The sequence below is a fragment of the Setaria italica genome, chromosome IV (assembly GCF_000263155.2).
Source record: "Setaria italica strain Yugu1 chromosome IV, Setaria_italica_v2.0, whole genome shotgun sequence".
Classification (NCBI taxonomy): Eukaryota; Viridiplantae; Streptophyta; class Magnoliopsida; order Poales; family Poaceae; genus Setaria; species Setaria italica.
The window spans coordinates 5,688,619-5,804,541 of record NC_028453.1 but is presented as its reverse complement, the minus strand read 5'-3'; the positions used below and the strand labels follow the sequence as shown (position 1 = coordinate 5,804,541).

At 46.3% G+C, this 115,923-nt stretch overlaps 11 protein-coding genes and 1 long non-coding RNA gene across 24 annotated transcripts; 8 read left to right on the top strand and 4 right to left on the bottom strand.

Annotated features, from left to right (window-relative positions):
- The first annotated feature begins 31,509 nt into the window (after positions 1-31,509).
- On the top strand, positions 31,510-33,392 carry LOC101756480 (GDSL esterase/lipase APG). The gene is made up of 5 exons (XM_004964799.4): positions 31,510-31,801; positions 31,907-32,037; positions 32,190-32,423; positions 32,505-32,760; positions 32,874-33,392. Exons 1-5 carry the CDS (start codon positions 31,546-31,548, stop codon positions 33,068-33,070), a joined length of 1,074 nt encoding a protein of 357 aa, XP_004964856.1. The 5' UTR covers positions 31,510-31,545; the 3' UTR covers positions 33,071-33,392.
- A 187-nt stretch (positions 33,393-33,579) lies between these two features.
- LOC101756212 lies at positions 33,580-39,741 on the bottom strand. 8 transcript variants are annotated; one of them, XM_022825914.1, is made up of 9 exons: positions 39,451-39,741; positions 39,147-39,345; positions 38,717-38,912; positions 38,021-38,224; positions 36,929-37,238; positions 35,737-36,838; positions 34,792-35,493; positions 34,538-34,686; positions 33,580-33,883 (listed from the first exon to the last, which is right to left on the bottom strand). In XM_022825914.1, the coding sequence occupies exons 1-5, from the start codon at positions 39,673-39,675 to the stop codon at positions 37,028-37,030; spliced, it is 1,035 nt and encodes a 344-aa protein (XP_022681649.1). In that variant the 5' UTR covers positions 39,676-39,741; the 3' UTR covers positions 33,580-33,883; positions 34,538-34,686; positions 34,792-35,493; positions 35,737-36,838; positions 36,929-37,027. The 8 variants fall into 8 exon arrangements, with proteins under 8 accessions (XP_022681649.1, XP_022681647.1, XP_022681645.1 ...); XM_022825912.1 differs by having other exon boundaries at positions 34,538-34,675; XM_022825910.1 differs by having other exon boundaries at positions 34,538-34,945; positions 35,334-35,493.
- Positions 39,742-39,946: 205 nt separating this feature from the next.
- On the bottom strand, positions 39,947-41,863 carry LOC101755536. Its single transcript, XR_001163826.2, has 2 exons — positions 41,704-41,863; positions 39,947-40,527 (listed from the first exon to the last, which is right to left on the bottom strand). It is a non-coding gene; the product is annotated as an uncharacterized LOC101755536 (long non-coding RNA).
- An 842-nt stretch (positions 41,864-42,705) lies between these two features.
- Positions 42,706-46,555, top strand: LOC101755131 (nucleosome assembly protein 1;1). Its single transcript, XM_004964797.3, has 12 exons — positions 42,706-42,900; positions 42,991-43,034; positions 43,176-43,271; positions 44,513-44,605; positions 44,755-44,845; positions 44,920-44,981; positions 45,066-45,250; positions 45,366-45,543; positions 45,621-45,664; positions 45,763-45,958; positions 46,058-46,081; positions 46,188-46,555. The coding sequence occupies exons 1-12, from the start codon at positions 42,834-42,836 to the stop codon at positions 46,245-46,247; spliced, it is 1,140 nt and encodes a 379-aa protein (XP_004964854.1). The 5' UTR covers positions 42,706-42,833; the 3' UTR covers positions 46,248-46,555.
- A 275-nt stretch (positions 46,556-46,830) lies between these two features.
- LOC101754469 (cysteine synthase, chloroplastic/chromoplastic) lies at positions 46,831-49,247 on the bottom strand. 2 transcript variants are annotated; one of them, XM_004964795.4, is made up of 6 exons: positions 48,957-49,247; positions 48,274-48,604; positions 48,033-48,158; positions 47,702-47,860; positions 47,359-47,552; positions 46,831-47,254 (listed from the first exon to the last, which is right to left on the bottom strand). In XM_004964795.4, exons 1-6 carry the CDS (start codon positions 49,068-49,070, stop codon positions 47,129-47,131), a joined length of 1,050 nt encoding a protein of 349 aa, XP_004964852.1. In that variant the 5' UTR covers positions 49,071-49,247; the 3' UTR covers positions 46,831-47,128. The 2 variants fall into 2 exon arrangements, with proteins under 2 accessions (XP_004964852.1, XP_004964853.1); XM_004964796.3 differs by having other exon boundaries at positions 48,274-48,614; positions 48,957-49,246.
- A 4,511-nt stretch (positions 49,248-53,758) lies between these two features.
- On the top strand, positions 53,759-55,882 carry LOC101754072. The gene is made up of 2 exons (XM_004964794.3): positions 53,759-54,241; positions 55,540-55,882. The coding sequence occupies exons 1-2, from the start codon at positions 53,932-53,934 to the stop codon at positions 55,575-55,577; spliced, it is 348 nt and encodes a 115-aa protein (XP_004964851.1). The 5' UTR covers positions 53,759-53,931; the 3' UTR covers positions 55,578-55,882.
- A 150-nt stretch (positions 55,883-56,032) lies between these two features.
- On the top strand, positions 56,033-58,616 carry LOC101753657 (cysteine synthase). Its single transcript, XM_004964793.3, has 7 exons — positions 56,033-56,639; positions 56,774-56,901; positions 57,029-57,231; positions 57,346-57,471; positions 57,637-57,795; positions 57,952-58,145; positions 58,251-58,616. The coding sequence occupies exons 1-7, from the start codon at positions 56,526-56,528 to the stop codon at positions 58,374-58,376; spliced, it is 1,050 nt and encodes a 349-aa protein (XP_004964850.1). The 5' UTR covers positions 56,033-56,525; the 3' UTR covers positions 58,377-58,616.
- Positions 58,617-59,922: 1,306 nt separating this feature from the next.
- Positions 59,923-64,243, top strand: LOC101786048 (cysteine synthase, chloroplastic/chromoplastic). Of its 5 annotated transcripts, XR_002677182.1 has the most exons (9): positions 59,923-60,083; positions 60,202-60,329; positions 60,966-61,168; positions 61,292-61,417; positions 61,773-61,931; positions 62,082-62,275; positions 62,361-62,453; positions 62,538-62,640; positions 62,726-62,850. XR_002677182.1 is itself a non-coding variant. In XM_022825636.1 (8 exons), exons 2-8 carry the CDS (start codon positions 60,280-60,282, stop codon positions 64,214-64,216), a joined length of 1,119 nt encoding a protein of 372 aa, XP_022681371.1. In that variant the 5' UTR covers positions 59,923-60,083; positions 60,202-60,279; the 3' UTR covers positions 64,217-64,243. The 5 variants fall into 5 exon arrangements, 4 of the variants coding, with proteins under 4 accessions (XP_022681371.1, XP_014660469.1, XP_014660468.1 ...); XM_022825636.1 differs by lacking the exons at positions 62,538-62,640; positions 62,726-62,850 and adding an exon at positions 63,923-64,243; XM_014804983.2 differs by lacking the exon at positions 62,538-62,640.
- A 10,064-nt stretch (positions 64,244-74,307) lies between these two features.
- LOC101785643 (cysteine synthase) lies at positions 74,308-77,275 on the top strand. Its single transcript, XM_004964785.3, has 7 exons — positions 74,308-74,504; positions 74,621-74,748; positions 75,138-75,340; positions 75,465-75,590; positions 76,022-76,180; positions 76,511-76,704; positions 76,947-77,275. Exons 1-7 carry the CDS (start codon positions 74,400-74,402, stop codon positions 77,070-77,072), a joined length of 1,041 nt encoding a protein of 346 aa, XP_004964842.1. The 5' UTR covers positions 74,308-74,399; the 3' UTR covers positions 77,073-77,275.
- Positions 77,276-78,582: 1,307 nt separating this feature from the next.
- Positions 78,583-79,728, top strand: LOC101758929. The gene is made up of 2 exons (XM_012845433.2): positions 78,583-79,039; positions 79,129-79,728. The coding sequence occupies exons 1-2, from the start codon at positions 78,612-78,614 to the stop codon at positions 79,340-79,342; spliced, it is 642 nt and encodes a 213-aa protein (XP_012700887.1). The 5' UTR covers positions 78,583-78,611; the 3' UTR covers positions 79,343-79,728.
- Positions 79,729-79,831: 103 nt separating this feature from the next.
- LOC101785241 lies at positions 79,832-82,661 on the bottom strand. The gene is made up of 3 exons (XM_004964784.3): positions 82,238-82,661; positions 80,983-81,144; positions 79,832-80,554 (listed from the first exon to the last, which is right to left on the bottom strand). Exons 1-3 carry the CDS (start codon positions 82,580-82,582, stop codon positions 80,195-80,197), a joined length of 867 nt encoding a protein of 288 aa, XP_004964841.1. The 5' UTR covers positions 82,583-82,661; the 3' UTR covers positions 79,832-80,194.
- Positions 82,662-85,304: 2,643 nt separating this feature from the next.
- On the top strand, positions 85,305-86,492 carry LOC101784974. The gene is made up of 3 exons (XM_022825650.1): positions 85,305-85,458; positions 85,555-85,697; positions 85,833-86,492. The coding sequence occupies exons 1-3, from the start codon at positions 85,434-85,436 to the stop codon at positions 86,172-86,174; spliced, it is 510 nt and encodes a 169-aa protein (XP_022681385.1). The 5' UTR covers positions 85,305-85,433; the 3' UTR covers positions 86,175-86,492.
- Positions 86,493-115,923: the final 29,431 nt, after the last annotated feature.

Sequence of the window (115,923 nt, the reverse complement as noted above, 5' to 3'; positions counted from 1 at the left end):
CAACCGGTACTAAATTCTTTTTTTTGTTTCTTTTCTTATTTTCTTTTCTATTTCTTTATTCTATATTAGTATTTCATATTTGTTTCCTTTACATATACTAGTTCTAATACGCAGTATATATAAAGTTGTATTTGATCTATAATTATATATAGACATATTGTGCATACACATATATGAATAATATTACGTTGCATCAACTCTCCACGTTCAATATTTTGGATCAACTATTATGAACCCGAATCCTGACGGTGATGCAGATTTGATCCATCATTATGGAACCCTCCCGCTGGATTTACTACCTCATCTAGAAGAAATTCACTGAGTTGTTCTTGAATTGCCCTGAGTTTTTCCGTCTCGAGGAGTTCTTCCTTCATGTGCATAATCTATATCATTAGCAAAGGTTATTATATTAGATCAATGTTTCTGCACAATTAAAACTAATTTATTGTTAAGAAATTTGTATACGTACTCTGAATTCATGGTCAGTTATATACTTGGGATGTAAAAAGCCATGGATGAACTCACATATGTAGTATCCGCATAAATTATTCCCCGGATTCTGCCTCAAACACTACATATATGGCAAAAGAAGTTATGAAATATTTGTTGTGTTCAAGGAAGTGACACGAGATGTGCAAATTCAATACATACCGGGAATTCAGAGTGGATATGAAGTTACTCCTTGAATTCACCTGAGTGATGTTGATGGAAGCGAGCTCATGCTCTGTTAAGTACGTCTATGAGGTCGCTGTATTGATTTCTTGGTCTCTTCAGAGAGTTCAACCATGATAACAAGGAGTATCCAGTGGAAACTATACATATATGCATAGCGAAAAGCTATTTAGTCTTATTTTTAACTGCTAGTTCAAAAAATAAAAGAGATGGGAAACATGCTCACTTGAAGTTGTATGGAAGAAGTATGTACTTCTTGTAATGTTGCATGTCCAAGAAATTATATATATTCTTCAAGGTCCGATTTGGTTTATCTCTTACGTTTGCCTCGTTTATAACATCCAGGTCCATGAAACCGACGTCATACAATCCTATCCTTCAGCACGCTTCTCCATTCTGCATGATACAAAATAGAATAGGAGATAAGACATCACACATTGACAAGAGCGGAAATTTTGAAGTTAGAGCAAATTAAACACTTATAGAACCCAGGAGCTGATGAGTGATTTGTCAAATGCGTCTTGATTGTAAAGGAAATAAAGTTCCTCGAGCGGTACATTTATTATGGCATCACCACGGAAATAATGTTGTTTTCCAATCTAAACTTCTAGCATGAGTAAACCGATGGTTGAAGCCTCCATGTACCATTGGTGCAATTTGTACATCTTCATTGGAAGAAGGTCCACCAACTACGGCCACACAAGCTCTTTCCCTAACTCAAATTTCCATTTACCAGCCCTAGGGTGCTTTGGGATGTGATGTGATCCTCCCCTCGAAGTTGAGCTGCGGTGAGATTTGTATCTTTTGCGACTAGAAGCAGGTTCTTATCAAACTCTGAAAGCCCCTGGAGTGGGACAATTGATTGGTTGGATTGGGTTCCGAGCTGTGGAATACTTGACCCACTTTTCTTCTTCTTCTTCTGGAAAGCCTTCGTTATTGTGCGGTCGTAGTCATATAGCGGTGGTTTCTCTGGCTTTTTCTTTTTTTCTCCAACTCCATGCCTTTAATGAAAGCCCAAAATTTAACCTTATCAAGTGGTGGATCTTTCTCATGGGACGATTTGGTGTGAAGTGAGCTTTAACCTGAGCATTCACTATGGTGTCGAGTTCCGCATCAGTCATATCATAAGGTTTCTTGGGATCTAGTTGCTTCTCGTTCGGCTTCTTCTACTTCTTCTTTGTAGGCGTAGTAGGCGGAACCGAAAGCGTCTTTCGTTGTGTAACCTTGCTCATAACAAGGGGAGGTGGACTCATGCTAAGATCCCTGTTAGCTGGTGAAGAGCGTGGACTCATGCTAGGATCCCTGTCAGCTAGTGGAGAGGGTACCCTGGCAGATGGTGTAGGTGATATTGCCCTTGAGCCTTGAGGAGATGATCCCAAGGTCGGGGGATTCGGTTGTGGAATATTTATGTAGCGCTTGGGCCATAGAATCCAACCATGGATGGCTTCTCCTAGATTCTTTTCCCCATCACCTCTAGGGATCTCCAGTTCTAGGTCATCCTAACCGTCGACCACTCGGTCCACCCAACTTTAGTGTAACCACGAGTTGGAATCTCCACACCATGAATTGTTTGGCCTTGTGTCAGTTGTTCAGCCCCACCATAAGCCACCACGATGAGCCTATTTTTCATGGGAGTAACAAGCTCACAAGGGGCTCTCCAGTGATGTCGTCCATGGGGTGGCGTTGGTTATCCTTAAACAAGTCAGAAGATCCTCTAGCTAGGGCTTCCATGGAAGCGACGCTGCTTCAACGTTGAGAGGGGCTTACATCAACATTAGCCCCTGATGATGCAGCCGCTTGTTCATTGGCTTGTTTGCTAAGAGCTAGAGCCACACGCTGATCGATTGCTTCCTCCATTCTTGCCCCTGTCAAAGCTACGTGTTCTTACAACTCTCGCAGCTGTTGTGCGTGTTCGGCTTTACTTCTTTGGTGAGTTCTATAGGATTCAATGTGCTCACGAAAGGCAAACTTCCATGGAATTACTCCTTTGCCTCGGCAACATCCAGGGTGTTCTGGATTACCTAGTACCATAGTCAGTTCGTCCTTCTCTCGATCAAGCACGAAATATCCTTCGACCGTAGCATTTATTAACTTAACAAGCCTCATAGCCGCTTCTCTTAATTCTTGGCCGAACACAAATGATCGATCTTTAGGATTGAGTGTACCGCCATGAGCACAATACCAATGCTTTGCTTCCTCCGGCCATTCAAGAGTTCTCAGTACTATTCCCTTAGCAATTATGTCATCTTCCATGCTCTGCCATTCGATGATCCCTTCTTATAACCTCCTGGTCCAAGACGATGAAAGTATCTCTTCTGACCAGCATTGTCAGTGTTGGTTTTAGTTGCCTTAGTGCTCTTTTGCGACTGCTTGAACTGCACAAATGAATCCTAGTGATCTCTTAACTTCAGGTGCTTCGTGAAATCTACTGTAAGGCCCTTCTTTATGTAGTCTTTGTTTAGATTCTTCTTGTACGTCTGAAAAGTAGTTGCACCCTTTCGAAAGCTCCAATCTTTCACTTTTTCTTCATCTACACCTTCAAACGTGAAGTTTTCTTTTATCTGCTCCCATATCATTTCCATCTCTCGCTCGGGGATCGTGCTTATGGGGACCGTGCTTGTGGGGACCACGCTCTCATCAATTTCGGAGCTTTTCCAATTCTGAAAGTTTATTGGGATGTTATCCCTAACAAGAAACACAATTTGATTCATCAATTTGGTTTTAGCATTGTCTGGAGCAATTGGTTCACCCTCTTCATTAACTTCCATGATGATGATACGGCCCTCTAACTTCTTCTTTGAGCCTCATTTCCGTTTAGGCCTACTTGATCCAGATGGCTGAAAAATGAAAAAACTATTAATACCCAATAATCTTGATAAGTAGAGAATTCAAATTATGTTTATGTATAATAATTGCTATACCTCGCATTGTTGCCCATCATTGCTTCCCTCAATAATTGGTTGCTCCTCATTGCCATCACCAGACATGTTGAGGTAGATGTCAGTCTGACTGTGATCAACCTCTTCATTCGGTGGATCGTTCGTGCGACCTTGAGCAATCAAGTCCATTAGGTATTCCTCATCCAATCGGGCCTGCTCATCCTCTGATCGTACCATTGTAATTAAAATAATAAAAAAGAATTATTCTAAGAATGACTATAACTTATATAGATTTTCAAACAACAAATAACTTATACAGATTTTCAAACAACAAATGACTAAAAAAGAATGAAACACTTATAAAATTTGTTATAATAAATGACTACAACAATATTTACTGTGAATTGCTAGTAAATGACAAAAAAATAAACACTTATACAATTTGTTACAATAAATGACTACAACAATATTTACTGTGAATTGCTAGTAAATGATAACAAGAAATGAGTTAAACACTTATACAATTTGTTACAATAAATGACTACAACAATTATTATTTACTGTGAATTGCTAGTAAATGACAAAAAAGAATGAATAAATAAAACTTCTACATTTTGTAACAATAATTGACTACGGAATGGATGACTAATATTTATACATTTTCTAACAATAATTGACTGAAAGATTAACACGATTTCTAAAGAAATTTGGAAATTTCTAAAAGTATCAAAGTAGTTTTCTAGTATTTCTAAACATTTCTAACAATTAACACAATTTTCTAACATCTCATGATGTACAATTTACAATTAATAGGATTTCTAGCTAATTCAAGAATTTTTCTATATTTTCTAGCTAATTCAACATTTTTTCTAATTTTCTGGCTAATTCAACATTTCTAGAAATAAAAAATAAAAAAATGACAACAACCGGCTGCGGGCCTACGTCAACGGAGAATACAGAACCCGCAACCGTCAGTTGCGCTTTGTGGAGGACAAGTCAGGGGCGGTGCCGGTGGTGTCGGGGCGGCGGAGTGGGGGAGGCGCCGGCGGTCGGGTCGGGGGCGGCACCGGTGTCAGGGAGGCTGGTCGACAGCACGCCGACAGGGAGGAGGCCGGCGTGGAGTGGAGGAGGTGGCGCCGGTATGGTGGAAGAGGGGCGGCGGCGGAGTGGGGGAGGCGCCGACAGCCGGGTTGGGGGCGGCGCTGGTGTCGGGCGGGAGGCCGATGGTGGTAGAGTGGAGGAGGCCGAGGTGGCTATCGGTGTTTAGACCCGGCAACCTACTAAGGGGGTACCCAAGGTAGTTTTTTATGTGTGGGGCTCGTCGAAGACAAGGAACTCAAAGGTGAACTCAAACACACGATTTAGACAAGTTCGGGCTGCTTATGTCGCGTAATACCTTACGTCCTGTGTATTGGTTGGATTGTATTGATTGATGTTGTTCGGAGGGGATCCCTGCCTCGCCTTATATTGCCGGGGGTAGGGTTACAGGTCGGTTGTTTTACAAGAGTACTAGTTGGATTCGACTAGAGAGTCTACTCTAATGGCTACGAGTAGTTTTCTAATCCTCGACTAGTTCTTATCCTCCATGTAGACCATGCTATCCTGCACCGTAGTCTCCATGTCTGACACGTCTTGGTATACAGTCCTGTATCTAGGACTATCCAAGCCTCCCGGTGGGTCCATAGATGTATGATCGACAAGCCCCCGAGTACTTTTTAGTCAAATGCAGCAGTATCGAGTACTTCTGTAGACGTCTCCGACTAGTTTGTGGTGCTACTTTTGAGTACTCCATTGGATTGAGTCTTCGAATGTGCTCGAGTATTGCCATGCAGCTAGAAGGTGCTCAAACCTCATTTAACTTAGTCTTGATTCTTCAATCTTCAATCTTGAATTTTATATGGAAGTGCAATGAAAATCGCACTCCATATGGAGTAGCCCCCAAGCCTTAGGTTGAATTGAAGAATCAGGCTGAGGGTCAATCTTGTAATTTCACATATTTTTTCCTTAAAACTCAAAGAAAAAACTTTTTGTCCAACGGGCACGTGGCACACAGCCCCTGAGCCGTTACACAACTAGTTTGGGTATAAGGGTCAACCTTTGGTCCACGTGATCGTTCAGCTTTAGAAACCTTATCTTTTTCCAAAAAAATTGGAAATAGTTCCAACGATAATTGAGGGCTTTTAAAAACGGAATATTCCCCGTAATTTTTGCCTCTCGGTTAACTATGTCGTGATTATAAATAACGGAGGGACTCATCTCTTCCATTTCACCCGAGCCATTGCACCCATTCATCTTCTGCACTATTGCCCTAGCGCCGCTGCTTGCCATTCTCGAGCTCGAGTGCCCTCCTCCCTCACTGCCTAGCCCTCCAACTCATGCGCCTGAAGACCATAGGGGCAATGGCACTGAAGAAGGCATCCTCCAGCAAGGTGGTGAACCAATAAGCGTAAGGCCGCCAAGAAGGAGAAAGAGATCCAGCTGCTGGCGCCCAAGTATGGGAAGACCGATCAGACGGCGCCACTGAATCAGGCCTGCGCCTGGAAGAAATCCATCCTGAAAGAGGTGGACATCCAAGCACTGGTGGATGCTGATCTTCTCTAGGAGAAGAAGTTCATTGATTGGAGGGAAGCAGCCAGCAACCCCTGACCTCTGGAGAGCTACCCTAATGAGACATTCATCTTCGCACATTTCATTAAGTGCGGGCTGGCTCTACCATCGTTCGACTTCTTCTAGGGTCTTTTGAGGTACTACAACTTGAAGCTAGTTCACCTCAACCCCAATTCCATTCTCCACATCGCTATCTTTGTACACCTCTGTGAGGCGTTCCTAGGCATTCAGCTCTACTTCTAGTTGTTTCGGAAGTTTTTTTTAGAGTGAAGCCCCACCCTAGATTAGAACATACAGAAGTAGTCGGGGGGGGGGATCCAGCTTCGGGAACAAGTCAAGAGCCAGTACCTGGAGTACGAACTCGTGGATTCCCACTCTGGATGGAAGCAACGGTGGTTTTACATTGGAAACTATGAACCCCGTCTTCCCAAGGTCACCGGTTGCCGTCCAGTATGGAATAACAAATGGCTGGACGAGCCGAGTACTACCGATAGCTTTCAGCTGCCAGATTTGATTAAGAATATCGCTGCCCTCAAGAGAGAAGGCCCGACCGGAATCTGTGTGGCCTTCAGCTTCATTAAGAGGCGTGTCCAGCCCCTGCAGCTGCGTTGCACTCCAGAGTATGACTACTCGGGTCCCAATGACCCATCGCGGATGACGTCAAAGGAGTTGTCCCCGGATGAAGTGCTGGCACGTCTAAAGTGATTTTTCAAGAATGTCAAGGGCCAAATCCCGTAAGTACCCGTGGCCTGCAGCCCCTGAGTACTAATTTTAGCGTCTGTTATTTTCTTGACTAGTCTTCTTTTTGCAGGATGAACTCAACTTGTACATCTCCAACCCTCCTCCTCCTAGAGCTAACATCACTCCATGTGCACAGTCCCTTGTGGCTGTGCAGAAGATGATTGAGGAGGAGGAGAAGGGAAAAAAAAAGGATTTGCCGGATTGGTCCTCATTCAGCAGCTCTGAGTCAGAGGCTGCTAAGAAGTATGTTGTAAAGCCCCATCTTTCTGATAGGGTGGGGTCATCTTTTGGGGCATCCAAGCATGAAGCTAAGGACGTCCTTGAAGTCGGAGTGGAACCACCCCCGAAGAAGGCCCGAACTGCTGCCATCAAGCGGGTGGCCAAGAAGTCATCCGCCGATGAAGTCCGGCCACCGGTTATTACTCCTGAAGATCAAGTACTTGTAAGTTGTATTCCTTTCTACCATGCCTAACTTATTTCTGAAATTGGCGAGTTGCAGGTAGTCGAGATGGAGACAGAGGTAGTAGAATCGACTGCTGATGTCGTGCAGCAAAAGCTACCGACGATAGAGGAAGTTGTGGTGCTGGAGGATGACCCTGTCCCGGTGCATACTACTCGGGTGGTGGAGATGACAACGGAGGCTGGCAAGGATCCATCTGCGACCTAAGGACCTGTGCTAAAGAAGTCATCGCCTACCATGAAGTCTCTGTGTCTAAAGATTGGGCACTCCATCAAGATAAGAAGGTCCACCACGTAAGTATCTGACCACTAATTTTAACTTGATGTCGCCGAGTAGTGTGTTGTAACGCTTGCCTTGTTTTAGGAAATCCACCAACGTGGAAGCTAAGGGCTCGAGTTCAAAGTCTGGAGTGGATGGCAGTAGCCACTCAGTCCAGGAAGTCGTCCTGAAGTCCGCAGTTCCACCATCGGAGGGGCAGCCCGCACCCGAGATTGTTCCAGGTGCGGTATCCTTGTCGCAGCTCTTATGCATGACATTTTGGTGTTACTTAACATTTTTGCAGTGCCAGCCCCCAAGCTGCCAGAGGTCGAACCCAAGCTGGTGGCCCTCATGCTGAATCCAGAAGCCGAGGCAGAGCCAGAGGCCGAGGTGAAGGTGGCGACTGCGGATGAAATCGAGGCTGCACTTGCAGCCCCCGAGCCAAAAGCTGATGTCGAGGCTACTAGGGCACTTCGATTGTTAGCTATTGTCCCGCCGTCTGAGGCGGGGTCATCAACTATTCGCAAGGCAGCCTCTCTTCTCCCTTTGGTAAGCGGTACAACTAGCCAGGAGCTGGTTCCCCTCGGTGCACCTGATGCTAAGGAGCACGAGGAGCGTGATGAAGACTAGATTGCTCCTGGGGTGGACCTGTAGAAGATCCAGTTGATTGCTGACCCTCTGGCCACCATTGAAATGCATTGCCGTGTGGGCGAATTTACAGAGGTAAGTTTCACTTCTGCCATAGTCTTTGTCTTGGAATTGGTACTCGGTGCTTATACGAGTATTTGCTCCATAGAAACTGATCCGGCACTCATGCGAGAAGTCAAAATATATCCAAGGGTATGGGGACACTATCTGTGACGACCGGCCCCAAATCTTCCAAGTTAATCTTAATCCTAGCCCTGAGCACCTGTCTAGTTTTCTGTGCCTAAGTGTTCAGTTCAACCTTCCGACCGGTCCCGACCCCTGAGACCCGACCCCTCCCCGCTTCGCTCCGGTTCCGACCCCGCCAACACCAGCCCACCGTCGGATCTTCTAAGTCCTTCCTAAAACGCCGTTCTATCCGACCGGTGGGCCCGCGAGATCTTTTTCCCCCAGATCTTCCGCGACAGGCGCACTCGAGTTGCATGCCCACGTTAGAGTCTCCCCGCCGCGTGGCTCATCTTCTCCGACGCCCGCCGCTCAGCCTCGTCTCTGACCCGCGACCGAATGGATTCTCGCAACCCCTTCCCCAATGGCAGCGGAAGCCCCTCTGCAACCTTTCTACAACACCTCGCCTCCCGCGCCCATCATCACACCGCCAGATCCCGGCCGCAGAGCCCGATGTCGCCCGTCTTTTCCGTCACTTCGAACACAGTCGCGCCGCCTGGTCTTCGCTACCCGACGATTCCTCCTTCACCAACCCAGACCACGGCAGCGACAACTCCTTTCCCCACCCTGTCAGAAGCCACCCGACAATCTGTTGCTCCGCGCTCGCCCGCGCGCCCGCGGCTGCCTGTCTTTTCACCTGTGCGCCCTCGATTCTAGCGCCGTTAAACCGGTCTCTTCCATCAAATCTACCGCACGACGACGCCCGCCTCCACCAAATCCCAACCACCAGCATACCCGCTCCTGCGCCGCCCTGACGCTAGAGCCCAATGACCGCTGGCGTCATCCCCGAAGTCCTGCACCACAGCCCTCGTCGCTCAATCGCCGCCCCAGCAGAGCACTCCATTGCTTCTTCCCCAGCCTTCGCGCCGCTCCCCTTCTCGCTCCTGCGCCGCTTCCCTTCTCCCTTCCCAGCCGCTATAAAAGGGAATGCGCGAGCCCGCCGGAGTTCCCTTCGCCATTGCTGCCTTCCGCCATTTCTCCAGCTCCCTGCTCAAGCTCCCAGCACCACACCCTAAGTTCCTGAGGAACTCTCCTCTCCGCTCCCCTCCGTTTTCCCCAAGCCACCCAGCCGCTTGCTCCTCCGTGCTGCGTAAGAGCTCACTTGTGATCCACAAGAAGCACCGCCGCCGCCGGAGCACTACCGGACTTAGCCGTTGTTCAAAGCCTTAGTCCCTCCGCCCAAGTCTGCTTCTTCCCGACCCCAAGCTCTCCTTATAGGAAGAAGGTAAGCTGCCGACCCCAGTCCGCTTCGCCCGACCCCTCTTATCCGCCCGACCCCGGTTCCATCTCGCCCGACCCTATCTGTTCCGCCGACCCCTATCCGCCTCGCCCGAGGGCTCGGCTGTGATCTTTTTCTTCAACCTGAGGGTGTATGTGTAAAACCTGGGAACCCTTCAGCGCTTGAGTCTGAGGATCCCTAGTATACCAAATCCTCTAGTTTAAGGATCAGATCATAAGTTCCTTTCCCAACCCTTACCTCTTGATCTCCACCAGCTCCCTTGAACCTCCCCACCCTCCTGCTCTTTGTCGCGAGTTTCTGGGCTCAGACTTGCAAGTGTTGCTGTTGAAATAACCGTCTATGCTAACTCTTGCATTGCATTCGTGTAGAGCTGCGCCTCGCCGACGGCTTCTACGAGCTACACCCGGCGCCAGAAGACGACGGTGTAGCGGAGCTCCTGCCCCCAGAAGCCGAAGCCGCACCTGAAGTCGAGCAGTTCTCTTCCTCTTTGCTCGAAGGCAAGCCCCGGTTGCATGAAAACCCTGTGTTGTTTTCCAAACTTGCGCATGCCTTCCTTAAAACATGCTTGTGCATTTACGTATAGGAGTTGTTTTAAACCCTAGATGCATGACTTAGCTTCCCAGGATTTGAACACCAGCTGTTGGACCGAGTAGCTGCCTTGCCTAACTAGGAGACGGTAAAAGCCGAGTGATTCCCTATCACTCGCGAGTTGTAGGAGTTGGATGTCTACCTTTCTGTTACAACTATAAGGACGATGGATGGGGCAGGGTTTTGGGTAACTCTCTTTGGTGGTCAGATGGTTGCCCTGTCTGTCTATGAAAACTTGCTAAGGCCCGATAGTGGTGGTGTTCGTGATCAAGTGTTTGAAAGTACTAACCTCATACTTAGTATGGAATGAGGAAGCCAAGTACCGGATTCAACCTAGACGTGAGCGGTCGCCCCATTGTTCTTGGAACGGAGTTTCCCCTGCTGGTTGTCGCACGTGGTGGCAAGCGTGGTCACGGAACGGCAGAGGCCGGGTATGTGGAACCTTGCACCAAAGGAAATGGGCCCGACACGGGTTAGGGGATTGATGGGAAGGCCGACACAGGAAGCAACCTTCGGGTGCGCGGATGTTGTGAGGTTAGGTTCACCATGCATGGTTAAAGAACTCGAATCGATTCGTCTGCCTCTCACAGTTTGAGATTGCTTGATCGCTATGTCACCCTGAGTAAATGAGGAATCTGATGATGACATGGTTTTGTTGATATATCTACATATCTTGTTTGGTTCTATGATTGCTTAGAATAGGTTGCAAAAACCTAGACCGGTTAATGAACCTAGAACCGGAGCTAAAACTTGAAAATAGGGTTTTACTTAGCGCTTTTGGCAAACAAACCCCCAGCCAAGAAGCCCTGCATATCTAGAAGTGTGGAGTAGTTTTACTCCTGTCGGTTAAGTCTTGTTGAGCTTAGTAGCTCAGCCTTGTGGTGGCTCCTGTTTTTCGGGTGAAGTTGCTGCTCCCGACCCTCCTCCTGCTGGCACTTGACCGCCCCAGCTCCCTCCGGGTTGGACGGTCGAGTAGGATCCCTCCTCGGACGGTGAGGAGAGGGATCTGTGATGTCCCGGCTGGCCTCACCAGGACGTCCGACCCCGACGATTGCTTCCGCTAGTGTTTTACCTTCTGTGTTTTTCTGAAACTCTGTAAAACTCTGATGTTTATTTCATAATCAAACTAAGTGGTTAAGTTGTTAACCCGGTGGACTTGTTGTACTCTCTGGAACCGCTCACCTTCGTGTGAGTCTGCTAAAATGGTCCTGTTCAAGTGGTTAAATCGGAGGAAATCCGACGGCACTTCGTGTTTACTCGGCTTAGGCATGAGCGTCGCGTATCAGGCGGCTAAATCATGTTTAACCGAGTAGATCCGAAGTGGATCCGCCACACTATCCTACGGGCTGAGGTGCTGGAACAAAAACTAGCCGAAGAGAGGTAGTACTCCTCTCGGTTTCTTATGAAGTATGATGGCCAGGCCGCCGAGTATCGGAACCTTGTGCAGAAAACTAATGAAGAAAGGACCGGCTCCAGAAACTCAACAAGGGCCTGAGGAACCAAAATGAAGGTAGGCTGTTATCCTCCGTTGTCTCCGAGTACTCATTTGGCCTTGGCGATACTTACTTGTTCGATGCCTTTGTTCTTGCAGATCTCATCAAAGAGAATAAAGATCTCCAGGGTCGCGCTATGGACTAGCAAAACTCGTACTACCGGGTCACGAATGAGTACAACAAGTTGACCACGAAGTATGAGACTCTGGAGCACAAGCTCAAGAAGGAGAAGAAGCTGCACGTTGATGGGGAGTTCCAACTTGTTGACTTGATGACGAAACTCTGAGCGCAGGAGGCTAAGTTGGCGGCCAAAGATCTTGCTCTCAAGGAGCTAACAGAAGCCGCTCAACCCATCGCTGACATGGTGGAGCCCCCAAAGGAAGGCGTAGAGCCCCACCCCTTGGCAGTAATACTCAAGAAAGTACCCGATAAGATCACTAGTTACGTCAAGAAGACAGTAGAGTTTGTCTCCAAACAGTTGCTAGTGATGGTGAAGTCATTATACCCACAAGCCGACTTGGCTCCTATGGCGGAGGGCATCCCCGAACACTGCTCTGATGAGCAGTTCCAACATTATCTGGAGGAGATGGCTCCGATTGCCGAGGAAGTAGCCAGTCAAATAAACCTTGAGTAGCGGCAAAAACAATTGTTATAATATAAACAAGTTATGTGTATGAAATGTAAATTCTTTGAAGTCTTGTCGCAATTTTTGTTTGCATGTCAACTTGTTTGAATATTTTTGGTTTAGTGCATGTCACGAACTACCCTAATGTTTGCTCGTGTGGTAGTTGTGAGTGTCTGCACACAAGGCTACTCTTGTGGGCCTCTTCAGATACACGATGTTGAGTACAATTTAGGATGCAACCCTTTTTTGCGGAGTGCAAGTACTCTAGTATCTGGGTAGTCAAACTTCTTAGACGAGTAGACTTTTTCAAGACTTCGTGATCTGGAGCCTACCTTTGCAACCTCTCTGGGTTGTTCAAGTGTTGCGCTCCAAAGGCCTGGAACTACAAACTTATTATTACAAGTTGCGCCTAGACAGACTTGTCTAGATAAGATCTCGGGTAGTGTAGATAACTCCCAATTTGTTTGACAACTTCTTTTTGCGAAGGCCGTCGATGGATAGATTTGTCCAAGGAGCTGATTAGCTCAAAGATTTTGTTTGCAGGCTTGCCTTTGTGCAAATTGCTGCTACCTAACGAGTTGAATAACCCGAAAGATATGTGTGCAAACTTGTGAACACAAGTCGCAAGTGGGCAGAGATTGGTCATTTCCCAAAAAAAATAACTCTGCTTTATTGAATTGTAATTATACAAATGAGGCCAATGGCCAATTTACATGAGTATGTAAACTATGGGTAGTATCGACACAAGTGTTCAATGTTCCATGAGTTGTCGACTTCTTCGCTAGTAAGAGTTTGGAGCCTATACAACAAAGGTCCAGTGACCTTGGAGATGATGAAAGGACCCTCCCAAGTGAGTTTAGCTTGTGCAGCCCCTTGATGTCTTGAATATGCTTGAGGACCATGTCGCATGTGGTGAACGAACGTTCTTTGATGTTGCAATCATGATAGCAGCGAAGTCCTTTAAGGTATCTTGCTGATTGGATGAGTGCTGCACAACGAGCTTCTTCGAAGCTGTCTAAGTCTAGACGCCTTATTTCTTCAGCCGTACCTTCCTCATATTTCTCGACTACTCAAGATTTCCACATGACGTCGGCAGGCAGGATGGCTTCTGATCCATAGACTAGGAAGTAGGGTGAGTACCCCGTAGGCTTGCACGGCTGTGTGCGAAGCCCCCAGAGGACATTGGGTAGCTCCTTGAGCCACTTGCCTCCTTTGGTGTTGCCAATGTCATGTAGTCTCTTCTTGAGAGCTTCCAGTACCATCCCGTTGGCGCGCTCAACCTGGCCGTTGGCCCATGGATGAGCGACTGAGACGCATCGGACGTCAATCCTGCTATTCTCACAATACTCTCAGAACTCATGATTGTTGAAATTCGAGCCTAGGTCTCTGATGATGCGATTGGGGAAACCGTAGCGAAGGACTATCTTGTCGAGGAAGTCAAGTACCCTGTCTGCCTTGGGACAGGTTATTGGTTTCACCTCGATCCACTAGGTGAACTTTTCGATCACCATGAGTACTCAATAGAAGCCCCTGGGCGCCGTAGGCAGAGGGACAATCATGTCTGCCCCCCAGCATGCGAAAGGCCAGGAGGGTGGTATGGTGATCAACTTGTAGGCAGGGACATGTTGCTGCTTGGTGAAGAATTGACAATCTTGGCACCGGTGAACTAGTTCTTCGGCGTTAGCGAGAGCTGCAGGCCAATAGAATCCCGCTCTAAAATCTTTGCCCACAATCATTCTGGATGATGCGTGGTTACCGCAGATGCCGTTGTGGATCTCTTCCAGTATGTCCTTTCCATCTTGCCTTGAGATGCACTTCATGAGTACTCCTGATGATGCACCTCGTGTAGGGATATGAGGTAGGCTACGCTAGTGCAAAAATAAAAATTTTCTACCACGTAAACCAGGAAAACAGCCGTACATGGATCACGGGATTACCACTCGACGCACTGGTGCGAAAGATGAAGAATCGCGTCGGGGTAGTGAAGTCGATCAGCGTAGTCAATCATGTCGACGTCGAGTAGCTCCTCAGTAGCTCGTCCACGTGCAGCAAGATCCTTCTCGTGCCGTGGCTCATCATTGGCTCGTCGACGACTCGTCATGGCTCGTCCAAGTGCCTCGTCGGCGACTCGTCATGGCTCGTCCAAGTGCTACAGGTGCAACACCTCCAAGGTATCCACACGTGCAGGGAGGAAGTGTCACAAGCCGAACTGCTAGGTCCGCGAGTTGCAACAGGGCGAGGGTATGGGAGGTGCGGCAGATGTGTTTCGGCCAAAGGGATGAAACCATAGGGCGCCCCATCCCTCTATTTATAGAGGTTCCTGACGGGCCTCTGGGTCTGAGGCCCATTAGTACTTCTAAACCTGATCCAACTCGGATCATATCCGAATTGGGCTTCCAGCCCCTTAAGTGTGTGATCCTATGGGTTCGAATACGTATAGACATGGCCTAACTACTCCTACTCAGCCCAATAGTCGGTAGCGGCCTCTAGCAAGACGTGCCAACTCCTATACGCACACGAAGATCATATCAGATGAACCGTCACAACATCATGTACATGCTATTCCCTTTGCCTCATGATATTTGGTCTACCTTCAAGCCAACCGCTCTTTCTCGATCCTGTGATTCGGAATCCCTTTGTAGGTTAACTCTTCACCGTACGTAGCATGGCCATGCATTTCCAGATCCGATCACTCGAGGGGCCCAAAGATATCACTCTCAATCAGAGAGGGGCAAATCCCATCTTGATTCACCATGCCTCACGGCATGCTTCCTAACAAACCTGAAAGCTACATTTTTAACTACCCTGTTACGATGTAGCGTTTGATAGCCCCTAAGTAAGTCGATCCACATCTTGAGTCATGCAACAATCTCAGGTCTAAGGACAAAGCGTACATGTTGTGTAAAGAGAGAACTACTTCTCGCGTTGGGTCAGTCTTAGCACATGTCTCCACATATACCTACATTATTAGTTTGACATCTCCATGTCCATGACTTGTGAAACATAGTCATCAACTAATACATGTACTAGTCTAATATTCATGTGTGTCCACACATGAACTCCGACTAGGGACAACTTTTAGCATAACCATACAAGTAAACAGTTCCATATACAATTCACATAATTGCAGATCAATTCAAGTAGCCTTTAATGGATATTCAATGAACACAATATACAAATCAGGGATACAATCAGATATCATCATTTCTATGATTGCCTCTAGGGCATACCTCCAACACCTCGTCTATAGAGCTTATCTCTGACTAGAACGTAGTTCTTGCCACACCACGAGACTTGCTCAGCTTCTATCTTTTCTGGAGGTAGTTTGTCCTCCTTGATGTAGTCGAAGAAGGAGATTCTCCAGTCTACATCGATCATCATAACCTCCTAATCTAACGCATCGTTGCCTCGATAAGTGGTTTTAGACGGTGCTGGCTCTACTATGGATGACTTGTGTAGCTCCTAGACGAAGACCCCAGCTAGAACTTGAGCACGAGTAGATCCGAGATTGGATAAGACATCTGCGGCTACGTTGTTGTCATGAGCCACATGATGGAACTCTAGACCAGAGAACTTGTTCTCTAGCTTGCGTACTTCTAGGCAGTACGCATTCATATTATCCTTATGGCGATCCCACTCATCATTAACTTGCTTGATGACTACTAGTGAGTCGTCGTAGACCAACAACCGCTTATTTTCCCAGCGAGACTACCAGGCGGAGCCCGTGCAGAAGCGCTTTATATTCAGCTTAATTGTTGGACACCTCCTAGAAAATTTGCAACACATATTTGAGTTGTTTGCCTTTGAGAGAGATTAACAGTACTCTTGCGCTGGCATCCTCGAGCTTGAGCGATCCATCGAAGTATATGACCTAATGTTCTGGGCATTCTGCCGATGTAGGTACTTGATTTTCCCGCCACTCTGCTAGGAAATCGACTAGTGCTTGCGACTTGATGGCAGTCCTTGACTTGAATTCTAGGGACAAGGCTCCAAGTTTTACAGCCCACTTGGATATTTTTCCTGTTGCTTCTTGATTGTGGAGAATTTCACCCAAGGGGAAGTCTGTGACGACGGAGATATTGTGTTCCAGGAAGTAGTGTTGTAGCTTCCGCGAGGTGAGTAGTATTGCATATAGCAGCTTTTCGACTAGCGGGTACCTTGTTTTAGAATCTAACAACACCTCGTTGACAAAGTAGATGGGCCTCTGTACTTTGTATACATGGCCTACTTCTGTTCTTCGACAACGATCGCCGTGCTGACGACATTAGTAGTCGCGGCAATATAGAGCAGCAAGTCTTAATTTGGGTAGGCGCCATGAGGACTGGTGGCTTTGATAAGAAGTCCTTCAACTGTTGAAGGGCTTGTTCCGCCTCCTCGGTCCACTGGAACTTTTCTTGCCGCTTGAGTAGTTTGAACAAGGGTAGTCCCCGTTCTCCAAGTCTTGAGGTGAATCTGTTGAGTGCCGCCATGCATCTAGTTAGCTTCTAGATGTCCTTGATGCTCGATGGGGCGTGCAAGTTGGTGATGGCAACAATCTTCTTGGGGTTAGCCTCGATTCCTCGATGACTTATGATGAACATAAGTAGTTTTCTGGAGGGTACACCGAACACGCATTTTGTTGGATTTAGTTTCCACCGGAAACTTTGCAAGCTTGCAAAGGTTTCTTCAAGATCCACAATCAAGTCGTCAGGATTTCTGGTCTTTACGACCATGTCATCCATGTACGCTTCTAAGTTGTGGTGTAGTTGTTTCTTGAAGCACTCTTGGATGGCTCGTTGATATGTGGCACCTGCATTCCTCAACCCGAAGGACATTGTAGTATAGTCGAAAGCTCCATATGGGGTGATGAATACAGTCTTAATCTGGTTTTCTTCCTTGAGATACCCCGAGTAGCGGTCAAGGAAACATAGTAGAGCGTATCCAGCCGTTGAGTCGATGACTTGATCAATCCTAGGAGCCCAAAGGGATCCTTTGGACAATTCTTATTGAGGTCCGTGTAGTCGACACACATTCTCCACTCGTTGTTGATCTTTTTCCACACCAAGATGGGGTTGGCCAACCAATCTGGATGATAAACTTCTTTTATGAAGCCAGCCGCGAGTAGTTTGGCTAACTCTTTTTTGATGTCTTCTCTCCTGTCTTGGGCAAATCGAGCTTTGGTGTAACTTTGGGATCCATATTTAGTGAGTGCTCGATCAACCCGCTGGGCACCCCGGCATATCCGATGGCTTCCATGCAAAGATGTCTCGGTTGGCCCGAAGGAAGCTGACGAGCGCATCTTCCTATTTGGGATCCATCCCTGAGCCAATCAGGGCTGTCTTGGAGATGTCACCAGTGCCAAGGTCAATGGCTTTGATGTCGAGGTCACTGGCCGGCTTGACCTTGGTTGCCCCTGACTTCTTCTCTGGGACGTCGAGTTCCATTGGGGACAGTTTCTTGGAGGCAACAAAGACTTGCATCATGGAGTTGGGCACCTGAGTAGTCGCTGCCAGCACTACGCCTTCTGTGTTGCAGTCGTATGATCTCTTCAAGTCTCCGCACAGGGAGAGTACTCCCTTGGATCCCGGCATCTTGAGTACTAGGTACACATAATGCGGGATGGCCATGAACTTGGCCAGTGCTAGTCTTTCGAGGATGGCGTGATACGAAGTTTCAAAGTCACCCACCTCAAACCAGATGTACTCGGTACGGTAGTGATCCTTAGTCCCGAAGGTAACTAGCAAGATCACCTGACCAAGAGGGACACCTTCGTTGCCCGGGACGATCCTGTAGAACATAGAGTTCATTGGGGTAAGCGTATCTATTACGTCGAGGCCCATCTTCCTCAAAGTATTGGCGAAGAGCACGTTGAGGCCACTGTCGCTGTCGATGAGTACTTTTGTGAGTCAAGAGCCTGCGACTACTGGATCCAGAACGAGAGGATAGAGTCCTGAGTCGGAGAAACTAGTCCACTGATCCTTTCTTGAAAAGGTGATTGGCACCTTGGACCACTTAAGGAACATAGGCGTTGCTGGCTCAATGGACATGATTTCCCGGAGGGCTAGTTTCTGGGACCGCTTGGTAGCAGTACCCGGAGTGCCGCCAAATATGATGTTGACGATGTTGGTTGGATTCTGGAATTTCCCGTTGCCGTCCTCGTCTTCGTTTTCTTTTGCCTTGCCCTTATCCTTTGCTCCAGAATGTTCCGGCAGATCCTTCATAACTCTACGAAGGCTATAGCAATCCATCGCAGAGTGTTTGGAGTGTGGGTGCCATGAGCACTGCTTTTTCAGGAGCTCCCTGAACGGAGTCCGCTCCTGATTTCTGTTGCTATGTGAGTATGAAGGCTTCATGTTCCGAAACTAATTATAGAAGTCCGATGATTTGGTGTCAACACAGGCCCCCCAGTTTCGGAGTATGAAGGCTTCATGTTTCGAAACTGATCATAGAAGTCCGATGATTCGGTGTCTTTAGAGCCAATGACGTCTGGTTGCAATATTCAAAGCACCATCGACTCCTCTTGAAATATAAAGAACTCCATCAGCTTGATGTCTTGATCCCACTCTGAGCTGATGAATCCGCTGGCAATGGAAACAAAAGATCAAATATATTGACACCAAAACTTGGTGCAGTAACCAACAAGCTTTTGTTGTCAACACAGGCCTCCCAGTTTGGGAGTATGAATATTCCATGCTTCGAAATTAATATCTGATACATTCTATAAGCAGCCGATACTATCTTGTTTGAACCAATCAATCGATGCAATCTGCCCGAACTAAACGGCCGATGCAACTTTTATTAGCCAAGCAATCAGCCGATGCTGTTTGCTAAGCAGTCAATCGGCCGATGCATTTTTTTAATTAGCCGATACCCTTTTTTATCTTAATAGGCCGATGTACTTTTTTTTATTAGCCTATACCGCTTTTTATCTAAATCGGCAGATGCACTTTTTTCAATTAGCCGATACCTTTTTTTATATATCCCAATCGGCCGATGTATTTAATTAGCCGATGCTTCCCTATCTCAATCAGTCGATGCATCTTTTGAACCAGCCAGCCTATGCTTTCCTTATTTCAATCGGCCGAAATATATATATATATATATATATATATATATATATATATATATATATATATATATATATATATATATATATATGTATATGTATGTATATATATATATATATTAATCAGCTGATACAACTTTTGATCGGCCGATCCAATTTTCAATCGGCCGATTTTTTTATCAATAAGGAGACGCATGAATGGCCGATGGCCCTCTCTTTTTTTTTTGACACACGAATGGCCGACGCTCCTCTTTTTATCAATGCACCAATGTGGCCGATGCTAATCGGCCGATGCCTTTCTCTCTCTTTTTTTTTAATTCCAACTGAGTGATGCTAATCGGCTGATGCCTTTCTCTACAATCAGCCGTTGTTTTTTTTCTTAATCAGCTGATACAACTCCAATTGGCCGATCCCATTTTCCATTAGCTGATGCAATTTCCAATCGGCCGATCCCTATTTATTTTTCCAATCAACCGATACAACTGTCAATCGGCCGATGCAATTTTCAATCTACCGATGCATTTTTTTTATTTCAGCTGATGCACGAATACGCCCCGTAATTGCAACATGGGCCTCTATATATGTCAAATAAAAAAGCAATTCTTCCCAGATAGAGTAGCAAATCATTTTGCAGGAAGCTTCATCTCTAATCATCATTGGCATTTATGAAGATGATCCTACCGGAACATGCGTATACACGCACACTTGACTTGGCCTTTTCTCCAATCGCTACATCGGCTGCTTTTGCTGAAATATTATATTGAATTAATTCTAACAAGCCCATGAACACTCATTTGGCCGATGAATTCGATACAGCTGCCGAAGATGCTTTTTTATATGAATAAAAATGTGAACCTTATAACCGTGTCCCACTCGGCGTGCCAAAATGTGTTGACGCAAAATCCTGACGGTGATGGAGCCTACATCAGCACATGAGGACCTGGGAGATCTGCTTAACTCCAGTGCAGAATCCAAATTGGCGCGCGTGGTGTGCGCGCGGGCTTGCCAGTCAGTTTGACCATTCAACTGACAAGGTGGAGATAATTCTCTCGAAGTTCGATGGAGTCGGCCGATCGGGCCGATATGATCCTTGATGTGATAACCATCGGCTAGAGAGCCACAAGCCAATGATATCTAAACTAATGTCACCACCAATATTTCTAGGTGAAACCACAGCGATGCGCCCGGTAGTTGCAGTCTAGAAATATTTAGCAGGACGTTAATCTAAACCCCGCCAACCGATGAATCCAATCACAAAGAAACTCAATTCCGACGGCATTCGAGGGGTAAACAAGATTAAGATGCAACAGGCTATTAAAAACAGATCTATCGTCTATTCTGACAAAATTAATAACAATTAATATGTTATAAACGGCAAGACCAAAGAACAGATAAATATCAATCAATGCAAGCTTAATCAAGGCAGGATAACTGGTGAATACCGTAGATCGAGACAGAAACGATGCACCGTAAGTCAAAGATCCAAGATACTCGATAACTGGCAGATGAAACTAGATGAAACCACAGCGATGCGCCCGGTGGTTAAAGCCTAAAACACCTGGTGACAGAACTTGCAGCTCGCCGGAGATCGAAATCGATGCAGCCCAACTTGCTAGAAGGAACTCGTCGAGAAGCTACATTACTCCTACTCCTAGGGCAATGGCGTGAAGCCAAAAGGTAAAGGTAAATATGTTGTATTATTGACCGTGTGATGAAAATTACAATGGCCACGACCCCTTATATTTATAGGGCGGATGGCCTCTTACGCACCACGTACAAGCCAAGTCATGTACACAATCTTTTCTAATCAAAACTCTATCTCTAACTAATCCAACTCTATCTCTAATCAAGCTTATCCTAACCAACTCTATCTCCAGAATATTTTATTCAATTCTTGCCGCGTGCGTTGATTTCCTTTTCTTGCTTTTTCTTTCTTCAGCCTTATTTAGGAGATTTCATTATTTTTTTGCATCATCGGCCGATACCTTCCTTTCAGAGCACATTTCTAAATTTTGATGTTAACACAGGTCAATAGAGGCGATGGTGGCGGGAGGAGTGTGATGATGACGTGATTGAACAGCTAGATCTAAGTTCATGATCAGTAGGTTAGATGCGAGGTGGCGGTGACAGTCTACTTGTGCCGCGTTTCTTGCTCGCCGACATGTCCTTTGACTTTCAATTTCTTCTCCTTGCACATTAGCGGAGAGTTCATCTGCCGACACGTCGTATGGATGGCGCTCGCGTCGCAGATGCATTTCTGGTGGTTCTTCACTATCGCCCTCTTGAGGAGCGACGATGGCGAGTAGTTCTCGCTCTAGAGAAAAACTAGTTGAGCTTGACATGACAATCTCGTAGGGCTATCTTCTTTGTGGATAGGAGACAGAGGAGTACCCTCTTGGTAAGGGAGAGTATCGAGATATGCAACAAGGCATGACTCGTCGTCCTTGGCAAGAGTAGATGGCTTCATGTCGGGCCAGTAGACGAATCTGCCTTGTGGAATAGATGTGATTACCAGGCCCTGCTGCAATCCTAATAAAGGGATTTCTTCGTCCGGATCCGAGTAGTAGTCGAGGTCCTCGATCGAATCTGAGTTGGATTGAGATTTGGAAAGGCTAGCTTGGTAGATAGCGCCCGAGTTTCGAAGTCCAAATGGGAATCAAGTTGTATCGTAGACCGATTCGCATGACGGCTTGAGCGCCAGCTCATGGGAACCAGTCCAACTGGTGGGAGAAGTCGACTTGTACTCAGACTTGTCCCTCGAGCCTCGGAAGAGGTCAAAAATTTAGTGATGGAGGTTGATGTCGCAGTGCTTCTCCTCCGGAGCCGGTGCGATGTGGCGGTGGAAGTTTCCAGTGCCGTCCACGACGCAGACCCAGGAGCTGAAGACGAATGTCGCACCTTCTTTGAACGTGATGGTGGGCTTGACGATGACTTGGGCCATCGAGTTCACCAGTCGATCTTTAGCGAGAACCCCTACCTAGCATGTCAGTTGTCGGTGTTTAGACCCGACAAACTACCGAGGGGGTACCCGAGGTAGTGTTTTATGCGTGGGGCTCGCCGAAGATTAGGAACTCGAAGGTGAACTCGAACACACGTTTTATGTCACGTAATACCCTACGTCTTGTGTGTTGGTTGGATTGTATTGATTAATGTTGTTTGGAGGGAGTCCCTACCTCATGTTATATTGCTGGGGGCAGGGTTACAGGACGGTTGTTTTACAAGAGTACTAGTCGGATTCGACTAGAGAGTCCTACTCTAATTGCTATGAGTAGTTTCCTAATCCTCAACTAGTTCTTGTCCTCCACGTAGACCACGCCGTCCTGCACCGTAGTCTCCATATCTGGCACGTCTCGGTGTACAGCCCTGTATCTAGGACTGTCCAAGCCTCCCGGTGAGCCCATAGATGTATAGTTGACAGCGACAGCGGTGGAGGAGGGGCGGCACCGGCATGGAGGATGGGCAGCACCGGCGTGGAGGTTAGGCGCCTGCGACGGGGGGCGATGGAGGCGCACGTGTGAGAAGGGGTGATGGAGGCGTGTGCGACGGGGCGATAGCGGCAACGAGGGTGATGTGGGGGCAGCATCAGAGAAGGCATCGGGGGCGCGACACGACAGCGGCGCGCGGTGGGAGGAGAGGCGGCGGTGCGCGGTGGGAGGAGGGGCGGCGGCGGAGGATCCAGTGAGGAAGGGGGCGATGATCGCGGCTAAGTGTTGGGGAGGAAGGGAATTAGGTTTTTATCCCCCCTAGCACCGGGCCTCACCCCGACCCGGTACTAATGCCCTTTAGTACCGGCTAGTAGCTATGCCCGGTTGCAAAACAAAAGCACACCCATTTAGTATCGGATGTAGCTACCACCCGATACTAAAGGATTTCCAACCCCCTGTTTCAATTCTCGCCAAGACAAATATTTTTTCTTTTATTTTAAATTTCTATTATATTATTTATTGCGTGTAAATCAAATAACATTCATAAAATTGCAAAAAGAAGTTTGTTATCTTGGTGTTTATTAGATCTACACAATAAAAATATTAGATGCACCTAAATATCAAACATACTAAATTAGTAATATTAAGTTAGGAATAGGTTATAAATTGTCATAATACTTATGTTAACTTAAAAATTAGAAAAATAAATAAATATTTTGACCATGCAAAAATCTAGAAAATAGTGCCTGTAGTGTTATTAACATGTTTTCCATTACTTAGTCATGTACTTGTTTAATTGTATCTAAATTTATTATTTAACATTTAATGGTGCTAAAACATCAAAATAATTAATATTTTAACCATGCAAAAATTAGTTCTTGTTTAATAACTCTATAGAACATTATTATATTATTTTGTCACTTGACCACAAAACTTTGTCACTTGACCACAATACATTTCATACCATTACAATGCATTATTACATTAATTTATCACTTGACCATAAAACACAGCATAATGGTTCTAATACATTACACATCATCATCTAATGGAACGTTAATAACCTTCCTTTTGACGAACGTCCCTTGGTTGTGATCGCGGTGTAAGTATAGAGCATCCTCTTTGGCTAACAGGTTGCTTGGGTCAACCTCGACTGAAAATGGAGAAAGATCATCGAACTGATCATAATCTTCTGAAATGTTAGTTTTGTCCTCAACTCCAACGATTTTTCTTTTCCCTGGAAAAACTATGTGGCGCTTTGGCTGGTCATCTGACTTATTAGTACCCTTCTATTTTGGTTTGCTTGGCATGTCCTTCACATAGAAAACTTGAGTCACATCATTGGCTAGGATGAACGGTTCATCTGAGTATTCAATCTTGTTGAGGTCCACTATTGTCATCCCATAGTTGTCTGTCGTTACACCTCCTCCAGTAAGTTTCACACATTGGCACCAAAATATAGGGATTTTCAAAGCTCCATAGTCGAGTTCCCATATCTCCTCAATGACACCATAGTATCTATCTTTTTTTCCATTATTATCTATTGCATCTATACAGACACCACTATTTTAGTTTGTGCTCTTTTGGTCTTGGGCTGTCGTGTAAAATGTGTACCCATTTATCTCATATCCTTGGAATGTCGATACTGAGATAGATGGACCCCTAGCCAACCATGCTACTTGCTTTTCAATTGTGTCATCACCTATCAGTCATCGCCACAACTAAGAGGCAAAAGTGTCAATGTGATGACGTGTAATCCAGGCCTCAGTCTTTCCCTGATTTGAGGATTGTACAATGATCTTGTGCTCCTCCAAATATGGAGCCACCAGGGATGATTGTTGCAGGACCGTGAAGTGTGCTTTACAAAATGTACTCTCATCAATGTCCATCCGAGCTTTCCTCCCTAGTGTGCCCTTTCCCTTGAGTTTCCCCTCATGACGTGATATAGGGACTCCAATCGAACTTAGGTGATCAATAAAATTAATACAAAACTCAATGACCTCCTATGTTTCAAATCACTTTGTGATGCTTCCTTCTGGACAAACACGATTATGAACATACTTCTTCAGAACTTCCATAAATCTCTCGAAAAGGAACATATTGTGTAGAAATACAGGACCGAGAAAAAAAATATCTTCAACAAGGTGGACTAGAAGGTGGGTCATGATATTAAAGAAGGTAGAAAGACCATCTCAAAGCTGACAAGGTATTGCACCACATCATTCTGCAGCTTTAGTAGATTGTTTGGATGGATTGCATTCTAAGAAATCATGTTGAGGAGTGCACATAGCTTCACGATTGTCATTCTCACATTCTCTAGTAGAATACCCCTCAGTGCAACAGGCATTATTTGTTTCATCAGGATGTGGCAGTCATGAGCCTTTACATTTATGAATTTCTTCTCTTTGATATTGTTGACGCCAGATTTTGACACGAGTAAAATCGGCATCATGAGAAGAAGAGATTGGAAGATGCGGCGAGATACAAGGGTGATGATTGGAAATTGGCCAATTGATACTACAGTTGAGGATCGACCGATTGATCCTTGGAGTTCCGCCTCGCCCGACCCCTGAGGTTTGGGATCGGACACGCCCGACCCTCCAAGGGAGGATTTCCGCCTCGCCCGACCCCTGAGGCTTGGGATCGGACGCGCCTGACCCGCCAAGGGAGGATCTCCGCCTCGCCCGACCCCTGGGGTTTGGGATCGGACGCGCCTGACCCGCCAAGGGAGGATCTCCGCCTCGCCCGACCCCTGGGGTTTGGGATCGGACGCGCCCGACCCTCCAAGGGAGGATCTCCGCCTCGCCCGACCCCTGGGGTTTGGGATCGGACGTGCCCGACCCTCCAAGGGAGGATCTCCGCCTCGCCCGACCCCTGGGGTTTGGGATCGGACGCACCCGACCCTCCAAGGGAGGACTTCCGCCTCATCCGACCTTAGTCCCCAGGGTCGGGATGAGTCTGAGCCCTCGACGTATGGATCCTGATCGGTTACCCCCTTGCCAAAGAGGTGATCGGCCGATTAGGAGGTTGGAATAGTTGGGCCGATGTGGGCTTAAAAAAGATTATGAAGATGAAGAAGAGGTCAGCCCATGAAGCGCGTAAAAATAGTACGAATCGTACTTGTAAATATTCGTTTTCTGTTTAAACTTAGGGATAGAGTTCTAGTCGGATAAGAAGTCGTTTGTACGGGGCTATAAATAGCCACCCTTGTAGATCTGTAATCATCATCAACTCAATACAACAAACTACTTTTTCCTCGTACTTACTTTCAAGCAGGCGACTTCGCCAATACTTTTTCTCCTTTTTCACGAGTTCGTACGGATTGGCGGGGCTGCGTCAACTTGACCTCCGGCTGATCTTGTAAGTTCCGTTTATCGAGTAATTTCTAAGCTTTAACTTCGGGCGCATCGCTGTCGTTTCGTTTAGATTTATTCACCATGTATCGATACTCACTAGAATTCTAGGTTTTACCTGTTGTTCTAGTTTTATCACCAGTTATCCAGCTAGGAATCAGTAGTTTCGGCTTTCCTTGCACTTCATTGTTTAATCTACATATTTCATACATAGCCGATTAGATCTGTTCCTAGTGTTGCTACTGTAGCGTTGTTTAGATTACTCTAGCAGTCTTCTTTATAAACGTTGCCTGGTAATCGGTTGCATCATAGCCGATTTCCTTATTACTGCAAATCGGCCGATTCGCTGATAAGTTTTCTCAAGATCGGAACCTTAGCCGATCGCAACCTCTGGGAACTGACACGTTTATTTCCTTGCCAATCAACAGGTCAGATTGGCTGGCACGCCGCGCGAACCGCACCAGGGAGATCACCCGAACAGGAGCTAAGCAGATTCTCCCGGGTCGTGTGTGTGACGCTGGGAATTCGATCAGTGATTTCTAGCGCCAACAGATATTTATTATTCTCTATATATTTGAGGAGTAGTCTGATGGGACCTTGATACTATTCAAGCACTCAAACATGCTTTCCTTCTCTTCCTTTCTGAGAGTGTAACTGGCACGATGCAAGTAATGTCCATCATCTCTCTTTTTCGGATATAGGCCATCTCGTTGTTTCATATGTTGCAGGTCCCGACGTGCTTCAATTATAGCATTTGCCTTTCCATATGTACCTAGGAAGCCAAGCACGTTCATGCAAAGATGTTTCGTCAGGTGCATCACATCGATTGCATTACAGATCTCAAGTACTTCCCAATAAGGTAGATCCCAAAATATAGAATTCTTCTTTCACATGGGTGCATGTCTGTCCTCATCGTTCGGAACAGGTTGGCTACCAGAGCCCTTGCCAAAGATTACCCTCACATCCTTTATCATAGAAAAAACATGTTTACCATTACAGTAAATGGGCTTAGTACGTTTTTCTTCCTCCCCTTCAAAATGCTTCCCTTTCTTTCTTAACGGGTGATTAACAGGAAAAAATCAACGATGGCCCGTATACACAATCTTCCTACAGTGTTTTAAATACATGCTGCAAGTATCATCTAAACAGTGCGTGAAGACTCGATATCCCTTGTTTGTCTATCCGGACAAATTACCAAGCGTCGGCCAATTATTGATGGTTACAAACAACAATACTTGTATATTAAAGTCTACTTTTTATCCTCATCCCACACACGTACACATTCTTCCTTCCATAACAGTAAAAGTTCATCAATCAACGGTCTTAGGTAAACATCAATATCGTTGTCAGGTTATTTTGGGCCTTGGATAATTACTGGCATCATAATGAACTTTCGCTTCATGCACATCCAGGGTGGAAGGTTGAACATATATAAGATCACAGGCCAAGTGCTATGACCACTAATGAACTCACTGAATGGATTGAATCCATCTGTACTTAAACAAAATCGTATGTTCCTTGCATCCTTTTCAAACTCGGGAAATTCTCTATCAACTGTTCTCCACTAGGACCCATCAGCGGGGTGTCTGATCATTTTATCTTGCTTACGTTCTTCTTTATGCCAATGCATCAACTTTGCATGTGCCTTATTTCTGAACAAATGCTTCAAGCGTGATACTACAGGGAAATACCACATTACCTTCGCATGAACTTTCTTCTTCCTAGCCTACCCCTCAACATCAAAGGGATCATCTCGGCTAATCTTATAAAGCAACACTTTGCACATAGGACAAGCCTCCAATATCTCGTATTCCTCACTGCGATAGAGGATACATTCATTAGGACATGCATGTATCTATTGTACCTCCAAACCCAGAGGGCAAACAACATTTTTCGCTTCATACGTTGAGAATGGCAATTCGTTCCCCTCGGAAAATATGTTCTTTATGATTTTCATTAACTCATCAAAACCCTTATCAGAAACTCCATTTTTTGCCTTCTATTGCAACATTTCCAGTGTGGTACCCAACTTCTTGTACCCCCATTTGCAATCTAGGTACAACAATTTCTTATGATCATCTATCATATGCTCAAACTTTTTTGACTCCTTCACATTCTCACGGTCTTCCTTTGAATCTCGCAACACCTGACCTAGATCATCGGTAGGATCTTCTTCTGCAACCATCTCTTCTTCAGCCTCGCCCATTGCAGCATTTGCAAAGACTCCTCATTGAGTCCAATTAGGAATGTAGTTACCATCTTCTTCATTACCATCATCTTCCATCATAACTCATCATTCCCCGTGCTTGGTCCAAACGAAATAGTTAGGCATGAATCCCGAACTATATACGTGGGCATGAATAGTATTTCTGGATGAGTAATCCTTCTCATTTTTGCAAATTCGGTATGGACAACAAATGAAACCAGACAACAGCTTGTTGGACTCTGCCAGATTGAGAAAAACCACGCAAACCATTAATGTACTCCATGGAGCATTTATCCGCGTTGTACATCCATTGCCGGTCCGTCTACAAAGTATTACCGAACCAAATATATTAATCATCCATAGAATTATACTGAAATATAACAAACATGATACAAATACCATTAAACTCAAATGTTGTTGAAAGTTTAGATAGAAATACATAAATTTAAATTTCAGACCCAAACAACATGGTACACTACGAAGAACTCAAATGTTGCTGAAAGTTTAGATAAAAATACACAAATTTAAATTTCAGACCCAAATAACATGATACACTATGACAAACCATCCACTGAGTACTACCTAGGAGGACTTTAAGCATCCTTGGATGGCGCAGACGAAGGTTTCGCTAACCCAGCCTCATCCTATGGTTTATTTGTATCTCTTGCAACGGTAGTACTCGGTGGATCTAAAACACCCGGGACTGGCGGTAGAGCATAACAACCACAAAAAAGAGGTTCCTGACGCGCCGCAACAGCATCTTCATTACATCTTTCCAAATAACGAAGCATTGCTCTCTTCCACGTGCTCATTTTCTTCGGCTTATCATGAGGGCCAACTATGGTTTTCCCGTTGCCATGAGACGAATGACGATCGCCATCACCATCACCACTACCTCCAGCAGTAGTAGTCATCCCTATGTACCACAATTTATTTCGCTCATATTTGCAAATGACTAAACTATGAACATTTTTCCCCACAATTTATTTAGCTCAAACATAACATATAAATGAAAAGTTTCTCCATTGTAGCTTATTCTAAAAATGACTAATTACATACCTCTATTTCATCTTATTATCTCTATGTACCATAATTTATCTCGGTCATATTTGCAAATGACTAAAAATATGAACAAATTATATTTTTCCCATAATTTATTTAGCTCAAATTTGTAGGGGACTAAACTATGAAATTATTCATCTAACCTCATATCAATTTCTTTAACTAATATGGAAAACATAGCATCCAAAAAACTATAGCTTATTCTAAAAATCACAAATATGAGCTCTAAATAACACATGCATATAAATGAAAAATTTCTTCATTGTACCTTATTCTAAAAATCACAAATTACTCTAGCTCTAAAGCATAAAACTTAGTATACTAACCAAGTATCAAGGGAAGATGAAGTTTCTAACCTTTAGAACACTTGAATGAGTGAAATCCCCACAAAATGGTCAAAAATTTGACAGCACCTCCCTATTTCGCCATGAATGGATGAAGCCGGAGCTGGAGGAAAATAGCTCGAGCAGGAGGAGGAAGACGCTTGATTTATAGGAGGGAAGTTAGTACCGGTTGGGAGCTCCAGCCTGTACTAAAGGTCACCCATCAGTACTCAAGCACATTACTACCAGTGGAGGCTCCACCCGGTAACCTTTAGTATTGGTTGGAGCCCCCAACCGGTACTAAAGGGGGTCACAGGGGGCTCCTGAGGAACTAGCCATTAGACCTGGTACAATGCTCACAGTAGTACCGGGTCAAAAACGAACCGGTACTAAACCTCAGAACGAATGCCGAGTTTTCCAATAGTGCACTATGGCTGTTAATGACCTTTAGCTACGATAACCTATTAGCCTTCTAAATTAGTTGTCATCTTGGAAGACGTTTGTGATAGGCGACACAACATGTGCGCTTGTGGCATCAATGACTTAGGCTTCATAAGATTTGGAATAGAGAATACAGGATGGACTTGAATTGCAAGATGGAGGGAAAACAGAGAATATATGACGATGAATTTGAGAAGCGGAATGCAGAAAACCGAATGATTTCGAGGAATGGTCAAGAGCTGAAAAATTTCGTTGCTCTTTCCTAAGTTTATTTAGTTGAAAGTTTAAACAACCATGTTCATTAGTAGTGTGTGGGTGGAAATGTGAGGTGGAGTGCGTATGTGTGATAGCTTAAATAACATTTCGTCCCATATCTTAAGTACCGATCATTTTTTGACCCACTACTACTGTTAGTAGCAGTGTACCAGTTCCTCCTTATATTCAACTAATGAGTGAACGCAAGTTGCAAGCGGCTGTTGGCTTGTGGCCATCCATCCTTAAACACAAAGCCTTTCATCCCAGACTGGGGTCGCTCGCTCCAAGTAACTATAGGTACTATCTGTCGCGGGTATCATCAACCGTCAGTCATCAAGCCTCACGCTTTCAATTCATGTCATCAGGTATCTCACTTGGCCAGATATTTTTTGAGGAACCTATATGTTCAGTTTCCGTTTACGTGCAAGTCATCCGTCTCTCGAAGGACTCCGTCAATTTCAAGATGAGCTGATATGGGTAAAGTGTGCGTACTTCTTATTGTCCAATAGATCCGATTCTAAATATAGAGAAATCTTGTGCTATCCATTTACCATATATACTTGAGTGTTAGTGTCTATACATACTTGAGTTTCCAAAAAACACCATATCATACAGTTGCGCATGTCACAATGAAATATACTCCCTCTATCCCATAGGTTATTTTGGTTTTTTAATTCATAGACTTTGTTATGTACTTAGATATACCCTCTATGCATCTAGAAAACTAAAACAACCTATAATTTAAAATAGAGGGAGCAGATCATTACGAACTTCATAGCCTATTAGTACCAGGGGAAAATGCATTTACGGCTTAAAACGATGTAAATAATCAGGCGTCACGTCGGTACAGCTTGGACGACGCCTTCAATTATTCCACGCCCAACCGCGAGCCACATCGATGTGGACGTGTCGTACCATGTATACTATGTTGACTATCGCATATAAGTGTCTTTGCCAGTGTGTCGGCCACGGTGCAGCGCACTCGAGCGTAAAGAGGCTAGCATGGCGTCGTCCACGGTAGCGTTGCTGGCCGTGTCCCTGCTCGCGGCGTCGGCGATGAGCGGCGGCGGCGGCGTCCGGGCGCAGCCGCTCGTGCCGGCGGTGATCTCCTTCGGCGACTCGACCATCGACGTCGGCAACAACAACTACCTCCCCCGCGCGGTGTTCAAGGCCGACTACGCGCCCTACGGGGAGAACTTCGTCCGCCAGGAGCCCACCGGCCGGTTCTCCGACGGCAAGATCGTCACCGACATCACCGGTGAATTTGCCGTGCACTGCCACACATGACACATGCCCTGCAGCTACCAGTCTCCGGTGGCTGTGACGACGACTGACGACGGCCGTGCGTGTGTTGTGGTTGCAGCTGAGACTCTGGGGTTCGAGAGCTACGCGCCGCCGTACCTCAGCCCGCAGGCGTCGGGGAAGAACCTGCTCATCGGCGCCAACTTCGCCTCGGCGGCGTCCAGCTACTACGACGACACGGCGGCCGTGTATGTAAGTATCATAAGTTCATCGCACCATGTCAGCATGTTGCTACATATAGAGCAAAAGACTTTGGGTCAGTACAGCCATTTTTAGCAGCACAAGATTTTGCATCATGAGACTACGTGACAGGTACGTCTACTACTTGTTGTGCACACGTGCAGGACGCGATCACGCTGACCCAGCAGCTCAAGTACTACAAGGAGTACCAGTCCAAGCTGGCCGCGGTGGCCGGGCGCGCCAAGGCTCGCTCCATCCTCACTGGCGCGCTGTACGTCGTCAGCACGGGCACCGGCGACTTCCTCCAGAACTACTACCACAACGCCTCCCTGTCCCGCCGCTACAACGTCGACCAGTACTGCGACCTCCTCGTCGGCATCTTATCCAACTTCGCCAGCGTCAGTGCAACGCCTCTGCTCTGCCTCTGCGTTCTTGGGCTCGCCATGGATTCTCACACTTCGTGTTGTACGAATCTGCAGGAGTTGTATAAGCTGGGGGCGCGGCGGATCGGCGTCACGTCCATGCCGCCGCTGGGGTGCCTCCCGGCGTCCATCAGGCTGTACGGCGAGGGCCGCGACGCGTGCGTGGCGAGGCTCAACCGCGACGCCGAGACCTTCAACTGGAAGCTGAACGCCACCGTCAAGGCGCTGAAGGGGCAGCACGCCGACCTCAAGATGGCCATCTTCGACATCTACACGCCGCTCCGGAAGCTCGCCGAAGCGCCGGCGGAGCAAGGTACTTGTGCTGGAACAGAGTAACAAAACGATGTGAAGATTCCCTCGTGTGCTGGAACTTGATAACCGATTAACCATATGATTGAAACGGTCGATGTGGTTTGGCCTTGTTAGGCTTCGCGGACGCGAGGGGGACGTGCTGCCGGACGGGGACGGCGAAGACGAGGGTGTACCTCTGCAACCCGACGACGGGCGGGACGTGCCGGAACGCCAGCAGCTACGTGTTCTTCGACGGCGTCCACCCGTCGGAGGCGGCCAACCTGTTCATGGCGGAGTCCATGGTCGAAGCCGGCATCGAGCTGGTCACGTAGTAATGGCGTCAATAAACAAAGTACTGTTACACAGCAGCAGTTGCAGATGTTGCAGCGACAAGCCGACAAGGCAGTATGATACCGATAGGCCATATCCATCTCTGGCTGCTCATTAGTTTCCTGATCCATCGAAGAAAACTTAGGCCATATCCATCTCTCGCTGCTCATTAGTTTCCTGTTCAGCCAGGTTGCGCGGTAGCAGGATCGGTCCTACGACTTCAGTAATACTGTTATCCTTCATGTTTTCCTATGTATACATTTCTCTGTGTTCTAAACAAGTATGAATGGGTGGTGTGGCCTAATGCTTGTGGTTTTTCAATTCTCTTGGATTCTTTTTATGCAAGTTTATAGTGTTTGATATACTGATGGTACTCCCTCCGTTTTTCTACAAGACTTGTTCCGTTTCGTTAGGACGAGGTTTAACCATGAATTGCCCCCTCAGTATTTCACTGATGTGATACAAAAATATATTCATAAGTCTTTTTTTAATACGAATCTACTATCATCAATGTTAGTCAAAGTAGTCCTCACCAAATAAAATAAACAGTATAATTTCAAATAGAGGGAGTACCACACAAATGTGTGAGATATATACATTGGTATTAGGGGTTGTTTGGTTCTACGCCACAACCAGCCACAACACATTGGTGGCGGCCCCAGAATAATTGAGAAGCAGTTGTTTGGTTGGTTATGAAGTTTTAGCACGCCACAACAAATCAGTGCTTCGACAGCACTTTTCTCATTGCAGAGTGTGGCGCGGGATTTTTCCGCCACAGTGTGGCGCGCCGCAAGTTCGGATTGGCTCGTCGTGACCTACAACCAAGCACGCCCTAATACATTAAATGCTCATAACATTTTAGGTACGCAAGAAACAAACATCAATAGACTGAAATTGTTCATCCGATGGTGTTTGGATCCATGAACTACTTTTTAGTTCGGGTCACATCGGATGTTTAGATATCAATTAGAAGGACTAAACGTGAACTAATTATAAAACTAATTGCACAAGTCGTGGTTAATTCGCGAGACAAATCTATTAAGCCTAATTAATTCATAATTAGCACATATTTACTGTAGCATCACATGGTCAAATCATGGACTAATTAGATTTAATAGATTCATCTCGCGAATGCAATTGGTTTTGTAATTAACCTATATTTAATATTTCTAATTAGTATCTAAACATTCGATGTGATAGGTAATAAACTTTAGTCCCCTGAACCAAACAGTCACTAACAAAGTTGTATTTTCGTGTGCTTGCATTTTGATGCTGAGTTCATTTAAAAAGACCTTAACAGCACCACCAGCCAACGACGAACTATTTCCAGCAAGCCATAAACTGACTAACTGCAACAGGCTACAGGAGTACAGGTATATATCAAATCTAGTGGCCGAATAAATGCTCATGACCCAAGGAAACACAATTGTTTGCTTGCATTAACTCACGAATGAAAAGAGCATGTTTACCTGCAGGCTGCAGACCATCCTTGTTGCAGAATTGACAACTCCCCTGGAATCCGTACCAGAACCATGAATGTTGCACATGAACACATTGCGTCATCCATACTTCGCATTACTTCACATGGCAAGCAGGTCCCATTGTTCCTGGAAAGCAGCTATGGATGAATTCTTAACACGAAGACATACCACCGAGGGCAGCATGAAGAAATGAAAACCTGGAACCCTGAAATACATAACACTAGCAGTTTAGCATGTGATACCTTAACCACTGCGAACAATAGCTAGCATTCACGACACTGAGCAACTGGTGCAATTATTAAATTGCTTGTCAAGTTGAGGCGGATGGCCAACCCACAATCAATGACTCAGATGGTCAGACCAGACCCCAGCGCAGCATCAGCATCTGTGGAGATACTATTAACAGTACTGGGATCAGGTCAAAGGAAGAGAAGCATTGGGCCCATAGTAAATTTGGCATTAGCTGTAACTGTACAAAATTCAAGTTCTTTCACATAAGTTCTAAACTACCATATGCAACGTCAGGGTAGAAAAGTTGAAGATATAATGAAGACAGGAAACCCACAACTTGCCAGAACAATGTATCCAGTCTGGCAAGGCACAATTAAGACTACTGCATCAACTCAACTTTGTCTCAACTGTTATGTTTGAATCCAATACAATAAGAGTCCTTCAAGATATTTTGGCTTCCGTCCTCTCTGTGTGATGTTACACATCACTTTGGAGCAAGTATGCAGGTAACGAAAATAAGGTATAGCTCAAAGAGAAAATACTGTAAAACAACCTGTTCCTCAGGAGCAGTTTGATAGTTTGATTCCTGCACGAGCAGCTCAAAGCTTCCATATTGCAACAACAAGCACCGTTTGTGGTAAGCATCTCAAAAGAAGTTGGCCAAGTAACAGCAATCCTTTGGTATTGTAATCAGCAAGATCGTTGACAAGGTGCTGTGTAAAAGCACATGTTGGTAAATTACAGAGGAAAGTTCCAGATTGGAGACAGAAGGCAGAAGATATATTTGCAAGTGAAGTCGATTTTACTCATTTACTTGCCCGTTCCATATTTCAATATTTGTATGTGTTCCAGTTCCAGATATTACTTTAAATTATCTACAACTGACATATACCATGAAATTACATTATCTTGAATTGATCAGGATTTATTGCACTCTTTAAATGGACAGAACTTACCGTTCTAGAAGGATAATGGATCTGATGCAACTCAACAGTTCAGACTTCAGAGTATTGTGCTTCATTCGACCATATTACCATTACCGTCAGAATGGAGATTGACAACCAATTTAGACACATTCAAATATTAATAGCTGCATAAATCCATGGTCACTGCTACTAAGGAAGTTTAAACTTTTTATTCATTTTGAGGATAACATCCCCAAATATCTCACAGCCCTGCCCATGCTTATCCCAGTTTAACAACCTATTATGAAGATCGATTACGAAATCTCTATCTTGATCTGCCTCATCCAGCATCTCGAATAAAAACTTTACACACTTGAGCAGATAGGGGCCTGTCTTGGTTCTGAGTTGACTGAGAAAATGCTGACATCTATCTTCAGGATCAAGTATCAGTGAGGACATATCTTCAACAACATCAAGCCAGCCAAAGATGAGATACGAACCACCCAAAGCCCATCTATCAGCAGTACCACTGCAGCTGCTCAAGAAACCATCATTGCTTACATGATCATTTGTTTTCATCTGCACTTCATTTGACTTGAGAGCCTGCCCAGTGCTTGCGTAGCGCAGAAGCATGTCGCAATTCTGCTCATTAACACAACTATATGATACAAGCAAGACTCCTAAAGGAATCCACAGATGCAACAGATTATGGCATGAGGGAAGGAAGTCTGATAGTTTTTCAGCTTGCACTTGAGAGGCAATTGTGCTACAAAATTTGAAACAGCAATCATCAAATTCTTTAATCAGGGAGCTTACACTGTTGGTCTCTGAGTCCACAGCAGTGGGTAATTGCAGCTTCCTCCTGTGATTTACAGTACTACTAGGGTAGCTTGGGCGCTTTTTGTTATTCCTAGCCCAAGAATGTGATATTTCCAAAATATTATTAGCTAGCATCTGGCACTGATCATCATTAGATGGTCATAAGACCCAAGAAAGGTAAAAGGCTGCCCTCTGAGCAAGACTGACATCACTTATTGAATCAGCAACTGTCTCTTTGGATATTGTTTCTGATAAATAATCTTGTGAGCCTGCTCGGTGGAAAAGTAAAGCAGTTGCAAAACTGAACCAAACAGGGAAATTTACAATCATGTACCTGCAGAAGTACAGTCACAGCAGGTGCAATTAACTTTTGTCAGACAAAATTCTAAACATCTAGCTTCCTTGTGTATTTAAAAGCACATACCAAGCAGAATTATATTTTACCAATCCCTTCAATGGTTGCAGTTGTGAGTTTTTCGGTGAAGAGCATCTGGTTCTTGTGTTGTCCAGATGAACCAAAGAATCAATACAAGAAACTAGTCAAAAGGGCTTTACATGATAAGGGTCCAGTTAGTATTGCAAGCAAGTCACTATGCTGGATTGGAAAATAAGCATGTGAAAAGGGGAACTTCTGTCCCAATTCTATGGATATTCCCCATGACATTGGCTTGAGAAGAATGTCTAATGCTGAAGATACTAATGCACTGTGAAGTTCTAGCACAGAACCCAAACCCCTGCACAAAAAAAAAGGGTGAATAAACAGATTTTACAAGAAGCGGTCCTTAAACAAAGAGCCCACATTGTATATCTAAATCAGAAAATATACAGTGCTGTGTAAATGTAACATCAGTGTTGTTGGTACAATATGATTTAGACCTAGAGGAAGCAAGGCTACAAAAATTAATGAAAATATCAGCCCATTTTATTTCAGCAACAGCGGGAGCAGCTAGTGCAAACAGTTAGGATAGGTACATAGCTTGGATCCCTAAACACCCTAGGTTGTTTCTTTGGCCTTATAATCTGCTCATATAATCCTGTCTTGCGAGCATAATTCCAGCCCGCGTTGAAAAACTAAACCCAATTTTCTTATTAATACAAAGATACGCAGCTCTCCTGCGTATTCTCGAAAAATCAGTCCATTTTATTTCTTTCAAGCATGTAAGGTTAATAGTAGAATTGAAAGTTAAGTGACAAATATGGAATCAAGCTCCACAGAGATTGTTTGGTAGTGTTCATCATGACATCTGTTTCAAACCACTCTACTGAGATAAACATTAAACTCGTGACCTGTTTGGTTTTGGTTCTCTGCCAAGCTTTGCCAAGCCTAAGCTTAGTCATGCAAGGGTTTCGCAGACAACTGTTTGGTGGGACTGCCACAATCTTGGCAAACCACAGTTTGTCAGCAGTTTCATTTGTAAGATTAAAGTACTTGTAGAAGCAAATTGACAGACACATCGAACTCGGTGCAAACAAGAATATAGAACATTTCATACAAATGTTTGAGGTGTGAACTTACGTTGCTAGAAACCAGAAGTGCAATAATGATCTCATTTCCATAAACATTGTTGGGGAGCAAACCAGGCAAATTATGATGATACGCCATTCCATCCGATTATGTAATTCCTTTCTCAGGCAAAGTAAGGGCCTTCTAACTATTTCCTGGAGCATCGCCGACAGATCATGCTTAATGATTGATGGATCAAGATGCCATAAAAGCAACCTAGCACAAACAGAAGATGTGACAAATCAGTATATTATGTAAGGAAACAGAAAGCAGATTTCTGAAGTCCATGCAGCAGGAGCAAGATGCACATAAGCATAATTAAGGTAGCATTGCCTGCCAGTGTACTACAGATCAAAAAAAAAAGGTAGAGAGCTATGCTGGTGAACCAAACCAACAGAAGTTATTATCATGTAAGCACAAAACTTCATTCCAAGCTTTCGAGTTCAAGAGCCCCCTTCGCATTTTATTTTATCCGAAATAACATATTTTCATAGAAAGCAATAGTTTCACATTGGAGACCATGCCAATGTCCTAAATGGATTACATTTGGAATCAGAGGAACTATTTCCTTATTCCTACTACCACATTTGCAGCAAAGAAATAGCATGTGTTTAATAGCTGCAACACCAACACAATTTTTACTTAAAACTTCCCTTTATTAGTAGCACACAATGATCCACAATTAATAGCTGCAAGTATACTGCATACCTCAGTGGGATTGAGTTATCACTAGGAGGGACATGATTGGAAGTATGGTCTATTAACTCTGCAGCAATGGCTCCCATATCATATACGCTTTCTCCCACTTCCTTATAATATGGTAATGGGAAAAGACATTGGTAGTGAGGGGATAACACCGCTGTTTTCGCAGCAACATACAACAGATCATAAGAATGCCTTCCAGCTGCATTGGAGAAACATAAAAGTGACAGCATTAAGACAAAACAGATAATAAACCTACTGGTGAGAACATAGCATTTATAAGCTGATCTGAACTGCAAAACTACTCATAATAGACATTAAGAATGTCACATCATCTTCTAATCGTTTGGTGACCACAGCATTGATGGGCATGTCCAGTAAACCCAAACAAGCCTAATTGCAACGGATTGGTATAGAACCCGGCAAAAAATCTCACCATCGCAATCCCCCAATTTATGCACAAGGGCTGCACACGACTGGAGCAGCTCGCGGCAATCCCCTGGCGAGACGGAGCTCCCGGCACAGAGCATCTCCTCACCAGCGCCCCCATCGGGCCGGACCACGCGGCACCAGAATGACGCGGAGAGCGCGGAGAGGAGGGTGCGGACCAGGCAGTCGACGCGAGCCCTATTCACCTGCATCCACACACACGCGCTTCCATCAGTATTCAGTACGAGTTTAAGCTAAAATGAATAGGGGTAGCAATCGAGTTGGGAACACGATGAGGAAGGTCGCCTTGCCTCTAGCGGGTCGAAGCACATGAGCGAGAGCGCGGCGTCCAGAACCCGGGTTCCAGATGAGGCGCCGCCCCTGCCGCTGTTGGGGTTGAGAGTGGCGGCGAGGGATGAGATGGAGGCCGAGAGGGCGTCTCCCGCGGAGGCGGCACCCCCGCCGGCGGGAGGCCGGGAGAGGCGCCCCGCGAGCTCGGCCAGCACCCGGGTGATATCTTCGAGGGGAGGCGCCATTTTCGGGGAGCGGAGCGGCGGGAGGGAAAGGGTACGGTGGCCGCCGTGAGAACGGAAAAGGGGGGCATCCAGCGTGCTGCGCCTGTGTGCGACTGAAAATTGGGTAATGGGCTGAAACAAATCGGCGACCTGGTTGAGGCCCATGAATCGGCCCAATGAATCGGAGGGTCGCAACCAATCATTGATTGCTCAGCATTTTACTAGCGAAATGTCTGGCAAGCATCGCTCCAGTTTTTGTTGTCTGCATTTGAAGGGCCATGCACAGGAAACAAGAGATACAGCCAGAGGCATTGTTACATTAAAAATATTCTACATCTACAGATATCTCAGTTGTACATATGCTGGTCTAACTGTAAATAACTAGGATTCTACACATGAAACTGCAGAAGAGCTTCAGGATCTACATGCACAGGGCAAACAGATCATGGCTCACAGTATGGCAGAAGAAATCAGGTTAGGCATACAGTGTGAGTAACAGGTAGCTCATCACATTGAGCAACCAAAACTATTGCATGGAAGTAAACCATAATTTGGGGAAAACTCAACACTGTCATTCTTATTCCCAAGATTAAAAAAACATGGAGCATCAAAAACTGCTCCGGTAGTTTATTGACTACGGCGTCCTTTCTCTTCTGGACCTCTGGATCATTTTGTTTCTGCCTTCGGAGTATCTTTGCTTGTGTCTTTTCCGGAAATGGCAGCCGATGCTGCCGCTGTCACAGCCGCAGCAGCTGCACCAATCTTGACACCTCCTGCGGCTTTCATCACCCCACCGATCTTTGCAAATGCTGCTATCCCACCAACTAGGGCAGCACGTAGAGCTACCATCGGTCTGACCTCCATGGTATATTCCTGAAGTAGTTAAAGCATACATGAGCAATTTCAGAACAAGTTTGACGCAAGCATCACACTTCTCAAAATACATTCAATGTTAGTAAATTGTGAATATATTTCTCGCAGCTCAGTGATAAAAAGAACAGTAATGATCATACAACCTACAGTATTTTCACTGACATGGTGTTCCCTTTTAGCTAATCCCACCATTTCTCCATTTGCTAATGAAATTATGTTGTTTTAGCAGACAGCACCTACCTAGCATCTTTCTTATCATGTTTGTGGCCAGCTGAACACAATGGATGGCTAGATACGAGCTAGCCAAGGTACTACTTAAAATAGGAAGGAAAAAGGTGAATTCGTTTTTGGGCAAAAGATGATGCTTGAGTCTCTTCCATTATACATTGAGATAGAGCTGAGTAATGTGAAATACACTGGGGCACCTAACATACAAGAAGATGGAGGAAACTTAGCGGCAAGACCTGATGAACAGCATAGAACCACAAGTTTGCAGTGCATCAATCATCCATGCTGATTAATTAAAACAGTACACCAAACCAACCAGGTAATTGGCCTAGAATTGCAAGGCTTGTCATTCTTCATAGTTTGTTTTACTCAGGACTACTAGCCAGCCTACTTAACGCTCACAGGTTCCCCCAATTTTTGTTTCTAGATGACCAGGGCAAGGCAACGCAGCCATATCCACCAAACGACCAAAATGAGACAACACATCCTGGCTCAGGGTACAAAAGTGCAAGCTGATCTGCCTACAGCACCAATCAGCTATTCAGCTTCACTTGAACAGACAAGCCAGTTCAACTAATTCAAGAAACAAGTAAATGGGCATGTCTGGTTCGTGCCTATTGCAGCCACAACTAACATAAGGACCAATTTAAGCAAGGCCTAAAACTCAAACTCTAGCAAAACCTACATGTAAAACAGATTCCACCTCGAGATCCAACATCCAAGCTAGCACTTAGACAGGGAGAAGCGATTCCCCGTGGGGCAAATTGGACAGCGTGGGCTAAACATGGGGATTGGGTTTCGGCTGAAATCTCAATTAGCACTACTCCTAGCGGGAACAGTATCGCGACACGAATGGGAGATTTGGGTTTAAAGGTCGTAGCAGATCCCGCATAACAGAACGAGCAAAAAAAGCAATACACCCTAGCAGGGAAGGAAGGGGATACTCACCGACCGAAGGAAAGGAAGCCTCCAGGCGTGTTCGGGCGCCGTGGGGCGGCCCGATAGCACTCGGCGGACGGCGGCGGTGGCCTGGACGCCTGGTGGAGACCTTCAGAGTTCAGACAGATGCGTCGAATGGTTCCACCGTGGTAGCGTAACGGGGGCAGAGGAAGCGAGAAGGATTAGGATTTCCAAGGGCTAATTAGTAATTTTCGTACATTTGAGGTATTTCGGAATATACCGTATATGTCACCTAGAATCATTAAATTTGAAGTACAATTCTCATAAAAATATTTATTCCACCCATGTCAAATCTTAAAATTCAACTCTCCAGAAATAATCGGGCTAATCCAGAATAAACATTTTGACCACTATGATGCAAACCTCAACATATTAGTGATTCACAAGTGGACCGGAAACTCGACATTATCGAAACTATTTGCAATTCGTCATGCACAAAATTTTGTGATAGTGCAATTAATTTATCAGATTCCTTTTTTGTTTCTAGTGATTCTTTTAGCATAAAATGTACTTAATTTATCGGGGTTGAAACTCCACTGTGATTTATCTAGACTCTTCCACAATTTATCGGGCATGAGAAGCATCCAATCATGTACTATACTTCTGAGTTGCCCATGTTAACTTAGATATAGCAGCAAATAAAATGTTGTCATAGCTTCAGCAAAACTCTTAAATATATTGTATGGAGACATCGTGTCGTGTTTCATGAAACCGTCCTTTTGGGGATAAAAATAAGCCAAATCTGAAACCCTAGAGCATTTAAAATTGAAATACACATTTTCCATTTGTTTGAGTAGTTTTTTGCGAAATCTAGAGTTCTAAACACAATTTTTTTTAATAACCCAAATACACAGGACATCTCCAAATGCGCTCTCTTCAGGTAGAGGGGATCATTGCTAGTTTTGCACACATCCAAGGGTCTAAAATGCAAAACACACGCGCCTCTTCCTCGCGGCGCCTCTCCCCCTTCTTATACCCGGAGACTAGGGTTTTAGTGGCATCCCTTCTCTCTCTCCTCTCGCCGCGCAGCTTCGCGTCCTCTCTTTCTCTCTCTTCGGCGGCGCAGCGGCGGCGAACTCCGAATCGAGCGCGATCCGAGCCTCGCCGAAGAACCAGCGATGGGCGGCGAGAAGGATACCTTCGACCTGGCCGACCTTAACGCCTCCCTCCCCGCCGCCGCCGCAGGTAACCTCCGCTCCGCCGACGCCGAATCGCATTCGCTCGCCCTTGGGTTCCCCCCTAATCGATCCGCGTTGTCTTGTGGTTTGCCTGCAGCTCTCAGCGCCGAGGACCGCGCCGGCCTCGTCAATGCCTTAAAGGTACGTCGATTTGGGTGATTGATTGGGCGTATGTAATTTCCGTTCGATTCTGTTGTGTTGTGATGATTTATGCATTCTCCATCCCGTTTACTCTGATGTATTTTGTGCCTTCTGTTAATGTATGATCTGATTTGGTCTCAGGACAAGCTGCAGAGCTTGGCAGGTCAGCACGCCGATGTGCTAGAGACGCTCTCGCCCAATGTTAGAAAGCGCGTCGAGTTTTTGAGAGAGATCCAGGTAGACTTAACACTGTTACCTTTCTCTGTTTTCACACAAATCTGATACGTTTTTTTTCACTGATGTGAGTGCTTAGGAACATCATTTGAATGCAATGTTGAAATGCAATTTTTTTTCACTGATGTGACTGCTTAGGAACATCATTTGAATGCGATGTTGAAGTGCAGTGTTACAATTTTTCAGGTTTAGCTTGTTTCCTGTGCATTGTCTTTTTTAGGATGAATTGATGAAATAGGTTAAGTTTACATGCTCTGCTGATCCTTAATCAATTGCCCTAGCTAGAATGTAAGCAGAGAGTAATTCTAGTGTTGTCCCTGTGCCTGGCAACGACAATGCGTTGTTTTGTTGTATTGATCGGTCTGCCTTTGTTGACCATAGATGCACTTATTGGACAACATCAGAATCAATCTTGAACTTGCAGGACATTTGTATTCGATAGCTATGGTTTGAGTTCTTTGAGTAGCTGTACTTTAGTCTAATTGATGAATAAAACTTCATAAATTGGCATTGACTATTGGGACATGAGATTACAACTCATGAAGTGATGAATGTTTAGTAGCTACAATAGGTGGGCCTTTTACTTAGTTTGTTCGGATTGGAACTCAGAAATTGACCTCTGTAGTGGAATGATCCATTTGTTGATTTTAACTAGATATCCATAATGTCTCTAGGTGTATATGGCTGCTGTTGGCTGTTAATGACATCCAACACTCTTCAGTTTCTGTTACTATAGAAATATTCTCTCTTTGATTCTGGATTTACCATGATGTTTGCTTTGGTAAGCTGTCTTCTCTCTTGGCAGAATCATACTTGAATAAACATCTCCAATATATAGTTACGGTCCTTAGTACTTTTCTTGTGAAATAAGGGAGGACAATACAGAGTCCCTACCAAATTTTACAAACAGTATATGCAGTGAACCTGTGATTCATAATTTCCATTCTCTTCTGTGATGTCCTATCTCAGTTTGCTGATGCTGACTGCTAGGAAATTTTGTGTAAATTTGTATTACATAATTGAGGAACGAGTTTGCTCAATTTAGTTTATAAAATCTTCCATCTTTCTTGATGACTTGCATGCAAGTTTCCCAGTGCACTAACTTCTTGATTGTCTTTTTTTATCAATGGTAACACCAAACTAAACTGGGTTAACTTGTGATATTCCTTTGTGGGGGGCTCCAAACTCTCTCACTGTGCTCCCTTAGCATGCACTCAACCAACCTTTCCTCTCTAATGACGCAGGGCCAACATGATGACATTGAGGCGAAGTTTTTTGAAGAACGAGCTGCACTGGAAGCAAAGTACCAGAAGCTGTATGAACCTTTGTACACAAAGGTACAATTTTCCTTTATGTTTGTATATTGTATTTTCTTTTCACCATGATCTTTTAAAAAGATCCATCTTCAGGTTGTTGTTTGGAAGCAAAGTACTAGGTTGTTTTTTGTGTGCAAATTCTGGACTTGACTTTTTTGCTTTCTTTTCAGAGGTATGAAATTGTAAATGGAGTAGTGGAGGTAGAAGGTGTCAGTGATGAACCAACCAGCGAAAATGCTGCCGAGGGAAAAGAATCAGATGGTATGAAATTGAACTTTAACTCTGCATATATTTCCCATTCTGAATATCTGATTTATGTTTGCACCATTTATCAGCTAAAGGAGTTCCGGATTTTTGGCTTACTGCTATGAAAACGAATGAAATCTTGTCTGAGGAGGTAATATTGTGCCCTGCCCCTCTTTTTGTGTGGTTTTTTTAGATACACTGCTGTATTGTTGACTAGATTTATGCTTAATTTTAGATACAAGAGCGTGATGAAGCCGCTTTGAAGTATCTAAAAGATATCAAGTGGTCTAGAATTGAGGATCCTAAGGGTTTCAAGCTGGAGTTTTTCTTTGATACAAATCCTTTCTTCAAGAACTCCATCCTAACAAAGACCTACCACATGGTTGATGAAGATGATCCGATTTTGGAGAAAGCTATTGGGTTGGTACTTTTATATTCTGTGTTTTCTTTTCATCTATGGTGCTCTGTCACTTTATTCTTTATTGGTGTGGCCCTGTGTGTGCATACCTTAATAAATAAACAATATTGGCTGCAGAACTGAAATTGAGTGGTATCCTGGGAAAAACCTTACACAGAAGATTCTAAAAAAGAAACCAAAGAAAGGTTCAAAGAATGCGAAGCCTATTACTAAAACTGAAGTGTGTGAGAGTTTCTTCAACTTTTTCAATCCCCCAGAGGTCCCTGATGATGAGGAGGACATTGATGAAGAAACTGTACGTCTAAGATCTGTCATTGAACTTATCACACTTTCTATCACTCTCTAATAAACTACATTCAACTTTCTCTGTAGGCTGATGAGCTGCAGGGTCAAATGGAGCATGATTATGACATCGGGTAAGTGCAGTTCATTATCATTTCCTGAATCCCTTGCACCTGCTGATGGTATTCTGTCTTGTGGCTCATTTCCTGATATTGCTGAAATTGTCATTCAGGACCACCATAAGGGATAAGATCATCCCTCATGCTGTTTCCTGGTTTACCGGTGAGGCTGTGCAAGCTGATGATTTTGAGGACATGGGTGATGATGATGAGGATGACAATGAGGACGAGGATGATGATGAAGATGAAGATGAGGAAGAGGAAGAGGATGAGGAGGATGAGGAGGAAGAAAGCAAACCAGCAAGGAAGGTAGGCTTGCAGTAGGGCAGCAATCTGTTAGAAACTTTAAATGTGGTCATTCAGCCTTGGCCCCTTGCTAATACATTTCCTTTCTAATTGTTTGAGCAGTCGGGCTCGGGCCGCAAACAAAAGGTACAAGCTCTGAAATTCCACACCTAACTGAAGTGTCCCAATACTTGTTTTTCCCTAGTTTCCTGGTAGCATCTAGGGCACATATCTAACACATGGTATGTTACAGGTAACGCAGAAAGTGACACAAGGAAATGCTGAACAACCACCGGAGTGCAAGCAGCAGTAGGCTATCCTGGGGCCCCATTATCCATATGTTTGCGATGGTGTTTGGTGATGCAGTATTTTCCATTGAACTGCCAAGGAGCTTTTTCGGTCGTTTCTGTGAGCGGGTGATGTTATTAGGTGGTTAGGCTGTTGTCTGGAGCACTCTGTGCTGCTTTGGTGGAGGGTTAATGGTTTGGGACTTCTCTGTTAGCGTCTTATGTTTCAGTTGTATGCAATTGGATGGTATTATATGATTGTGTAATTATTTTTGCACTTCCTATAAGGGTGTCTACGCTCTTGAGTATTTCACAGGGTTGATTGTCGATTCTTTTTCGGGCGCCTTCATTCTTGTTCGTTGAGATGATCAAGTATAACATGTAAGATCAGAAGTCTGAGTTCTGAAGCGATGAAAGCAAACATATCAGCAGTGCAGACCTGTACTGATGCTGTCTTGGCTGCCTGCTATAGTCAAGCTCTGGTTATATTCTTACATGATTGATCGGGGGGCTCAGTCTGTTCTTCGACTGTTTCGTGCCAAGTTATTTTCTGCGCCTCGTCTGTTTATATCTGCTTTGCCCCTTTTCATAGCACCTCGTACATGAGTCTTTCTCTCCTGCACATATTCTTTATTATCCTTGGAAAGTACCAAAAAATTGGTACCTCTCAGTTAATAATTCGTGGTACAATTCTTTGCTGGAAGTTGTGTGTCAATATGCAAAACTATAAAGCAAATAAGCACGTCCAACCACAGCAACGCTCAATGGAATGCGTATGCTGAGCAATCTTGTTCAACAGTTTGTGAAGTTCCAAAACTAGAATCCAATCCACCTCCGCAAGTTGTCGGATCAAATGATGCAATTTATATGCTGAGCCATGCCAGATCACCACTAACAAGCGTCGACATCAGAAGGTCATGGCAATGCATTCCTCTCTCACGGCTGCAAAGAGGTCGGAGTTCATGTATCTCTCGCCACCACTAGGAAACACAGTGACAATCATCTTCCCTTTGTTCTCTTCTCGTGATGCCACCTAGAAGTACATTTTAAAAAATAAGGTAAGATAAGCAAAGATGGAAAAGAAATTAAATGGAGCTAGATCCAGTCAAAAGAACTAGAATTTGCGGTAGCATAAACCTTCAGGCAAGCTGCCAGATTTGCTCCAGACGATATGCCAACTAGCAGGCCCTCTTCTTTTGCCAACCTCCTTGCGTTCGCCATAGCATCTTCTGCCGTTACTGTAATGATCTCATCAGTGACTGATCTGTCCAAGTTCTTGGGCACAAATCCTGGGCCAAGTCCCTGAATTTTATGCCGAGAAGGCTTGCCACCTATAACAAGATCAGCAAACACTAGTGTAGTAAATTATTTGCAAGTGACAAGTTTACAATTTTTAATTCTAATTTTCTTGTAGCATTTCATGATTCAGTGAGGTATTTTATGTTTACAACTTTACATGATTGTAGGATTACCGATTTACCTGAAATAACTGGACTCTCAGCAGGCTCAACACAAATGACCTTCACAGCTGGGTTCTTCATCTTCAAGTATTTGCCGACACCAGACACAGTACCTCCTGTGCCTGCACCGGCCACAAAGATGTCTACTTTGCCTGCTGTATCCTTCCAAATCTCAGGTCCTAATTAAGTACAAATGGACGGGCGCAAATGTGTCATGCAACACAACATTTTTCAGATCCGGATCAAAAGATTAATGTAATGTAAACCACCGCTACTTTTTCGTAGGTTATAGGTAAGTTCATCATCACTCTTTTACATTTGGTGACCTTTGTAAGAATAGGTGCCACGTACCAGTCCATGTAAAGTGTGCTTCAGGGTTCGCTGCGTTTGCTGTCTGGTCAAGGAAATGCACATTGGGTACTTCTTTCTTGAGCTGTTCCAGCTTGTCAAGTTGTCCCTGAATACCAAGCGTAGGATCTGAAAACAGCACAGCATTTTACATTAGAATTCAGCATATAACGCCAGTCTTGCGAATGCGAAAAGTAAACAAAAATCGAGATGACATGATGAGCTCTGTGGCTGCAATCCTTACCAGTTAACACCACATCGGCTCCTAGGTACCTCAGCAGGATGTGCTTGTCCAGTGAGTCCCCGGCAGGCATGACTGCAACGAACCTGTAACCTCTGAGCAAAGAAATGTACGCCAAGCCTATCCCCATGTTACCGCTCGTTGGCTCGACAAGCGTGGTGGAGCCAGGCGAGATCAGCCCTTTCTCCTCTGCATCTTCAATCATTCTCAGAGCGCCGCGGTCCTTGATGGAGCAGAGCGGCTGGTAGAACTCCATCTTGCCAACAATCCGAGCGTTGATACCATCCTTCTCAGCGATTCTCTTCAGTTCTATAAGTGGCGTCCATCCTACAAGCTGCAGGAAACTGGATTTGATATATAGTGTATTAGGGTGTTTGATTTTTTGGAATGAGTTAGTTCATCTTCATCTCCTCACCCTTTACTTGGTTTGCGGAACGGAATGAGTTGATCTACTGACACCTCATTCCTCATAAGTAAATAATTAGTACTACATGTTAATTTTGAGAATTGACTCGTGATGCACCACCTCATCTAGAATATGTATATCGATATATGCTAGTTCAAACCAACACTTCACTAATACATGCATGGAAACAAATCCTTCCAGTAAAGAACATGGAAACATGCAGGACAAACCCAAACAAATGCCAGCCAGCAGGATGGAGAGACTGCAGAGAATGCTGCACCTGGGTAATGTTAGAAGCGATGTGCTCCTGCTTTAGAGAAGCAGCTTCCGGTTGAGGCGACGACGGCAATTTCAGCAGAGAAGGGATCCCTCTCCTCCCCACTTCTTCCTCCATGCTCTCTTCTTGCTCTTTTACAGAAACGGCAGGGCAAATAGTGTGTGTTGCTCTTGAGAACTACTACTCCCTCAATTTAAAATTCTATGTCGTTTTAGCTTTTCTAGATACTTAATTTTTGCTACGCACCTAGATACAATGGATGTCTAAATGCATAATACTATCTATGAAAAAAAAACCAAAACAATCTACAATTTGAAACGGAGGACTACCCTATTTCCTCTGCATGACTAGTATGCTTTATACAATACAAATCATACAAAATAATGATGATATGTCACCTTCATAGGGAGTTAGGGACCGTCCATTTTTTCACGAATATGAGGCATGCTCTGGTCTAAAAATGCGCTAAAAACAAGCACACTGATGCCTGCAGTTTAGTCGTTTTCTCCGTAGCTGCACTTTCTGCTCTGCCTTTGAATATATAACATTTAGAACAAATTATTTAGATCATGTTTTAACTACTTATATTATCCTAAACGTCATATAGCCATTCGATGAGAAATGATCGGAGGTATTTAAATTTACACGTTCGAAAATGATTCAACCATCGCTCGAAATTGTGCGAGAGATTTCTTACGGTATTATAATATATAAGGTGTGATTGGTTGCTCCGAGCACGAGGAGCCGGGATGGAGGACTGGTCCAGGTTCACGGGAGGCAGGCTGAAACCGTGCACCCAGCTATGTTTGGTTGTCTTTGTTGTTAGTCCAGTATGAGATGAGATCGTGTTTGATTGCATGTATGGATGAGAGTTTTGGGTGTATGTCACATGGTCTCTGCACGCTCACCTGCACCGTGCCATTCCGGCTCGCGAGGGAAGGTCGTTTTTGGGCGGACGGAGGGATGTGGGATGGAAGGGGTGGAGCGAACGAGGAGGTACATGCATATGGTGCGGGGAGGAGAACCATTCACGTCCAAGTGCACGAGACTGTGCCGGATGACCCTCCGGACGATCCCGTCCCACCTACCAATCACGCCCATATTGAATCGTTCTTGAATCGTTCAGGCCTTCTGGCCACCAGCCATGTAACTGTACATGCACATACGCGTACATAAAAAAAAACATGCGTGCATGCAGCCTCGCAGGCGCGTGAAAGTGAGGCCCGGCCGGGAAGAGAGAGTTGGCGCCCAACATTTTAGGTGCGCCCGTATGGTCCCTGTTGCGTCGTTGCAATTGTGTCGCATGCATATAGTGACAAAACCACAATGTGATCCCTTGACAGCACTGTTTGCAATTGCAAGCATGCGAAACGTTGCAATAATGAAGCCAATGATGATCGGTCGATGCTCAAGTACGTTATGATTAGCTTAAGAACGTACTTTTGCACTGGTGATCATTAACTTTGTTTAGAGGACAACAACTAATGATAAACTAAGCGCAGCCCCGCTAATAAGAGATTACTTGTGTCGACAGCGGACGTCAATGTTATATTTTGAAAAAAAAAGAAATTATAAACTCGTGTTTACAGGTGGTTAACGTGTCGGCGTCAAGTGCATGAGGGCCCCCGGGGTGTCTGTGTCACCGGCCGACAGGGGGAGATGGGGAATTGAGGACGCCCTCGTGCAGCCATGCTCGTGCCTGCGTGAGTTGTCACGGCGGCGTCTCGTGGTGTAGGCTGTTTTGCACGTCTATATTGAAGATTTGCAGATTTGCGTACGTCTGCATCTATAATGTATTTCGGAAAAAATTGATAAAACTCATGTTTACAGGTGGGTAACGGGTCGGCGTCTAGTGGATTTTTTTAATTTTAACCTTTTTAAATATAAAATTTTATAAATAACCCATTCCGATCTATATTTCCAAGAAGTAGCCTTTTGGTAGCTACATGGCATGATTAATAGTTGAAGCACGTCACATGCAATGGCGTGACAATATAACACGGTGACGCGGATAAAAATTGAGTAACACGTGACAGTGACAGTGGAGCAAGTCATGCCAACCATCTAGCGTGAGGTCACGCTAGGGAGAATGGCGCGACCAGCCCGCTGGTTGCTGGCTGCACTCGAAGTGCATAAAAATGCAACCGATTTAGGCCTTGTTTAGTTGGGGAATTTGGGAGGTGCCAAATTACTGTTACAGCACTGTAGCACACTGTAGCGTTTCGTTTGTATTTGTGAATTATTGTCCAAATATTGACTAATTAGGCTCAAAAGATTCGTCTCGCAAAGTACAACAAAACTGTGCAATTAGTTTTTAATTTCATCTACATTTAGTACTCCATGCATGTACCGCAAGTTTGATGTGATGGAGAATCTTCTTTTTGCATAGTGTCAAAGTTGGGAGTTGGGAGTAACTAAACATGGCCTTAGCCATGTTTCGTCCTCTATTTTAATTAGTTAATGAACTCTTAAATTTGTCAAACTTGACAAGCATAATTTATATTTATATAGTATATATATATATTCCATTTTAAGTGTTCGCAATATGGTTTGCAAAATGAGAAATTCAATTTCTAAAAAGGCTAAGTGTTATTGGTTGTATGCAGAGTAGTGTAGCGTTTACAGATTGCTGGTAGAAAAGAAGGAAGGAGGAGGGTCAAAAGAAGAAGAAGAAATAAAATAAATTGAGATGCGTTACCAACAGCATACCAATGTAAAAAAAATCCTGATATCAAGTTTAGCTTATGCACGTAATAGTTAAAAAATCAGAGAAAAAGCTAAACAGAACGTAATCTGCATGCAGACTACCATTCTACTAATAGTGATTGTATATGTATATGTATATGTATATGTATATGTATATGTATATGTATATGTATATGTATATGTATAGTTACTCTGTGATTTGCTCATGTTGAATTCTATACTCTGAAAATATTTATGCCTTAGTAGGTTAATTACTGAGGTACTAAATTTATTGTCTGGAACATTTACATTTGTGTGCAGTGAAAAAGGTTCAAATGCACAGTTACAATCTGTGTATTAGAAATATCTGTTCTCATACGACAAGTAACAAGATAGAGCAATACAAAAGAGCTGACTATCAAGTGATTGATTAGATTGGGAAAAAAGCTGATTAGTCCCCGCGATTCATGCTTGAAATTTGATAGTCAACTTCAAGCGTCTTGGGTTAGTCGTCAGGAAAAGGATGCGTTGGTTTTCAACATTAGTTAACCCCTCATTCTCGTGTCGTTGCTTTTTAGGATGGCGTGTTCCTGCTGAAGCAGACATTTGAGGTTCTGCTGCAGCTATTTGAAGTTGAAGTTTGTTATGTTTATTGCCTTCTGCTACACTCTGAATGTTTCTCACAGCTTAACAACCTGTTACAGATTACATGTCCCCCTCATGCTAGCTGATCTTGTCGGAGCCAGTAAAGAAAGAGTATCCTGACTATCCGGTGCAACACATGGACCAATACTGTTGTGCTAATGAGGTCGTTCTATTGTTCTTCAGGCTTAGTCTCATGTTGCAACCAGAATCTTTAATATCCATATAAGTCCCTCATCTGCAGCAACTCATGGGCCATGCATCATAATTTACGTGATTAATTGTTTTGGGCCAATATTCATAGCTCAAATTCAAAGAATAATATTGAAGTTTGCTTATGCAATCAAATTAGGATGTCACACAATGAATAACTGAATCGATGTTATCATCGTTTGGTTTGATCTCTTTAGATACAAGGATACAACCAATAACACTTAGCATATTTATAAATTGAATTTCTCACTTTCCATGCTATGTTTTGAAGTACTTCATAGATTTATAATAGTAGATTTTTGACAAATTTAAGAGCTCATTAATTGATTAGAATGGAAGATGAAATATGGCTAAATGGCCTGCATTTTTTGCACTTTGAGTGCAGGCGATGGGAGTCACGCTTGGCTTGGCGTGACTCGCTCCACCGTATCATCATCACGTCATCACCATGCAGCTATCGTTATTTGTCCGCGCCACCGTGTCATATTAGTCACGCCATTGCATATGGCGCGACTCAACTATTAATCACGCCGAGTTAGTCACGCCATGGAGCTCGACGTGACAAAGAGCTACTTCTTGTAATATAGATCCGAAGAGGTTATTTATAAATTTTAATTTTAAAAAGGTTAAAATTAAAAAAATTCCGTCAAGTGCAGGAGGGCCGAACGCCTGAGTGCCCCAGGGCGCCTCCATGCCCGTGCGTGCGCGAGTTGTCACGGCGGCGACTCGTGGTGTAGGCCGTTTTGTACGTACGACGTTGTCGATCCGCGACGTACGTAGCAGCTACCAGCCTACCAGCAAGTAACGTACGTACACGTGTGCCGCCCAGCGCGATCGGGGGACCTGCAAATCTTACTGGACTGGGCTGACCAAACAAACGGCCCGCTGAACTGGGCTGACCCAATCACCCAACTGAGCCGAAGCATCCCCGTGGGTCGTGGTTAAGTTCCCAGCTATCCCAACTAACCGCACCAGCCGTCTCGTCGTCGTGCCGCCCCGCGCCCCCGCCCCGACGCGCCGCCGGGAATAGGGATGGCAATCGCGCGGGTCTCCACCTGAGACCCGCGGGTTTCAGACCCGACGGAGGCGGGGGCGGATCCGGAATCCCCCCGCGAGTCTTGGGGATCCGACACATGACGAGTGCGGAGGCGAATTTATAGTTCCCCGCGGGTGACCCACGAGGCCCCGAGTTATACATTTCGACCAAAGACTAGCCCAGCCCAACAACCATCTAGATATATAATCTCCATTCACCCACTCTCCCTCCCGGCCAGCGCCGCACGCCCGCACCCCGGCCCCAAATCCCCATCGCCCCCTCGCCCGCGCCTCGCCCGCGAGCGGCGCCGGCCGGCCGCGCCCTCGCCCGCGAGCGCCGCCCAGGCGCCCACTGCCACACTGTCACACCGGCTCGGGAAGGCACTCGGGAGAGGGGAGAGAGATGGAGGCGGCGCTGCGTGGGATCAGGGGGAAGCTTACGGAGCACCGGGAGAAGGTGGTGAGCGCTCTGCTGTTCGGCTCGTTCGTGGCGCTGGGGTGGCGGTCGGCGGAGCAGCAGCGCGAGATCGAGGGCCTGGAGGCCGAGAAGAATTCCCTCCGCGCCGCCAACGCCGCCATGTCCACCGTCATGTGGGGATGGCGGGAGGAGCTCTTCTCCCTCGCCGCCACGCCCTCCTCACCCATCTCCGCCTCCCGCCTCCGCCACATCTACGGCGAGGAGGAGCCCGCGCCGCCCAGGCCCAGGCAGCCAGGTTGGTACCTCAGTGCTCGCTGCAGCTATCTGATGGTATACTAGATTTTTTGTCTACCAGAGCTTGATGCTACTCCCGTGAAAATTGCCTGTTTGATTTGGATCGAAACGTGTACTACTTCCACTCTTCCAGTTCAGGAGGTTTTTTCACCTTTCACACCTGACGATGCTTAGCTTGTGACCTTGTGATCTCATTTGTTATGACGTATGTAGTAGGTCCAAATTGCACTAAGATAGGGGGGATTTCACTGTTCTTAGTGTGGAGGTTATGCTCTTGCACGTGAATTAGACAGCTTTACTGCAGTAGTATGAATGTATGGTGGCATTCTATATACTGTACCAAATTTACAGTTTTACGTGAAGAGTGTGGGGACTTAACAAAAATTCCAATGCATGCCTGGAGATCAGTTTTGTGGGTTGCTATGTTAGAGCCATTTTTGAGAAAATTTCTTACAGAGTAAGAGTTTGCCATTTGCTTATGATTAGTTTGCCATTTGCTTATGATTTTATCCTTTGTAAATTTCCTGTTCAATTAGCAATTTTTTGTTCCATGATTTTGTCATTCAAAATGTTTAGGCTGCACCATCGTCCATATTGACTGACATATAGCACCGGAAGCATGAAATGTACCTCAAGGGTTTATTGCTGTAAATCAATAAATGTGTATGTTATGCTCTTGAATCACCTTGTACCAGTAGTCTGGTACTGGTACTTAACCATGATGATGTGCAAAATTAGTTTATCTTCCTCAAAACTGTAAATTTATAATGTAGTCCTTGTCTGTTGTCTCAATGATAGATGTACTGTGTTTCCATATTCTCCATTTTATTTGCTGTAGAGGATGGAAAAGTAGCAACTATGCATTGGTTGTGTGAAGTATGCATGATTAGTTTATCTTCCTCAAAACTGTAAATTTATAATGTAGTCCCTGTCTGTTGTCTCAATGATAGATGTACTGTGTTTCCATATTCTCCGTTTTATTTGCTGGTAGAGGATGGAAAAGTAGTATTTGCAAGGTATTGCAATTCAGTATCTTTATTTTGTCCCTCAATCATGCCTTGATTTGCAAATGTTAGTATGGTTTACACTTCACAGTGAGAACTCTTTTTACAAGCTGTGTTCGGTGAGGTGTTTCTGAGTGTTTGCCTTCTCACCTTTTTGAATTTGAGACATTTGGTGCACATCATAACATCATGTTAATTTACATTGCCTCCAGCAAGACAATAGTGAAAAATTACTTATCACTAGTTTACATAATTACATTCATTGTAGTAATAAAATGGCATTTTCAATCTGCAGGATCAGATGCTGGGGAGGAATCGATCTCTATAGCGTGAATCTTTTGCGCCTTTTCTGTTGCAGTGTACGGTGTTTAGCATTGTCAGATAGCCAGACTGTCTCCCTGAAGGCAATAATGTTTTGTTAGTTAACCAGAGTAATTTTGCACTGTGTTGCAAATAAGCTTACCGATTTTCATCGACCCTAACATATGGAACAGTGTCGTCCTTGGTTTTGCCTTTCAAAGCTATACTGTGAGCTGGCATAATATAAGGAACAGTGTTGTATGATGTGCTGCTTTTCCCCTCTGGAAACTTGAAATTATGTGCTGCTTTTAATGTATGGTAATAGTTGGTGAGCTGAAGGTTGTGGGCATTTCGTGCTGTGCAAATACTTCCTCTGTCCCAAATTATAGGTTATTTTGACTTTTCTAGATTCATAGACTTTGTTATACACTTAGATATACTCTGCATAATAATATCTATCAATCTAGAAAAGCTAAAATGACATAATTTGGGATGGAGTATTGCTCATCCTCCTGCAAACATGCACCTAATTTCACTGACCAACACTAGTACTTCGAATCACACACTACTCTCATGTACGCTAGCAATTAGCAAATCGATGGACCAAAAATTTAACAAAACGTATAACTATGTGGAACAAATCGATAAGAACAGTGCAGCTATGGAGGAAACGATAAAGTTGCGGCATCAGTTGACGAGCCTCGTTCTTGCTACCCTGCAGACATGGAGGAAATGTATAAACAAGATTGCATAGCCACCAACTAGAGCATTTTTTAGGGGAAAGGAAACGTATAAACAAGATTGCATAGCCACCAACTAGAGCATTTTTTAGGGGAAAGGAAACGTATAAACAAGATGGCATAGCCACCAACTAGAGCATTTTTTAGGGGGGAAAAACACAAGTGGTTACAATGGAAGTGCAGCATAGCTAGCTGAAGAGTGAAGAGCAACACTCCTGCTCTACCATTGGGGCAAGAAAGCATGGAGGAAGAGGAGGGGAGGAGGGGGATCCCTGCCCTGCTGAGATCGCCGTCAACGCCTGAAACTGAAGCTGCTTCTGCGCATCAGGAACACATCGCCTCTGATATTACCCAGGTGTGGCCATCTCTACCCTGGCACCCCGTTTTGATATCTCCCTTTACCTGTTTGTTGGAACTACTACCATATTTCTAGACATCTCTGGTTCTAAGAGCCATGTAACAACCTCAAGTCCACTGTCATCACTTCAGCTTGTAGGATGGACGCCACTGATAGAGCTGAAGAGAATCGCCGAGAAGGACCAGGTCAACGCCCGGATCGTTGGCAAGCTGGAGTGGTACCAGCCGCTCTGCTCCGTCAAGGACCGCAGCGCTCTGAGGTATCTATCCAGGGTTTTGAATTCAGATCATGTTGAAGTTACCTGCTGATGCACGAGTTATCAATGACAGTCTCTGATCTGATCCAAAAGTAACCCGGGCGGCTGGCACTGTGGTGTTTCTTTGCAGGATGATTGAGGATGCAGAGGGGAAAGGGCTGATCTCACCTGGCACCACAACACTGATCGAGCCGACGAGCGGCAATATGGGGATAGGTCTGGCGTACATCGCTTTGATCAGAGGTTACAGGTTCGTTGCAGTCATGCCTGCTGAGTATTCACTTGACAAGCAGATCTTGCTGAGGTATCTGGGAGCAGATGTGGTTTTAACTGGTGAGAATACATAGCCAGCTTTGTGACCAGAGAGGTGTTCGGTGCCTGTTTAGTTTTGTGTTTGCAGGGCTAGCTCTGTATTAACTCTAATGTTCAACGCTCTTCTGTTTTCAGATCCTATGCTTGGCTTTCAAGGACAACTTGACAAAGTGGAGCAGCTCAAGAAAGATTTACCCAATGTTCATGTTCTTGATCAGTTTGCAAATGCAGCAAATCCTGAAGCACACTTTGCATGGACTGGTACCTATCCTTATAAAATGTTATCTGATTGAAAAATAGATAATATAATTATCTACAGAAAACTAGAAGTGCTTCACATTAATCTTCTGACACAGTCATGGATCAGATGACTTATGTTTCTGCTGCATTTCGTAATATATATTGTGTATGTCCACTCCTACCTAGGACCTGAGATTTGGAGGGATACGGCTGGCAAAGTAGATATCTTTGTAGCTGGTTCGGGCACTGGAGGTACTGTCTCTGGTGTTGGCAAGTACTTGAAGATGAAGAACCCAGCTGTGAAGGTCATTTGTGTTGAGCCTGCAGAGAGTCCAGTTATTTCAGGTAAACTGGTAATCCAAAAATCATGTACAGTTGTGCACTGCACTGAATGGTCAAATGCTCCACGAAACAAAGATAGAAATGTACAAAACAGTAGCCTGAATAATTGACAATACGAGGTAATTGCTTTAATAGCTTTGCTGATTTTTTTTTTTGTAGGTGGCAAACCTTCCCGGCATAAAATTCAGGGAGTTGGCCCAGGATTTGTACCCAAGAACTTAGACACCTCACTAATTGATGAGATCATTACAGTAACTGCAGAAGATGCAATGGCGAATGCAAGGAGGCTGTCAAGGGAAGAGGGCCTGCTAGTTGGGATATCATCTGGAGCAAATTTGGCAGCCTGCTTGAAGGTTTGCAATACTGCAAACTTAAACTCTAATCCTTCTGACTTGATTCTACCTCCAGTTCTTTCCCATCTTTGCCCACCTTACCTTATATTTGAAATGTATTTTTAGGTGGCGTCAAGAGAAGAGAACCAAGACAAGATGATTGTCACTGTGTTTCCCAGCGGTGGCGAGAGATACACGACCTCCGACCTCTTTGCTGCTGTAAGAGAGGAATGCATCGCCATGACCTTCTGATCTGGATACTTGTGTACATCCGTAGTGGTGGTCTAGTCTGGCATGGAAGCATGTGCGTTCCATTTGTGTGTTTGTGTTTTTGATCAGAAATTCAGGAACCTTTACAGTGTGGAACTGTAGATTGGCATGCCTGTCTGCTTTCTACTTTTGCAGATTGACATGGAACTCTCAGTCACAATTCTTCGGAAAATACTACATGGTCACTTAAACATATTAATTTCCCTCATATTCCAAAATTCATCAACTTGTATTGCAAGAAAAGCTGTTGAGCAGGGCCATCACTGGACGTTTCACCCCAGTTTACTTCAATTCGTTGATAAAAGTTTGAAGATCAGTCTCCTCGGTTAGTTTGTTATTTTCGTATGAATTAATCTAGAAAGATTTTGAACCTTAACTTTTTCGACCAAAATATGAACCATGGATATGCCAAGTTTAATTTGTTTTCGGAAGTTAAAAGTTCGCTTTTGAATAATTTTTCACCATTTTTTCGCTCGTTTTCCCATTTTCAACATAGCTTTCGCATAGCTCGGCTGCGACTCCCTATCAACAAAGTGCAGAATTATTGTAATGTGGACACCGGTGATGCCAAAGTAGTGGTGGTCTAATCTGGCATGGAAAACATGTGCGTTCCATTTGTGTGTTTTTGATCAGAAAGTCAGGAACTTTTAGATTGTAGTTTGGCATGCCTGCTTTCTACTTTTGCAGATTGACATGGAACTTTCAGTCACCATTCTCCAGAAAATACTACATGGTCACTTAAACATATTAATTTCCCTCATATTCCAAAACTCATTAACTTGTATTACAAGAAAAGCAGTTGAGCAGGGCCAGCACTGGACATTTCACCTCAGTTTACTTCATTTCATTGATTGACCTACTCTTCGCAGCTTCTTTGAAGATCATTATCCTTGGTTAATTTGTTATTTTCGTATGAATTAATTGATAAAGAGTGCGAACATTTACCTTTTGCGATCAAGATATGAACTATGTATATGCCAAGTTTTTTTTTCGAAACTTAAAAGTTTTCTTTTGAATAAATTTTTGCCGTTTTCCTATCGTTTTCCCATTTTCAACATATCTTTCGCATAGTTCAGCTACAACTCGCGATCAACAAAGTGCGGAATTAGGAGGTGTTTGGTTCCACGAACTAAAGTTTAGTCCGTGTCACATCGAATGTTTAGTTACTAATTAGAAGTATTAAATATAGACTAATTATAAAACCAATTGTACAGACGGAGGCTAATTCGCGAGACGAATCTATTAAGCCTAATTAATCCATGATCAGCACATATTTACTGTAGTATCACATTATCAAATCATGGACTAATTAGGTTTAATAAACTCGTCTCGCGAATTAGTCTCCGTCTGTGAAATTGATTTTATAATTAATATATATTTAATACTCCAAATTAGTATCTAAACATTCGATGTGACGGTACTTTAAACTTTGGACTAAAGAACTAGACGGGCCCCTATTGTGATGTGGACACTGCAGCTATAATGGATACATCCAAATCGCAGGAGTCGTCAATGTCTTCCTGCTGCTCCTCTGACTATAAAGAAGCCAACAAGCAGTAGCGTAGAGCAGCATCCACGGAGACAGAGGAGGTTGGGAGGAGGGGCATCCCTTCTCTCTTGAAGCCATCTTCTTCTTCCAGCGATGGTGTTGCTGGGCGGGAGGAGCACATTGCCTCCGATGTCACGCAGGTGAGATCTCCTATCTATTCGATTTTATCCTCTTTCGGTTCCTGTTTGTTTGTTGCTGCTACCGGCTTTCTACGTGGCATGAGCGACTGAGATTGTTCGTGCGCAACAATTTCCTCAGCTCATAGGATGGACGCCGCTGATCGAGCTGAAGCGAATCGCCAGCAAGGATGGAGTAGACGCGCGGATCGTCGGCAAGATGGAGGCGTACCAGCCGCTCTGCTCCGTCAAGGATCGATGCGCTTTGAGGTGTTCTGATGTTTCCCTTGCTCCTACCCAATTTTTTCACTGAATTGGTCAGAGAGTTATCTCTGTTTATGCTAATCCAGATAGGGAGGTTGTATTAAGCTAGTTCAGCTTACATACTACTCTGACAAGATTAAGTTAAAAGGGTGCTTATTGATCATCACCTGCTTTGAACTTGTTTTTATTGAATAATGGTAGATTGAGAGAATACAAAGTCAACCAATTGTCCTGTCCGCCTGTGAACAAGTGTGCCAAGTTCAGACAAGTGTAGCCTGCATTGCTGTTGCTGCCCTGCAATTCCAAGTCGTTTGATTGCCCATAGTGTTACTAGCACCTGGATTTGTGGTGTACCTGTCATTTGGTCCTACAATGTACCCAATTTGTAACACTGTGCTACCACTTCTGTTTTCTTCTGAAGAATGATAGAAGATGCACATCTGTGCTGACACTTCCTTCTGTTTTCTTCTGAACAATGACAGAAGATGCACATCTGTGCTGACACTTCCTTCTGTTTTCTTCTGAACAATCACACAAGATGCACATCTGTTCTGTGCTGACACTTCCTTCTGTTGTCTTCTAAAGAATGACAGAAAATGCACATCTGTGCTGACTGCTGACACCTCCTGTTTTCTTCTGAAGAATGATAGAAGATGCAGAGGAGAGAGGACTGATTTCACCTGGTGTCACCACACTAATCGAGCCAACAAGTGGTAACATGGGGTTAGGATTGGTTCTCATTGCTATTCACAAAGGTTACAGGTTTATAGCTGTTGTGCCAGCTAAATATTCACTTGACAAGCAGATCTTGTTGAGATACATGGGTGCTGAGCTGTATTTAACTGGTATGATAAGTTGTACCAAGTTATGGCATCACCTTGCATGCTTTTTTCACTTTTAGATTTGATAATCTTTAATCAGTAGAAACTTCATGGGTGACCTTCTCCCTTGCGGTTGACCGTATGCAGATCCCGCCCTCGGCTTTCAAGGCATGTGGGACAAGGTTGAACAGCTCCAAAAAGAATTGCCCAATGTACATGTTCTTGATCAAACTACCAATAAAGCAAATTCTGAAGCACACTTCAGATTAACTGGTATGGACGTATGATTTGTAAAATGCGTTGAAATGTGATGTTTTTACCTTGGTAAACAGCTTTGTTTAGATAAAGAAGATGAGTTAGATTCTGTGGACTAATTTTTTCTTAGAGATACCATATATGTACTTCCTTGATTTTGATTATTGTTGCTGTTGCTTTAACACAAGCTGATGCAAAAAAAAAAATACTGTACCAGAAATTCAGAACCTGAATCCTGAGCGCACCAAAAAAATTATTGGCCCTGATTGTTATCATTGCTTAGAAGCCCATTTTATGCTTTTCATATCTTCATAGGAAAAGCATATTTTTGTACATGATATCACAATACAATGACTGTTGTTTACAAATACAGGACCTGAGATTTGGAAGGACACAGCCGGCAAGGTGGACATTTTTGTGGCTGCTTCAGGCTCGGGAGGTACTGTATCCGGTGTGGGGAAGTATCTGAAAATGCAAAACCCAGGCGTCCAAATCGTTTGCGTTGAGCCTGTAGAGAGCCCAGTCATTTCAGGTAACACACCATTGCAGAAACAAACGTTACTTGAAAGTATGCTTTTGGATGTCAGGAGCCGTGGCTCAGCTCTAAGAATAGTAGTAGGTAGTAACATTTTATTTCCTCGACAGATGAAAATGTCAGATCTGACATGGTATGGTTTTTTAGGTGGCGCCCCTGGCAAGCACAAAATCCAGGGAATAGGACCAGGATTTCTACCTGAAGTCCTGGACATGTCGGCCATCGACGAGACTGTCACGGTGACCACTGAGGAGGCAATGGCGAATGCGAGGAGGCTGGCGAAGGAGGAGGGCCTGCTTGTGGGCATTTCTTCAGGAGCAAACCTGGCAGCTTGCTTGAAGGTTCACACAATCCTAGCTGATCGACTGTCTCTACCATTGTCATTTCACTTTCTGATGTTTCATGATCCTTCAAATGTGTCTTCAGATTGCATCGAGAGAAGAGAACAAGGGGAAGATGATCGTCACCATGTTCCCAAGCGGTGGCGAGAGATACATGAACTCCGACCTGTTTGCAGATGTAAGAGAGGAGTGTATTGCCATGGCATTCTGATTCATTTTCTTTTTTTTTCTTTTGGAAAATAACATCTTGATTTCGGAACAGTTGTATCGTTTGTGTAAAAAATAAAAGGTCTAGGTAGACCACTTGTTGCTGATTGCACAATGTATTGCAGACACATAGTACTACATGACAAACAGTTCAGCAGGCATGTCACTACTGAACATTTCACCTTCAGTTTAATCAGTTTGCTTCACGGCTTTGCTTGGCTGACCCTTCGTCTCTTCTCCCAGGATCGTTGTCCTTGGTTCTAGCGAAGTCAGATGTCATCAAAGTATGGCTGCCCTGAGCATGTTACCAAATGGATTATGCACAACTAGACACACGCTTAACTGGATAAACAAGGCTGATTATGTCACTGAACATGTCACATACCTCGTGCTGAGACTCGCTACCAACGAACCGCAAGCCTCCAATCTATTTTTTTTTTTTGCAAATTTATTAGTATATATGACATGGACACTGGTGAACCGTATCATACCATATCCTAAAAGAAACAAAAAATAGTACAAGTAGTCATGGGCAGAGTGCAAGTGCCGATTTTTTTTTGTTTTTAGCCTTTTTTTCGAAAGATTCTCACAAATAGGCTCTGGGAGGAAACATTTCGGAAAATGGACCCTGAGCTTGGCGCCACCGCCAAGCATATACGCCTCGGCGCCAGAGCCGATGGCGTCTAGATCCTTGCGCAGGTGTTGACCTGGATGCTGACATGGCGCACGCGCTTGGTGCCAGGCTGGGTGGCGCCAAGCTTTGAACCCCTACCACCTGCCTCCTTCCTGTTTGAGCCTTCCTCCTCTTCTTTCTCCTCCCTCTCGGTTTTTCTATCTCTCCACTTCGCCATACATCACAAATCGGCCTATGGCACCTTGGAAACTTTGATTTGCTCTGTGGATCTTCAAGAGCAAGGTATCCTCGCTCCTTCATAGTTTTTTTTCACATCGATTCGATATATAATAGTCAGATTTTTTAACTTAGGGTTTCATGCAACCGTAAGATGTCAAGGCGTGGAAAAGTTAGGAAACCAAGATAACCTCAGCAACGCACGTTGTTATGTTATGGGTTCATTGTTGTGGATTGAATGGAAACCCTAGGTGTAGGTTTAATGTTAATTCCTTTCGGTTCTTACAACGAAAATGACTAAATTGTAGTTATGGCCGGATGATTGGAAATGTCTTCGACCCATTGCCTCTGCCTAGTGGTGTTCCAGTGCCCATGTGCTTTTGCGGTGATCCTTGCAAGGTAGCCAAGTCCGATGCAGAGGACACGTACAGGCAGAGGTATTGGATGTGTTCCAATTTTGCGTTTGAGCCTACACTTTGTTAGCGGTGCATTAATAAGATGGTGAGAAATCGATATTGTCTAGTAATTAATTTGTGTCGTATGGCATATTTCATGTTTTTTTTATTTTGTAACAATTGTATTTGTTGCAGACCCCTTCACCGCTCTGTGATTTTGAGCAGTGGATCGACACTGAGATCAAGCTTGAAGACAAGGAGGAGATGCAGGAAATGTTGCGTTGGAAGGCAGAGAAGAAGGAGACAATGGAGAAGAGACGTAGAGAGGAGGCTGCAGAAAAGGAGCACAAGGAAGAGGAGGAAAGGAGGCGTGTAGCTGCGAACAGGGAGGAGAGGGAGAAGAAGCTTGAGCGTGCACGCCGAGCGAAAGTAGCGATTGAGGAGAATCCCGATGCCCTGAGGAAGGGAAAGTGGCATCGTTGCACATAGTAGTCTCCATTACTGTTGGACTTTTCATTGTGTTGTCATGTAATGCACTTTAAGTATGGTCGATAACAAAAAGAAGTACCGACTAGAGGGGCGTTGTAGGACCGGACCCTCCGGCCCAAGCGGACTGTCCGAATAAAACACATGCAGACCGTCTGCCTTTTAGACGGTCCGAAAACATGTTTCTGTCTACGTTTAGGTGACCGTCCACCACCTAGGGCCGGACCGTCCGCCTTTGAGAAATAATTTCTCAGCCCGAGAATATGTTTCTGTCTAGGTTTAGGTGACCATCCGCCACCTAGGGCCGGACCGTCCGCTCCAAGCGGACTGTCTACCAAAATCACCTGCGGACCGTCTGCCGTTGAGATATAATTTCTCGGTCCGAAAACATGTTTCTGTCTAGGTTTAGGTGACTGTCCGCCACCTAGGGCCGGACCATCCGCACCAAGCGGACTGTCTACCAAGAACACTAGCGGACCGTCCGCCTTTGAGATATAATTTCTCCACCGAAGAACATGTTTCTGTCTAGGTTTAGCTGACCGTCCGCTACCTAGGACCGGACCGTCTGCCACCTAGGGCCGGACCGTCCTCCCTAGTACAGGTAGACCTCTCTTAGAATAACTTTTTTTTGTCATTTCTTTCACTTTCTCGAACTAAGTTAATGAGTAGAGAAGAACTCCCCCGTACATATGTGCATATATTTTGATTCCATTAATTTCACATATGCATGGATATAGAGATTTTGGCGGAGACTACCCTACAAAATTGAAACCGAGGCTACAAGAGATAATATAATTGAAATCCATGAAAAAGTTAGCCTCAAATTTCCACAAACACTAGAACAAGAAAAAAAAGAAATAAAACGTATAAACAAATTTCAACATGAATTACACCCAAGTTTTAGTGCGAAGCGAATTATTACAAACCAAAGTCCATGCAAACATAAATGCAAATATCCATTACATGAGCTTCCCTTGTAACAGGTTCACCACTCCAAGTCTCCAAACCTTCTCCCTCTTCGCCATAAAGTACAAAAAGAGTCTAGTCATCCTGTGGCACCGGTGGAGGAGGATAATAAGGTTGATGAGGATAGAACTTAGGGGGAGGTGCCGGAGCTGGAAATATGCTGTAGAAATGATCATTGAAACTCGAGAAGCTAGATGACAAAGTATTGAAGTCATTCTCTAGTTTATGCTGCCGCTCCTCAACCTGCTGACGCTGCTCAGTTATGTCTAAGTCACCGAATCTAGCATCTAAGGCCTCAATATCACTGTGAAGACCCTCCTGAATGTGTTGCAGCCTAGTCATCATGGGCGCATACATAGTAGCGCGGATATGGTGCCCAAAAGCCACAAAACGGTTATCCATCTGCTAATGCACGTTCTGCTGCATATTCTGAAAGTTTGTCACCATTTGCTGCCCAAATGCCTCAAGGTGTGAACTGAGCCCCTGCTGCATAAGCTGGAAGTTCTCATTCATGTTGTGCTGCATTGTGGCAAAGTAAGGGTCAAAATAACCAGCTGGAGGTACCCACTGTGACTGCATAGGGGGAGGAGGAGGAGGCATAGCCTGAGCATCATCATCCTGAGGTGGAGCCTCTCCCATATATCCGATGTCTCCCTCATCTTTAACTCTTCCCACATCCGGGAAAGGAGTCAAGTCCCTTTCAAGAAAAACTTTATCATTCTTATAAGGCCTGAAGGGAGTGTGAACCACCTCACAAGGACCTCGGAACCTAGGTTTTTCTTTGATAAGTGCCATGATATATGGAGCAAAGTATACATTTATCTCAAGGTTGACCTTTTTGTCAGCAATTTGATCCATGATCAACCTAACCACATCAAACTTCTGACCATCCATCACATGGTCAACAAAGTTCCTATGGTAGCCCACAAAACCATCTTTATATCCACTCTTAGGCAGTATTGTTACTCTAGCAATCTTATTAATGACAGCCAGATGATGCCTAAGATCATTGGTCTTGCCATACATTCTAGAGATACCCGTCCTAGCCGGCTTATAATACTGAGTAATGGCATCAAGCTCTAGTGGATTCTCATCGACCATATTAAAGGTTTGATGATCAGTGAGGAAATATAATTTAATTGATTGACAGCAGCAAACTCAGCAATTGTGGCCTCATATTTCCTTTTACCTGTCATCCACTCCAATTTATCTTCCTCAAAATTAATCTCTACTGTAGCATGGAATTGACGAATGATGGTGTCATTCCAATCACATCTATGCTCAAGAAATACCCTTAAGCCAATAGCTTCAAATTTACCAACTAATTCAGTCATCACGGGTTGCTGAGCCATATAATGGAAATCAATGGTTTAGTGTTTAAAGACTGTCTTACTTAGAAAATGTCCAAAGAAGGCATCCTCTTGTACCTGAGCGTAGAAGAAGAGATTTGAAGTGGTTCGAGGAAAATTGTATTGATAAGGAGTTCTTTCTCTTGAATATGTATCCATTGTCCACCTCTTCTTAGGAGCAATATATGACAGCACATCAATAATCTCATCGACATCACCGTCTTGATTCATCTCATCATCCTCATCATTAACTAAACGAGCTACTGAAGATTCGACCTCAGTATCAGTGGGCTCATAGTCATCATCCCTTGAGTCATCATTACTTGAATCACCCTCATCATCCACTCTTGGCCTTTTAGAAGAACTTCCCCTTTTAAGCTTGCTTGCCAAAGCCTTAGTGATACGACGAGCACGATCACTATCAAGAACACGTGCACGAACATTAGTTTGATTTATATGAATAATTGAATAAGCAATAAGTCCCTTAGATGCACGGTTCTTACTCTGGTCGCTGATGACCTGCGGACGCGTAGTTCATCGCGAGACCACGATGAGGAACCGCGGGTTGCAATTTTCCAACCCTTGGATCTTCAACTATAGACAAAATCAACCGGCCAAATTTCAAACATATCTTCTCTAAGCCTTTACAAATCAATCCCCCAAACTTACAACAAATCCATGGATAAATCTTAAATCCCCCATCAAACCCTAACCACTATAGTCCTTTGAAATCCAAGACAATCAAGAAATGATTTGATGAAATACCGTCCGGTCATGATGAAGAATCTTGCGGAGAGTACGGAAAATTGCACAGACGGTCCGGGGAAGCCTCCAAAATCTTGCCCTAGGTGAGGGGTCTTTTTCTTTGTTTGAAGGAGGAAAAGAGAGAAAGCCTCGGGTGAGGAAACAGTAGGACTCGGGTAAGGAAGGAGAAAGGCCCGTGCCTTTCGATGTACCTGTCCGACCGCCGTGGACAGTCCGCCCATGGTGGAGCGGACGGTCTGCTAGTTAACGCTGCCACTCTACACGGTTTGAGTCTCTGACTCAGATTAGCGGACAATTCGTTGCTGTCCGTCGGACAGTCTGGTGGGGTCGGACGGTCCGCCATGGTCGAACGGACGGTCCACTGGGTAAAGCTGGCCGGTCGGTCCGCCAAGGTCGAGCGGATGGTCCGGAGGGTCCGGGCTGTTCGCCAGTTAGGAATTCGACGGTCCACCAATCATTTATAGAAACCTTTCCCTCATTCGTCACTTTACCTTGTACATGTGTGGTGTTTTGGATTGATTGGTTTTTGCTTTTATGCATGATGTGCAGTGTGCAATTAGTTCATTCAGTTTGAACCATGGATTAACTGGCCAAAACTTACGAAAAACTTTTTTTTCACTTTTGTTTGAATTTTGGACGGGTACCTGGCCGAAACTTATGGGTTACCAGCAGATTACCCCTCAATGAAGGATTCAAGCTAATTAATTGTTACTTGAGACTCCACAATAGTACATGTACACAATAGTTCGTAATGGGAGTCCACAAAATCCATATTATTACAGATAAACATCTACCACAGACCCTCGCTGCCTCCTAGTCTCACCCTTACCCTTGTGACCAAGAGCGTCCGTGCCTGGAGGGTAAGGGGAAGGTGGACGGCGTCTCCTAGTGCCTGCAGGCTATGTAGGCTGAGTCAAGGGGACATCCTGCATCTGAGACAGGCCAAGCTCCTCGTGCCTCTCATCTTCCTCATCATCGTCCTTGTCGTCGTCGTCGTCATCATCCTCAGACGCAATGCCTTTGGCCCGTATAGTTGCTTGGCTAGACAAACCTATGCCTCCTGTGCATGGGGAAGGAACGTGCACGTATCGCGTCATGGCTGTCCTGCAACCACAACGAGCAGCCGTACGGCGTAGCCGACGTGACAGTCTCTGTTGTACAAGAATAGGTTAACTGAAAGAATTTAAGGTATTAGTAATATATTTCAAAGGATATTTAGGATTTTACGTCTAGGAAGCTACGCGTCTCGTCATCCCTAACTCTCGGACAAAACCGCTCAATGTCATCAACCGAGATTTTGAGGGTATGGCCCTGCAACAAAGTGAATGAGTAAGTCCATACATACCTAAATCACTAAATCACTAATTCTACAAAAGTGACTTAACATAGAAAAATAATCCAATTGACTTAGCACTCTGTCCAATATTGGTCCTGCCTCCACCTACCTTCTTACACGAGTACTTTGGTCGTATGCCGTGTCTTCATCGTCGGAGGACTCGATGTCGCCGTAGTCATCTTGTGTCCATTGTAGTCTCAGCCTACAACGTGTTGCACCTTGGTACCAAGCTTGGTATCTCTTGTACTCACTGTTTGTCTGTGGCTCATTGTTCTCGTCCACATTGTCATGGAACTCCTCCCATTGGTCAATGTAAGGCTGGTGGAATACGTGCCACTCATAAACTTCCTGTTCTTCTTACGATCCAACCTGCATGTCACGTAAGATGTTAAAACTTGCCCATAGTCCTATAACTTACTCGTAGTCCTATAACCTGAGTTAATGTAATGGACCATCACAAGATAATTGAAATAACAAAATACTTGTAACTCTACGCTAGTCGAGAATGGAGCCGTCAGCCAAATCTGTCTCCTCCCAAATTGGCGTGTAACTTGATCAGGCAGGTGGAACTCGACGGCATAGAAACATATAAGGGGGCACCTCATCCTATATAAGTCATCGTCGCTCGAACACATGGTGCTAAGAGGAAAAGTTAGTGCCCCCTCTCCTACGTACGGCTCCCACAACACCTGCAACATGTCCAAACAAGATGTTAGATGATATACTTAACCAATTGAAATCGGCTTCGGAATTATAATTAACTTACACTAGACGCCGTGAGCGTGTCTAGCTCATTCGTGAAATCACTGTACACCCACTCCAACCTAGTGTGCGGAACCCTAATCTGGTCCCAAAGGTACGCCCAGGTAGGCTGCCGTCTAGGAGGCTGATCTGGGAACCACTCACGGTGAGATAGAACCTCCGGACGGCCAACTGGTAGACACGCGCACATCCACAACTGCAGTAGGTACACGCATCCACCAATTGACGCTGAGGTAGCAGACCAACGACAAGCCTCGCACAGCTGTCGGTACAGAAAACCCAACACTGCAGAGCCCCAGCTGTACTGACCCGCCTGGTTCCAGTCCGTGAGGCAGTGGATCCACATCCACGATGCTGTGTCACCCGTGGCGTCGGGGAAGAGAACACAGGCGAAGAGGTGTAGGATCCAGGCCCTGCAGTAGTTCCCAACAGTGTGCTCGTCTGCATCCTCGGGGCACTGTGCAAACTGTTGCCGCAGCCAAGAGATTAGAACACCAGAAGTGCGAGCACCTTACTCGTCAACCTCACGGCCAAGGAAGGCCGCTACTCGCTCTCTCCAACCATTTGACCTGCATGGCCCAGTCACTGCGTCACCGCGAATCGTCAGACCGAGCATCTTCTAACAGTCCTTGAGCATAACTGTCATCTCTCTGAACGGCAAGTGGAAGGTATGAGTCTCAGGCCGCCACCTACATTTTAGACAAAGGAAGGTTACATGTCAAATATGCAAGGGCATGAACAACAGGCTATGAATGGACGCAACGATTGAAGATAGTACCTGTCAACCAACGTTGTTATGGCCGCTCAGTTGAACTTGGGCAACCCACGATGAACCTGAAATGAGATGACATCTAGGCCAGCAGCCTGCAGCAAAGGAGTGTAGCGGTCATCGTACCGCATGTCCAAGAACCTATCGTGGGTTCTAGAACAAAGGAGCGGAAGGTCCTACATGCAATTAAACACAGTCTTCAGTTATTTCACAAACAACACATGCACGCTAACAAAAATTCGATCAACACGTACACATTATTACCTCCCTCCCCCCCCCCCCGCTATGAGACATCCTCGGTGGGCGTGGGCGTACATCGGGTCGAGCAGGTGGAATTGCGCCATCCTACAAAAATTAAATGAAAAAAAATTCAATATGCAATGAAACATAAACTTATAAATGTACAAATAATTGACACAATTGCAATCATAAATTGAGACATGCATAATTAATTGAATGAATACAACATATACGAAATAATGAAAACAACCACTACTCGCACCTCACTAATCTGCCAATGGCAAGTGCGTGAATTGTGGCCCAGTCTACCGCACTTGCCACACTCGTTCTGCTCGGGGTCAGTAAGAAATGGGGTTGCTCTACCACGCCTTGTTCTTCCGGGTATCTGATCCATAACCATCTTGTGCCTCGTCCTCTTCCTTGATCCACGCTTGTTCCAACTGGATCCGCAATGTACTTAGGCCCATCATATGGAGGCCACTCTCTGGGGTCCCGAAAAGGCACGAAGCGGGAGCTCCATGTGTGCACAAGCGTGTCTACAGTGAACTCGTGAGGTATCATGTTCTCGATATCAAAGTTGCGATGCATAGCTGCTGCCACCAAATGAGAACATAGAAGGTGGTATTGCCTTGGTTTACCACAAGTGCATGTGAAATCTCGGAGGACTACCACATGGATCCTCAACTCTCAGACCTTGCTGTCGGACGTTGTGCCGCCCCTCTGCTCCACCTAATAAGTCCCTGTGTTGAGGTCAAAACATATAACCTCATGTGTGGCCGCCCTTTCTTTTGCCTTCTCTAGGTGTTCCTTTGGTTTGGGAGGCCATTTCTCTCCAGCACTCCGTAACTTCAATGCATAGGCGTATCTATCATTGAACCGAGAAACAAGCTTGTAGAAGGTGAATTGAACGATTGCGTTCATGGGCATTCCACATATCCCTTAGAACAACTTATTGAATGACTCCGCCATGTTGCTGCGCTGAAACTCGTACCTCCATCCACCGACATCGTGAGCTCTTGTCCATTTGTCCAGATCCCTCATCAAACTTGTGAGCCATTGTCTACCTTCTGCATTTGTTGTGGTCCTGACCTGCTCCAACTTCCGCTGAAAGTACCTGTCCTCAAGCTGACGAGCAGCATCCTAGAACAGCTCAAAGTTATCCTTCACACCATCCTTCCGGAGTAGATTCTCGGCAAGGTGCCAAGTACACCAACGATGGTGCAAAGGTGCATACCCCTCTATCTGCTCTCGCACGACATTAAGTATGCCCTGATGCCTATTAGATATGATGCCAACCTCTCTACCAGGCCCAACCACATGTAACCATACTAGCCTCAAGAACCATCCCCAACTGTCATTGTTCTCCCTCTCAACCAATGCAAATGCCAAAGGAACTAAGTTGTTGTTCGCGTCACAGGATATGGCTATAAGAAGTGTGCCCCTGTATTTGCTAATCAAGAATGTACCGTCAATGGAGAAGATGGGACGACAGTGCCTAAAGGCCTCGACACACTGAGGGAAGCACCAGAAAGCACGGAAGAATATCTGTCTCCCGTCCTTCCATTCATTTGGTTTTGGTATGTACTCATAATGCATGCTTGGATTCACCGCTTTGATTGCATTGAAAAGTACCGGCAGCTGCTCGTACCCAGCCTCCCAGTCCCCATATATCATCTTCCACGCTCGCTGCTTAGCCCTCCAAGCTTTACCATAACTTATCACATAACCTCCATACAACTCCTCAACGGTCCTGATAATTGTCCTAACCTTCATGTTGGGTTCTAACTGCAATATTGCCATTAACCGCTTGGTAATGAGGGTTGATGTCAACTGTAGATGCTTCATTCTAAGCTCATGATCAGCACAATTGTGTGGCCCAACAATTTTTATGATATTCCACTTCCCCGTTACCTTTTGCTTCCTTGCACAAACCCTCTATGGGCAGCTTCCTTCTCACACACAACTGTGTAACGGCGCTCCGCATATGAATGTAACACCTTGTAAGGTCTCTTTCGTATCACTGCAAACGCATGCAACCACCTCTTCAATGCAGGGAAGTTCTTGAATACCCAACCCTTCTCAATTACCATGCTAGGGCCGGTCTTAGTAGCTTCTAGGAGCTCATCATCACGTCCTTCTGCACACGCATGATCGGAATGAGCAATATCGCTGAACTCGTAAACTCTTGGATCACGGTGGTCGGGAAAGATACGCCTGAACATCTCAACATCACTATCTGTCATCTCTCCAACAGGGCGATCATCATCACATTCAAGATCCATTCTCATCTCATATGCATCCGAATTATTCATAATTTCAACACTATTGGAGCCACGGAATCCATCTCCACAGTGCATTTGCGCAGCAACTGGGGGCACATCCATGTTGTCAGGAATATCTCCTGCAACATAAGTAAACATTTGAGGAAAGAAGGAAAAAAATGGATGTAATGAAGGGGGTAGCTCCCAACAAGCGTGCGGATAAGACACTTACTCTGATGATTATGTGTCAACAGGATCTCATGAGGAGGATCTACCACAACATCAAGAGTCCGACAAGCATCTCCAACTACCTCATTAGGGGCAGATTCAACATTGGGAACCGTAGGTGCAACCTCCACGTTGATAATAGGTTCCGAGACAGGAGGGTCGAAATGTGCCTGCTAACCCATTGGTGGGGAAGACCAGCGAGGGATGGGCTCAACTGACACCCGACGCACAACCACATCCAAACTTTGGAACTGGCACTTCATAACCGATCTCACATACTTCTCCCATTGGTCCGCACACCGAATTGGGATCATCTTCCTTAGAAGGTTGGGAGGGGTACCTAGGTGAAGTATACCCTCCACTACGATACCATCATCTCCATGGCAATGTAGCTCCTCCCGAGCCCTTGTAACCAACTCACAAAATGAAAACTTCTCATCGAATAACACAGCCACGCTTTGCATCTCAACAAGCTCAACATATCCATAATGATCTCTTTCCACGATGCCTCCATGATAGATGCTAACTAGGTTGTCCATCTAGTCCGTACACATAACGATGCACAACTCATTTAGTAAAATAACAACTCATTTAGTAAAATATAAATGAACCATACTAAATACAAGATCTCTTGTATGAATTAACTAACTAAATAGATACTATCAAATTCACTACTAACTACTAACTACTAAGTACTACTAACTTTTAGTTATGTAACTAAGTATATAACTATTTAACTAACTACCCTACTAACTATATAACTTTGTAAAGAAAATTACATATGAAGAAAATTTGTCTAACTATTCTATCTAACTATCTATCCAACTATTCTATCTAACTATTATACCTACCTATCCAAATTCTACCTATTCTATCTAAATTATATCTACCTATCTAAATTGTATCTAACTATTCTATATTACCTTGTAGGAGACGGTCGCGGGGAGCGGCGGTGGGCGGGCGGTCGGGCGCGTGGACCCGCGGCGGGTGGGCGAGCGACCAAGCGTGGGGGGCGGCGGGCGGCCAGGTGGGCGGCTGAGACTGGGGAGCGGCGGGCGGGCGGGCGGGCGACCACAGGGACGAGCGGCGGGAGGGCGGGAAGGAGCGGCGGGCCGGCGAGGAAATGTGCAATGCGAAACAGAGAAAGAAAACCTCCCGTGGCTATGTAACCGTGCTTGGCGCCAGGCTGGGTGGCACCAAGCGTGTGCGCCATGTCAACATACAGGCACCTGCGTAAGGATCTAGGCGCCAGCGGCTCTGGCGCCGAGGCGTGTATGCTTGGCGCCATCAATATTAGCGCCAAGCTCAGGGTCCATTTTTCGAAATGTTTCCTCCAAGGATCTATTTGTGAGAATCTTTCGAAAAAAGGGCTAAAAAAAGTCGGGTGCAAGTGCAGCTACAAACGGTAGTCCTCTGCAGTTAGCAGCCTTCAGTCTTCGCTGACTGCCAACCAGAGGATCTCCTTCCCCCGTTGTGAGAGGCCAAGAAACACGAGAGTGAAGCAGCGTCCATGGCGGGAGAGGAGGCTGGGAGGAGAGGTGTTCCCTCCCTGCTGAACCCGTCTTCGTCTTCCAGCGAAGGGCAGCAAGAACACATCGCCTCTGATGTCACACAGGTCAAAGCGCCTGCCCCTTATCTTCTCCTCGTTCTCTGTCTCTTCCATCTCCTTTCTGCTCTTTCGAATTCAGGTGCCACGAGAGATTGATTGTTCATGTGCAACGATTTCGTCAGCTCATCGGATGGACGCCTCTGATCGAGCTAAAGCGAATCGCCAGCAAGGATGGGGTTGACGCCCGGATCGTCGGCAAGGTCGAGGCATATCAGCCCCTCTGCTCCGTCAAGGATCGAAGCGCTTTGAGGTCTGACCTTTTCCTTCATTTTTGACTCACTAGTTAGGATGTGGAGATGGTACTCTGAACAGTTTCAGCTACCAGACTGTTTGTGGATCATCTGATTTAACCTTTAGCTGAAAAATAGCAAACTGTGAGGAGGGGACACAAGTCAACAGGCAATCTTGTGGGGTGCCCTGCACATGACTACCAAGTTCAGACATGTATGGCCTGCATTTTTGCTGTGCAATCCCATGCCCTTCATGGTCCTAATTTTCCCTATCAGGATATGATTTATGCTGCACCTAACTACCAGTTCCATTAGTTTCAAAAAAAAACTACCAGTTCCATTACTGTTCCTCAGTCATACAATTGTACTTGCACAGAGTACATAGTAACGCTTCTGTTTTCTTCTGAAGGATGATAGAAGATGCAGAGGAGAGGGGATTGATTTCACCTGGTGTCACAACACTCGTCGAGCCGACAAGCGGCAACTTGGGGTTAGGAATTGTCCTCATTGCTCTTCGCAAAGGCTACAGGTTTGTCGCAGTTATGCCGGGTCAATATTCACTTGATAAGCAGATCCTGTTGAGATACATGGGTGCAGAGTTGTACTTGACTGGTAAGTTGAGCTCTGGGAAGCTTAAGCTTTGGCATCACCTTACTTGCCTTTTTTGTTTTGGATTTTGTTTAAATTCTCAGTGGAATTGTATGGGTGACATTCTCCCCTTGGGTGACATATGCAGATCCAGCCCTTGGGTTTCCAGGCATAACCAAGAAGGTTGAAGAGCTCAAAGAAGAATTGCCCAATGTACATGTTCTTGATCAATTCTCGAACAAAGCAAATCCTGAAGCACATATTAGGTGGACTGGTATGGTTACTGAATGAGCCTGAATATGATGATTTTTGTTTCAGTAAACACGAGCTATTAGCTAATGCGTACCGATTCTTTTTTTTCCTTCTGAAATTTACACTTTCTTGATGTTTCAACTTGCAAGGTGGTGCTAAGCACTTATTTCAGTTTTTTCCTCCTCACATGACTATAATGCAAATATCATTGTATCACAACCTGATTGCCTGCGCCATGTTTATTGACCCTGTCATGGATAGTCCAGAAACCAAAACATATTGCACCAAACTTCCTGTATATTGCAAGAACTTGTATTACAGAATAGTGATAGATAGGAGTTTCTATCCTAGAGTATATACTCTGCTGGAACTAGTACAGCTCACTGTGCTGTTTCTACATGCTGCCATAATGCATTACATATTTACATGTTACTTACATAATATGATATACAGGACCTGAGATTTGGAAGGACACTGCTGGCAAGGTGGACATATTTGTAGCTGGTTCTGGCTCAGGAGGTACGGTAACAGGTGTTGGAAAGTATCTGAAGATGCAAAACCCAGCTATCAAGATCATCTGTGTTGAGCCTGCAGAGTCTCCAGTTGTTTCAGGTAATACGCTATTCAGAAACATAAATAGTTGAATATATGATCGTAGAACTCATGATTGTGGTTAACATAGGAAGTTAGATAGCCAGAGAAAAAATTGTCATTGAGTGGCTCTATGCTCCCAGAAAGTATTCCATCAAGTAGCTAATGTTTGCCTAGAAATAATTCACTTTCCAGTATGGCTGTATGGCCCCTACTGTCTATATATGTCTAGACTCCAGGTCATGCTTTGTTTGGACTAGCACAGGGTGATGTTTTCGACACTGAACAATTGCAATCAATTTTGCACATTGATTGGTAATGGCATATTGACATAGTATTACTATCCTTCAGGTGGCGAACCAGGAAAACATAAAATCCAGGGAATAGGCCCGGGATTTATACCTGAAGTACTGGACACCTCAGTTATCGATGAGTCTGTCACAGTGACCACTGAGGAGGCAATGGTGACCGCAAGGAGACTGGCCAAGGAAGAGGGCCTTCTTGTGGGTATATCTTCTGGAGCAAACATGGCAGCATGCTTGAAGGTTTGCAATATGTCCTAACTAAAGGCTCTTCCATTAACATCTATTCCCTCCGTTTCAAATTGTAGGTCGTTTTGACTTTTCTAGGTTCATAGATAATATTATGCATCTAGACATCCACTATATCTAGGTGCATAGCAAAAACTATGCACCTTGAAAAGCTAAAATGACCTACAATTTGAAACGGAGGGAGTGTCAACCATCCTGAAATTTATCGGTAAATCTTCAAATTAACATGCCTTTAGGTCGCGTCGAGAGAAGAAAACAAGGGGAAGATGATTGTCACCATGTTTCCAAGCGGGGGCGAGAGATACATGAACTCCGACCTATTTGCAGCTGTGAGAGAGGAGTGTATTGCCATGACATTTTGATCTCGCCACTTATTCAGAAGATGGCTACATTCCACGTAATGGTCGGCCTGTGCATTATGCAGCTGATATACGGTGATACCACAATGAATTGTGTGATTTTGCTACGGAATTTATATTCAAGAAATTTGTATGAACTGACTGGAGACAAGAGGACAACTAACTGTCCCAGTTAATTTATTTCAAAATTTTAGTTGACCGTATCATTTTCTGAGCTAACATATAGCCAACAAAACGCCTCCAAATACATATGGTCTACAAAGGTGAAACTTTAACTAACTATTTCTATAAAAATATGACATATTTCAATGGAAAATAATAAAATATTTTGAAAGTATTTTTTATGGTAAATCTATTAACATCTATTTTACATGTCAATCTGTATAGCCTCTTTTTAATATACTGATGATCAAAGTAAAAGAAAACGTTTGGTCGACAGCAGTTAATCCTAAAAACATGATGAATCAGATTGAGTAAAAAAAAAGAAACAAATGCACAATGTATTTTATTTACGCAGGTATTTAGGAACTACTTTGTACATGTACAAATTAATTAACTAACCAATATGCATCTAGTGAACCACATATAGCGCGCAGGGTGTCCAACTACGGTAGTGCACAATTTCATCATCTCGAATTGACAAAATCCCTTTCAAATCTGATGCTCTGATCAACACTTCTTCTTTTTTAATGTTTATTTGCAAATGGTCCATATGAAGTTTTTGCTTGAAAATCCGTTGTCTACTACGAGTATTTTGGTTCGCTAATGGTGTTCGTCCAGCGCCAGCGCCCAGCCGTCGTGTTCCCGCTGTCACGAGAGCCAAAACGAGGCGCGGCGCGCCACCTGCTCCTGTCGATGTCCGCCGCGCCGCCCTGTCGCCGCCGCGCCCGTCGCAACAGCTGCCAGTTGACGCCACGCCATATTAAGCTCCCCGCTCCTAATCTGGGCGTCTCCCCCCTGCACGCGCAGGCCTCCGCCCTCGCCGCCTTATTTATTCGCCGGCGCAGCGCGCAGGGCCGAGCTGCCATTGCCATACAAATCAAACCAGGCCACAGGAGCATCGAACCCAAGCCGCCCCGGCTCCGTGCGATCCCGTGCGTGCCGCGCCACACGGTCTCCTGACGGCGGCGCAGCGAGGAAACAAGCTGGCAGCGTGACCGGAGACGAGCCGCGGCGTGGTCCTTGGCCTCCCGATGCTCGCCGGAGGCTGAGGCCGCCTCGTTCGCCGCGCGGAGAGATCCCAGCCGTCCGAGCCCGGTCGGACGGCTGTGCTGGCGGTGCAAAAATAGCCTTGATGTTGTTTGCCGACGACGCGTTCCGACCAGCTCCAACCGAGGATTAGGCGGCGGCATCCCGTCCCGTTCGCGGCTGTGCTGGTCGCGCGGAGATCGGGGAGCGGCGGCGGCCGGCGCGCGCAGGGCGTTGCCCCTGCAGGACATCGCCAACGCCGAGCTCCGCGACAAGGACGCCACCGGCAGGGCGACCGAGGAGAGGGCCTCGTCCGGCCTCCAGTCCTCGTCGTCGTCGGAGGCGGCGGCGGCCATGTCGTCGCCCGGGCGCCAGCCGGCGGCCGCCTCGCCGCCTCCGACGCAGCTGATGGACCGGCGCTCGTCATCGGGCGGCGCCGGGGCGGCGGAGGCCGACCCGGAGCGGATCCCCGCGGCGGTGTTCGAGCGGGACGACCCGTCGGAGTCGAACAAGGACTGGAGCATGATGTCCACGGAGTCGGTGTTCGGGCTCCAGGTCGCGCCGTCCAGCGACTTCACCGGCTTCTTCCTGGCGCACCCGGAGCTCATGGACATCGCCACGCCGCCGCGATCCAGCACGGTCGCCACGCCGCCGCGCACCAGCGCGGCCGACGACGCCGACGACGACGACGCCAAGGCCCCCGTCATCTCGCCGCCCTTCGACAGCATCCCGGAGCTCCCCGATAACACCATGAAGGGCAACTACTCCTTCGCCTTCCCAAAGTATGCACATCTCGCCATCAATGGCATACAAGCACGTCCTTTTGTTTCAAAGTTTGTTCTCGGCTGATGAACAATACCTGATCGTGCAGCTTGATAGAGGACCGGAGGAACTTCTCCAAGAAGGCGGCTCCGCAGGAGGAGGAGCAGCCAGCGGCAGCGGCGCCGACATTGCCGGCTGAGGCGGCGCCAGCACCGGCACAAGAGGAAGCGCAGGCGCAGAGGCAGGCGAGCAGCAAACCGGAGGAAGCTCCGAAGCCGGCATCAGGAAAGGGCGGCTTGTTCTCGTGCTTCCCCTGCTGCTGATGAGCGAGCAGAATCCAATGTCCGAGCTGGAATGGCACGACGTCGCCTATGTAAATGGTCACTTGGGAGCTGTTTTAGAGTCCGATGGAGTGGCCTCACGTGTGTGCAGAAATGCAGGGTGTAAGGGGCTATGATTTTCCTGGTACAAAAAATGGAGTTGGGGCAGCAGAGGTTCAGGCAAGGGAGTATATATGTCAAAAATTCAGAGTGGCTATACTGGCAATGCAACGATCTTTGTACGTACTATGGCCTATGGGGAGACTGAACAATTCAAAGCCATTTCCCACGTTTTTTATAATTTTCTGTACAGTCCAATTCTGAAAGTAGACTTGTAATTGAAGAGTAAATGCTGCAATTCAGAATGCAAGTATTGCATACTTTTTGCATACAAGCAAGGGCATTGGTGCCTGGACTCTAAAAGGCCAGGGATGAAGGTACTTTGGCAACAAGAGCTGAAGGTAAAACAAGTGGGACAATAACAGGTTTATCAGGTAAATTGTAGCTGCAGTTCATGATGTGTGTATGATAAGTGATAACTACGGGCCGATGCTTACATGACAGAAAAGGTTCCCCTTGCATAAGACGAAAAATTAGTGAACTTTGCAAACAGAGGAAATTTAACTGCCAAAGATTTGAGCTATTTGTATCATGCGAAGTTACATTCCGCATGCCCAGCCTAGCAAAGCACATCGACAAAAGGAAATCTCCTTGGCCATTTACAGTTACAGCATAGTACACAAAATTCTGATATGGCATCTCTATCACACAGAACAGGCATTCGGATCTAGTACAATGGTAATGCTAAAGAACTTGCAGGTACTTCATGTTTGCATACCATTCAACTAGAAGACCTTACTGCTGGCTGGAGACTGGCGCTCCATCTTCATTCTGCACAGCTTCAATTGCTGGAGTTTTCTTTGCAACTTGTTTGGGAATATCAAGGTCATCTTGGATGCAACGTTGCAAAGGATGGGACAGAAGAATGCACATCTGACGAAAGAGAACGCGAGCAAGCCCTTGACCAGTCTCGAGAATGTACCCCTCATACTGGCTGACATGCTCAAGAGCATCAACCAAGGCATCATATACTTTCTGTGGACAGTTATCAGCAGTTGGCTTGTCATGGAGATAGATTATGTCCAGGGTGAAATTCTTTGGTTTTACAGGCCACTGATGGTGAGGCTTAGTAGAGGAACGGCAGTAGATGAGTACCTGAAATGATTAGCCTTGCCGCAGTCAAGACCCAAGGCATTATAATTGAAGAGATGCAAAGGAAATTACTACATATGAAACAGTGTGACATGATCAAATGAACCATGTTCAACATGCTGTGCACAGTAGGATAGATAGTGATCCGATGAAAATTAGCACCTCAACACAAAAGTGATCTTAGCATTTTACATATACTGAAACCAACAACCATTTCCAGAGTACAATAATTTACAAAGAGAGCCCTTTATGTTAAATTTAAATAACATGCGCGTGACAACAATAGACAAATTCTTGTCAACAAGGATCTACGTGACTACCACTTCTGCTTGATATGTTATTGGTTACCAAACACTAACATGGAAGAAAATTACCAGCTAGACATTATTTAAAAGCAACGTGACCCTGATTCGTAGTTACAAAAAGCTTACCACCCTGAGAAGCCGGCCTTGCGATTCTGCCATTTTCCCTTCCTGGCAAGCTATCTTGAAGAGCTGTGTGAGATCAGCTGTTGCATATCTTGATTCTGAAGCAGACAAGGAATGGATTGCCTCCATTGCAGAACCAACATCACTGCTGAAGTCCTTCTTAACCTTAAAATTCAAGGGTGAAAACAGGTCTATTAACCAAACTAATTGTCACATTCCGGAAACAAAACCAGTATCTTCACCAATAACTCTTAAAGCAAACTACAGAACAACAGCAGATAACATTGGGGAAAGTCGGGCAAAAATCTCACTCAACTGCTAACTTAAACCTAACCTAACCAGAACTCCCTCAAGTGGATCACCTCATAATAACATAACATTAAAATATGGAAAAACAACAGAGATCAAATGAGCAATTGTAAATTTGGGGGCAATATCCCACCTAACTGCTAGCTCAAAACAAAGGTAAACAGAATTCCCTCATGTGGGTCCTCTGTCCTTTCATATCTCAAATGGACGCTCAAACATTTATATAGTTCGCACATAACAGAAGGAATCATGATTTATAATCATCAAGCATTTCTGCACAAACAGGAATAGTGTCCTCTACAATAAATTTGGGGGCACTATCTCACTCAACTCAGAGCAACTCCAAGAGGCTGCTAATCTTACCCCCAATACCTTTTTTAGGAAAAAAGAGAGAAAAAATGAACTCCAACAATCCACCTAAACCTTCCCAATTTTTTAGCGACGCTAAAAAACAGCCTGCCACCGCGTATATTTTAGCGTTGGCGTTCCTCCCCCAATCCTGATTCCCGCACGCCCGCGCGTCCCTTCCGATGGGCCCAATACGATGACGTGGCCTGTGTTTGAAATATTGGGGGCTATTTATTAGCGATCTGCTGTGGACTAATATGTTTTTGGGGGAAATTTTTTTTAGGAGAACCCCCAATACTATGTATTGGGGAAGAATTTTTTAGGATACTCTTGGAGTTGCTCTAACTTAAACCCAACCTAAACAGAATTCCAGCATGTACATCCCCTCGTATACCGAACTGGACGCCCATACATATATAGTTCCACGCATCAGTGAAGGAATCATGATTTCTAGTACGAGACGACAGGGGGCCATATCAAACATTTCTTCAGGAATACGAGCAGTGCCCCCTACGATTTCTCATCGGAAAGGGCAAGGAACTCAAAATTCCGCCAAACGCAACCGAGAAATGAAGGGATCGGGTCACGGAAACCGCCGTACCATGGAGACGGTCTCGCCGAGGGAGGCGAAGGCGAAGCGGTGGTCGGGGCACATGGTGAGCTTGCTGTGGACGAAGAGCAGCAGCGCCTGCCTGACCGCGTCCATCCGCCTCACCGCGGGCCGGGCGCCCCCGGCACCCGCGGGCGGCTGCGGCTGCGGCGACGCGGTGGAGGTGGAGCCGGGGGACGGCGCGGAGGCGGCGGCGGACTTCATCTCGGCGCTCGCCTCGAGGTCGACGTCGACGCAGAAGAGGATGTCCTCCGCGGGGAGGCGGACCGGCGGCAGCGAGTAGCGCGGCGCCGACGCCGCCGCCGTCGCGGTGGGTGGCGTGGGGTCCGTCGCCATCGGGACAGCGTGGCCGGTGGGCTGGGTGCCTGGGTGGGGGAGGATGGGCTCGGTCGCCGGTCTGGCGGAATAGTTGGGTTGGGTTCGTTGGTCCGGTCGCAATTCGCAAAGGCCTCTTGGCTGCTGCGGTGCTGCCTGCACGCGGGCCAGGATTCCAGAATCGCGCTCGTTGCTGCACCCGAAAAGGCAAATATTATTTATTTAAAAAAACTTTCAGGATTGAATTCCATTTTCTCTACTTTTTCAATCCTCATGCATAATGCAGGGTGATCACCCCTCCCTGTGAAAGATCAGCAAATAGCGAATAAGTTTGCCACTGAATAACATTTGTGAGCAGTGGTGGCACCGAAAATTACTCTCACACACTAGTGACCGGGAAACCGAGCTTATTATATGAATATATCATCCATTGTAATTAGAAGGATAAATTGTGCTTGTATAATTTCTTTTTTTTCTCTCTCTGTAGAAATGTATCAAGAGATTTACCCGGAGAGTCCGGCGATGAAGACTTTGCCCCCAGATTCAGGAATAAAATGAATAAGCTTGAGATTTTCATGCGTTTTATCAGTTTATCGTGGGCATTGAAATATTCGGTATTTGGCATGCGGAAAAAATTACCACGCATGTTTTCATTTTTATTTTGGCTTGTTCCTGCGTGCAATTCTTCTCTCTGCGCAAAACCGACTCAAGTTTTACAGACACGTGGAAGCTGAGTAGGTATATGAAGTTTTTGCCTTCATTTTCACTAGTAACACTTTAGAAATTCAGTATTTGCATCCTGCTTTAAGGTGTTTCTGTCAGTAGTCTATTCTTGGGCCGCAACTCCGCAAGAGGTGGGCCAAAGTGCTTGCGGCCCGAAATCCCGAAGAAATAGAAAATTAGGAGGTGAGGGATTCAATTTCAAATTTTCAGGGATATATATAGAAAATGGGTGCAGTTTTATATAGTAGTAATAATTTAAAAAAGGACAGGTTTTTTTTTAGTCCTGTCAGGTTTTCATAAGATCTCCATAAATATAAGCTAGGAGGGAGATCTGCCTAAAGAGCAGCTGCAGCGTGAAGCACCACCGTGGGAGCCACGAAGACAATGAATGGCAGTAAAAAAGAAAGAGGTGTGCAGTGAGCAGGTGAGGTGAGAGGCAATATTTTAATCAAAGCACCAGGTGAAAAGTTGGGCACCAGGTGCCACGATTTGGAAATGGCACCCCGTCGCTCCAGCGCATAGCCACCCCATGACCTCTTTCTCTCTCTCTTCTTAGTAGTCTCAAAAATGCAACGCTGGAGCTGCTTAGACTAGCTAGATCGACCGTACAACAAATGGCAGGAGCATGTTTCAGCTTCATGAAATAAGCTTATTGCATAAATAAAGGGCTGTTTAATTAATGATTTTAAAATCATGACCATACGACATAAAAAGTTGAAGAATTTGTATATATCATCGTGTATATTTTGAGTTCTCGTAAAGCTTTTTATGTATCCCCAATATAGGTCTGCGTTCTTCACTTGCTTCACTTCCAATTTATTTTTAGTTCCTGAAATATCACGCACCTTGTGCTTCTTCACCCTTCTACCGAAGTGACTCGATCGGAGGTGCACCGTACATGTAGAATTACCAACCGTTTTGGACCCAAAATTCCGAAGGATGTAATTAAAGTCTGATAGGTTGGATTCCAACTTTTGCCAAGCTAAAACCATGGCAAGCCAAAATCAGAGCCCACCAAAGTTAGGGGAAGAAAGTTTTGTATTTACTTGGTTTAGTGCCAAAATTTGGCAGCCAATATTTTTCTCCATGTGAGTTTAAAGAACATGATTTTAATTACAAATATCGTTGCACCAGTTTTTTGATAATGAACCAAGTGATAGCCAAAAGTTTTAGGCATATTTTGGTTGGGTAAACATTGGCACCAGCCCTTACTTCGGCAATTAATCCTCTCATCGCGAGCAGGGCCTTAAATGCATCTTTGGCATCGCGCAACAACACTAATTGTCGTTCTAACCGTCTTACGTTGCAGTCTTTGATACTGGTAGTAGTCTTAGGCCAGTCTCAATGGGAGTGTTATGGGGTTTCATTGGCATTTTATCACATACCACATCAGCAAAAACTGCTGACTTGGCAGGCTATTTATGAGGAGAGAGGAGAGGGGAGTTTCATCCCTATGAAATCCACTTGGTACAGTTACCAAGTTCCATGAAATCTAATAAAATTTGTATTGGGCACGCTATGGTTTCATGACATGACACATTTGATCATAGGATAACGCAAAAATTAAATGATTTAGACTATCTATAAAACTGATAATACACCGAGAGTGACAGTTTCATTCCATTAAAAAGCTAACATGACACTCCTAGTAATAATGTGATGAAATCATGCGCTGAAACTGGCCTTACCCTAGCTGGGCGTGTTCACATAACGCAGCCATCCAGCTGTCGAGCGCGAGCGCAGCGCTGCGGTGCATCGCGTGTGTGTGGTCGCTCACGGGAACGCGGACTTGACGAGCAAGAGGTAGCACCCGCGCCTAGCTAGCCACTTTAATCGCGAAACACTAGTCAGGAAATCCATTGCAGCAGCCATAGCTGCTTTCAGCTAGCATGGAGTGCGTAGGGCCCCGCGCTGCTGCCTGCCTGCATGGCTGATATGGTGAAGGGTGAGGCCGTGAGGGTGAGCGTTGCCCATGCCGGCCACCAGCTGCCCCTTGCCGGTGACACTGACACCTCGAGCGGGCTTGGTTTTCACTTTTCCCTCGGCCAGCGCTCGGCTTCGTTCCCCATCTCATCTACCTCTCCTGTCGTCTTCTCGCCGTTTCTCCTTCCCTGGCTGCAGTCTGCGTACTTCGCCCCGGCCGGAAGAGATGGATCCCGACGGAAGCTATGCTTGTGAGCTTCTTCTTCTCCAACTGTCTTGGACTCCTGGCCATCATCTTCCGTTGATCTTTTCCGTGTCCTTTCCTTACCTGTCTGTTGTTGTTACAGGGCAAGCAGCTGCAGCAGAAGCGAGGAAGCCGTTGAGGCTGAGGGTGCGCTCCGCGGCCAGGGGCCTGCTCTTCTGGGGCCTCGCCGCGGCGGCGCTCGCGCTCTCCGTCATGCTCGCTCCGATGGGCTCCCTCTTCCTGCTGGTACGTACCGATGGCTCCCCAGCTATTTCATTTCTTCTCTTTGCTCGCCGCCGCGACCGGCCGACCGGCCGGCGACGTCGCGTGCTCGTCCCTTGGCTTGTTGAAATAACTTGCGGAATGCCGCGCCGTGTGCAGGGCCCCTGCGCCCCGCCGACCGACGCGGAGGCCGCGGGCCTGCGCGCCGAGGCGGCGCTGCTGCTGCTGTCCGGGGCCGGGCAGGCGCTCGCGGCGCAGGTGGCGCTGCTCGTGCCGTGGCGGCCGCTCGCCTACCTCGCCTGGGTGGTGGCCACCCCCACCTTCAACCACGCCACCGCCGTCCTCCTGAGGATCGTCGCTGCCCCGGCCATCTCCATGGCGTGGTCGCCGCCTACTTCGGACTATTCTCCGGCATACTGTTCGTGGCGCTCATCGCATCATGTGCCGTCGTCCTCTTCGGAAAGAAGTAGCTGCCATGCCATGCATTGGCCGTCCAATTGATCATAACCAATGCCTACTAGTAGAATAATCTCCAAGGCAAGGCTTGTTAGATAATTGAAACAATCTTTCCGGCCTCTGCATCGTACAATGCTCAATGCAAGAAGCCTAGAGTAGAATCGAAGTAGATCAAATTTGTTGTTGTCCACTGTCGTCTGACTGACAGCATCTATCTAGCATGTTCACTGTTCACCTTTGTGTGGCATATATGTCGCCACGTAGCTTCATTAGCCAAGGTTATGCATGGTTAGTACCATCGGAGTGATGAGTTCTTGAAAATTGTACTTTGGTTGGTATGCGTAACCTAACTATGAGTTTCCATTTCCTAGTTATTACTTGAGCTTATAGTGATGTTGGCATCATGTCTTAATTTACTTGTGCTAATGAACAGCCTCTGAAATCGACGACCCTAATGCAAGACACTGGAACACACTTCACAACAAAACAGTGCTATGCAATTGCAGTGTCCTTGAGAGAGATCATTGCTCTCATGTCTCAAGTACATGTCATCTCGTAGCTAAGGACAGTAAGAGGTAGTACTAACAAACTGCCGTCTATTTAAGAAAGGATCTGGCGAGCTCAATCAAACGCAGGGCGGCAGCGCGTTGCGTACTTGTGTTTGTGGTCAGTGGTCTCTCACGGGAACGTGGGTTGACGAACAAGGCCGCTACTCTACAAGCATCTATCGGGTAAGAGGTAGTACCTGCGCCCAGCTAGGCCTTGCAGTGCATGGCGACACTAGTCGGGAAAGCCATGGCAATGGCAACGCAAAGCTGCCAACCTGATGTGACGAAGGGTGAGCATAAGCGTAACAGCGTTGCCCATGCCTGCCGGCCAGCTGCTCTTGCCGGTGACATCTCGATCAAGTCCTTCGTTTTCGCTTTATTCTCCCCTCGGCTCCCCCATCTCATATCGACCAGCGACCACCTCTCTGTCCTCGCCTCGTCTTGCCGTTTCTCCTTGGCTCCTTCGCCCCGGCTGGAAGCAATGGATCCTGCCGGGAGCGACGCTTGTGAGCTTCTTCTTCTTCATCTGTCTTGATCTTTTCCGGTCTCTCTTTTCCGTGCCCTTGCGGCCTTATTACGGGGCAACCAGCAGAAGCAAGGAGGCCGTCAAGTATGAGGGTGCGCGCCGCGGCCAGGGCCCTGCTCGCTGCTCCTCTGGCGCCTCGCCGCGGCGGCGCTCGCGCTCTCCGTCATGCTCACCCCGACTGGCTCCCTCTTCCTGCTGGTACGTAACGTGCTGATGACTGCTACACACGCGCGTGCTCCAGCAAGTTCGTTTCTTCATTTTGATCGCCCGCCGGCCGCCGCGTGTTCGTTCGCCCGTTCGTTGAAATTTCTTAGCCAACGACGCAGGGCCGCCCCTGCGCGCCGCCGCCGACCGACGCGTTCGCCACGCGCCTGCGCGCCGAGGCGGCGCTGCTGCTGCTGTCCGGCGCCGGGCAGGCGCAGGTGGCGCTGCTCGTGCCGTGGCGGCCGCTCGCCTTCCTCACCTGGCTGCTGGCCACTCGCACCACCAACCACGCCGTCGCCGTCCTCCTGCGGATCGCCGACTACTGCCCCGGCCCCCGGGCCTGTGCAGGGCGCGCTCGCCGCCTATTTTGACTGCTTCTTTGCCATACTGTTCGCGGCGCTGATCGCAGGCTCCGTCGTCGTCCTTTTCGGAGAGTAGTAGCTGCCATCATGCCACTGGCCGTGCAATTGATCTCATCAGTGTCTACCTACGACTACGAGTATCCAAGTAGATCGTGCGTACTGTCCACTGTCACACCCGGTTTCTGGACAAAACCGAATGCATCGCATATGTGTGTCAGGATCCGTTCTCACACATATGTTGACGTCATCAGTGAATACATCAAAGACAGTGCTCAAAAACGTACATAAACCAGTAGGAACTTTATTACACTCAGCGTGATAGACACGAAGGTCTTTAATCGTTCACCGATAACTTAACACGCACGCGCGCGCACAGCGCAGCTTCTCCACAGGCTTGACTGGTGAACACCTGCCTATAACTCCTCGAAGTCGTCGAAGAACTCCACGTCGTCACAAGCTTCTGAACAGCGTTTGAGCAAGGATGAGTACACTTATGTTTAGTACTCAGCAAGTGGGGGAAACATGCAAGGCTCACAAGGAATGGCTCAAGGCTTTAAGCGATTAGCGTTTTAATTGGTCAAATTTTATTAGCAGCACCTAATTACTAGATGTAAGTTTATACCAACCCAATTAAGCATATAACATTAACATTAACCCAAAGGTAAAGGTAACACAGTTTATTCTCATCTTTAAGTTCAATTATCATGTGAGGGACCAAGCCGCTCTTAACCGTGAGCACGGCTGATATATCAGTTTACACTCTGCAGAGGTTGTACACTTTGCCCACAACTCGTGGTCCCCGTGTCGCACGGGTTTGCAAAGCCCTTAAACACTTCCTTTGGTGAGTGGTTGGGGGGTCCACTACGAAGCCTTTACAAAGACACGCAGATAACTGGTAGCCCGCTAGAGTTTCAGTAGCGATGCGGACCACAACCCGTTAATGAGACAGCACCTTAGCGAAGGCTACTGCTCCGGATCGTGCACCCAACACCTTCCCCCTCCTTGCCCTTTCGGTAAAGCCACCAGCTAACCACATGCCTAATTATTCAGCTAAGATTAGAGCTATGTGATGTTGTGGTTGAACTGTTTTCTTGGGTGGTTCTCCATGTTCCGATTAAAACAAGTGTTCTTGCAATTAAATAGGTATAGCAACATAAATAAAGCATGATTAACATCTTTCATGATTAGAACATTACCAACCCATAGTTAAGCAACTAGAAGGCTACCCAATATGATTAAACAGTTTCATACAAGGAAACATGATTAAAAGCTAGGTATATCCTTAATAAGCATTCCTGTCAAATTTATGCACATACAAGAAATAAATAAAGTGTTTAATCATGATATTATTGGGACAAAAAGAATATGCAGGGGGAGAAGGCCACTTGCCTTCCTCGGCAAACTAGGAGTACTCTTCTTCGAACGGTGGCTGCTCCTGAACTTGCTCCTCCGCGAACATCACATCGTCTACACGATCACCCAAGGAAAACAAGCAAAGAATGATCAAAACAGTACAACAAACATATGCAAAGGCTTACAACAAACTCCTAAAACTAACGTTCATGCAGAAACGATCGCGTGAGCGCGAGAATCGCTGAAATCGGATTTAAAACGGAGAAGATATGAGATAAACAAGTTTTAGGGGCTAAAACAGAATTAACTATATACTTCAGGGGCTAGCAAGGAATTTTAGAAAGATATACTGAACAGTACATGCAAAAATAGAGAAACATAGGGTTAGATCTACAAGATGACATGGCTCGGGTTAAAATAAAAGATTCTAAGAATTGCAGGGGGTTATTTGTAAGGTTGGTGAGACACAAGAATTAAAGAAAAGAAATAACAGAGAGTTCAGGGACTAGATCGCAAAACATCTTATCGCACACAAAGCCATGGCCTACGGGGAGGGGGGCCTCGCCGGCACACGGGCGGCGGCGCCCCGGTGGGGGAGAGGGGGAAGAGAGGAGGAGGGAAGGAAGGAGAGGGCCCTCACCGACGCGGCGAACAGGAGGAAACAGAAGCTTGACGGCGGCGGCAAGAACTTGGGCGACGGCGCGGCGGTGCGAAAGAGTGGTGAGTGGGTATCAAAACGGAAAGAGGAACTCCGGGCGAGATCAATGGTGACCTTTATAGGCCCTGGGGAGGAGCGGAAGGGGCTCCCGGGAGAGATCGAGAGCCGGCCGGCCATTAATGGCCTTGAAGCTTTGTGCGGCCGTTTTCGGGGAGAGGAAAAGAGGGGGCGGCAGTTTGAGGCAGGGAGTGGGGGAGAGGAGACGACGCGAGGTCGTGGAGGGGCTCGGGAGGCCGAGAGACACCGGGAGACGAGGGGGTCGGGGGGGCGGCACACGGGCGGGCGCCGTGCGTGCGCCTGGCGCTTCAGGAGCCTGGAGGTGGGAGATGAAGGAGCTGGCCGGTTAGGCCAGTTTGGGCCGGCTGGTGGAGGAAAGGAGGGAGGTGGCGGCCCAGAGAAAAAGGAAGAGGGCTGGGCCGGCGCAAGGAGAAAAAGGAGGGAGGTAGGCCGGTTGAAAAAGGAAGGGGGGAGGGAGAAGGTTTGGGCCCAAAGAGAGAGGAAAAGAAGATTGAGCCCGCAGATTGGATTGGAGAAGAAAAGGTTTATAAATTTTGAAACTTTTGCAAACAACACTTCAAACAAAAACTAAACGAAAGATAAAAACTCATCAAACACTTGTCGCCTCTAAAATTAAATTTAAGTGCTCTTTAATTTATTTAAGACCGTAGTTTAATTAAAGTAATTTATTTAATCCTTAGAGCATGAAAGGCTAGACCGAGTTGCTTACATTGCATTGTGATGGAATTTTGGGTGTTACATCCACTGTCTGACAGAGTAACTACGTGCCTTCAGCCTTGTATGTTGATGTACTAGCTCCATCATTGAGGTGATGAGGTCACAAGGTGTTTCCTACTCCACAGTCCACACATCAGACACAAAGCAGCGTGCAACATCATCCATTGCGCTGCTAGCTGCACATGGCGCTCACCTCCTTCGCCTTCGCCCTCACCCCGAACCATTAATCTAAGCCCCTTGTCGTTTTCAGCTCTCGCCGCCTGCCTTCCCTGATCGGAGCCTCGTGGCTGATCTCTCTTCACTGCGCGCGGTCGCTCGCTGGCTGCCTACCTTCCTCGGCCGTCTCGTCTCATTCCCGGGCGATGCAATTACACTGCAGCTTCGCGCGCTCGTCGCGCACGGCGACACGCGGCGCTTATATGCCCGGTCCCCGTCCCGTCCCTTTGCAGAGTCGCAGGCGAGGTGTTAGTTCGGTAGTTGCAGTGAGCAACCAGCCGGCCGGCTGTGCTTGTGCGTTGTCACTTCCAAGTTTGGGCATGGAGTTTCATGGTGAGCACTGCACTCGATTGGTATCCTTCTCTCTTTGAAATTTGATCCTAGCTGGTGGCTGTTTTTCTTAATAGCTACCCATCGTCATGCAGTGCCCATCGCATCATCACATAGAAAAGTCGAACGTTCCACCCACAATAGTTGTCACCGCGGATAGATGGAGACAGAGAAACTTTGTAAAATCGCGTGTCATTTCTTTTGCACCATGTAAGAAAAAAAGAAGAAGGTATCTCACCACCTCCACCCACTTTTCACCTGCTGAGCTTACAAAAAGGTTCGCGGATTGGATGGGGCCTAATTGAAGTACGCAGCGGTCGATGGGCCCCACCCGGTAGACTTGATTGATGGGCCTGACTAAGTACTGACGCTGCGTACTTACGGCCCAGATAAGACACATGGGTGCGCGAATTTTGACGCGAATCAACAACTTTCCTTGGAACAAGATGGATACGGTCGGTCAGTACCCATGCGATCATGGTTATGTCAAATGTGAGGCCTAATGTCCCTCTTTGTTCCCTTTCTTGTTGGAATCCCCTAACATCTGAAATAGAGTTTCAACTTTATGAGTTTTTTTTTTGCTACGGTCATATGGAATTTGAATCTCTTCTAAGAGGCGAATTTGTAGTCAGCCAAAACGATTGTGATCGTGTGTATGCATTTTATTATTCAAACAAGAGGCGAATTTGTAGAAAATAAGACGAGCATGCGAGTATGCGACAAGGTGAATCTCGACCGGTGGTCCTACAACTACAACTCTGATGCGCGCGTGGCCTTGCTGTGATTCAATCTGTCTTGACGCCACATGTCATCTCTGCTCCAAGGCAATGCACCATGGTCCATGGCAGTATGGCAGTAGCCTGTAGTGGAATTTGGAAACCCTTCCATGCGAAGCATTACCCCTGGCGGGAGCGCCCTTCTGGCCGGTTTCAGCTCAGAGACCCGCGGGTCCCTGCGGCCCCAGCCCCGCCGCCTGCCCTCCCCGATCGGAGCGGAGCGTAGCGCAGGTGGATGATTGCGGGGGTGTTTGGATACGATGTGCTAAACTTTAGCAGGGTCACATCGGGTGAAAATTCGTGCATTGGCCTTGATCCGTCGGTTGTTTGCTTCTTATGTAAAATTGTTTGCTGCAATGCAGGGGAGCTGCGCGCTAATGAACGCGGAGGCAGCAGGCCTGCGCGCGGCGGCGGAGCAGCTACTGTTGGCGGCCTCAGCGTAGGTGCTCGCGGGCACGGCAGTGCTGCTCGTGCCGGCGCGGCCGGTCGCCGCCTTCGGCTGCCTCCTGGCCTTGCTCACCTGCTACCACACCTTCGACATCCTCTAGATGCTCGTCTCCTGCCACGGCAAGCCCACGGTGTGCTCGCCTTCCACTACTGGGTCTACTTCATCATGATGGGGGTGGCGCTTATCGTCGGCGTCGACGTCTCCATCCTTTGATGAGATCACTGGCTGCCATGGCCGGCTTGCACGGTTGCACCGCTGCACGAAGCGGATCTCTCTCTCTCTCCCATGCGATCGAGAATCAGTGCATGTTTAGGAGTGTAAGGATCGGTGGCCCAAAGGTGTTGAATTGGACTTTTTCAAATTTCTAGAATAATAAAATCAAACCTTAACCTTAATTTCTAGTGTTGCCCAATCTACGAGGTTCAAACTAGAAACTAAGCACACTAGCAAATAAGAAAGCTAGCAAGGAGAGCACACTAACATGATCATCATTTCCTAAGGCAAAATATAAGCATATCATGAACAAGAGCAAAAAGATAAGTAAATTGCAGGAAGTAAATGCTCAAAGGAAATGCTAAAATGTAAAGAGTGAGGATACGAGACAACCGGATTTTTTTCCCGTGGTATCGAGGAGTTGACGCTCCTCCCCAATCCACGTTGGAGCGCTCACTAAGAGTTTTGCTCCCTAAGTCACAAAGATAAGAGTGCTTCACTAAGAATGCTCATTCTCTATCTCCAGAACGGCGAGCTTCACACCATGTACAAGATCTTCTTCTTGGGGCTCCCACAATCTGCAAGAACTCACCAAGAACGACCGGGTGACCAAGACCGTCTAGATGACATCAACCACCAAGAGTAACAAGCTTCAATGCTTCACTTGACCAGCACTCAGCTAAGCCATGAACTAGATGCACACTTGCTACCCTCCAACTCTAAGAGAAGTCCTTAATCTTGAGATTTACCAATTCACTAATCACACTTTAGCTCTAGCACACTCTCAACTACTCATGGGTTGCTTGAAGTCTTCAGGGTGTTAAGAGCAGCCCAAATGACCCAAGGGAGTGGTATATATAGACTAGGGAACAACAGCTAGGCGTTGGAAAAGTGTGCATAGAAAAGCACACCATCGGATGTTTCGATGGTCCTTCCTCCCCAGGGCATCGGAACATCTGGTCTCTCACAAACCAAGATTTTAACCATTAGAAAAGTAATAGTGAAAAGTTCATCCGATGCTTCATCCAACGGACTCGAGCTGGGCATCGGATCATCCGGTGCTGAAGACGTTATGGCCAAAACCTCTCTGGAAGGAATCAAAGAAAATATGCTTGCTCCGACGCATTCATCCGATGGTCACTTAGCAGGCGTCGGAACATCCCGTGCTGAAGGCATTTTTGACCAAAACTCTCTGGAAGTTGGCAAAGTAAATATGCTTGCTCCGATAGTCTTCTTGACATAGCATCAGAACATCCGGTGCTATGAAAAAAATTCACCCGATGGTGGCATCGTAACAACTGATGCCTCACTCCAGATTTCCAGCCTGAGAAAATTGCTCCGACGCAACTAGAAAATTGGGGGTCGGAACATCCGACGGTATTCTTAAACTTTCAACTCATCCAATTCAATCTCCTTTGAGTTTTTTGTCGATTTCTTTGCTTCTTGAGTTCTTCCATATGTTGTTTGAGCTACCAAGTGCTAGAGAGTACTAAGTATGCATCACATTCATGGCTAGCCTTGTATGGTCAAGCTACTATCATTGAAATCCCTCTTAATAGTACGGTCCATGAGTTACAAACTAGAAAAAATCTATAATACACTAAGTATCCTTCATCTCCTTGTGACATTTAGTACTAGAAAGGTCCTTAGCCTTGTCGCATTAGCTCCATGCCGCTTTCCAATTCAAATTGAGGGGCCATATACCAATAAACTCATGACATGATAACCAATATAGATTCTTCAAAACATACGGGTTAGTCACAAGTGAACGGTTGTCATTTATCATCGAAATACACCCTTACCAAAGGTGCGAAAGGGCTAGATGACGCCTAGGTGCTTCAATCTCCCCCTTTTTAGTGATAGATGATAACACACAAGTAGAGATATAGAATTTGAATTAAAAAGCACATCTCAAATAAGTAATGCATGACAAGATATGGAGAAGGTAAACAAGCACACATGCATTAACTTAAGGGAAAGCACATGCATGAGTAGATATGTCAACACACCAACAAGCACAAGATCCAAAATAACATGTCTCATGAAAAGCCACAAAAGAACCAACAAACTCCCTCTAAGCTCCCCCTATCTCTACTCCCCCTATCTATCTCCCCCTTTGGTAACGAAGCACCAAAAAGGAAGCTAAAAGCTCTAGTCCTACTGGGGCAGAGAAGAAGGCGCAGCTGCTTCAGTGGGCTACATCACATAGCCCGAGATGTCGGCGTCGGCATTTGAGACTGAGATAGAAGCGGTAGGAGAGCCCTCGGGATGAACTGGGTTGGCTAGAGCGGAAGGAGCTGTAGGAGTGACTACCCCGCAGGTTGTTCCCTGTGGCCATTGGCTCTGCAGCCCTCCGCGGAGTGGTGCACAGCCACCGGCCACGGTGTATATATGCCGGGCCGCGGACGAGTGGTACTGCTACTCTGCTAGTCAGCCTTTCGGTATAGTCAATTTGGACTTTGGAGTTTTGGGGTTGTAGGTTCGACGTTCGACGACCTTGCTTGATGGATCTTGCTGGTGTGAGCTCCATCCTTCTCTCGTCTCTCAATCTCTCTTTGATTGTTTGTTGTTAGAGTCTGTCGATGAACTCCATCGATCCCTCCCCTCCCTTTCTAATTGTTGCTTTGATTTGCTATATACTGCTCAAGTCCGCTAGCAGCCGCAGGGGCAGCAGGGGTGGTGCTCGCCGCGGCGGCGGCAGCGCCGCCAGCAGGAGCAGCAGCACCACCACCAGCAGCAACAGACACCACCGCCGATGGCCGCAACACGGCCACCGTGGACCCGGCTAAGGTCACGCGTGGCGTGGGCGATGGCCCTCTTTGAACTGGGATGCGCCGCGGTGGCACTCGCCTTCTTTGCCATGACCTTCCCCTAGGCCGATGACTCCCGCCTCTTGGTACTGTGTAGTTTACTACACACTCGCTCTTGATTGACGGCAACCTTGCACCATTTCGTGTGAAACTACCTGGACTCTTGTTTGCTTCTTCTTGGTGTAATCGTCTGCTGCAACTCGTAGGAAGCTTTGTAAGCTGTAAACAGGTGGGGCCCCGTTGCTCCTTTAAAAAATCGTTTGCTGCAACTGTAGGGGACCTACGCGCGGCGTCGGAGGTGCTGCTGCTGGCCACCTCGGCGCAGGTGCTCGGTGCCACGGTGGCGCTGCTCGTGCCAGCATGGCTGTTCGGCGTCATCGTCTGCTTGTTGGGCCTGCTCACCGCCTACCGCACTAGCGACATCCTTGGATGCTTGTGGTCTGCCACGGCCACGGGCCGCGTCCACGTCACCCTCGCCGCCCACTACTGTCTCTTCACCATGCTGCTGGTCGTGGGCATGGTTGTCTCCATCCGTTGAGCTTACTACTAGCTGCCATGGCACAGGGATCAGTGTCTGCCAGTAGTACTAGATCCTTGAAAATTGCTTGTATCTAGCATGCCGATTACTCGACGTTCGCTGAGTGCAAACGGCCTTGGTGACTAGCTTTCATCTCCTAATTAGGCTAGTGAAGTAATGTTGCACTGTTCATGCGTCTTGCCCTCTACTAAGTATTTTCTTGTGCAAATTTAGCCTCGACGCCCCGTAGCTGAGATAGCACACTAACAATCCGTTGATGTGTTTCTCATCTCAACCCTGACCATTTATTATGCATCATTCTAGTAGAGTACTTGTATGTACATTGGATTGGGTAATTCAAAATTTCGGATAGACAAGAGAAATCACTTCTAGTTCTACTTTATCTCAGTTGCGTGCCCCCCACAAATGCAGCTGTGGGGACGAATAAACACTATAAGTTTGTGTGTTTATCAAGATTTTGAGCAAATTGCGAACGGAGTTTTTTTTTATGGAACGGGAGGGGAAGGTCCCCTACTGATTATATAATATATTAAAGAGAGGATGTTGACTTACAAACAAAAATTATGAAACAATGAACGAAAAGGAAAAGATCAAAAAAATTACAATGTCTACTCTAGTCATGAAGACATTTGAAGTTTCTAGTCCTCTTTTACTCTAAAAATAACCTAAGTAAAAACTAATTTGAATCGAATCAAATATGTTTATACTGAAGGAGAGATCCCTTTAAAGATCCAATCATTTCTGACCATCCAGATACTCCAACTCATAATAATGATAATTTTCATAAAGAATTGTACCTGTAGCTGTGTTCTGAAGCTTTCTAAAATTGCATATGGCTCGTCAGAAAGATTTAAGAAGAGGCCAAGGTGAATTCAGCATTCTTGAGCAAAAGAGCAACCAAGTAGAAGGTGAAAATAAGGTTTCCTCACCTCCATGCTGACATAGAATACAATCATATGAAGGAAGGAACATGTTCTTCCTTCTAAGAATGTTCCTTGTGCTAAGCCTGTCTTTAAGTACCAACCAGGAGAAGACCTTATGTTTGTTTTGACAACGTGATTTCCATAGCCGCTGGAACACTCAGTGAACCTGTCTATGGCCAATGAGATGGCGGTAGACTTTTGATGATGAGAAATAAGAGTTCCCCCATATATATGTCCACACATTTAGATCATTATTTCATGCTAGGTCCTCCAAACTGTGAGAGAGATGAACCAGTTGGTCAAGAGCTTGAGCTGATAGAGGGAGATGGAACAAATACTGAATATCCACTATTTCCTGAGCTTTCTGAATTGAGATGTGTTATGTTTGGTGAAGAAGAAGAGGTGAGGATATGCCTGGGCAGGTACTCGTTCTTTCCATAAATCATTCCGGAGTAAACATGTTTGTCCATCATTAATGGTAATCACTGCCAGATCTTTGTATTTGTCAATCAACTTTAACACATCCTTCCACCAAAAAGAACCTTCTTTTTTTACTTGGTTTGGTAACTTTCCACTAGAGTAGTATTTCTCCCACATCAGGTGAACCCAAGGAATGTCTTCTCTATTGAAGAACTTATGCAAAAATTTTAGTACTAAAACCTCATTCTGGGTTTTGATATTCAGAACACCCAAACCTCCCGTTTCTTTGGGAGGCAGATCATCTCCCAAATGCTTTAGGGGGTGATTTGTTGTTAATATCCGATCTTCTCCAAAGGTAATGTTTTCTGTACTTGTCAATTTGTTTATACACTAATTTATGTAGGATAAAAGTATACATATAGAACATAGGCAAAGCAATGAAAATTGGTTAATTCCAGATGCCCTGCTTGACACAGAAAAAATGAGGTGATGACTAGTCTGCTTTCACATCTAGACACCATTGGAAGGTATTATTCCACTTTTGGCTTTGTGAGACCTAGAGGCAGACCCAAATAAGTGAATGGCAGAGCTCCCATTGCACAGCCAAAGAGCTGAGATAGAGTTTGTAACCTTTCATAAAACATTGATTGGCACCATCATGGACTTAGAGTAGTTAACTTTGAGGCCTGTGGAGAGAGCAAATGACTGAAGAATGTCCTTGAGAATTTGCAGTTGGGAGGGGTAGCCTTCCATTATAATGAGCATGCCATCTACATACTGGAGAATAGGGAAGTTCTGACTGTGAGAAAGGAGAATTGGTAATCATAGAAGCCCCTATCTCTTAGCATCATTCAGAAGAGATTGTAATAAGTCAGCTGCCAAAACAAAAGGAGTGGAGATAGGGGGTCCCTTGTCTCACTCCCCATTTGCAGTGAAATGTTTTCCCTGGGACTCCATTCAACAAGATGGAGGAAGTACCTGAACTGAAAATTTGTTGCATCCAATCCAGTCATACTGTCCCAGAACCTTTATATTTCATGATAGTCAACATTGCTTCATGTTCAACCCTATCAAAGGCTTTTTCAAAGTCTAGTTTAAGAATCACAATTTCTTTCTTTGATTTATGATATAGATGCAGATACTCAAAAGCCCAAGCCAAACAATCTTGAATGGTTCTTGTTTTGATAAATCCATATTGATTTTTGTGGATAATATCCATGATGAATTTCTATAATCTATTGGCTAGGAGCTTTGTCAGAAGCTTCATGGAGGTATTCAGAAGAGAGAATTGCCTGAAGTTTGACACTTTACAAGCCCCATCTATTTTTGGTAATAAAGTGATATAAGAACCATTAATGCTTCTAAGACATATATTTTCAGAATGAAAAGGTGTACAAAGATCATAAATATCTTGTTTAATTAGAGACCAGCGTCTCTTAATGAAATTGGTATTAAAACCATTAGGTCCAGGAGACTTGTCAGTAGGCAGATTTTGAATTACAAAGTCTATTTCCTCATGACTAAAGGGTTCCTCTAAGCATTGTAAGTTGTCAAATATTTGAAGGAGCTGTTCCAGGTCAAATACCATGGGATGAGAATCTGAAGTACCAAGCCTCTCCTTGTATGCTTCCCATAGTATTGATTCTTTAGCATGATGTTGTGATTGGAGAATATCATTGGTGTCTTACAGGTTTGTGATGAAATTTCTTCTATGTTTAATGGTGGCATTGGCATGAAAAAATTTAGTGCCTTCATCACCAAGTTTTACCCATTTGATGGTTCCTCTTTGTTTCCAATACACTTTGTGTTGATACAAAAGAGACACCAATTTATCATCTAAGGCTGCCTTGAAATTTCATTCTATAAGAGATAAATCTCTATATTCCTCAATCAATTTCAGGAAAGAAAGAATCAATTTAACATTGGAGATGTTGGTCTTGAGGTTAAATAGTTGTGCCTGCCATGCCCTTAAAACTCTTCGCAGCTGATCATGTTCCATCTAGTAATTTTCAAACCTAAAAATATTACCCTTTGGTATGTCTGTACCAAAACTCACAATACAGGGAGTGTGATAAGATGTTTCCATTACTAGAGGATAGGCCATAGTATTAGGAAGTTTAAGATCCAAGAGTTAGACGTGAAGAACCAATCTAGACGTTCTAACAAAGGGGAGAGCTATTTATTGGACCAAGTAAATTATTTCAGCTGAAGAGGGATTTCAACTAGGCCAACAACACTTATGGCTTCATTAAACATGAACATTTCATTATAATCTCCCCCAGGCTTATTTTTGTTAGCTGGGTCTCTCATTAGATTGAAATCACCCAAAACCAGCCAATCAACATCATCTGGCATTTGGATATGTTTGAACCATTGCATGAAAGCTCTCTTACCCTCTGATGTACAAGGGCCATAAATATTTGTGAGAACCCAATCCCTACCATTAATTTTTGAAGTCAACTCGACATCAATGGCAAAACCATTCCTGAACACTAGTTGGCCATCAAAGAGGGCAGAATTCCATATAACTGGAACTCCACCAGAAGCTCCTTGAGATGGCAAGTATTCAACTTGGTCAAAAGAAGGGGTGCAGAAATTTCTGATGAATAGAGAGTCCATATGTTCTCTCTTAGTTTCTTGCAAACAAAGGATGTCACATTGACTTTCAATAATTTTATCCCTTACATAATTCCACTTTTTATCAGAGTTGATACCCCTGACATTCCAGCACATAACTTTCCAAGTTCTTTTAACATAAGTGACATTCATATTTAAACACGATTAACCAAAAGAATCGAAGCATCAAGTGGGTATCACTTAGGCTAGAACATAAAGACACTGGAAATAAGTATTGAAGATAGTTCCAACAAATTATTACAGAACCAACATAACCAAAAGACAATGTCCAGAAAAGCTTCATTATGAAGTTGCTCCAGATGAACAAAAGAAAGACCCCTTCATCAGACCCACTTCTACTGCTTCTTGGGCTTCTTCTTGAAGATCTTAGAGACATCAACATCATCTTTACTAGTGTTTGATTTTTCTTGGCTAGCTTCTTACCACCAGGGGGAGCTACTGCCTTCTTCTTGTTTAAAGCAACAAAAGTCAATTTGGAGGGGCCCACTTTATAGAAAGTTTCTCCAAGATTTCTAATTATTGAATGAGGTAAAGTGTGTGTGTGGGGGGGGGGGGGGCAACTGAGCAGCCAATGCAGTTCTTATTCTTGCATCCTGAAGCTTTGAAACCTTGGTTATGATTTTGGTATCTCCTGCTTCTTTTGAGATCCACATCAGAGATGGCTTTATCCATTACTTCCTTTGTAGACTTCTTAATTTGACCAGTTTGCTCTAACAGAGTTTTGGACCAAGATCTAGGAGATGAGGAAACCTTTTGCAACATTATTTCTACAGGAGTTCCAGGAGAATTCCCCTTTGCAACACTTGAAGTAACATGATCTGGGAGGATAACAGCTTTTGAAGAAAGATTGTCTTTAATAGGATTGACAAGGGTAGCAAGGGGATCTTTAGATGAACTGGCAATGCTATCAAAAGGGATGCCCTCAAAAATAATTTCCTTACATTTGGCTTCAAAACCATTTTTGTTCTTATGCAATACAGAGCAGTCAAGAGCCTTTGAATATGGGCATTTATCAGGCAGGCTGAATGGCACTGAACTTTGACTTGACTGGAAATATTACAGGGCTGAAGATGTCAGGAAGTTCTTTGCCCACATAAAGCTTAGAGGGTTCATGAGTTGTGCAGTGAAGAAGTCAGACCATAGAAGAGGGATATCCACTTGTTGAGAGGTCATGCCTGGGGAAAAAAATGTCTGGCCCATTGTCTTATTGCTTCAAGATTCGACTGAAAAGACCAATGCTTCTATGTAGCAGCCATTGCAGCAAAGATAGGATTATGGCTTAGTTCTAGAAGTTCAACAAAACCTAACTGCATATTGTTGTTTTCATTTTTCCTAAGGCCCACCATCATTGATATTCCCCTCCATGAGTTCATTTCCATGGATATCTTCCTGAATAAAATGCAAGGGTTGACCATTAGTTCGAGGGATGAAAACATCTACCTGCACTTCTTATGCACCCAAATTCTACATTGGTGCATTGCCCATAGAGCTGTCTGAGAAGTCAGTTCCATCAATAATCTGTTCTGGTTCCATAGGGATTTCAGCTTCCAGGTTCTCTGCAGCTTGAATAAGGTCTTCAATGCCCCCAAAGTCCTCTTCTACTGCCATATTAAGATCAAAATCAAGAGCATTTTCATTTGGTGCAAGATCATTGACTTCCAAGAAATCATTGGCCACAAGGTTGATAGGATCGGGTTCAAGTTGAGCAATTAGGTCATTTTGTGCTGCTGGCCTTTTTGGATTCATTTCAGGCCCAATGAAGGGTGCATCTGCTTGAGCTTTAGGCCCATCTGGCCAAAGACCCCACTAAGGTGTTAGCCCATGATTAGCATTCTTAAGCTCATCATTTGCAGACCCTGCATTGGTAGGCTGACCATAACCAAAGAAATAAAACAAATTTGGATCAACATCATCAGGAGGCTGGTATTCATCCCTGGGACCTCCTCCTAGCATTATGTACTGTAGAATTTCACACTAAGCAGTCTAGGAATCCCCTTTGAAATCTTCCCCTTCAGAGCATACAATGAACCATGGGATTTCAGAGAGATCAACCACTCTCGCTTCAACAACAATTCTGGCCAGATTATTAGGTCCTCTTCCAAGACTAAAAGTTTCCCAAATGCAGCAACTGTTTTCTCTATATCTACCCTGGACCAAATGTTAATGTTGTATCCAAACAACATAAGCCAAACTTCACATTTCATAGTGATAGTCTTATTATTCCAACCTTTGTTATGTTCAGCAAAAGAGATTATATAATTGCCATACTCATGTGGAATACCACTAATCAGAAAGTCTCTATCATAAATAAAGTTAAAATGCACATAAGCCTGTCCATATGGGCATGGTTGTATTGAATCGAACCCTACTCTACGACGATTGCGCAAGAAGTCATCAGGAAGCTTTCTGATTGACTGGAAAGATACCTGCTGGTCCAGCAATGGCTCGATGGTGGCGATGGCAACATCACAGTTGCGTCTGCACGGCTCTCCAAGAACAACTCTAGTCATTGGCTTCCTGTATCCCACCATCTGTCGATGACAACCTCTTGGCATGAAAGAAGAAGGATCCATGAACTTGTAGGCCATGATTGAATCAGGACCATCTGTCGATGACAACCTCTTGGCATGAAAGAAGAAGGATCCATGAACTTGTAGGCCATGATTGAATCAGGGTAGGGGCACAATTCTTATAGTGGGTTTACTGTAGCATTGGGGCTTTTGAGTCGCAATGCAGGGAGAGCTAGGGAGCGGTACGACTAGGAGTAGGAGAAACAGGAGAACCTTGAGGAGCCTCACCGTTTGGGCAGGAGGAGGAGCGTGGCGAGCAGAGCGGCGGCAACGATGCCAAGGCTGGTATGGAAGGTGGAGCGCCATCCCAGTGACTGTGGAGGGGGAGAAACATTTCCAATCAATGGTAATCAGAGGCTCAGATGAAGTGCAACCTAGGATGGATCGACTCAAGTCTTGCAGGCTGGCGAACATAGGGGATCCACCATATCTGGACCCATCAGTCCTAGAAGGTTTGCTAGAAAACCATTTGTCAATGTTGAGACCATTCCAGTCTGCCGGCTGAATAGCGGAGGAGAAGGCTCTATCGCAAGAAGTCTTAGAAACCAAGGCGGGAACCTGCAGAACGCTGCAATGTGGCCCAACCGAAAACAAAGCCCACATCTAACCGGCCTAGTACATCTGGCCCGGGAGTGAGTATTGGATAAGCAGCGTGTGCAGTGTAGACGGCCCACTGCTTTAGCAACTCTTTCATTTGAAACTCTTTCTCAGTCAATTTCAATCGTGACCGAGGAAAAGAAGCCAAAAGCCAGAAACTTGAGGCATCATCTAGGGAGAGAGGTGTGACCCGAGCACCAAGTAGAGATCGTACTTTAGCGGAGAAATTAAGCCCCGAACGCAAATCGATGTTGGAAGAATCCATCATGGAACCGGGAAGGAGCTTGTGCGAGAAACACTGGGCAAGGTCTGATCCTTGTAGATGGCCAAGAGGGAGAAGGTAGAGGTGGACGCCGGGATCGGGTGGTCACCGGCGGGAGGGGAGGGAGAAGGTAGAGGTGGACGGGAGGACCGGGTGATCAACGGCGGGAGGAGAGCCCAGCGGTCACCGGCGGGTCGAGGACCCGGAGGTCGCCTGACCGCTCACCATTCTCTCTACGACTCTATCACTTCCAATGTATTGAGACAGTGTAGTAGAGGTTGCAATTTTCTGTGTATTATGAACGAAGTTGCATGGATGAGAAGTTGAGAACGGATATTCATAACCCATCTTTAGAACAGGGAACACCTCTGATCTATTTTGCTCTCTCCCTCATTTTTGGTTGTGGTAGGCTGGTAGTGGACTAGTGGTAGCACAAATGGGTGCCCTGTTCATTGTGGAAGAGCCATGTCCAAAATGATCCAAACACTTGCCAACTCAATGAATGTTCTGCGCTCTAGCTTGGGGACGACATCACGATAAGATTCTGACTTTCTGAGTGCATTTCATCCCAAAACCCCTGCACAGCACAGCTAAGGTAGCAAGATTAGACCAGAAGTAGTAAGTCTGGGCTGTTCCCCACATCAGGCCTGCACATGAGATGTGGGAAGGAAGCCCAGTCAAAAACAAATGTGGGTCGTGCATAGGGGCTCCTATCTATCAAGATAGATAGGGTATGAATCCTCCAGCTCACTGAAGCCCATCTCATCTTGTCATCTTCTTCCCGATGCTCTTCGTCTTCCTTCTTCCCGGCAGCCTCCACCTCCGCCCCCTCCTCCACCGCCCCAGCCGGCAGCCGCTGCGCCGTTCAGCCACCCACCGTCGCTTCCCCTGCCACCCCGCCCTTCCTAATTCAATACCCATCGCCGCCCCCCGCCGCCAACCACATCCCACCAAGTGTCCAACCCCGCCCGGCCAGTGGCGCTCCTGCGCCGCCTCACCTCTGTCGTCGGGCTGGCTGCTGCCCACGACCTTCTCCTCTATGCCCGGTGGACATTGGAGCCCTGCCCCCTAGAAACTTGAAACCCTAATTGCTACCACCTCAACCACCACCCACGGTTGGCAGCGACCTCCCCGCCGAGCCGTTCCGCCCACCTCCCACCCCGTCGGCTAGCTTTCCTACCCCCGACCCTCGGTGGCGGCGACGGCGGCGACTAGGGTTGGAGCTCGGGTGAGGAGGAGAAGGGAGATCTGCGCCGTTAATTGTAATATTTGCACGAATCTTAAAGCGGAAGGTAAAGAGCTTATTCACCTTCCGGAAGATGAATAGGATTTCCTGTCGTGCACCGTATGGCCCATATAAACCACGTCGGGCGCCGACCGATCCACATTGGAGAAGCTGCTTCTAGCCACCTCGGTGGCTCCGCTCGTGCCGGTGCTGCCGGTCGCCGTCACCGGCTGCTCCCAGGGCGTGCTCACCGCCTCCCGCGCCCACATCCTCTAGATGATCATCGCCTCCCAGGCTGCCACGGCCACGTCCACAGTGCCCTAGCCGTCGTCCACTACCGGGTCTTCTTTGCCTTGCTGTGCGCTGCGCTCCTCGTGGACATCGTTGTCTCCGTCCGCTGAGATCACAACTTCAGAAGATCATAAGATCGAACACGGGACACGGTCAAGAATCTCCACCGGGTCCTACGACTGTACCTACTTACTCCAATATAACGACCCTGGCTTGTCTCGACGCCATGGCAACTTCTGTTGCGAGGCAATACGCGCACATGGCAACTGGCCTGCCTTGGAAACCCTTCGACGCGAAGCATTACCCCGGGCGCGAGAGAGGCCGGAGAGTCATTGCCGGTTTCAGCTTCGACGCCGGAGGGTCCCCGCGGCCCCGGCCCTGCTACCTGCCTCCCCCGGATCTGAGCCGAAGGACATGTACCCTGCCGTTCCATCGCGAGCCTCCCCTGGATCTTTCCACCTTGCGGTAGTCGTCGCCGTCGCCGGCTGGCTAGGCTACCTCTACGCGTCATCTTCTCTCGTGGATCGATCGCCCCGTGACACCCGTGTGCGGCGCGACGCAACGAAATCTCGGCGCATGTTCTCGTGTTTCCCTGTGGCCGTTGGCTCTGCAGCGCCCGCGGCGCGGTGCAAGTGTGCGGCGTATACATGCCTGGCCGGCCATCATCCTGGCAGATGAGAGGCAGATTGAGCTGCTAGTTCTTCCCCAAAGCCTACAAGACGGTAGGAGCACGAGTGAAGTGAGCACCCACCTACCACCTAGCCATCTGCCTTCCGGTGTACTAGTCAATTTGGAGTTGGTTCTGACGACCTTGATCATGGATCCTGCTGGGGCAGCGGTAGTGCCGCCGCCGCCGCCGCCGGCGGCAACAGTACCGCCAGCAGGAGCAGCGGCACGGCCGGCGTGGACTCGGCTGAGCGCGCGCATGGCGTGGGCGACGGCCCTCTTCGTCCTGGGATGCGCCGCGGCGTCGCTCGCCTTCTTCGCCATGACCCTCCCCCGGGCCGACGACTCCCGCCTCCTGGTACGTTCCCCTTGTGAACTGCAGCAGGCCAGCAGCTACTGCTACTGCTAGGCATCACCTGCTTCTGCGAAATTCTACTGCAATTTTTCACCATTTCGTGTGAAATGTCATAATCGTTTGTTGCTGCTGCAGGGGAGCTGCGCGCCGACCGAAGCCGAGGCGGCGGGCCTGCGCGTGGCGTCGGAGAAGCTGCTGCTGGCCGCCTCGGCGCAGGTGCTCGCGGGCACGGCGGCGCTGCTCGTGCCGGCGCGGCCGGTCGCCGCCTTCGGCTGCTTGCTGGGCTGGCTCACCTCCTACCACGCCACCGACGTCCTCTGGATGCTCGTCGCCTGCCACGGCCATGCCCACGGCGTGCTCGCCTTCCACTTCTGGGTCTTCTTCATCATGCTGTTCGTGGTGCTCGCCGTCAGCGTCGTCGTCTCCGTCATCGGTTGATGTCACTAGCTGCCATGGCTTCTTGCAGTCTTGCACCGCTGCACGAAGCGAGTTTCTGACGCGAGAATAATCGGCGCCTGTTATTGTTGGCACATCGTAGCGTATGCTCAATAGTACTTATATTCTTGTGCAAATAGCTAGCCTCTGAGCTGATCGAACACCTACAGGTCAGTTAAGAGAAATCATTTAGGCTATCTCCTCAATTGCATTTAGGCTGCAGCCTTTGCAGGGATCATCCTCTCTCGCGTGCAGGTAGTCAGGTGGTAGTAGGCTAGCAGCACAAGCTGAGGTGCCTTGTTCATTATGAAAGACTCCTACCCGAGATGATGATACGTATTTGGTTTGGTGATGAACTGATGCTTAAGCTGCCAGGAATTGGCTCGTTCCAGCTAGGCTTGAATGCAACTGCTCTTTCCGTTCCAAATTATAGTTTGTTTTTAGAAAAAATATAATTTTTGCTATGTATCTAGATGCATGCTATATCTACATACAAATGATATATCTATAAAAACTAAAATGACCTTAGCATGTGCTAAGTACTCAGCTTGAAGCCTTGAATAGTCGTAGTAAGATTATGGTTACCATCGAGTCCTACTAATTTGGTGGGTATGTGAACCTTTGCCTACTAAAGTTTTCGTCTCCTAGTTCAGTATGAGCCTAGTAGTGATGTTGACATATCTTATCATTAACCAAACATGTGTTTACGCAAACTAAATGTTTAATGAATTTCCTGACAGTTAGTTGCGGCGAATCAACTATACCATGCATATTGTTTGGTAACTGTTCTTGAACCTGGTATCAATAATTAAATTCAAGAATAACTATATGTGATATAATTATCCAAGTACTACTAATAGCAAAACTTACTAATAGCGTGAATAAACTTACTAATAGCATGAATAAAAGGAATACCGCAACTAAAAAAATAATAAAGGAACAATACTTATTACAATATCAAGTTCTTGAGTTCTTGACTTCTTGCTGGTGATTCGATCACGCAAACAGTTGTTAAGACTTAAGAGTAATTGAGTCCCGATAATCCATTTGAAATTATAAGGTTAATTTCGCTTCATTAGGCTAATTGTTACTTTACTAATATAAAATTTTAACACAATTGATTTTAGAGTAAAGTGCACCAAGTGGTCCTTAAACCTTTTTCTTTTGGTCTCATCTAGCTAGATCTCCAAACTTTATAAAATTATAAATGTGCATGCCGGCTTCTATAAACCATAACACATTCTTTGGTTTACTTTATTGATGCATCCTTCATCTTCAACAATGATAGAAAATGAGAAACAAAATCGCTCTCCCTGGATGATTTGCCCTAAGCCTCATGGCATATGTGGTTTCCGTCATTTCTTTCTTATTACTTCAGAACTCTCTTCCATTAACCTTCCACATCACAGCTTGACTGTAGAAAATCAGGTGAGAATGCGGCAGGGTTAAGAATACCGTGCATGCGCGCGGTGTTGCTGTGCTTGTGAGTTGTGAGCTTGTCTCGACGCCATGCGATCTCTGCTGCAAAGCCTGCAAGGCAATGCACGGCCACGCACATGGCAGTATGGCACTAGCAGCAGCCTGCAGCGGAAACCCTTCGACGCCAAGCATTACCCCGAGCGCGAAAGAGAGGAGCGCCCTTGCCGGTTTCAGCTAGGAGGCCGAGGGGTCCCCTCGGCCCCGGCCCCGCCGCCTGCCCTCCCCGATCGGGCCGCGGTTGGACGATGCTTGCGCTCGCCAGCGATCGACCACCCCGTGTCGTCGACGCCGTCGTGGACGATCAGCTCGTGACAGGCCAGGCCTCGTTCGCGCGCCCGCGCGCGACGCTATTTCCCCGCAGCTTCGCGCGTTCCCCGTGGCCGTTGGCTCAGCAGCCCGTGGCGCGGTGCACGTGCACGGCGTATATATGCCCGGCCGCCCCCCCGTCCCCGGCCATCCCCTGGCAGACTAGAGTCTAGAGGCAGCGCTGCTAGTTCCACACAGCCTACAAGTTAGGACCACGAGAGTGAAGGCTTTGCTACTGCTCAGGTCCGCCGGCAGCAGGGCACGACTGGTGCCCATGGCGGCGGCGGCGGCAGCACCGCCAGCAGGAGCAGCGGCACCACCACCGCCGCCAGCAGCAGCTGTAGCAGCATCACGGCCTGCTTGGACCCGGCTGAGCGCGCGCGTGGCGTTGGCGACGGCCCTCTTCGTCTTGGGATGCGCCGCGGCGGCGCTCGCCTTCTTCGCCATGACTCTCCCCCCGGCCGACTCCCGCATCCTGGTACTCCTAACTCGCGCGCCTTACTCGTCTAGGCACACCTGCTTTTTGACGGCGATCTTGCACCATTTCGTGTGAAATTCCTGCACTCTTGTTTGCATCGTTTATGGATGGATCAAGGGTGTAATTGTGTTGTAACCGTTTGTTGCCTTGCCACTGCAGGGGAGCTGCGCGCCGACCGACGCTGAGGCGGCGGGCCTGCGCGCCGCGTCGGAGAAGCTGCTGCTGGCCGCGTCCGCGCAGGTGCTCGGGGCCACGGTGGCCCTGCTCGTGCCGGCACGGCCGGTCGCCGTCTCCGGCTGCTTCCTGGGCTCCCTCACCGCCTCCCGCGCCTACGACGTCCTCTGGATGCTCGTCGCCTGCCACGGACACGTCCACGGCGCCCTGGCCGCCCACTGCTGGGTCTTCTTCGTCTTGCTGTGGGTGGCGCTGCTCGTCGGCATCGCCGTCTCCATCGTTTGAGATCAGTAGCTAGCTGCCATGCCTTGCAACCGATGCACCTACGAAGCGAGATTCCGACGCGAGAATCGGCGCCTGTTTTTTTTTTAAGAGTCAACGGGGGGCTATGAGAGCCCACCTGAACATTCATTTCTTCAAAGAGAGATTACAAGATCAAGCATACAACCCCATCGCTGGAAGTTGGTGATCAGGATACATCTGAGATAGAAGGAGAACGGGAACCACAAGGGATTACAACAATCGCAGCACACACTCACTCGATACAGAAGAAACTGAAGATACAACGGCTGAAGACACTAGGTGCACAGACAAGGCAAGCAGCAGACTGCTTGAAGGATCCACCGGAAGACATCAACACCAGACCATCTGCGAATGCGAACTGAGCAACAAGACAATCCAATCCGAAGCAATGAATGTTGGCAACGGGAGGGCTAAACCCCACCTGAATCAAGTCATTGCCACCCAATTGGATTATGAAGGTGAACAACATGTAAGATTGGCCTCAGATGCCGACGGGAACAAGTCAGCTGAAACTAGCAACTACAAACTTGCCACTGAGAACAACTCCCCAATTGCAGGCCGTGCGGAGGTGGAATTCCCCCCGCGCACCAGGCGCGACGCTTTCGCTGCACGGCAGATGGTGGATGGAGAGATAGAGAACTTGCCGAGACTGTGTCGAGGTGAGGGTCACCCCCCGCGCACCGAGCGCGGTACTTTCGCAGCACATCACCAGGGTCTTCGACCCAGCCAGGCATCACCGCCGCAGCACCCATGCCGAATCGCCGGGCAGCGGCAAGGTGGAGAAGAGCACCGGACAGCAGCATTTGGACACGCTGCCACAAAGGCGGCGCAGCACGGATCCATTGCTGTCAGCATGAGGAGGGGCGGCGGCGAGCATCAGTCACCGAAGGCCCCAGCCCCGCTGCATCCCTCGCTCCCCAAACCCTCGAAGTCTCGTCGCCGGCTACGGGCCCCAGCCAAGAGGCCAGCGAAGGGGGCAAGAAACCAGCGACGAAGGAGGGGGAGGCGATCTCCTGCGCAGGACGGGCAGCACGGCTCAGGAGGACGGGGCTTCTTTTTTTTTTCAGTTATCTTGTTCTCTTGGAGTGACACATTATGGTCACTCTTCCTTCCTGTGGCCAGAATCGGCGCCTGTTAGTAGTATCTAGTAGACTATTAGGTAGTACATAGATCATGCATCCTTAGAGTACTAGTCCCTTGGATAGTTGATCGTCCACTGTCGCGTGTCGCCTAGATCTAGCATGTCAATTGTTGGCCTCCATGGCATATGTCACCACCTAGCTTGGTAAGGTTATGGTGATAATGGAGTCCTATGAAAATGGAGTACTTTGGTTTGATGTGTGCAACCCGCTTAATGACCAGTTTTCGTCCTCCAATTAAGTGAAGTAATGCTATCGTTGGCACATTTTGGCATACGGTTAGTATATCCTAGTGCAAATAGCTAGCCAGCCAAGGATACCACTACCACTACAAGTCTACAACGTCTCCAATACCGCGACATGGCGTCTTGCTTTGCTTTGTTTCGACTCCATGGCATCTCTGCTTCAAGGCAATGCACGGACGGCCACGCGCATGGACATGGCAGTACCCTAGCCGGACGCAAGAGAGGAGAGCGCCCACCATTGCCGGTTTCAGCTCGGAAGGTGAGTGGTCCCAGAGGCCCCGGCCCCGCCGCCTGCTCTCCCCGATCGGGCCGCGGCTGGACGCTTGCGTTCGTCTCGTCGCGAGCGAGGTCGTCCAGCTCTTGAACCGCGCGCGCGCTCGCCGGCGACCGACCATGCACCACCCCGGCCGTGTCGTGGTGGATATGGATCCGCTCGTGACAGGCCTCGCGCGCGCGACGCGGTGTTCCGGCAGCTTCGCGCCCCTCGTGGCCGTTGGGTCTGCGGCGCGCTGCACGCCCCCGTCCGTCCCCGTCCCCTGACTCTGGTGTATAAGTGCCCGGCTCGGTGGCCCCCGTCCCCGTCCGCACAGCATCCCCTGGCTGGCGGAGGACTCGTTGCTAGCTCCAAACAGTCTGCGAGACAGGGAGGGGCACGACACGAGTCTGTGGAGTTGGCTGAGCTCGATGGATCCGGCTGGGAATGCTTGTACGTGAGCTCCACACTTATTAGCTTTGTATCGTACCTCTGGGTCTGCCGATCTCTCTCGCTCTCTGTTTTACTGTTACCTACCGAGTTCGTCGTGCATGCATCGATTCCACCCTTTTTTATTGTTGCTTTGTTACTGCTGACGTCCGCCAGCAGCAGGGGCCGGCGCGGCGGCGGCGGCGGCAGCACTTCCAGCAGGAGCAGCGGCACCAGCAGCAGCAGCAGCACCGGCGGCACGAGCGGCGGACGCGCCGCGCCCAACGTGGACCCGGCTGAGCTCGCGCGTGGCGTGGGCGGCGGCCCTCTTCGCCTTGGGCTGCGCCGCGGCGGCGCTCGCCTTCTTCGCCATGACCCTCCCCCCGGCCGACTCCCGCCTACTGGTACGCACCAACCACGCCGCGTGTGCGATTCCTGCACTCTTGCTTTGCTTCTTTAGTTCTTTCATCGATCAAGCAAGCCATCAATGCCGTGACCGTCGCTTGTTGCTATACTGCAGGGGAGCTGCGCGCCGACGGACGCGGAGGCGGCGCGCCTGCGCGCGGCGTCGGAGCTGCTGCTGCTGGCAGCCTCGGCGCAGGTGCTCGGGGCCACGGTGGCCCTGCTCGTGCCGGCGCAGGTGTTCGCCGCCTCCGGTTTCCTGCTGGGCGTCCTCACCGCCTACCGCGCCAGCGACGTCGTCTGGAAGCTCGTGATGGCCTGCCACGGCCACGTCCACGGCGCCTTCGCCTTCCACTACTGGCTCTTCGTCGCCGTGCTCCTGGCGGCGCTTCTTGTGGGCCTCGTCGTCGCTTCCCGCTGAGGTCATCAGGTCACCGCATGCGAGTCACTCATGCCTCGCACGCTGTTGAGCGCGCTGCGAATCTACGACGAGGGAATCAGTGCCTGTCAGCAGTAGATCGAATCATCATCCTGGAGTTACCAGTCTCTTTCATGACGATTGAGCGTTTGCCACCGCTTGTACAGTAACTGGCATTCTCTTGGCGCGCCTTTCCCTATGCTAAAGTTTAGCCTCGCAGCTTAGATCTCACAGCGACAGCAACATTCAGGATTGCAGGTCAGCTCCCGTGGCTCGACTTCAGCGAGGTACCTGCTGTTACGGACTTGGTAAGCTTGACCGCAACGGAGACAGATTTGTGGGAAGAACCAGAGAAATGGTGGAAGAATCAGAGGAAGAAGAAGGAAGGAGAACGAAGAACAGGAAGAACGGAACAGCTGGCGATAACCGATTCAGTTAGTTGCCCATTCACCATCCGAAACAACACGCTTATATGCGCTTACAGAGCTGCAACACAGGCTCACACACGCACACACTCGACCCAGTATTCAGACCGGCCCAATAACCAGCCCATACTCACACTTCAGCCCTCCCGCTTATCACAGGTCGTTGAGGCCATAACACCTGCCTAGACAGGGTGATCCGGATAGTCGAGAGAAATCACTTCTGGCTCTAGTGTATCACAGTTGCATTATGCAAACATGTCTCGCATGAAGTCCGACGACTGTTGGCTTGTGGCTGCCTAAACGAATATCTCTGACGGTCTGACCGACCAGGCGCGGCCACCACGACGACCAGATCTCCTGCTCGCCGCCGCCCGCCGGCCGACCGACGCGGCGCCGGCGCTCCTGCTGTTTGCCCGACGCTTGCAGGCGCTCGCGCCCGCAGCCCGCCCCTGCCCGTGCCGTGCCAGGCGCGCGCGGCCTACCACGCCAGCCTTGTCACACGCTCACAGTCTTGCTTCGTCGCCTGGCACGTCCATGTCCAGGACGCACGCGGTCTGTGATTCTCGCGGGCCGGCGGGCGGCGGCTTCATTGGCGGTCACCATGGTTGGTGTTGCCCGACGCGTAGCGTAGCTGCCATGGCATCAGCAATTCAGCACCTGTTAGCAGAACTAACCACTCGAGAGCAGATCGCATTGATTTAGTAGACTAGTGCGTTTTCAGCATGCTAGCAGTGGCATCTACATCACCACGCCTGCTTAATTACCAAGATTATGCCTGCCAACTATATAGTGCTGTACTGCTTTTGGTGGGCATGTGAACCTTTGCTACACGTACGTTTCCGTCTCCTAATTCGTTGAGCCACTAGGATTGATGACACTGACATGCCTTGTCATTAGCCCGATTTACATATATGCTTGTGCAAACTAAAGTGTTTGATTGAGGGGGTGTTTGTTTCTTTAGTAGCTCCTAAAATTCATATCACATCGAATGTTTAAATACTAATTAGGAGTATTAAATATAGACTAATTACAAAACTAATTGCACAGATAGAGACTAATTTGCAATACGAATCTATTAAGCTAAATTAGTCCATGATTTAACAATGTGATGCTACAGTAAACATGTGCTAATGATGGATTAATTAGGCTTAATAGATTCGTCTTGTGAATTAGCCTCCATTTGTGTAATTAGTTTTATAATTAGATCATATTTAGTCTTCCTAATTAGCCTTCAAATATTCGATGCGATATAAATTTTAGTCGGGACTAAAATCAAACAACCCCTGATTGTGGACAACTTGACAGAACTGAACAGGCTGGGAGTGGTAGCAGTAAAGATCCCCCAGAATCTCTTGTCCTACTGTCACAAGTTCACACCTAGCTACTGTTAATTCCACAACATTGAGGTCCTGTTTGGATTCCACCAGATTCTCAGAATCCAGCTTCTAGAATCCGGCTGGGTTTCAAACACTCCAGATTTTGTCTCAGATTTTAAAATCTAGAAGCTAGATTCTCAAAATCCTAGAATCTGAAGTTAGCTAGCTTTTGCTAGATTTTGAGGACTAAGTGAGAGAAAATAGAATCTAGCTTTTAGAATCTATAGATTCAAACAATCTTTTCATATTCCACCTAAAATCTAGCTTTTGGAATTTATCCTAAAATTCAGCTTTTGAGAATCTAAAAGCTAATCCAAACGAGACCTACGAAAGCAATATGGCTTTGATCTTTCCATTTGGGGAAATCTAAACTTCCATTTTGGATCAGTTTGCCTTCAAAAAAAGTTGGTGCGTTTTCACTGTAGGAGTGATGTGGCATGAAGTCACAGTGACATACACGGGCTAGCCCAGCCGACCACCCTGCATCGCGTTCTGCTGCGCCTGCAAAAGTGCAGGGCATATATACGAGCACCCCGACCCCTCGAGTACTTCACTCCGGTCAGGGTCACTACTCCGGCGTCGTCGATGGATCTAGAAGCATCGCTCGTGAGCTCTCTTGTTAAAGATTTATGGTTTTTTACGGCATATTTTAATTCCAAATATTATTAAGTAAATCATGGTCATCGTGAGTGACATAGAGCATGTGCAAGTGTTTATGTTTAAAACACACTTGAAGATAAACAGAATCAAAAGAAAGAACCAGGGGCGGGACCATCGTCGGAGGCAATAGGTGCGCCGTTCCCAGAACTGGACATATCAGGCACAGACATTGTGCCTGAAACGTCGGTTCGGACTGTTTGATGTAGTCAATCAGAGTCGATGCAGTGACGAGTTGGTGCAGAGCAATCCCTCGAACGGCCTTCAGAAAGTAGTAGGACGTAATCGTTCGCAGCAAGCAATCGCGCAAAAGATGCGCTCCCAAAAAACTTGATCACCTGCCTACTCGTGCAAATGTCGCAGCAGGACGAAGTTTCGAAAGCCTGCTCTCGCAAGCTATGTGCATGCAAAGGCCCGCGATGGGAATGCCAAGATAGTAGCGGGCAATGGCAGAAAAGGGAGTGAAGTTGGTCTAATCAAGTAAGTTAATCAGAGGATAACCACCTCTATTATAGACGCAGGAGAAAGAAGATTCAACGAGTCTGGACGCTGTCTCATGTGATTGATAGCCATTAATAAGCTATTCAACAGTGTCAGTTACCGTAAGTTAATGTCAGCCCTCAAATACGTCAGTTACAAGTAACCTCTTGTTACTAGTTATTGTTGTCAGCTTTTTAATCGACGTCAGTTACTAAACACAGCGTTAGTTACTGGTCGTTAACTCGTGATTAAAAACTACAAAACCAGACCAATCAGTTACAAGTAACCTCCAGCTGTTACTAATTAGTGTTGTCAGCATTTCAATCCACGTCACTACTAGTCACTAAACACAATGTCAGTTACTACTCATCAACTCTTGATTAAAAATTGCAAAACCAGACCAGACTAGGCGTGGCGCGGCTCGGCACGGCTCAGCTCGGCGAGCGAGCACGCGTGTGGCACCCTTTCTCTCTTCCTCAACTTCTCAATTAGTACACATATAGTCCACCGATGGTTAAGATACTCCTTAACTACCCATGTAAGATTAACCACTTTAACCACCTAGCATTAAACGTGTGCCTTGAGATTAAATGAATTAAATGGCCTAGCCCAAATATTCCGACGATCTCTCTCCCTCTCTGGTTCCTAGCCAATTACCCTGCACTTTCTTTCGATCTCTTGGTTGGTAGCCGCATAGGCACTGCTGGGAAACCATCTTCGATACAAACCGGCGTTGATTTTTAGTACTGAGTTAAATAACCGGTAATTGGTTTGCCCAATCGATACTAAATTGGCTGCCATGTTGCACGTGGCAGAGGACCAATCGGTGCTAACACCTTTTTCCTTTTCTTTTCTTTTCTCATTTTTTCATTTCTTTATTCTATATTCATATTTGTTTCCTTTACATATACTAGTTCTAATACGCGTATATATAAAATTGTATTTGATCTATAATATTACATTTGATATATATATATATATATATATATATATATATATATATATATATATATATATATATATATATATATATATATATATATATATATATATATATATATATATATATATA

What these genes read in the sequence shown, in the direction of transcription:
- LOC101754469 (XM_004964795.4), bottom strand. Translation starts at nt 49,070, where the DNA reads ATGGAGGAAGAAGTGGGGAGGAGAGGGATCCCTTCTCTGCTGAAATTG. An exon ending in AGCCGATGTGGTGTTAACTG is followed by an intron (nt 48,159 to 48,273) that starts GTAAGGATTGCA and finishes TGCTGTTTTCAG; the next exon opens with ATCCTACGCTTGGTATTCAG. An exon ending in TGAGAGTCCAGTTATTTCAG is followed by an intron (nt 47,553 to 47,701) that starts GTAAATCGGTAA and finishes ATCTTGTTATAG; the next exon opens with GTGGCAAGCCTTCTCGGCAT.
- LOC101785241 (XM_004964784.3), bottom strand. Translation starts at nt 82,582, where the DNA reads ATGGCGACGGACCCCACGCCACCCACCGCGACGGCGGCGGCGTCGGCG. An exon ending in TCGGCGAGACCGTCTCCATG is followed by an intron (nt 81,145 to 82,237) that starts GTACGGCGGTTT and finishes TTGAATTTTAAG; the next exon opens with GTTAAGAAGGACTTCAGCAG. An exon ending in AAGGCCGGCTTCTCAGGGTG is followed by an intron (nt 80,555 to 80,982) that starts GTAAGCTTTTTG and finishes TAATCATTTCAG; the next exon opens with GTACTCATCTACTGCCGTTC.
- LOC101754072 (XM_004964794.3), top strand. Translation starts at nt 53,932, where the DNA reads ATGGAGGCGGCGCTGCGTGGGATCAGGGGGAAGCTTACGGAGCACCGG. An exon ending in GCCCAGGCCCAGGCAGCCAG is followed by an intron (nt 54,242 to 55,539) that starts GTTGGTACCTCA and finishes TTCAATCTGCAG; the next exon opens with GATCAGATGCTGGGGAGGAA.
- LOC101755131 (XM_004964797.3), top strand. Translation starts at nt 42,834, where the DNA reads ATGGGCGGCGAGAAGGATACCTTCGACCTGGCCGACCTTAACGCCTCC. An exon ending in GCCTCGTCAATGCCTTAAAG is followed by an intron (nt 43,035 to 43,175) that starts GTACGTCGATTT and finishes ATTTGGTCTCAG; the next exon opens with GACAAGCTGCAGAGCTTGGC. An exon ending in AGTTTTTGAGAGAGATCCAG is followed by an intron (nt 43,272 to 44,512) that starts GTAGACTTAACA and finishes CTAATGACGCAG; the next exon opens with GGCCAACATGATGACATTGA.
- LOC101785643 (XM_004964785.3), top strand. Translation starts at nt 74,400, where the DNA reads ATGGCGGGAGAGGAGGCTGGGAGGAGAGGTGTTCCCTCCCTGCTGAAC. An exon ending in TGCAGAGTTGTACTTGACTG is followed by an intron (nt 75,341 to 75,464) that starts GTAAGTTGAGCT and finishes TGACATATGCAG; the next exon opens with ATCCAGCCCTTGGGTTTCCA. An exon ending in AGAGTCTCCAGTTGTTTCAG is followed by an intron (nt 76,181 to 76,510) that starts GTAATACGCTAT and finishes ACTATCCTTCAG; the next exon opens with GTGGCGAACCAGGAAAACAT.
- LOC101784974 (XM_022825650.1), top strand. Translation starts at nt 85,434, where the DNA reads ATGGATCCCGACGGAAGCTATGCTT. An exon ending in TCCCGACGGAAGCTATGCTT is followed by an intron (nt 85,459 to 85,554) that starts GTGAGCTTCTTC and finishes TTGTTGTTACAG; the next exon opens with GGCAAGCAGCTGCAGCAGAA. An exon ending in TGGGCTCCCTCTTCCTGCTG is followed by an intron (nt 85,698 to 85,832) that starts GTACGTACCGAT and finishes CGCCGTGTGCAG; the next exon opens with GGCCCCTGCGCCCCGCCGAC.
- LOC101753657 (XM_004964793.3), top strand. Translation starts at nt 56,526, where the DNA reads ATGGAGGAAGAGGAGGGGAGGAGGGGGATCCCTGCCCTGCTGAGATCG. An exon ending in AAGGACCGCAGCGCTCTGAG is followed by an intron (nt 56,902 to 57,028) that starts GTATCTATCCAG and finishes GTTTCTTTGCAG; the next exon opens with GATGATTGAGGATGCAGAGG. An exon ending in AGCAGATGTGGTTTTAACTG is followed by an intron (nt 57,232 to 57,345) that starts GTGAGAATACAT and finishes TTCTGTTTTCAG; the next exon opens with ATCCTATGCTTGGCTTTCAA.
- LOC101786048 (XM_022825636.1), top strand. Translation starts at nt 60,280, where the DNA reads ATGGAGGCGTACCAGCCGCTCTGCTCCGTCAAGGATCGATGCGCTTTG. An exon ending in AAGGATCGATGCGCTTTGAG is followed by an intron (nt 60,330 to 60,965) that starts GTGTTCTGATGT and finishes TTTCTTCTGAAG; the next exon opens with AATGATAGAAGATGCAGAGG. An exon ending in ACCTGGCAGCTTGCTTGAAG is followed by an intron (nt 62,276 to 62,360) that starts GTTCACACAATC and finishes ATGTGTCTTCAG; the next exon opens with ATTGCATCGAGAGAAGAGAA.
- LOC101756480 (XM_004964799.4), top strand. Translation starts at nt 31,546, where the DNA reads ATGGCGTCGTCCACGGTAGCGTTGCTGGCCGTGTCCCTGCTCGCGGCG. An exon ending in GATCGTCACCGACATCACCG is followed by an intron (nt 31,802 to 31,906) that starts GTGAATTTGCCG and finishes TTGTGGTTGCAG; the next exon opens with CTGAGACTCTGGGGTTCGAG. An exon ending in ACGACACGGCGGCCGTGTAT is followed by an intron (nt 32,038 to 32,189) that starts GTAAGTATCATA and finishes GCACACGTGCAG; the next exon opens with GACGCGATCACGCTGACCCA.
- LOC101756212 (XM_022825908.1), bottom strand. Translation starts at nt 39,675, where the DNA reads ATGGCGCCTCCCCTCGAAGATATCACCCGGGTGCTGGCCGAGCTCGCG. An exon ending in TGTGCTTCGACCCGCTAGAG is followed by an intron (nt 39,346 to 39,450) that starts GCAAGGCGACCT and finishes GTGTGGATGCAG; the next exon opens with GTGAATAGGGCTCGCGTCGA. An exon ending in GATAACTCAATCCCACTGAG is followed by an intron (nt 38,225 to 38,716) that starts GTATGCAGTATA and finishes TGTTTGTGCTAG; the next exon opens with GTTGCTTTTATGGCATCTTG.
- LOC101758929 (XM_012845433.2), top strand. Translation starts at nt 78,612, where the DNA reads ATGTCGTCGCCCGGGCGCCAGCCGGCGGCCGCCTCGCCGCCTCCGACG. An exon ending in TACTCCTTCGCCTTCCCAAA is followed by an intron (nt 79,040 to 79,128) that starts GTATGCACATCT and finishes CTGATCGTGCAG; the next exon opens with CTTGATAGAGGACCGGAGGA.